The 131,071-nt window shown below is 38.5% G+C and overlaps 1 protein-coding gene across 8 annotated transcripts; it reads right to left on the reverse strand.

Annotated features, from left to right (window-relative positions):
• Positions 1 to 33,486: 33,486 nt before the first annotated feature.
• OSBPL8 (oxysterol binding protein like 8) lies at positions 33,487 to 118,553 on the reverse strand. 8 transcript variants are annotated; one of them, XM_081331116.1, is made up of 25 exons: positions 118,188 to 118,540; positions 108,815 to 108,904; positions 104,920 to 105,017; positions 102,737 to 102,773; positions 97,919 to 98,050; positions 89,386 to 89,456; positions 87,518 to 87,604; positions 85,590 to 85,691; positions 83,558 to 83,761; positions 82,372 to 82,456; positions 79,752 to 79,920; positions 76,038 to 76,263; positions 74,532 to 74,716; positions 70,205 to 70,286; positions 69,848 to 69,946; positions 65,108 to 65,204; positions 64,782 to 64,880; positions 57,575 to 57,672; positions 56,697 to 56,786; positions 51,774 to 51,910; positions 51,037 to 51,222; positions 47,111 to 47,198; positions 42,366 to 42,465; positions 41,011 to 41,113; positions 33,487 to 36,579 (listed from the first exon to the last, which is right to left on the reverse strand). In XM_081331116.1, exons 5-25 carry the CDS (start codon positions 98,001 to 98,003, stop codon positions 36,444 to 36,446), a joined length of 2,529 nt encoding a protein of 842 aa, XP_081187242.1. In that variant the 5' UTR covers positions 98,004 to 98,050; positions 102,737 to 102,773; positions 104,920 to 105,017; positions 108,815 to 108,904; positions 118,188 to 118,540; the 3' UTR covers positions 33,487 to 36,443. The 8 variants fall into 8 exon arrangements, with proteins under 8 accessions (XP_081187242.1, XP_081187244.1, XP_081187243.1 ...); XM_081331118.1 differs by having other exon boundaries at positions 104,898 to 105,017; XM_081331117.1 differs by having other exon boundaries at positions 104,843 to 105,017.
• Positions 118,554 to 131,071: the final 12,518 nt, after the last annotated feature.

Here is a 131,071-nt window from a genome sequence, read left to right on the forward strand (position 1 = left end):
TACATTTGCTGTTTAGAGTTGCCTTGGCAGGATAAAGAGTTGTACAAATTAGTTAGATAAATAAATGACACAATATTGGTTAAAAGAAACAAATTTTGTTTTCTCAGTATCCAGAACTTTATTCAGCCTGAATAAATTGAGCTCAACTAATTGAGAGCCAGTTTGGTGTAGTGGCTAAGGCATCATACTACAAACTGAGAGACTTTGAGTTCTTGTCCCGCCTCAGGCACAAAGACAGTTGGGTGACCTTGGGCCAGTCACATCCTCTCAGCCACAGGAAGAATGCAGTGGCAGACCATTTCCAAAAGTCTTGGCAAGAATTTTGCAGCAACTAGTTTTGTTCCATCCAACATTGACTTGTAGGCACAAAAATGTATAAAGTTAGACATTTTTATTCAATAGTGGGAACCCTAACTGTACAATACAAATGCTATCCAAATGATTGTCCTTAAAGTTTCAATTAAAGCTAATATATCATTATTACATTGAAAACATGTAAGGTCGGTGTGCTGCTGAAGTAAGTGCAGTATAAAAACCAGCTCTGTGTTGGTACAATTTAAATTATAACAAACACATGGCAGGGTCACCTTGCTTTTTATTGCCATTATTAGACAGTTGACAAACTTAAGAACTGATATAATATGACATTTCACAGGAGCAATAGTTTCTCATATTTACATGAAGGATTGTCAGCCATTACTTGTAGTGGGCTACATGAAAAATATAATATATTAATTTGTATTATATTTTTTACAGAGTTCAGACACAGATTTTTATGGGAAAAAATATGGTGATTAGCAGGGTACAACATGCAAACATTTATTTAAGGTACATGGCAATTAAAGTTTATAGAATATAAAAGTAAATTGCTTGCAACTGGGGAAAAAGGTTCTTTTAAGATTATGAGCATTCTCTATTTTCATATGGACAATAAACTTGTCTAGATATTCTTTCAGAATTCTAACCAGTGCTTTATGATATCCCACCAGTTTTGTACCTTTCAGATGAAATTTTACTTTACTCATGACTGGAAATTATTGGTGTTAGAGCCCAACATTTTGGAAGAAGTCTCCTATTCAGAATCTCTATTAGTGACTTCTGAGGCAACATAAATTCTGTTCTTATTACTCTTATTTATCACAATGAGGATTGAAAGACACTATAAGTTGGAATCTGGTTTAGATAATAACAACTGAAGAGTATGATAGTTGTGATACGTTATTCTAGTAGTCAAATAATGATGATGACACTTATTAAGTTCACAAATTACATTACTTTAAACTAAGTCTTAATTCAGAGAGTGGGAATGGGAGGAAAAAGCAGGTAAGGACTAGAAAATATAGATGGCTGCAAGTGACCACCTATAACTGTGTTTCCCCCAAAATAAGACCAGGTCTTACATTAATTTTTGCTCCAAAAGATGCATTAGGGCAGGGCTTTTCAACCTTTTCACCCATTGTATCACTTTTAGGATATGGCAACATCCGAGTACCACCAGTCGCCTAGCAAGGTGTCAAAAACTTGATAACCAAAAAAAAGAGGAAAAAAGTGATGAAGGACAGGCAGTCCTCAACTTACAACAGTTCATTTGGTGACTGTTGGAAGTTACAATGGCACTGAAAAAAGTGCCCCCCAAGCCACAGCCGAGCAAGACACCTGCCTGCCCACCCAGCGGCGCTCTTCCTCCTGTCCGAGGTTTTCATTGTTGTGAGCATTTCTGTTGAGGATTGGCAGCGGGGGTGGGGTAGGGGGTGTTTGGTTGTTATTCCCCCCGTCTGCTGGGTGGTTGCAGCAGGTTTTGGTCACTTCACATGACCCTGGGACACTGTGACCATCATAAATATGAATCAGTTGCCAAGCATCTGAATGTAAATCACAACACCGTGGAGATGCTGCAACATTCCAGCGGATTGGTGCTTCTTCTGGGCTCAGAAGCACCAGGATCAGCACCAAGCTCCATCTGGAGCCTGGCGCTGATCCTGGTGCTTCCACTGAGCCCTGACAGCCCCAAAGAAGCGCTGATACTGGTGCTTCCGCTGAGCTCTGACAGCCCTGCAGCTCCAGCCATCTATCGCTCAGGCTTGTGCGGTGCTGCCACCGGTTCAGCTCATTCCCCTCCCCAACTACCACTTTTCTAGGATGGTCGTGTACCACCTGACAGGTGCCAATGTACCACAGGTGGTACCCGTAAGACTGGTTGAAAAGCCCTGCATTAGGGCTTATTTTCCAGGTAGGTCTTATTTTCAGGGAAATATGGTACTAAATGCATCCATCTGGCTGACGATCATAACTGGGGCTTATTTGGGGGGGGCTTATATTACAAGCATCCTGAAAAATCACGCTAGGGTTTATTTTCCAGTTGGGTCTTATTTTCAGGGAAACACAGTATACGACATGGCTACAGTTTCTCCTTTCCTAAGAATGCTGCTATTAAATAGTATTGATGAATTGATGGCATTAAAATTTTACATGTTTATGACTTGATTGTAGCACAAGAACGTAACTGAGATTGAGATGGGTAAGCTGGATGATGTGGATTTGGGAACCTCCCCACTTGGTTTCTCAGCACTGCTTCAGCCCAGATCATGGCAGCAACTGGGGATGAGAGACTTTCATTGGAATACTAGTGCTCATCAGAAGACCTTTTTGAATGAAAATGGCTATAAAGGCCTTGATCTAGTGTTGGATCAATGAGATGGATACTGTTAAGTATACAGTCTACCATATTGCCCAACAGTTTCCCTAATTGGCCAAGGTACTCTCCAGTGCAGAATTGGAGATCCAAGGATGGTGGCCTTGGGAACCACAATATTTAGGCTAGGGCTGCTCTAAGTAGGGCCAGTTAGGCATTCATAATCTCGATAATAGCCATGGATATACGTCAAATTCTCATTGCACCACATATGGGCAAGGGACTTGTTACGAACAACCCTAATGCCACAGAGCTTAGAATGCAGCATTGCAGACAAATTCTGCCCACAACCTGGAGTTTGATCCTGATGGGTCTCAAGGTTGATGCAGCTTGCCATTATTCCAAGATCAGTAAAATGAGAATCCAGATTGTTGGGGAGCAATATGCGGACATTGTAAACTGCCGAGAAAGTGCTGTAAATCACTGTGGGGTGATCTATAAGTCTAAATGCTATGGCTATTGCTATGTTAGACCCTGGAGATGTATGGAAACTGATGTTTTCTTTAAAGTTCTGTGGAATTTTTCTGGAAGATAAACTTGGTTTTTTCATTGATGCCTTTGATGATATATGGAATTGGAAATCAAGATGGGCCCCTAAATGCAGGAGAGTTTCATGTGATTTTCTGGTTGATGGTGGGCCAGGAGATAACTAGTGCACAAACAGAACAAGTCTGTACTTGAAGCTGATTAGATTATGGGTTAATGCAGATAGTTATGCCTTTAGTGTGAGCAGTGATTGTGCATGTTGTGCCTACTGCATGGCAGTGATGGCTTTTAAAAAGGTTTATGTTCGCGGACTTCATTGTATGCTCAAGTTACTCAAAAACAGAACTCTTAAATGTGGTCAAGAGTTTGCTATTAGCCGCTCCAGAAAAACTTACGCTATGACAGATTTCAAAGGCATTCTGAGGATAAAATCACTGTCTTCATGAAACTGGAAATGCTGCTTTTATACAGATGATATTGGTGCCTGATGCATCCTTCAGTTTTTAACACTCATTGATTTCAATAAGATGCTATCCCTAAACATAACCTTTAAAATTTGTGGTGCATCTATTATAAATTTTATGTACATGTTTAAGATCTGTCTCATCAGTCAAGATTTCTTTGTATTAAGGTTGTATTATTTTTTTCTCTTACCCCTTTCTACTCTCCCGATATACATATCAGTTTTGATTCATTATTTTATACTTTGTAAAAGCTTCAGAATACTTTTGTATAGAAAGTTGTATAAAATTAAATATTGAATGCAGCATATAAACCAATTTTTTTTCTAAGGAAAGCTCAATAGCCACTTAGAAAACAGAGCAATGATCAGAAGATAGACATTAAATCAACCTTCCCCAACCTATTGTCTTTCCAGAGGTATTGAGTTTGAAATCCAATATTCCCCAGCCACTCAGGTAATATTGCATAAGGAGTCCCAAACTGTTATTTGCTGCAAAAGCTGAAAGCTGCGTTACCGAAGAGGCTTAGATGCACATGACTTTTATTTTCTATACCTTACCTTTGCTCTTGATTATGTACCGAGCAGCAATAAGAATGTTCTACCGTTATGTGTTTTTTAAATCAGGGAGCTCGGCTTTGCCATTTTCTCTGAGGCAAAAGATGATGTTGTGTGGAAAGCTCATCTTGCAGAACTTGCTGCATCAGTTGCTGTCTACCACTTAGTAAAAGCTTTTTCCTTCCTTTGTTGCTTTTGATGTGGGAATTATTATTGAATTGTACATTACAGACATAACTGCTACTTGAATGAAACAGAATCTAGTTTTGAAATGTAATTAGTACATGGCTCTTTTATTCTATTCTTTAAACTGAATTTCTATGATTAAACACTATAATCTCAACCTTCAAGAAGAGTTTTTCCCTATCTCATGTCCCCTAGAAGTGTTAGAACTACAACAGATAAAGGATAGGCTCATTTTCTCTAGGCAAAGCAAGGTTTGTTTCACTTGCATTGTTGTATCAAACAATTGATATAATATATATATTATAAATGTATATGTTATGGGTCCCATTAGCTAAGGAATGTCAGGTGGCAGGGACCAGGAGATGTGCCTTCTCTGTGTAGCCCCTGCCCTCTGGAGTATTCTCCCTTCAAAGTTTAGGAAGATCCTGGCCCTGCTGGCTTTTTGTAAGGACATGAAGCCTTGGCTTTGTGTCTGGGCCTGAGGTCCAAGTGCATTGGGAGGTTCGTTGCAAGATGTGACCAAAAGAATGTCTGAGGTAGTATGTGGGAAGATACGGTCAAGTGGATATTCTAGCCATGTCACTGACCAGCCATTGATAAATCACAGGGCTAAAGGTGCTATGAACAAAGGATAGAGATCACAATCAGATTAATGGCAGCAATTCTTTTCAGAGAGGAAACACCCAGAAACACCCTTGGATGTGTTCACTGTTACTGTATGTAATATCATGCAATGCTGTTAACCATAGTTAACAAGTAAAATATGTAACTATAGGTAACAAGTAAAGGTAAAGGTTTCCTCTATGCAGTCGTGTCTGACTCTAGAGCGTGGTGCTCCATTTCTTGGCTGAAGAAGCCAGCATTGTCCAAAGACATTTTCCATGTTCATGTGACCAGCATGGCCATATACCAAAGGCACACAGAACACTGTCACCTTCCCACCAAAGTGGTACCTATTAATCTACTCGCATTTGCATGCTTTCAAACTGCTAGGTGAGCAGGAGCCGGGGCAAGTCACAATTGTCAAGTCTCATAATTAGCTAAATTTACATATCCCACAAAACATGATTTACAAAAGTAGTAGCTAGGTTTACAGAATGAACAGATGCAAAACAAAAATAACAACAAATTAGGTTCACATATTTTCCTGAACATGATTTTTGTTTAAGCATTTGTGTTTTATTCAGCACTTGATTAGATTCAAATATGCTAAGCCATGCAACATATTTAGCTAGAAATTTTTTAGCAACAATGCAGAGTGACACCCACATTTGTGAGGCTGAACAGAAACTTTCTTTTTTTCTTTCTTTCTTTCTTTCTTTCTTTCTTTCTTTCTTTCTTTCTTTCTTTCTTTCTTTCTTTCTTTCTTTCTTTCTTTCTCTTTCTTTCTTTCTTTCTTTCTTTCTTTCTTTCTTTCTTTCTTTCTTTCTTTCTTTCTTTCTTTCTTTTTTCTTTCCCACAGTCACAATTTTTAATGATTATTGTTTCTGAATTACATTGATGTTACATCCAAGTACCTTATGCTGGATTTAGAGAGATAGTAATAAAGGCACTAGACATTTCACAGTAACCCTACCCACTGTGCCAAAAATGTCAAATAAATCATTTATTTTTTATTGCAATGACTATCAGATGTCTCTGTTGATAGAAAATAACCTGCAGAATTATATTTACATAGCAACAGGAAGAAGTAGAATAAGCTGGAAGCGAACAGCCAAGTTGGTAAACATCACAGAGTCATTATTTGCAGATATTTTTTCATAGTACATTTAAATCAAGAATATTATGCCTTTTGAAATCATAGAAATATGTTGAGGAATTTATACATCCATATACAAAATTAATCCACTTGAAATTAAGTTAGATTTCAATAACTGTTCTTTTTACTCCCAATAGCTTTTTTTTGTGTGTGTGTGTGTGTGTTTCTGTGTGTGTGTGTGTGTGTGTGTGTGTGCGCGTGCACACACACACACACACCTTTGATTCAGCTTTGTGATAATTGGTGACTGCCTTTGCAGGCTTTTTGGCAAGATTTTGGAAGTGGTACCCAGCTAGCTTTGTGCTTAATGTGGGACTAAAATTCATGGTCTCCTGGTTTCTATCTTTAGAACCAGCTTTAACTATTACATCCAACTGGCTCTTCCCCTTAGCACACATGTAGGATATATTAGAAGAATTAGACAAGATAGAGAAATGTGGGTTAGACAGCATCACCACCAAATGGATTCGTAACTGGCTGACCGGCCATACTCAGCATGTGGTTCTCAATGGAACTGCATCTACATGGAAGGAAGTATGTAGTGGGGTGCCCCAGGGCTCTGTTTTTGGCCCAGTGCTCTTCAACATCTTCATCAATTATTTGGATGAGGGGATAGATGGGGAACTCATCAAATTTGCAGACGACACCAAGCTGGCAGGAATAGCCAACATTCCAGAAGATAGGATTAAGATACAGAAGGATCTTGACAGACTTGACCATTGGGTGCTATCTAACAAAATGAAATTCAGTGGTGAAAAAAGTAAGGTTCTACATTTAGGCAAGAAAAACCAAATGCACAGGTACAGTATAGGTGGTAACTTGCTCAATAGTAGTAATTGTGAGAGGGATCTTGGAGTCCTAGTGGACAATCACTTAAATATGAGCCAGCTGTGTGCTGCAGCTGCCAAAAAAGCCAACACAGTGCTAGGCTGCATTAACAGAGGCCACACTTGGAATACTGCATCCAGTTTTGGTCACCATGATGAAAAAAAGATATTGAGACTGTAGAAAGTGTACAGAGAAGAACAACAAAGATGATTAGGAGACTGGAGGCTAAAACATATAAAGAATTGGGTATATCTAATTTAATGAAGAGAAGGGCTAAGGGTGCCATGAAAGCAGTGTTCTGGTATCTCAGGGGTTGCCACAAAGAAGAAGGAGTCAAGCTATTCTCCAAAGCACCCAAAGACAGGACAAGAAGCAATGGATGCAAACTAATCAAGGAGAGAAGCAACCTAGGAGAAATTTCCTGACAGTTAGAACAATTAATCAGTGGAACAATCTGCCTCCAGAAGTTGTGAATGCTCCAACACTGGAAATTTTTAAGAAGAGACTGGACAGCCATTTGTCTGAAATGGTATAAGGTTTCTTGTCTGAGTAGGGGGTTGGACTAGAAAACCTCCAAGGTCCCTTCCAACTTTATTATTGTTGTTGTTGTTGTTGCAAGAATAGTGTGCTATTACAATATGATTCACACTGCGGACTGATATTGAAATTCTGTTATTGTCATCTGATGCAATCCTTAAACAGTGATTGAAAGTTCTATATAACTAGGCATGTAGGGAGATTTAATGACTTAAAAGAACTTCCTAAAAAATTGAAGCAGCACATACAATACTTAGTATACACAAAAAGAAAGTAAAAATAGAAATAATATCAACAAGGAAAATTAAAAAATAGTTATATGAAATCAGATTATATAATAGGATGAATAATCAAAAGTAATATCATTTATTCTATAATCTATATGCCAGAGTCACAACAAGGAAATTTGGTGAGAACTTAGATAATCAACTGATATTTATCAGCCTTCAAGACAACAGTTATGGAGGTCTCATCAAAGGAAATTAAAAACACATAATAACAAAGTATTATTTACTGTACCTCTGCAAATTATTTCTTTTAAAAAATTAAATATTAAATATAAAACAACTGCTCTTTTTGCTTCAAAACATCCCAGTCAAAAAACTTTTCTAAAGATTTTTCAGAAAACCAGAGATAAACAAAACATTATTGGAAAAAGAAAATAGTTTATCCCCTTTGGTCTGCTGCCAAGCAAATTTTGGTACATAGTTTTTGTTGTTGAACCATTTTGGAGACAAATCCTGAAAAATCATTACCTTTACACGCCATTCCAAACATCCTACTTATCAAGATTCATACAGGATATGATGCTGCTTTGCATATCTTTAAAATCTTATCACAATAAGACTGCATTTCTGTCCTGAATGGAAACAAAAACACATGCTATACACAGTTTTGATTTCCAACTTCTATTTTGGCTGCAGTGACAAGTTTTAATTTTATAAATTTCTTCATAAAGACTGTTGTAGAGTGCTTTTGCTTAGTAGTGTAAGGAGTGCTTAAAATAATTACTCCCATGAAGTAAATGTTGTGCATAGATCACTTAACTTTGAATATATACTTGCTTTCAACACTATTTCTGCATCTGTGGCACCCTGTTTATTAAAAATGTTGAGCTAGATGATTCTTTATGTAATTCAGTCAAGCGCTGGATGAAATTTGAATGAAAATAGTAGATAAAATAATTTCTAAGACAAAGTGCTGGTAAACATCTTCAGTGCACAATTATCACATAAACATCTAATAATTAAAAGAAATATCAAATTTTAGCCAAAGGAAGTGAATTTTTGGAATTCAGAGTCGTCCTTTTAACAGGGAATCAAAGATAGCTGCATTATTCCAAAGTTACTGAGCCATGGAAATAACAGACATATTAACATTTAGCATAATTTTGAGCCTGAATAAAAAAATAATTATATTCTAATTTTAGCAAGTATGATTCAGTATGATATTGGTATTTGAAATGACTGCTTGGCATGTTTGCAAAATATCTCTATACACATTGGAAGTGAATATGTGCAAGAAAAGAACACAGATAATGTAATAGAAACTACTCAATTTTTGTTATGAATTATTTAGCCAAACACCTGAGAAAGTGTACGTGGTATTTCTAATGAATTTTATAGGGAAACCAAATTCACATTTACTCTTATCAGAATTAGTCTGCTAAATTTCCAAACAGTCCTTAGACATAGGAACTTGCAAGATGAAAGTTATTTTCCATTGTTAGAATTATGTAAAATCATTAGATATTAATCTTACTTTTATCTCCTTGAAAATACATTTACTATGGAAGTCAGTACAGCTGACAATTCCATTTCTAAATGTTGAGGCTGAAAGATCTTGATAGACCATTGTTATGGATGTAATTCCGCCTGCAGCATTTTTCAGCAGCAACATCCTCTGTGGGACTTTTGTTCTAAATTTGGAAAAGCTTTTATGGTAGAGAAAAACCAGTGTTGCTCTACAGATACTGGTATTATTTCTACATTTGATGGCAAGCAGTAAGATTGACTAATGGTTCTCTGCATTTAAGAAAGCAGATCTTATACCTTCCTTTTTTTGCTCAAATGTAAATTCATAATCCATCTGTACAAGCACATTCTCTGTTGAATTTGTGTGTGTGCATGTGTGAGTCGGTTTCAATCTGTTTTTGTTCATGTGCTTTTCTGCAGTGAATCAATAGTTTACTGTTGACATTCACTGAAGTAAAGCTGTGGTGAGAATTTCCTCAAGCTGTTCTTTTCTACCTTTGTTTTGTCATAGTAATAGAAGGCAATTCTTCCTAATATTACAGAATGCTACTTTTTCCAGGTATTTATTTATTTTGGGTGTCAGCAATTTCAGCAGTGCACTGTTACTCTTAATTGTTTCAAAAGGTAGAAAGACCAAGTCTAAGGGTGCATGTGATTGTCTCTGAAAAGAGGGGCCTCAACCATTTTTGGAGAGCAAGAACAAACAGCTTTCCCTGTATTCTCCCTGCAGATAACCAAATGCAAGCTACTAGGCATAGTTCTACCTTTGAAGTAGTAATTTTGCATTTTTTCATGTGTTATCTTTATTTTTGTCTAAGCCAATTCCTACAATTTGGCTATTTTGCAGAGACAGGAACGGTTCTCCGCTGCACGTTCCCTGTTTTTTCTTAATAACATCTGCTTTAAACTTTACTGTAGGACAACATAGCTTCCTTATTAGGATTTCTTTTTTAATTATTATTTTTCTTTTCCCAAACTATTGCTACTCTTTTCTGGTGTATTTGGTTTGATTTTGGTATTGGAGAAGTCTCCTGAGGATACTATGGATAGCCAAGAAAACAAAAAATAGATAATTGAACAAATCAATTCAGAGTTCTCACTTGAGGTGTAAATAAGCAGGCTCAAATTATCCTACTTTGGACTCATTATGTAAAAAACCCAATCCTCTAGACTAGAGCAAGGCTTTTCAATCTTTTCACCAATTGTACCACTTTTAGGATATGGCAATATTCGAGTACCACCTGGCAAGGTATCAAAAATTTGATGACCAAAAAAAGGGGAAAAGGTGATAAAGTACAGGTAGTCCTCGACTTACAACAATTCACTTAGTGACTGTTCAAAGTTACAATGGCACTGAAGTGACTTATGACCATTTTTCACACTTATAACAATTGCAGCATCCCCAGGGTCATGTGATTTATATTTGGATGCTTAGCAACTGATTCATATTTATGATGGTCACAGTGTGATCCCCTTTTGCAACCTTTTGACAAGCAAAGTCAATGGCAGGGCTGCTGGTGGCCAAGTGCTAAGGCAAGACTTCCTTCAGACCCTCCCTCCCTTTTATTCCAATCTCTCTCCCTCCTCCCTTCCTGTTTCCCTCCCTGCCTCTCTCCCTCCCTCCCTCTTTCTCATTCCCATCTCCTTCTTTCTGAAGGAAGAATTTGAAACCTCCCCCCATATTTTCCCTCTTCCATATATTTATACAAGGAAAAGCCTCCAGAAACAGAAAAGACAAGCCACTGAGGGAACTGGCTTTAAAAGGCGCATTCCCCTTTAAGAATTAGCTACTGGCTGGGCTTCTGGTTTTGATGTTGCAGTGGAACAGATGCAGGAAAACAGGGCTCCATCTTTCCCGTTCGATTTCACCACGCTGGGGGACCCTGGAAAGGGTCAAAAGTTGCTCCATAGAGGCGACAAGCAAGGAGAGACCCTCGTTGATTGCAGGGGGCAGCAGCCCTCCTGTTTGATCTGAGGAAGCCCTCCAAACCGGTGGGGGAAAAACTGGCTATCGCATAGCAAGTCCTAAGCTGCTGACAATAGAAGACAATAAGCACCAACAAGCAAAATTACAGCAACGTGGATGAAGCTGGGTGAGACCTGATGCTGTCTTTATGTTTCGTAGATTTTCACGGGTATAGGTATGTAGGTCTTGGCGTATTTGGGTCTTTTCCCATTTAGGATTGAGGGTGTCTTGGCGACGTTTCGACGAGGTCCCACTCATCATCTTCAGGCTGGTGTCTTCGGTTTCGTGCTTGTGCGAGTGAAGCGTGATCGGAGCTGCCATCTCTCTATAAATACTGGTGGGGATGTGTGGGGTGCTGGCTTTGTTGCTGTAAGCGGATTGGTTAGCTGTGATGTTACATCATGATTGGTTGATGGGGTTATTGTTAGGGGATTAGTTGGCTGATTTGTAACATCCTGTGTGGCTGAGGTGCTGGCTGTGTGCTCGTTAGTCCTTTGTGTTGTAACGACCTGGGTAATGGGCTGTGTGATGACATCCTGAGCTCTATTGTAGTGATTTCCTGAGTTCTGTGTTGAAATATCCTGGGTGGTTTGCTGTGTTGTGATATCCTGGGTTTTAGCATTATAACCTTCTGAATTCTGTGATGTAATGTCCCGAGCAGAAGGCTGTGGTGTAACATCCTGGGCTTTGGTTTTGCTTCGGGTTTGCGGTCTGGCCCTGTGTTCATGGCGTATGTCAATTTGCTTTGTGTGGGGGTTGGGGGGGTGCAGCAGCTGGAGATGCCGCCGAGGTTTGGCTTCTGGATGGTGGTTGCATTTCGTCTATGGGGTGGGTTTGGGTTTGAGTCTGGTGAGGGTGATTGGTGGTGGTGTCCTTTGTTGTTGTGGGTCCGGTGTTGGTTTTTGTGGCTGGGACTCGTTTGTTGACTAAGGCTAGTTTCCAGATGTCTGGTAGGCGGGAGGTATCGTCACATTTATTCATGTTGTGGGGGTGTTTCTCTATTTCTATGAAGTGGAGTGAGTTTTGTACGTGTGAGGTGGTGGATTTTGTGTAGGACTGAAGTTGTTTGGCAAGGAATTTGGCAAGATTCTGTAGAGGTGAGCCTATGGAGCTGACTATGAGTCTGAGTGGTGTTTCTTCTTTGTGTATCTTGGGGAGGCCGTAGAGCTTGGGGCATCTGGATGATTTCTCTCTGGGGATGATTCTTTGCTGGATCTCTTCACTGATGGGAGAGGCTTTTATTTTGGATTTGGTGGTTTTTTCCAGGTAGGTGGTGGGGTCTGTGTTTAGAGGTTTGTAAGCGGGGTCTTGGAGTAGGTTGGCTAGTTTGGCTTGGTAGTCAGATTTCTATAAAGGCCATTTACAAAAAATAAAAGGGATGTTTCATGTTTAGCTCTAAATGGTAAAAAAAAACATCCTTAACATCTGTCTCCAGAAGCCTCAGTTTGACATACTACCAAGAAAATACTGATGAATCACAGAAAGAAATTCTCTCCATGTTGAAATTAACACAAGAAACAATTGCCTTAGCTCGTGATGAGATTAAAACTAACACAAAGGAATAAAAGAACAATTTTCTAATTTAAATCTACAAACCCAGAAAATAATCACAGAGAAGGAACTAGCAACCCAGAAAATAGAAGGAAAACTAGAGAAAGCTGACCCAAATATGGAGGACCCAAAGGAAAAAACTAACTGCCAGACTCAGACAAATGAAGAATTAGAAGACATAATGATAATATTGGAAATGGAAAAGACATTTTATCAACCAAGATTTCAGAGCTTACTGGAGGATAAGGAAGGAAAGCCAGTGGAATGGAAGATAGAGCTGTTACTGGAACTGTGGGGAATTGGAGAAGGAGGGGGGTTGTTTAATGAATATCATTGGGCTGCTAGTTCTTCCAAAAATACTTTAACTAAATTGGGTTTTTTTGCTCAAATAATATGCACAAAAGTAGAGGAAGAATTATTTGATGATCCAAATGCATTGACTTGGAAAGTTAGTTGGCAAAGGAAGAAAGCTAGGGTAAGACTGAAAAAAACAGAAGCTTTGACCTATAAAAGGGGATATTATCAATTAGATGTTTGAATATGGTTAAGAACAGATTGCTAGAAATAAAAAATATTATAACTAGATAGACAAGATTGGTAATCAGAATATCATATTTTGGCATGAAAAGGGAAATAAGAAAATGCTAAGAAGTTTGAATAAGGGAAGCTTTTGGTTACTCAAATATAACTTTTGAAACTATAAATGATTGGGATATTTTGAATATGGATGGGAAATTAAAACTGGGGGGAAAAGCAAAAATAGGATACTGACTGAATAAATGGATACTGAGTGCAAATGCAATTAAGATACGTTATGGTTAGAAAAGATATTTTAAACTGATATCATTGATATTATTAGAAAACTGTAATAAATGCTGATATTCAACTTTATATTTATTAATGAATTGTATTTGCTTAATGTGGAAAAATGTTTATTACCAGAAGAAGAGAGGAGGTATTGGATGGTGTAATATTGGATTTAGTTTGAAGAAGCTTATATGTACCACAGAATTAGTAATGGACCCAGTCAACACGTTGTCTATTAAGCACTTGTTTGTAAAAATAGAAAATTAATAAAATATTTATATATTAAAAAGAATTAGCTACTGGCTAGAAAGGAAAGTTCAGGAGCTGGCAGCCGGCACTTAAGAAAAACAACAACAACCAAATGTAGCAAGTACTGGCTGCCAGCTAAGGCAGCCTTGCCAAATGGCTCCCTTCATAAGTAAACGAATGGTATAGGCAAAATCCATTCAGGACAAAAATACTTCAAAATCCCTTGCAGCAAAACTTACAGCTAACAAAAGCAGAGCAATAGAATTAGAAGCAGTAGGCGTGAGCCTAGATGGACTCCAGAAGATGGTAGAGGACAGGAAGGCCTGGAGGAACGTTGTCCATAGGGTCGCGATGGGTCGGACACGACTTCGCAACTAACAACAACAACAGAATTAGAATCAGTAACCCCTCACCCCAAAATCCAACACAAGCCATCAGCCACAATAGAAATTGCCAAACGCTCCTTAAGAACACAAAGCCCACATTGCACAAATACCAGAACTTCAAAGTCGCAAAATCACATAAGAATCCTTCCACTCTCCCGGTTTGTTGTTCAGCTGATTCAGAACCGAACTGCTGAAATGGCACTTCGCTTCTGCCAATAAACATCTCCTCTTGATCAGCCGGAGCAGCTAGCTTCCTCTCGCCTATTTCAAATGGCGGTGCTTCATATTTTTTTCTTTTCTCTTAAAGGTATAGCCTCCTGGCTGAAAAGCAATCCCCCGGCTTTTTCTTCCAACACTTCTTTCCTTTCCATTTCCCTCCCTCCCTCCTGCTGTCTTCCTCCCCATTTCTCATTGCCATTTCTTTCCTCCCTCCCTCAGTGCCTCACCTCCAGCCAATGCTGCCTTTCTTCTTTTTGTTTTTGTAATATAGTTTATTGATTTTTTAAAAACATAAATCACTTAATAATTGGTGAATGGTGTGTTGTCTGGATTTACATTTATAAAACAATCACTAACAATTGATTTCCATAATCCATAATCCACATAATTGTTTTAGTTGATTTCCTCTTTTCCCACAATATCCTCTTTTGCAAACATTGTTAATACAATTCCTATTGTTTCGATAGATTGCAATTAAATATATATATTTTTCCCAATATTCCTAAAAATAATCTCATCAATATAATATTTCTTTTCTATCTGATTATTCTGGTTGCCTTATCATAGATCCTGTTACAGTCTTTATTTTAATTTATTTCTCCCACCAAATTCTAGGTCAGGGGTGTCAAATTGCCGGCCCACAGGCCGGATGTGTCATGCGGAAGCTGCGCCCACCCCATTGCCAACAATGGCAAAACTGTCCCGATACATTGCGCAATGTCACGTGACGTCGCGAGTTTGACATGTCTGTTCTAGGTATTGTTACTGGTTAAGATTTTCTCATAAAGTGATTACATTTAAAAATTTTTTCCCATATGAACCATGTCACACTTTTACATTTCCTAAGGCAGGGCTTTTCAACCAATGATATGGGTACCACCTGTGGTACATTGGCAACTGGCAGGTGGTACGCGACCATCCTAGAAAAGTAGTGGGGGAGGGGAATGAGCTGAACCGGTGGCAGCACTGCACAGGCCTGAGTGAGAGATGACTGGAGCTGCAGGGCTGTCAGGGCTCAGCGAAAGCACCAGGATCAGCACTTCTTCGGGGCTGTCAGGGCTCAGTGGAAATGCCAGGATCAGCGCCAGGCTCCAGAGCCCAGAAGAAGCGTCGATCAGCTGGAATGTTGCAGCATCTCCAGGGTCTTGTGATTTACATTCAGATGCTTGGCAACTGATTCATATTTATGATGGTCACAGTGTCCCAGGGTCATGTGAAGTGACCAAAACCTGCTGCAACCACCCAGCAGACGGGGGGAATAAAAACCAAACACCCCCTACCCCATCCCCACTGTTGTGATTCAGGGTCAGCCTGTGGGTTCGGCAGTTGGGTCGGACGACTCAGAGGAGGAGGAGGGGGGTGTTGAAGAGCTTGCTGATGATGGCTTTGAGGCTCCGCAGAGCCCTCAGCCAGGCCCCTCCCACCAGGTGGAGACCCAGCTGTGTGAGCCTGACAGCGTGGATGAAGATGACCCACAGCTGACCCTGTTCAAGGACGCCCGACGCAGGAGGCAGTCAATCAGGAGTAAACAGAGGAAGGCAATGGGGCACCTCAGAAGGAGGCAGAGAGAGGCCACGCCCTGAGCTGTATTTAAGGGGAATGTGTGGGAGGGCTGGTTTGCTGAAGGCAACCGCTTGGATAGTTCCTGTTTCATAGCTCCTGTTTCATGGTTGGTGTCTGTTTTATGTTAATAAATTTGGCAGGCTTTATTCCAGCCTCTTGCCGTTTGTAAAGGGGTTGTCCCTGCTTTTGCTGCAGGGCCGGTAGCAGGCTGGTACAGAACACCCCCGCTGCCAATCCTCAACAGAAATGCTCACAACAATGAAAACCTCGGACAGGAGGAAGAGCGCCGCTGGGCGGGCAGCCAGGTGTCTTGCTCGGCTGTGGCTTGGGGGGCACTTTTTTCAGTGCCATTGTAACTTCAAACAGTCACTAAACGAACTGTTGTAAGTCAAGGACTACCTGTCCTTCATCACTTTTTTCCTTTTTTTTAAAATCTCCTCTCCATTCTCCCCGGAAGTGCCCCAGAAGTGCTGATCCTGGCACCTTGCCCCAGCAATCCTGCTGCTCCTGATGACTTTCTCATAGCAAGTCTTGCACTGCACCGCTTTGGCTCGTTCCCTCCCCTGCTACACTTGGCTAGGCTGGGCATGGCCACATACCACCTGCCATGTGCCAATGTATCACCGGTGGTATGCATACCAATGGTTGAAAAGCCCTGCTCTAGAGAAGGCTCTAATGCTGGGAAAGGTGGAAGGAAAGAGAAGAAGAGAATGAATAGCAGCAAGGGGGATGGAAGCGGTTACAGTCAGTGGTGGGATTCAGCTGGTTTGCACCAGTTTGGCAGAACTGATACCTAATGTATCTTCAGTTCGGCGAATCAGTTGTTAAAATGGCACTTGAAAAAAGCAGAGTCCATGTGCGCATCTGCCTCGTGCTTGCCCCACGTACGCCATGCTCTCCACAGCTCACTGCAGCCGATCTGAGGTGGCAAGCCAGGCACAGAAGCACCGCTGAAAACAATGGAGTCTGTGTGTGCACCAGCTATGGGCTCACCTGTCACACCATGAGGATCATTGCGGCGATCGTGCCGGTTCCACCCCTTGCAGCAGGAAGCTGTGAGGCTCATTGTGCCAATCACATGCTGAGCCTCGTGGCTTCCTGCAGTAAGTGCTGGCACTGGCATAATGAGCCTTGAGGAGTCCTGTAGCAAGTGGCGGCAATGGCACGATCGGCACCCAACAGGAGGTGCTTCCACCCACGTCACAGCCCTATGGCAGCCAGAATCTGTGACCTATGGAGACCTAGGAGGACCCTGGCAGGACCTTGCCCATGCATTCCTTGACCCAGAGGGTTTGGCGAAGTTGGCAAAGGAGGAAGCAAGGGGCAGCCCCAGCAGCAAGAAGGGCTGCCAAAAAGAATGGAGTCTTGTGTGTGCACCTGCCTTGCCCGAGTCAGCCCTGCTCTCCACAGCTGATCTGAGACATGAAGAGCACGGCTGACGGGTGAGCTTGTAGAAGGCACACACACAGACTCCGCTGTTTTTGGTGGCCCTTCTTGCTGCTGGGGCTGCCACTTGCTTCTTTCTTCACCAATTTCTCATGCATGAGGAGGAAGACAATTGGCAGCCCCAGCGGCAAGAAGGGCTGCCAAAAACAGTGGAGTCTCTGTGTGTGCCTGCTACAGGATAACCTGCTACAAGCTCACTGCTCTCCATGCCCTGGATCAGCTATAGTGCACTGTGGAGAACATGGCTGATTCGGGCAAGGCAGGCGCACACAGAGACTTCACTCTTTTTGGTGGCCCTTCTTGCCACTGGGGCTGCCACTTCCTCCTTTGCCAACTTCTCATGCACTGGGAATCTGCTTTCCCCCTGTGCCTTCACTAAATTGATCACCCAGCTAGAAATGAGGTTTAGCAGGCTGAGCACGCAGGCAGAGGTATGGGGGGAGGTGGGCAGTGCAGATTCCCCGTGCATGAGACCAGGGTTTTTTCCCCCACTGCCGGATATTCACTGCCATTCTGCATTAAGTAAGCTTTAAAGAAACTTAAACTGTATAGCAGTGAAAATTCAGCAGGGGAAAAAAAAACCCGGTTTTGGAGATGCCAGACTGGCGTGCATTCATGCGCCTTCAATCCCTTGCTTGCTGTAAAGCCAAATTGGCGTCCTTGGGCCACTGCTTCCAGCCCATTTCAGAGCCGGTCCAAAAGCAAAGGGAATGTTCCCACCCCACCCAATCATTGCGGTGCTTCATTTCCAAAGACCTCTGCATAGGCTTTGGACAAACCAAGATCTGGGACTGAAAAAGCAGCAATGTGAGCAAAGGGTTGTTCAAAGGAGGAGGAAGAAGGAGAAAGTGGAAGAAGTCACTACCAAACAGGCAAGGCATGTCAGGTGTTGGGGTGTGGTAAGCCTGGCTGCGGAGGCCCTTCAGCACAGTAAGCAGGGAGCATGAGCCAGCTGCCCCCTCCCCCACTTCCTTGTGGCAGTGCCCCCCTACGTCCTCCCCTGCAGAGAACCAGTTGCTAAATTATTTGAATCTCACCACTGGTTACAGTGGTAATGAGCATACCACTGGAAGACCTGAATTCTGATGCTTCAGTATCTTTTGATATTGACCCTTGCTTCCTTGCAGGAAATTAGACAAGTTTAGAAGCTCTTTCCAGATTATGTCAGATGCAGGGTGTGTCACATTGCTAAATTGGCTCTTTGCTGCAGACTCTACACAGGAATCATTTTTCTGCTAGGTCAGACAAGTGAGGCTAATCCAATTTCATTTATTTTGCTGAAAATTTTCCTTCATTCTCAGGATCAACAAGGTGACAAGATATACCTTGACATGAAATCATAGGAGTATGACACATTAATTTACACTACTTTGATAGTTGAAGAAATGCAGTACATTCAAAATTGCTGTCAGACTAATGCACAATCAATGCAAAAATTCAAATAACTTAATTCTGGCAAGAAGATGAAAAATACCTTTGTCAGCAAATCTATCAGCAGCATCTGTTCACTGAGCATTCACAAATATTCACAAAAGAGCAAAACAAACAATTATGTTCTTTCCTTAGTATATTAAAAGCAATATTTTATAATGAAGAGTTTGCACTCCTGTCAGAAGCACTATGGCACTTCCAGGTTGAAAGGATTAGCTGATGACATCAGTGTTGCCCTGGGAATGCCCACTTGGGGGCTCCTTTCATGTCCCCAGCAGGAGCTGGAGTGAAGGATGAGAGCTCAAGCCCACCCCACAGCAGCTCTTGGCTCTCAAACGTGGGCTTGCTGACCTCCTGCCCAACATTCCAACCATTTGAGCCACTGTGCTCCTAGAATGAAGAGTAAGCCATAGTTAACTATTGGCAGAAGCATAATGTTACACTGGCTTCCTTCTTTTCTGAAAGTTTACACCAACAAAGTAACACTAAATGGCCACTGGAGTAACTCAGGGTTCCATGTGTAGCAAAGCTGGGGTGAGATTGGAGCTGACTGAGAGGCTTTGCTGGAGCCCTGCTGATTCAGCAGGGAAATGAGGAGCTCTGGCAGCCACTGCTGGTCTGGTGGTGGGGCATGGCCCTTGGGAGGGATCAAAAAGGAGGAGGAAGTCAACTGGGGGGGGAGGAAAAAAACAGGAAGCTGGCAATTTTTGGATGTCGGGGGAGCAAGCAGGACGAAGAGAGAGAGAGAGTAGTTTGCTAGAGTTTTTTCGTTAAGAAGCCAGAGAGGGGGGGGGTTGTGTCCTTTTCTTTTTCTTCATTGCCAGCAAGCCTGATGGAGAGGGGGAGAGTGGAGTCTTTTATCATTTTTTCTTCATTGTGGGCAGGCTGGATGAAGAGAGGGAGAGAGGGTAGGTTGGGGAAATTTTACTTTTTTCCTTTGTTGGAGTAAGCTGGGTGGAGGAAGAGTGAGGGAAGAGTTTGACCGGGTTGAATGTATTTTTTTTAGTGGGGAAAAGTTGGAGATGGGGAATAGAATGGTTTCTGTAGAACCAGCTGAAAGAGGCAAAGGAGACAGAAAAGGGGAGGATTATGTGGAGTGAGGGCAGAGAGAGACGAGAGTGGAGAGAGTGGTCCCTGTGAGCTTCAGAGAGAGATTGATCACCAGCACTCCACACAAGCTGCTGTTACCAAGGGCTGATTACCATCGTCTTACACAAGTCACCGTTACCAGAGACTGATTACCATCATCTTATGCAAGCTGCTGTTACCAGGGACTGACTACCATCATCCACGCCAGCAGCTGTCATCAGGGACTGACTACCATCATCCCCTGTAAGTTGTTACTGCCTGAGATTGACCATCATCGCCTCACGTGAGTGGCTGCCGACTGTGACTGAGCATCACTGCACTACGTGCCCCTGTTAAGCAGAGGTGCCAAAGTGAGAGACCTATTTGGACCGGCAGCCAGGTCAAGAGAAGCCAGGAGGGCCCGGACTTCAGCAGTCCCTATGGGGTGCTGCTACACATGGTTCTCCTCATGATTTTTAGTATTTATATGCAATGCAAGGAGAAGTCTGAGCTGATACATCAGTGACAAACAGAAGGTACACAGTTCTAGCAGTCCTATCAACTACAAGTAGTAGAGAGGCTTCAAAAGACTTAAATAGGTGTTGCAAAGCTGTCTGGGGATGGATGAGAAGGACCAGAATAAAAATAATAGTTGAGATAAATAACTATAAGTAGAATGGTCCGCAAATCTGAGTGGAAGTTATTCATAAGGTCTGAGTGCACAGTTGGGTGTGCAGTATGTGCATAGCAGAAGGTGGTAGTTTCAAGAACTGATTGCAGGAAGTACCCTGTTGATGACTTCAGATCACGTTTAATATGGAGAGAGGAAATTAAAAGTCACAGCATATGGAGTTAGGTTGCAAACTGGGCAAGACCCAAACATTTCATGGTTAGCTAGGTCAAAATTCCCTATTATTTTATCCTGTTGGAGGAGAAGTTAAAATATGTTTTTCTAATAAGTATATTTTCTGGGTTAGAACATTCAGCTTCTCTTTGAAAATGGAAGAAAGTATATACCTCTGAGCAGTTAGGAAATGTGAAGAGTAAATAAGTAAACAAACGCATATATACATACCTCTGATTGTCTACAGTAGAGATTCAGGGGGACATTGGAGGCCATAGGAGAGGGGTGGGGTTTCAGCTATATTCCCAAGCCTTGCTCTAACTAAAATCTAGTGAAACACAGATTGCCTTGGGATATTGCCTATTAACACACAGGAATAATGTAAAATGGAAGGAAACCTTACCACTGAGCTTAGCTTTTCGTGACTGAAGGAGAGCTGAAAGTATAAAAACAGTTCAAATAGCCTGGGAATTAGATTGTCCACAAAGGGTCTACTGTCATCACTGTACATGAGACTACTTTTGAACTATTTTTGGAAGCTTCAAATGAGGTAAATAGTAACTACGTAGCTAGTTGCACATGGAGACCAATGCAGAGAAAATATGTAGCATCATTGTCTATTCTCAGTCATCCAGGTCATAGTTATTCCCAAAGATGCTTTTTACTTCCAGTTTTGAATAAAATCTGTCAGAATATAAACATGAGAGAGAGGTTGTCATTTGTGAGAATTAAACTGAGAGTCAGTGATTCCCAAGACAGAGAAGTAAGTTACATAAACAGTCAACAAATCACTCATTCAACTTCAAGGCCATGAAATATACAACAAAGAGTCTGTTGAAATGTGGCAAAAAAGAAGGGGTGGATTTGAATGGTTGTGGATATCAGAGGGAATGTGTAACCTCACTCAAACGGAAGACAATCAACTCTTTATCTGGCTTTATTCTAGTGGGCAATGAAGATTCTTACCTTTGTGCCGCCTTGTGTGTCTAATTCTAAGAGATTTAACTGAGTTTAAGCCTAGCAGCCAAACCAAGCTATGCCAAATGTCTGGGAATTTCTATGAAAGTTTGCCAAGAAGCCTTAGTTGTCAGTGATATCATTCTTTGCCTCATCAGAATGTGTAAAGAGTTGTGCTGGGCCAAACACTTAACTAGCTCAGCAATCTATTCTTAGGATCTACATAGTTTCCTGCTCATATTCCCAAATAATCTGTATTGAGACCTTTTGTTCTTGAGATTAGAGAGTTGGCAATACAAACAGTGGCTATTGGTAATCTTATGTTCCATGATTTGATCTGTACAATGCATCAGTTGCAGCTGTATTTATGTCCTGCATCAGACTCAAACAGTTTTTAAATAATGAAGGCTGATTGGTAACTGAACCATTGTGGGGCCCACGCCTTGACTTCCAAGTGTGTGAATGAACCCATTTCCTGGCTATGGTACTGACTGTCAGTTTTGATACCTTCCTCAGCTGCAATGTATTTTAGTTTTTGTATTGTTGATTGTGATTGCTTCAATTTTATTTTAATATTTGTTGCTGTCCAGAGTTATTTGTTGAGACGGACAGCCATACAAATTAACTGATTAAATAAATACATGTTAAAGAATGCTGTGGGTTTTTGTAGCCTTTGCTAATATTCTGATCATATATCTTTGTAATTGTTTAGGTTTTTGTTATTGCCCTAGCTGCCTTTTAAGGATATATTTGAATAAGACTCAACATTAAGAAAACTAAGATCATGGCATCTGGCCCTCTCAATTCCTGGCAAATAGATGGGGAAGAAATGGAGGTAGTGACAGTTTTTATTTTCCTGGGCTCCAAGATCACCGCAGATAGGGACTGCAGCCAAGAAATTAAAAGACGCTTGCTCCTGGGGAGGAAAGCCATAGCAAATCTAGACAGCATACTAAAAAGCAGAGACATCACCCTGTCAACAAAAGTGCGTATAGTCAAGGCTATGGTCTTCCCAGTTGCAATGTATGGCAGTGAAAGTTGGACCATAAGAAAAGCTGAGCACCAAAAAATTGAGGCCTTTGAACTATGGTGCTGGAGAAGACTCTTGCGAGTCCCATGGACTGCAAGGCTTTCAAACCAGTCAGTCCTAGAGGAGATCAACCTCTTTAGAAGGCCAGATCCTGAAGTTGAAACTCAAATACTTTGTCCACCTAATCAGAAGGAAGGACTCGCTGGAGAAGAGCTTAATGCTGGGAAAGTTTGAGGGCAATAGAAGAAAGGGACAACAGAGAATGAGGTGGCTGGATGGAGTCACTGAAGCAGTAGGTGTGAGCTTAAATGGACTCCAGAAGATGGTAGAGGAAGGGAAGGCCTGGAGGAATGTTGTCCATGGGGTCACGATGGGTCGGACACAACTTTGCAACTAACAACAAGAACAAATGAATAAGAGCTGTGCAAATGATTGAAAAGCTCTGTTGAGTATATTGCATAGAGTGCCGCAGTGGCTGCATATTCAGCCATATCTTCATCAAAGATTTCAAGGTGAGATGTGTAAAATGCCAGTATCCAATAGAGAATATCATACTGTTTCCGAAACAAAAATGGAACTATATTAAATAAAAGTACATAGCAATTCCTCACAGTATTGCTCCAAATTTACTCCTTTTGGCCACCTGTACAAAATGCTTTTTGTTTTATTTCTTTAATTTTCTTTCTATTCAAGCAACGTATGGTTCACTAGCCATCATTGATCAACTGCATAATAAGTGGCCTACAATTCATTTCTTTATCTAGTTTTGACCATAGGTGCTGAAAATCAGATATTTCTATCACCTCAAGGTAAGAAATTTTTAAAATTTGTGATACAAATTCCTAATTTACAGTTAAGAAACAATCCAAAGAATAAAACATTCCAGTTTGCCCTATCACCTTGCCCATTACAGCCTACAGCCGTTTCCTCATTAAGTACTAACAAAAGCTTTAGTAGAGGTTGTCTGCTTAGACTTCCTATCATCTCTAAATATTAGCTCTTTGCTTGAGTCTGTTGGGAATTGGGATCTATTGATTTTGTGAAGGCCACTGTTTCCCTAGACATATAAATAAGTATAACATAAGAATGTCCTAATCTACAGTACATTATTACAATTATATTGATCTAAAGTGAAAGTAATTTAAGTGATTAAGACATCTTGGTTTTGTTTGTATTTATTTGTGTTTGTATACATACATACATACATATATACATACATTTTTAAAAAAATATACAAACTCTGCAGTCTTACTCAGTTCTAATCTTATATAGATTTCAGATGAATTATATTACTGCCTGCCAAGTTATGTCTTTGAAGAACCCAGTTCAAACCAATTTGGGAGATTATATTACTATGATTAATTTTACAGTCAGCCAGATGTTCTGACTAGATTTGGCATTTTTATCCACTTACTGAGTCCTTCCCAAAGACCTGAGATAGACAATTGTGGATACTGTGTGTTGTGTTAGAGATATCATTGCAGGCTCTAAGCTGTTCTGAGTAAAGGTGCCTTTTGTAATTGACTGAAGATGATTTTGTCTATGCTAATGGTGTTCAAGTGGAGTTCCAGAAGTTTTTGAGTTTTCACCCTATTACTAATGGTGCTACCTTTGCTTTATTTTGCCACAGTTCTATTTCTATTTGCGGATCTTTGTATTAACTTCTTGGTTCTTTCTCTTCTCTTCTGCTGTCTCCAGGGGCTGCCACATTCACTATCCAACTTTTTTTGACTTTCTTATCAACATTTGTTACTGGGGTGTAATGTGGCAGGTGCCTATCTGTTTGAATTCTAAAGTCTCAGAGCACTTTAGCATCTTCATTTTCTATGACTTGAATGAATGAACCTTTATTGCCAAAGTACAACAAGTATACATTGAGATTGGCTGAACCTCTTCGTCTATTTTATGGTCCCACTAGTTCTTGCTGTCAGACAAATGGTATTTCTTGCAGATCTTCCAATGCATCAGAGTTGCTATTTTGTCATGCCATTTTTTTGTAGTCAGTCTGTGCAGTGTTCTTGCAGCAACTAACCAGGTTGTCCACTGTTTCTTCAGCTTCTTTGCAGAAGTGGCTGTCTATCTGCCTTCTCAATTCTGGCTTTGTATGCATTTGTTTTTAGGGTTTGGTTTTTTGTGCAGCCAGAATTAGCCACTCTGTCTCTTTCTTCAATGTTCCTGCTCTTAACCATTTCCAGGTCTTGTTATTATCTGGTTTGTCTGTTATTTTTAATGTACTGGCCACGTAATACTTTATCTCCCCATGTCTCTTTTCTGTTCTTCATTTGGTCTTTTTTGTAGGCCAATGTGGTCTCTTCAGTATTCAGTAGGCTTTCCTGGTATACTAGCTTTAGTGCATCTTCTTTACCGCGCTTCAGATATTCTTCCAATACCCTCTTTTTTTCTTCAACTGTCTTGTGTTGTTCCATGCCCACATATTTTCCTTGGTAAGTAGAGATTGTCAACATAGCTGTAAGGATGAAGTGCATGATTCATTGTCATTATTTTTCTGGTCTTCCTATCCAGGGCTTTTAGTTCTGCTGGAGTGCAGTCCACTATTCCAGCTGTGTACTTAATAACTGGAATTGCCAGGTGTTAATTGCCTTTATGTATTTTCTCCACTGAGTTTGGACTTTAAAATCTTCACTCTCTTGATGTATTCACTTCTAACCTTTATCTTGACTTCAGTATACTTGATGTTGTCAGCTTGAAGTGATTGTCTTCATCCAGACTTTTGATGTTATTATTTGTAGTGATTGTCGTCATCCAGACTTTTGATGTTATTACCATAGAGCATCTTGATTCATTTAGTTTTTCACTATTTTTCCCCATTTGTTTTACAGAAATTTCCTTATTTTTAGTATCTTCTTTCATCTCTTATCTCAATTTTACAAATCTTTCATCCATTTTTTTCAAAAGCTTCCCATTTATCTTCCACCTGTTCAAATAATATATGAAGAATATCTGATGTAAATATTTTTTCTAGCAGTTGCTTTAGTGACCCCCCCTCCTGCATTTTCTTTGTTTTTGCACTTTTTTTAGTAACTCTCCATAACTTCAAGCCATAGCACACAAAATATCTCCATGGCAATGAAACATCACAGTCTAATTCATTACCATATCTTTTGTTATGTAAAGTCCACCAATTAGGTGCATCTGTAATGGCAAGCATTCCCATAAAGGACTGATCTCTTTAACTGGTTTAGTGCAAATTAAAATTAAACCAAAGCATTTTTGTTAAAAGAAAATGATAAATATTAAAAAAAAATAAAACAGAGACTCTCCCCTTATCTATTTTAAATTTTCTTAAATCTTCTCTTTCTTACTCTTTTTGCAAAAGATTCCTGAATCTTTAAATCAAAGTTTCTCTTTTTGTTTTTTTTTTAAATTTTCTGCAAGGAATTTTATCTTTGCTGCAAAGGAAATCTCTCTATATCTGTAAATTAATTATTTCCCAACATGATTAAGAAAGGAGGCTTAATGTCCTTATAGATTAGACTGCAGTTAGGAGTATAGATAGTATCTCAGGACCTCTGGCAACTCAACTCCTGAAATGACTCCAAAAACTCCTGTTTCTGCAGTTTATCCCCAGGCACCACTGTCTGGGGTGCAAGTAGTTTATCTCATGATTTCCCTTTGATCCAGGAAAATTATGCCTTCCTGAATCTGCCTTTCAGCCAGCATTCTCAGCTGTGGTGTCTCTCTGCTCCTTTGGAGACATCACCCTGCTAGAGTTCCCCACTGAAAACTCAATTTGGAGGAGATTTTACAAATGTATTTTGCACAAAATTAATGTTTGTGATTTTTCTTAGTATATTATTTGGGTTCATTGTTAAAAATATTGAGATAATAATGGACAAACAAAACACAGTCTCTAATATTTCAGTTCACTATATTGTATTGTATTATCTCTACCTGGCAGCAATTCTTTCTTTTTGTGATTTAATACAATAATGTTTAACTAAATGCTGCCTCATACATTAATTAAACAATATAAAATCAGATGAGGCTGAATGGTTTTACAGAAGCATCCCCCTGGAATTTGTTTTACTGATTCAATTATTAGCATTTCAAAGCTCCTGATTCACTTTTTGCTCCATAGGAGTTTTCTCTGTATATTAATCCTCTTGATTGCTGTGCACCTGCCTGTTCATCTGCTGGCAACAGTGATGATGCTTCCTAAAGTAGGAATGGAAAAGATGTTTGCTGTTTCAAAATGGCTTGTGAATCTAGCTTACAGCATGTGTATTTGTGGTGGTTCACTGAATATAGATTAGTATAAATATAATTTTCCAATACATTGTGGCTATGTGGTTTTTTTCACCTTATAACTGAAGTACAAACAACTACATTCATCCCAGCCATTCTAAGATTTAGGTTGAAGTTTTTACAGTAAGACAGGGGTCTTCAAACTTGGTCCTTTTATGACTTGTGAACTTCAACTCCCAGAATTCCTCAGCCAGGCATGCTGGCTGAGGAATTCTGAGAGTTGAAGTCCACAAGTCATAAAAGGGCCAAGTTTGAAGATTCCTGCAGTAAGATGTTATGAAAAGGCACTACTAACTCAGTTTTACACATTTTGGGGGGGAAGGGGCTGATGCTATTTATTCATATAATCCTAAATAGTTCAATAGAAATATGAAATCATATTGTTGATGGGAGCTTGCCCCACTTTTCTATTTTAACATACAACTGCAAGTGTCAATAGAATACACCAACCTCGTGCCCTTATATATATTTGTACTGCAGCTCCCAGATTTATTACTCAGAATGTGGAGTAGGAATTATAATTGATTTTAAATGTCTGGACTGAAGAAAGCTAAAGTTCAATGTAGCTTCTAACTTGGGGAACTGTTTTTAGAGAAGGAGGAAGGGAGGGAGGGAGGGAGGGAGGGAGGAAGGAAGGAAGGAAGGAAGGAAAACATAATCTCAAAGTGCAGAAGTTTGCCTGTTTCATACACCACTTAAACTAGAATATGAATTTAATAATCCCTCTAAGGCAAAGGTGGGCAATTAATTTCCCCAAAGGCCACATAAGAAACCAGACTGTTGTGGAGGGCTGCCACTGTTCTGCTGCCGCTGTTTCACTGATGCCCTGTCCTCTCCACTGCCCAACCCCTGATGCTGTCAATGCCCTGGGCCTGACTGCCCAGGTCTGCTCTAAAGTTTCACAGAAGACTTTATAAATAAACATAAAATGCCAACTCTGTAATACCTTAATAGTAGCTTCTTTTATCTTTGCTGATAATTAACAGGTAGTTTGACTTATCTGCTAAGCACTTTGTTGCTTTACTGATTAATTAGTATTTATTTTTCCAAATTGTCCATAAATTATGATTTATATTATAGGGTAAGAATATGTTAAGAGGCTGGCCCCTGACCTACACATCAACAATGGGCAACTGGGGCTCCCAGCCATAGTATTCCTGAGCCCACTTTTTTCATCCCTTAGTCCCTGAGTTTTATATTAACAGTATTATCTTGATTTTCATAAAACGATGAAACCATATACCTAGTTGGTCCAATGGTATTGATCTAAGGATTGTAATACTTCAGTACAAAGGGATCTTATCCTTTTGATCTTGCTGTATTTTCACATTATTGTGCTGCATGCATTCAGCTCATAAAACTGTATTATTTTTATTTATAATACAGTTTTGAGGCTTTTTTGTAGTCAAGGAATCTGGGGCTTTGTCTTCATTCCTCATTTTATACCAGTGATAGTAGGTTCAAGGGCAATTGTTTATATTTCAAAAGCAATCTGAATGAAATAATAACTGATGGGAGTGTTCCTCCTAAGAACCTTGTTGTGCCAAATATTGTCATCACAGCTGGTTCTGAACTGCCTAGATTTCAAGAGCCAGGTTAACTGTACTAGCAAAGGTAAAGAAACAAATACTGTAAGAGGCTACACGAAAGAGAGAGCCGTGCATATTAATGACTTGAAATATGCTCAAGCAGCGGAAGAAAATAAATGATAAATGATAGTTGATACTGGAAAAAAAGGTTACTTGCTAAAATATTTGAAGGTCAATGGAAAGATACAGTTAATGCAAGGAAATTGCTTTTTTTGAATCTTTATTAAAAACAGAATATGTTTTTAATGGCATGTGAAAATGCTAAATGCTATATCAGAATATTTAGATCCTTCTTTTCAGTTTGCCTCCAAGGCATTTTATTTATGAAGCCTAGAATCTCTCATCCTGTTAACAGGAGTCATTGACAGGAGTCAATGTCTTCATCTTAGCTTTGTGATTAATATACCGTGTTTCCCCGAAAATAAGACCCACCCCAAAAATAAGCCCAAGCCTGATTTTTTTTGGGTGGGCCTAATATAAGCCCTACCCCAAAGATAAGCCCGAGGGGTGGGCATGGACAACACAAGGAGGATTCTGCTGTTGCTGCTGCTGTTGGGCCAGCCTGGGCCATGCCCCGCTGCTGCCTCCCAAGCTCCACCTTCGCCTGCTGCCCAGGATTTTCATGTGCATCAGCTGGCTTGGGAAGCAGGGCAGGCATGGCCCAGGCCAGCCCAGCCCAGCAGCAGCAGCAACACAACAGCAGAATCCTCCTGGGATGGTCCTGCCAGCGCCAGCTGTGTGCTATTTAATCCTAAGCACCAAGACCCAAGCCTCGGAGTGGTAAGGAGGCGGAGGCTCCATGCAGGGATGGTGGCTGCAATGGGGCAGGCCAGGTAACGAGCGAAGTGCTCCACTGCTGTTTCCCCCTCAGAGCTGCAACCTCGAAGCAGTCTCCTTTAAGCCCACTGAGGCTCTGGTCTAGGCACTTAAGAGTTAAATAGCACACAGCTGGCACCAACAAAGCCATCCCCGGGGCATTCTGCTATTGCTTGTGGTGGCAGCAGCACTGGCGTAACTTGCCACGTGGCATCCTGCCATAAGCAGCCGAAGTGGGGTGGCGCGACAGATGTCAGGGCGTAGAAGGCCTGGCTGCTGCGGTCCTGCAGTACGTGGGTGTGGTGCACATGGGGCAGCTCTCCCCCACCTGGCTCGCCTTGTGGCAGCGATGGCACCGGGCTCCTAGTGGATGTTGTTGTCAGTGCCGCCGCCATGAGGCAAGGCAGGTGTCGAGAAAAAAAAATAAAGACACCTCCTGAAAATAAGACCTACTGCCTCTTTTGGAAGCAAAAATAATATAAGACCAGGTCTTATTTTCAGGGAAACATGGTAATATTGTTTTTCTGCCTTTAGGAACTGAACATAGTGTGAATAAAAGATACTGGCAGGATTGTATTGTTGTTCATTTTGTGTTCTTTTGTAAGAATTCCAGGGTTCCCTTTTGTCAACAACAAAGAATAAATATGGTAGAGAGCTTCCAGATTGAGGAATTCTGCCCTCCCATTCAAAAGACAGATTATTTATATTTCCTTCTAACAAGTCAATCCGATTAGGGGAAAAAGGTGGAAGAAAGGCTGGGAAAACACGAGATTACAAATGCAATACAGGTAGTACTTGAGCTACAAATGTAATGGAGCCTGCCAGTTACATTCAAAACCCAAGGATTTGTAAGAGTGAATTGTGTAACTTGACTGCGATCACTCCCTTTTCACCCACACATTTGCTAATCGAATGTGCGGGTGGTTAAGTGCACAAGAGGTATCTCAGGTTGGGGAATGGCGGGCAGCCTCGATGAGTCTCCTCCAAAGGCTTCCAGGCTTGCCCTGGAAAAGCATTTATATGCTTTTGGGACAGCAAAATCGTGTTGCTTCATTGCAAATGCTTTTCGTGCACAGACTGAAAGCTTCTGGGTGCCCTGATCTTGTGGGACTTCAGGCACCCACTTTTTGCAAAGCAGATGGGTGCCTGCAGTCGCACAAGATCATGGCTCCCAGAAGCTTTCGGCCTCTGGCCAAAAAGTGCTACAAAGAGCCCCATAAAGCATGAGGAGGCTTTTCTCAATTAAAAAGGACAGAAGGGATGCATGCTCCCCTCTGGGTCTCCATTTTCATAGGCAAAGTGCTTGAAGAAAGAAGGCCTGGAGGGATGTGTGCAACTCTCTGGGCCTCTGTTCTCATCAGCAAAGGCCTCAAGCACTTTGCTGGTGAAAATGGAGCACTGGAGAGGTGCGCACGTCCCTTCAGGCCTCTGTTCTCATCGGAGAGGCCTCAAGCTCTTTGCTGATGAAAACAAGAGCCCTGGAGAGCCTTTTGCTGATGAGAATGGAGGCCCAGAGGGATGCACACAGCCGTCCTGGCCTCTGGTCTAGTCAGCAAAGTGCTTGAGGAAAGGGTTTTGCTGACGTAAACGGAGTCCTGGATTGTGTCCTTCCTGGCCTCTGTTCTCATCATGAAAGGCTTTTTGCAAAGATGGCAAAAGACTTTACAAATGGAGGGAAGGCTTCAATGTTTCAGACCTTCATTCGGTTTTTGTCACAGATCTTGTCCAGGCCTCCATTTGCAGGCCTGGACTTTTAAGGTAAACAATGCCTTAGAGTCACTTGAAAAGCCCATACGTCGAAAATTTGACAGCGAGTTCAGTGTGCAAAATCTCATGCTACTGATCTCGCATGATCTTGTGGTAAATTAGGTCTCCATTTTCTGCAAATGCACCAACGGCCTGAAGCACTGAACAGGTCAAGAAATGGAAGGGTCCCTGGATCTTCACAAGGTGAATATTCACTGGCCTAGTGCCTGTAAAGACCCAGCCGGAGGAGGGGGTGGTGGTGGAGAGAATAGGCAGGCTGAATGTTGCAGAGCTCTGTGGCCGTTGGTGTGAACGACTGCCATGGTGCTGCAACATTCATAATTTTGGGACTGCATTGTACTTGGGGGTTAGGTCGTAACTTTGAATGGTCATTAACTGAACTGTCATAACTCAAGAGATTACCTGTATGCTGTATCTCACCAGCTTTGGATATTTTTAATTGAAGAAATGGTACTACATAATAAGTCTTTTGAAGACACTCCCTTGATCACCTTTCATTTTAAATAAGAGGATGATTTTGCAGCCTTCCTTCAGGTGTATGGATATAGTGGCTGGGAATTCTGGAAGTTCCAGCCTCATCACATAGGGCAGATGAGGGTGAATATTAAGAAGTATTATAAACAGCCACTTTTGAATGAGATGGAAAGGGGCAATTAATTATAAAATGGGAGCTACAATGTCAAGGTCTATCCCTGTCCCTTATCTCTGAAGTAATTTTAAGACTATGAAGCCGTATAATGGTACTTAGAAACTGCTTCTGTACTGTTTTCTCCCTTGTTGATTTCTGAGAAGTGAGTTTCTGAGTTTGCTGCATATTTTGTGTTACTTTTTGAAAGATTTATGACTCCAATGAAACTTTTGAGCCCATTATCAGAAGCTCTCTCCCCTTCTGTGTGTATGTACACACACACGTGTGTGTCTATGTAACTGACAAAACAGAACTGCCAATTTTGCCTAAGAAACTATATTCTTCAGGAATAGAAATAACGTCTGCTATATAAAAGGATATTTTGCTTTCAGATAACAATTATTGCAAGAGAAAATATAAGCATTAATCCAACCATATATGTATATGTAAACTATTAATTTTTAATAAAAAATGTATACATTATCTTGAATTGACTCTTGGCAGTATGATGGAATTAGTTTTTTATTGCTTTCTTTTAGGGTGTTTTTTTTACTTCAATATCTATCTTATATAACCCTGGAATTTTCTGTGTCCTCTCCAATACCAATTGAATCTGACTTCTTTAGCTGTTTCAAAAATCAGGACAATTTGACTAGGTGATAGAAGGTAGGAATTAATGTCTGGAAGGGCTGTGCACATTCAGGTGGTGTTCAATCTATTCATCTACTAAGTGTCTCCAAACAGATCTGTATTCTGTTCTATGCAGGGATGCTATAGATTTGGACTGAACAGAATAACATGGTGTTGCTTGTGTTGCTTAAATAAGTCTGTTTCAATCTTTCCAAAATGACCTTATCAAATTCAGTGATTATGCTAAACAGAAGTAGACTGGTTTTTTATATCTTCATTACATGCCCTCCAGCAGTACTGAATTATCAAGAAATTGTACTTAAAAGTTTTACAAGTAAAGTTCAAACACAGTGTATTGATTACAGCTTTTTATTCTATAATTGTACAAAACTACTGACCAGTGGTAGAACTTTAAATTTACAAATGTACTTCTAAACAAATTTTTGAACTCAGCTATATAATTATGGATGAAACACACAAATCCAGTACATTCAAAGGAATTAATTTCCTTCATCACACTGCATGCAGCATGATTTGCAAAGAAAACAGTGCAATAATAATGGTATTTTACATGATAGGCAAAAATAGGAAAATTACAGAAATAGGAGTTCCCCGCATACGTACATGAGTAAATGTTTTCACATTTTTTCATTACATGTATTATATGCATTGGACTAAACACTGGTCCTTAACATACAACAGCCTATTTTCAGTTAAAAAATGTGAAGCAGTATAAAAATCCAGAGTGTTAAAATAAAAAGGGCAAGAGAATTAAAAATGCTAACAAGTTTATTCCAGAAACTAGGGGGAAAAATGAAGATTTCTAGAAGAGTTGAAGGCTACGCATTTAAATAGCCAAGATCTACATCCATTACACAAGTGGATACTTAAATCTACACAAGGAAATATTAGAACAGGTCTTTCCCATTGAAACATTGTACATATTTTTATTTTCATCCTCAGTCATTTTGCTCAGAAATCTACACTTTGTTAAAACAAAAAAATGAAGCTGGTTGTCAGTGGTTAGAATTTTATTATGGCTATTTTTTAGTATCAACAAACAACATTGCAGTTTCATTGTACAAGAATATGTACTCCAATATTGGGTCCTTCATAGTTATCAAAAGAAAAGAAAAAAGTGATGTATTTTTCTGTAATTATACATCCTTTTACATTTTCCCCAAATTAAAATTGAAAGTAACAGATACCACAACATTTGTAAATAGATATGGTACAACTTTGAAAATATACTTATATATACATACCTCATTGCTGTGCGAACTCCATCAAGGCACTGTTATAAATCAAGTATCTTATCACCCATTCTCAAAAGGTGCCAAAAAATGAGGAAAGAAACAGTAATCATTTAGTTCACAGTTAGCTATCCTATATATATATAATAGCATTAAAAATCCTAAAGAAGAAACATCCATCAAGACAAGAAATAACATTATGGTAAATAAAACAACTTTTACTCTCATCCCATTTCATTAATGTTGAGTTGGCAAGAAGATTTTCCTGAAGGCACAGGAGGGTAGTGAGCTGTAAAATCATGATATATTTTACAGAATAGTTGTCAAAAGCAACTTTTTCACAAAAAATGAGTATGTTGTACTCTTAAGCGATAACTAAAAGTTAAAAAGCAGCTCAACGTAGGATACAAGAATTATATATTGCAAGTAGTCTATTTACTATTTTACACAACACATTTCATTGTAGTTATATTGATGATTACATGGCACATTGAAGGCTTATAGTGCATTTCTTTTAAACAAACACACAAACAACACACGATTCTGATTATTTTCTACTTTTAAGTACTAAACGTTATAGGGAAACTATTGCCCTTAGAGGTCTACAAACTGTCAGGTCACAGTTTCCTTATTAGTATATGCAGGAAAAAATCTAGATGAAAGAATGTAGAATCATATTCATAAAACTAAATATATAAACATTGTATTGACTGGGTTATGCCAGACATATCATACAAAAAGTAGTTAGGCAACAGATTCCTCAGTTCACACTAGGAATTTACTTGAAGATGCAAAAAAAATTTTTAAGCTTTTAAGCTGAGCTTGACACAGGAGTGCTTTAGACTCCAGTAATAGGAACAATGTAACTGAAAATGTAACTGATTTGGGAATTTAGAAGAGAAATGTTTAAAAGAAAGCATCTGAATAATAGTTCAGCTATAACTGAAGACATATTAGCAGACAGAAATAGATGTAATATGGTATTTATATTAGGAGACATTGTCAAAACAGTGGAAACCAAATAAATCCAAGAGTTACAATCACTGAACATTTATGTAGATAGGTAGTTGCTCCAAATGCATATAAATAAATGTAAATCAGAACATATGCATTTGTACTTTATGCTATTCTTTTATAAAATCATACATACCAGTAACTGCATTTCAATCAATTTATAAAGCATCTGAATTATGGCTGCATTCAACCAGTTTACTCCAATGGTAATAAATTTTTCATTCTAAACCGTAGCACTTTTAAAACATAATAATATAAGGCAGGCAGGAAACTGTAACTGTGGGCTACAGCTTTTTTCATTCTGGTATTCTCAGAAGAAGTTGGGAAAGTAATTCCCAGATGTTATAAAACTCCATTTTGAAGTATTCCAACATCTTTAAAACAGTTAGGTTTGGGATGGAAGTACTAGAATCCTGAACTGGCCAAATGTAAATTATGTATCTCTAAATGAAAACTTTATATTTGCTATAAATATATAAATCATGTAAGATATATGCTTCTTGCTGTTCTGTAAACTGACTATAAGTATTCAATAAATACTATGTAAAATATAAAAAAACAGAATAGCGGGAGTAATGTAGCTGTAATTTGATCTATCTTTTTAAATTTAATGCAGCCCAATTCAGATTTGGTGAATTTACTTACAGAGACTCAGTTAAACAGTTCAATATTTTAGCAGAAAGAAAGTAAGGGTAAATGTGCTATATTCTGAAGCATTTAAAACCAAATACTTCTTAAACAGAAACTGAGTGCAGATGAACTTTCCAGAGTCACTTATTCTTGGAACTAAAATGTTGCTACCCAAAATTTATTTTTACAGTATAAATATTCAGATGCAGTTATGTTCAAATTATGTAATGTAAAAGGACAAAACAAATGTTAACATACTTTTAAAATACAGATAGGATCTTATATGTCAATCCTAAGAATTTTATGGCTAACTTAAAATAGCTTTCTTTTTTACATTGTCTAAAGTTTACATTGTCTAAAGTTAAAGAGTAACAGTCAATAAGAGTTTCAATTTGGAAAGAAAAGAATCAAAATACTGCTTGGCACAAAAGTGGTTTACTTCTCTGGACAGCTGAAATGTTTTTTCTCTCAAACTGACTAATACTATTAGCAAAGATCCACTGTTACAAACTAAGGGAAAAACCCTCATTAACTATCCCTGAAAATTGATGCAGTTAATGCGATGTTAATGATTAATAGTTCACATATTCTTAATGACCATTAACAACTGAGTAGTTTAATTTTTCTGCAGTTATCCCTTGGCATTATTTTCTTATTGAAGTAAGGTTGATTAAACTTAGGAAGAAAAGTCTTAGGTCAAAATTTATTTCTTTTGCTAGCATGTCCAATAGGGATTGATTATAACAAAATAGGGTCCTCAAATTCCAAACTGGTATATTCTATATTGGTATTTATAATAGTTTATGACACCTTAGAACATGCAAGGCAGTTATCCAGCATTTGGAAGATGTGAAGAGGAAGTACTGGCACATAAGCATTGTCCATGTCATCTGGCTAGGATGGAAAAATAAACTATTCCATATGAGCCAATCTTTTGAGTCAAAGGTCTGAATCTTCTGGGCCGCTAGATAATATTGCCTTATTTGAAGCCAAACCAAGCTTTAAAGATGGTCCCATGAAGATAATAATCCCGTAATAATTCCATTTCATAGATATTCTTCTGTCCAGATATTCTATTTGAATAAGTAATTGATTATAAGTTGCAGAAGAACCATCAGCAAAATGAAGACATAGTGCTTGAATTGAAAGAAGTTATTATCTGGTGTTGGCAGACTTGAAGTCATTCGTGTTCTTAATGCTGTAATGTCCCTATTTGAAAAAAAACAATGAATTTAGTTAAATCCACAGATTGCCAATTCTTAAGTAAGCATTATAGACCCATCAAAAATTTGAAAAAATGATTGGGCAGACAACTTTAATTTCAGAAAAATGATTTCTCAAGCAGGGTAATAATACACTGGAATCTTAAAATGCTTAATTCTCAAGTTAATTGGACTTTGCAGTAATTTATCAATAATTTGCAGTAGTTTATAATGGGGAAATTCTGGTACAAAATTATTCTATCAAGATATAAGACATGGTATATAGCTGATACAGATATATGTAAAGTAAAAAGAGGAAGACTGGATAATGGAATACTGAAACAAAGTTGTTTAATTAATTTATTTAATTAGTCTTATATACCGCCCTATTCCCGAAGGACTCAGGGCGGTTTACAGGGCAAAGTTTAAAAACAATATAAAAGTTAAAATAGAAATAGAATTAAAATAAATTAAATTAATTACTAGCCCAGCAAATTAAAACAAAGTTTAAAACTTAAAACCCCTCAGTCCAGGCCAGATAGATCAAAGAACCAAGTTTTCAGGTCCCGACGAAACGAACAAAGGTCGGGGGAGATCCGGAGTTCCACAGGTAGGTCATTCAATAGGGCAGGCCCGCCCACAGAGTATGCCCTCCCTCTGGGGATCACCCGCCGGCACTCCCTGACCAGCGGCACCCTAAGAAGGCCCTCCCTATGGGAGCGCACAGCACCATGGGAAGTTGATGCTGGCAGCAGGTGCTCCCTAAGATAATCCGGGCCCATGCCATTTAGGGCTTTATAGGTCATCACCATCACCTTGAATCTCACCTGGAGGGCAACTGGAAGCCAATGCAGCTCGCGGAGAAGAGGCGTTACATGGGAGTATCGGGAGACTCCCATCACAACTCGCGCGGCTGCATTCTGCACCAGCTGAAGCCTCCGAGTGGTCCTCAAGGGCAGCCCCATGTAGAGAGCATTGCAGTAGTCTAACCGGGAGGTCATGAGCGCATGAGTGACTGTGCGTAGGGCATCTCGGTCCAGATAGGGCCGCAACTGGCACACCAGGCGAACCTGGGCAAAAGCCCCCCTGGTCACGGCTCCTATATGATCTTCCAAACTGAGCAGTGAATCCAGGAGGACGCCCAAGTTGAAGCATTGCTCTTATACATTTCAAAAGGGTTGTGTAAAAAAAAAACCTTCCCACTGGACTGATTGCTTCTTTAGAAGGCTAGGCAGTCTATTCCATCTTTTAATTGTAGCATTTATTACATTTAAAAAAACATATTCATGCAATTCTTCTCTCCATATATTCAACAATTTTTAAAACTACCTCTGAATTAATTTTTAACCTATGACTTATGTTCCTTCCAATAATTTGTTTTACTATCATACACGTACTGTACAGTCACATATTTATTAAGTATCACATGAACAGATGATAGATAGTGCATATCTTGACCCTCAATTCCAAATGGTTTAATAGGGTTTGACATGTAGAGGATCAAATTTTAGATATTTAAGTATATAAATATTAAATATACTAAAGGTAACATAGAAATAAATGTAGGCAATAAATAACTATGGGCTTGTATTTCCTAAAAATCCACAAATTCATTAAACCCTTGTCAATCAGCATCACAATTGTGAGGGCGTGATGAATGGAGATTCACTTCACCTATCTGATCAGAAAATCCAATAAGCATTCTGGAAGATTGCCTGGTCTGGATTGCAGAAATAACCCCTTATAATTCATATCACTACAAGTGTACTACATTCTGACTTGGCTCCCAGATCAGAAGCAAATTCAGATTTTTAAAAATAATCTTTTTTCCTATTAGTTAACATGATAAATTTAAATATCTACCTTGTTGTTTTTTCATTAGAGCATGATAACATTTAAAGTACATTAAACCATTTTGAAGGGATGAAATACTCCAAATGTCAGAGGAGGTACTGAATACTGATTCACAGTGTATTGAATAAAGTCTTGACAAGCATACCAATAGTTTCTCCAGGAGAATGTGTGTGTCAAAACTGTCAAGATAGCGTAGCAGCAGTATGATGAAACCCCTGCTCCTTTCTACACATCATAATATACAAATGAAGAAGAGCTTCAATCAAGACCCTCAATTTTGACTATTTTCATCCCTGATGTGGGCACCACTGCAATACAGTGTTTGATTGTTTAACAAGGATCTTTTTATCTATTAACAGGATTTTAGTGAAGTTCAGATCATAGTGTAGGTCACAGTATTGCAAGATTATGGATAGTTCTTGGAGAATTCACAAGAACTGTAATTATGTTTTATGTCTATTGTAAGTATATTTAAAGAACCAAATTCATACTGTTCTTCACTGGGTCAGTACAAGGCATTTGGATCTACTTCTGAAGCTTACAAAGCACTATTTCTGGAGAAAAAGTACCCATTACAAGCTCAGCTTCAGGATGACATGATGTCCCACAAAGCTTCTGAATGGTTCACTGAATCTGAAAGGTTAACTCTTACTAAAAAAAGGTATATGCATTTAGAAAAATATGTATCTTTTTCTGTAAGTAGGCAAATGCTCACCTCATGTTCTGGGATTCCTATTTACTTATTAAAATAAATGGGAATCCCAGAATACCTCATGAGAAACCTATATACAGCCATGAAGGACAGAATATGGCAAAAGACAGAAAATCAGCAAAAGATTAAGACAAGGCTGGCTATTCTCCCTTTATTTATTCAACTATATGCTCAATATATATTGGGGGAAGCTGCATGGGAAGAAGATTTTAAAGATTTTAAAAGTTGAGGAAGCAAAATCAATAACCTATGTTATGCTGATAACATTATTTTGATAGCAGAAAATGCAAAGGATCTGCAAGCTGTAGTAATGAAAGTCAAGGAACAGGATGAAAAAATGGGTCTAATGTTAAATAAAATTGTAACAACAACAGGTACAGCAACCAGTTTTGTAAACGACAGTAAAGATATTGAGGAATAGCTTCTCCTGTAGGACCAATACTAAAGGAACCAGCAGTGAAAGCCTTGTAAAAAGCTAGGATGTATCTTTGCCTACAAATATAGACAATGGTATTCTGTGATGCTTTATGGAAGCAAAATTTGACTTTTGAAGAAACAGCATTTTGAAATTTAGTGTTGGAAAAAAATTCTGTGAATTCCATGGTTAGCCAAACAAACAAACAAATGGATTATTAAACAAATCAATCTATAATTCTCTTGAGGGACAAATGAGCAAGATTAAAATATCATGTTTTGGACACCTTATGCGAAGGCCTAGCTATCTTAAGAAATTTATAATGCTGAGAAAAATGGAAGAAAAGAGAAGACAACTAGCAACAACATCAATGGACTACTTTAAGGCATGATCAACTAAAAGGCAAGTTATGTTCCTTAGTGCTCTCTGAGCTTGTTTTCTTGCAGACATTTCACTACCCAACCATGTAACATTTTCAGTGTTATCATCAATTTAGAAGATTGACCTCAAAATATGAAAGTGAAATCTACATAAAGGGGCCTTATTAGATGGTGCAAATATATATACTTATGCATGAAATTAAACAAGAAGTAGCCTGAAGCATTTGTGAAATTACATAGAATATGCTTCAGAGTAAGGATCTTCAAGGAATATAAAGATATGAACATATATCAATTGCATTTAAAGGAGGTGTACCTACTAGCTAATCCATCTATGCTAAATCTTCTTTCCCTTCACTCCACACATTTTGTTTTGCACTATACCGAATAATAAAGGGAAAATCTTGGAAAAGTCTTTGCTTTCACACCAAGATATTAGTAAGTATGTCCCCATATATATTTTTTTATTAAAATGTTACCTTTTTTGCATTGATCTCTGATTTTCAGTAGTTTTGCATTTTGGAACTGAAAGGTATGATAGACATGTTTTAAGCAGAAACTTTAAAAATTATCATATGAAAATGTGTATTTTAGTCAGATCTTATACTGACTAAGAGAACATAACTGTAGCATTATCTCTCACCAGAGTTTATTTAGTTATCTAGACATTTAAAGGGTCAAGGTTTGCTCTAAATCCCAGGTCAATAAATTGGCATCTTTAGGTTTTTATGTACTTAGTTACATTTCCCCCCTTAATGCCCATGATTTTCTGCCCCACCTGATTTTATTTTACTTAAATAAAATGGAGGCTACCATGCAGCAAAGCAACAGTGTCAAGCACAATCTCTGTTTTCAATAATATCTCTGGAGCTGATGTAGAACCCAGAGATGTATGCTTTGAGTATAACATGAGGGATGAGTGTAGCCTAGTGCTTTTTGGGATATGTGCCCAATAGAAGTTATGCTGAAGTAGTAGGGAGCGTTATGGGAATTTAGGGAGTGCGGCATGGAGCAACATTAACGGTCCCGTCATGTTTAGATTAGGAATGAGATTTTTAAAAAGTACTGCAAACATACCTCCGAATATCTTCCTGTGTTAACTTTATAGATTCAATGGCACTTTGCAGTTCAGCAAGATCTACTGTTTTCTTTCGGATTCTTGTGTTATGTTTGAGTTGTGCTTCAGAAGTAATTCAAAATTAGTTAAACAGGTAAAATATATAAACCATGTAGAAACCAAATTATTTTAGTTTACCAGATATGAACTAAAAGTCATTTTTTCTCATTTTAGAAAAGATTTTACAAACCAGGATAGGCAGGCAGGCAAGCAGATAGCCTTTATTGTCAATTTTTTTACTGTGGGCAAACTGGGACACATTAAAAATGAAATTATGTTGCCTATTCTCAAAAGTGTACACATACATAACACACATATAAACATGCTGCATACATACATATGTTTAGCTATACCCTTACATATAAATACATATAAATATTAATCACTGTCCATCTTGAATACATAGCAGAAACAGGAAGCTTGAGAGTTCACAAGGTTGATACTGTATGGAACAAAACTATGGCTGAATCTGGATGTTCTGCTTCAGATACCACAGAGCCTCCTCCCAGAAGGTAACAAGGAAAACAGGTCGTGAAGAGGATGAGTAGTGTCCCAGGCAATCCTGTGGACCCTGCTCAAGCAACGCTTATATGCTATGTCTTGGATAGAAGGGAGTGAACTGCCAATAATCTTTTCTGCCATCCTCACCACTCTCTGTACCACCTTCCTGTCTGAAGCAGTGATGCTTTCAAACCAGACTCTAATGCAATATGGCAGGATGCTCTCGACCGTCCCTCTATAGAAAGTGGTAAGGACAGGGGAAGAAAGATGCACTTTTCTCATGCAGAAAATGCTGTGCCCACTTCACCAGTGTCTTGCTGTTGAGCAACCAAGCCAGCCTACTCCACAGGTGAATTATTAATACACAGAAGAGTGTGGCTATGCCTGCCCTTTCTGAAATCGACAATGATCTCTTGACATTGTTGATTTCTTTTTCTGTCAGACAATGATCTGACAGAAAATGATATTAAATACTAAATAAATTTAACATGGATGTAGTGGTTTAAGGCACTGGGTTAGAAAACCACATACAGAGGGTCTATTTCTGTCTTGGACATGAAGCTAGCTGAGTGATTTCGGCCAGTCCATCTAAGCCCTAGGAAGGAGGCAACAGCAAACCACCCCAAAAAATCTTATCATGAAACCTGCAGGGTCTAAACCAGGCAATTGCCATGAATTAATAATGATTTGAAGCCACCAAAACAAAAAATCAAAAATTGCATCTTTAGTTTACAAATAATGAAATTTAGGCGTGCTTGTACTTATTAATCATAGTTTTAGAAAGAAGGGCAAAGCAAAGCAATGTAGCATTTACCTTCACTTCCTGATGAGTCTGGATTATCAGGCTCTGGTGAGGAGAAGCCACTTTCTTCTTTCTTAGACTTAGCAGACCGTTTTATTTTTGCAACAGTAACCTGTAGTATACATTTTTGTCAGTTTTATTGCTCACAAACAAAACGACAGTTATGCTTAGCAGCCTTCTGCTGGTGTGCAAAAAGAGTGGTAGAAATCTTTGTTTACACTATCTTCTTGCAACCTCACTTCACTTGCCATACTGGAGGACAATAGATGACAATGAGAAGAAAGATAACTGAGACAATGAACATTCTGGCCATTTCTTTCAGCATAAATAATTTTATTATCTTCTGGTTCCAGAAAAGCGAATATGATTACAATCCTATACAGCAAAGGTGGGCAGGACTTGCAAATCATTTTTTTAAAATTATTCATTTATAAATGATTAAGCCATCTTTCATAATTATAATGAATCCCAAAGTAGTATTATTTGTGGCCTTGGTTAATTTCAGTAGTGCAATTTACAACTGAAAATCAGCAACAAAACTTTCCTCTATTTTTAGTTGGGAAAAGGAAACTTTTGGTAGGGAATTATGGTGGGCTGAAAAAGCAGAGAGAGATAGCAGCTGAAAACTCTGGCTGGAGGGTGGATTCTGGGTGTCACAATCTCCCTGAATCAAAGGGAAATCCTAAAATAACCCATATGGACTCCAAACTGCAGCTCTTTCTGTGTAAAAACATGCAGAAACAAAGTTTTTTGCAATTGGTTTAGGATTTGAGCTGCTGGGAATCTTGGGATTCCATCCACAGTGATAACTGCAATATAGCCTATATAGACATTAATCTATGAACAGAGATTTGCTCTGCAGCAAAAAATAAGATGCCTTGCAACATTCTTCTGCTTATTTCTAAACCTACCACACTATTATTCCAGTGTTGATGCAAATGAGAGAAGCCTAATAAAGTAGCAGGATATTCTATTAACTGCTCCAAACAGAGGTTGATGCCAGTAGGTGAAAATGTGGTTATCCATCCTTTAAAGAAACTTCTATACCATATTTGTACTCAACCATTAAATATTTAAATACATGCATGCTGAAAGATACTGTATGGCTCAATTGGTAACATTAGACATAAATTCAATAAAGAGGTTTCTTTAGATATGGATAGATGAGTCATTAAACCTCAACCTTTGAGGAAAGGGGAATATCTAAAATGGAATATTTTTTCCAAATTAATTTATGTTCTGGGAGGAATTTCCATGTTTACAATAAAAGAAATCAATATAAAACTGAATTATGAAAAACAAAGTAATTCTGAATTTGTGAATAAACCAAGGGAAATTGTTGGTTTGTCAATTTGAAGAGAAAGAGAAAAGAAAATGATATTGAAATGATAAATGGGAGATATTATATTAATGGATAATGTGACTGTTTTATTTTTTTATCAATATTATTCTAATTTGCATAAAGGACATGAACACTCTTCTCCAAAAGACAGGAATTTTTAGATATAATTTTATAAAATGGGTGAAATCAATTTATACTTCATAGACAGCACAAATAATTCTTAATGGATATTTAGCCAAACTATGTGAGATACAAAAAAAGAAAAAGACAATTTGCCTATTTTCCCTTTCTTGTTTACTTTAGCTCTTAAAATATAGAATAGAGACATAAGACAAGATGAGAAGATTGTAGTGGTAAAGATTAAAGGGGTGACATAAATTAAGAGCTTTTGCAGATGATCTACTGCAGGGGTAGGCAACCTTGGCTCTTTTATGACTCATGGACTTCAACTCCCAGAATTCCTAAGTCAGCATAGCTGACGCCATAGTTGAAGTCCATGAGTCATAAAAGAGCTGAGGTTGCCTACCCCTGATCTAGTGTTAGCTTGGGAAGCCCCTTTAAAGGGAATTGAATCATTAATGAATAAATTAAAGAATATGGTAAATTAACAGGTTTTAAGATTAATAAACTGAAAGAAGAGATGTTTATCAAAAACATGGAAATACAAGATCAAACAGAATTGATGAATAAAACGTGTTTTAAGATTGAGGAGTAGGTCAAATATTTGGGTGTTACTATGACAAATTTGAACTGTATATTATAAAACTATATAACTGTTATAAAATAATTATGTCAAGAATAGGTTGATGTTAAAAACAGTTATGTTAAGGTTGGCAAAAATAGAATAGTCACCGCTGGGGAGAACTTTTGTGATTCAGTTGAATGTTTTACCAAGAATTTTATTTTTGTTTCAGAAAATAGCTGTTCTGACAACTGATGCCTTGTTTTAAGAAGAATATATTTAAGGGAAAAAAAAACACTAGTTAAATATAAGATATTACAAAATGCGAAGAAATGGCAGGACTGGGTATATCGGATTTGAAATTATACTTTGCTGCTTGTTGTTTAGCTTGGATGAAAAAGTGTGTGTTGCTGGGAAATAAAAGGTTATTAGAGTTAAAAGGATACAATTTGAGATTTAGGTGGGATGTATGTTTGTGGTACAATAAAGCTAAGGTTACTGTTGATTTTAAAAGTCATTATTTTAGACATGACACTCAGAATATTGAATAAATATGAATCTAGGTCAGGGGTAGGCAACCTCGGCTCTTTTATGACTCATGGACTTCAACTCCCAGAATTCCTGAGTCAGCATAGCTGACTCAGGAATTCTGAGAGTTGAAGTCCATGAGTGATAAAAGAGCCGAGGTTGCCTACCCCTGATCTAGGTTGTGTCTGAAAACCACTTTGTGGCTCTCAGAACAAGAAACATTTTATAGAAGAGAAATATAAGCAGTGCTTTTTTTGTTAAAAAAAGGTGCCAGAACTCACACATATCATACAATCCACCTTGCCTACCCTACAAGGTTCCATCCAAAAAAGGTGCCAGAACTCCATTCTGGGCATTCTATGACAAAAAAAGCCCTGAATATAAATAAACATAAATGGTTGTCTTATCATGTTATAATAGAATTTTCTCAAGAGAAATGTAAAATAAAATCAAGAGAAAATATAATAATGGAAGGGTATACTTGTCAATTATTTTCCTATCTACAATTATCTTCAAGGTTTAAAGTCGATTTTAGGGTTTTAAGAATGTAAGAATGTTTGAAATAGAATTGTGTACAAATGTTGAATGTGCAATTGCTAAAATAAACTTTTGTTGAAATTTGAGACAGAAGAAGAAAAAGTGAAAGAATGTATAAGGGCTAAAAACTTTGGTTATAATATAAAATGGATCAATGGGGAAATGTGTGTTTTAAAGGACTGAAGTTTGCTTAGTACTGTAATCTTACAAGACAATGTGCATAAAAGGATGTGCTAGTATATGCCAGAGAAATTGTCTAGAATGTATAAAAGTTCTTCAAATTTACGGTGGAAATGTAAAAATGAAAGAACATTTTATCATATTTGGTGAACGTAAAAAAAGCTAGAAAATGTTGGATACAAATACATTCACTATTTCAGAAGATTTTAAAGGTAAATGTACTATTGAAACCAGAGGCTTTTCTTTTGGGACCAATAGATCAAAAGGTGGAAAAAAAATCATGGAACTTTGCTTTTAGATATGGTAACTACAATGCAATGATATGCTCAAATGTGGAAAGATTCAACACCATCTATAATAAAATAATGGTTGATAAAGCTGATGGAACATGCAGATAAATATTTTTAGAGAAAAGACATCTATACTTATTGCTGATAGGAAACCTGTTATAGAAATTTTTCATGAAACAGGAAAAAATGAACTTTTGATTTGTGATGATTATAAAACAGTAGATACTAGAAAAATGAGTTTTTATAACCACAGAGATGGTTATAAAAAGATGTGTATATATGCGATGTATAATCATACTTATATTTGCTGCAAAGAAAATCAGAAGCTTCTATTTCTTTTGGCACTTTTTGTTTTTTCCCCCTTTTTTTTCTCCTTTTTTGTTTCTTTACTTTGTATTAGTGTTTTATCTTCTTTAAAAAAAAATTTAATATTATATTTTTAGTTGGAAGACACACTAAGTCTTGTGTAAGCTGTAGAATAAATAGGATTGGCAGATTCCCTCCCCCCACAATATCCCATCAAAATCAGAAAAAATAAAGAGGAAGAAAATCCTGGTTTTAACCCACACATTTGACATGGTCCTACCCATTTCAAGGCAATCTCCCATTTTCTTTGTATTGTCACACACTTGCCTTCTCTCATAAGCATGAACAGCAGACCCAGATCACCCAAAATTAACACCATCCTAAAGGTTATGACGTTCAACTTTCTGTTTTAAAAGCTAAATATGAAATAAATAGGTCCTTCAGGTTTTTTTAAATAAATCTATAATGCTTTAGAATACAACTAGTGTCATATGGTTTCCTTAATCTGTTATATTCAAGGTGGACAACTTTTTGATGGAGTTCAGAGTCTTAGTCAAAGAGAAAAAAGCTATATAGGAAAAAAGTGGCCACAGCTAAAATGGTTATATCTAAATATCAAATTGACATTACCAACTGTCTAAAGTGTGGATGGCATACACATTTTACAAATATAAAGCACAGAGCGCAGAAGGAAAAAGTCTGTAAGAAAAACAAAAAGGCATAAGCTTTAAAATAACTGCTGCAAGCAGGCCAGAGGTTGTACTCCTCATAACGATATACTTCATTTGTCAGAGAGGTGAAAGCAGAAAGAGGCTGTTTCAATGGAATTCTCCTGTCCCTAGAGAAATCTCAACTTAATAATGTAGTAATAAAAATAAGGCCAAGAACATACCATTGGTGTCCGATGTCTTACTTTGGTTTGAACAATGCCATCTTTTTCAAACTGTATCATGTCATTCAGTGGATCCCATGGTCTTGTACTATACACAAAAAAATGTGAACATACTTTAGATAAAGTAATTAAATTTGGTTAAAACCCTCTGTCCCAGATAGTGCTGTTAGCTTGATGGGATTTTGAACATTTCGGCTGGACCGGAATTTTGCTCTTAGTGGCAAATCCCGGGGAGGGGGTGTCTGTTTTTATATTAATGACAGATGGTGTAATAATGCCAAGGTGGTTTCAAGTCTGTGCTCCCCAGATGTGGAGCTTCTGACCATCAAATGCAGACCCTTCTCTCTGCCTAGAGAATTCTCTGTTACCCTCTGGTTTGGAGGGATTTGCCAGCTCCAGCAGGAGACCTACTGCTCTCCCGCGATCCAGCGAGAGCCCCTCCTTGCTGGTCACCTCTACGGGGCGACTTTCGACCCTTTTCAGGGTCCCCCAGCGATGCGAAACTGGACGGGGGAGACAGAGCTCGTCTCCCAGGCGTCCACGGCAGCAAACCAGAAGTTTCTGCATATAAACTTTTATTAGTCAGAGTGAAACCTACAGTAAAGCAGGTGAGGGTTTGGACAGAGGGAGCTATAGAAGCATTACAAGACTGCTTTGAGTGCACAGATTGGGGCATGTTTAAGGAAGCAGCTACTGATAACCAACATACAAATGTTGAGGAGTATGCCACCACGGTGTCTACATATAACCAAAAGTGCCTAGAAGATGTCTGTGTCCTGAAAAAGCATTGTTGTGAGGGCAAATGAAAAACTGTGGCTGACTTATGAGGTCCACATGATGCTGAAAGGACAGAATGTGGCTTTTAAATCTGGTGACATGCTGGCACTTAGAATAGCCAGAGCAAATCTGAAAAGTGCCATAGAAGGTGTCAAGCAAGCCCATTGCCAGAAAATTCAAACTTTTTTCAGGACTCAACAAGCACCAGGTGAATGTGGCAAGGAATCCAGACCATTACGGATTACAAGGTGACTCCATCGAGATGCAAGGAAGACACAGACTTCTTAAACAAACTGAATACATTTTTTGGTAGATTTGAGGCATCAAATAGCACTCCTGCTTGGAAAGCTATGCCCCATCCTGATGAGCAAGTGCTAAGCTTTGATGTCACCTCTTATCTGGAAAACACTGCAGAAAGTTAACATTTGGAAAGCAGCAGGCCTAGATAACATCCCTGGATGCGTCCTTAGGGAATGCGCAGATGAGCTGGCTTGTGTTCCCACAGATGTTTTCAATCTCTCATTGCAGCAGGCAGTAGTCCCATCATGTTTTAAGGCGACCATCATCTTGCCAGTACCAAAAAAGTCCACAATTACAGGCCTCAATGATTACCATCTGGTCGCACTGATACCCACCATTATGAAATGCTTTGAGAAGCTGATAAAAGACATTATTGTATCTAGCCTCCCAGCAGCATTTGATCTGCTTCAGTTTGCCTACCGACCAACTCACTCTACGGAGAATGCTATTTCTTCCGTTCTCCATCTGAGCTTGAAGCACTTAGAAGAAATACTCATGCGTGTTTGTTGTTTGTCGACTTCAGTTTGGTGTTTAACACAATAATTCCCCAGCATCTAGTAGACAAACCTGGCCTTTTAGGCTGAAACACTCCTTTGTGCAACTGGATTCTTGATTTTCTTACCAACAGGCCCCAATATGTATGAGTTGGAACAAATACCTCTAATACCATTTTCTTGAGCACAGGTTCTCCTCAGGGCTGCGTCCTAAGTCCGCTGCTGTTCACCCTGTTGACCCATGGCTGTTGTGCTAGGTTTGCCACCCACCATACTGTGAAATTTGTAGATGATACAACAGTAGTGGGCCTTATTTAGGATGACAATGTGGATGCTTACCACAAGGAGGTTGAGGGGTTGGTGAACTCGTGTAAGGAAAACAGCTTAGTTTTAAATACTGGAAAAACCAAAGAGATCATTGTCAATTTCAGAAAAGGCAGGCACAGCCACACTTCTCTGTGCATTAATGAGTCACCTGTGGAGATGGTTACCAGCATCAAATTCCTGAGTGTACAGCTAACAAGTAGGCTGGCTTGGTCGCTCAACAGCAAGACACTGGTGAAGCAGGCACAGCAGCGCCTGCATGTTCTGCGTCACATGAGAAAAGCACATCTTCCTTCTCCTCTCCTTACCACTTTCTACAGGGGGACGATTGAGAGCATCCTGTCATACAGCATCACAGTCTGGTTTGGAAGCATCACTGCTTCAGACAGGAAGGCGGTGCAGAGAGTGGTGAGGATGGCCAAAAAGATCATTGGCAGTTCCCTCCCTCCCATCCAGGACATAGCACAGAAGCGTTGCTTGAGCAGGGTCCATAAGATTATCTGGGACACTACACATCCTCTTCATGACCTCTTTTCCTTGTTACCTTCTGGGAGGAGGCTTCGTGGTATCCGAAGAACATCCAGATTTAGCCATAGTTTCATTCCATGCAGCATTAACCTTGTGAACTCTCAAGCTTCCTCCTTCTGTTATATATTCAAGATGGACAGCATTTAATATTTATTTGTTATGTATATGTAGGGGTGTGGGTCTGTACATAAGTTGTATATAGTATGTTTAGGTGTGTGTCATGTATGTTTCACTTTGAAAGTGGCCAACTAAATTTCATTTTTGAGGTTTGCTGTTGTGCCCACAGTAAAAAAAATGACAACAAAGGTTATCTTATCTTATCTTATCTTTTGAGGATTAACATATCACACCCATTACTTTCAGCAAAGCAGTATTTATAATATTTTTAAAATGTATAGCAATAGCATCTTACAGGTATCTGGCTGTTGCTACTTGTTGTTGGTCAGCCTGTAATAAACGTTCCCTCATCCATGACCGGTGAATGAGACAGTCAATCTTATGTGCATTACTGAAGCATATGCATGTATATGTCTTCACAGAGGTGCACCTAGCTGGGTTCCATGTGTAGCACAAGCACAAACCCACAGCTGGGGCAAAGATGTAACTATGTTATCTGAGAAGCTCTGATGTCTTCCACGGGGTGCTCTTCTGCAGATAACAAGTTGTGAGGTCTATTTGTGAAGTTGGGCTGTAGGGATCAGAGGAGATTGTGGCTAGCAATCTCCCTGCCTGAGCTGCTTGAATCTGTGGCAAGATTGGCAGTTACCAACCTCACCTCCCTGATGCAAAGAAATGTCCCTATTTGAACTGTTTGAACTTGTGGCACAGGTTGGTAACACATGGCCAGGTTGGCATTTATGGTCCTTGAAAACATCATTACCTTTCATGCATGTGGAATGGAGAGCAGTTCAAAAATTCATGGCCACTGGAAACTGGGAAATTAATAAACTTGTGTTTTTTTTTAAAAAGAATTCAGGGCCACTATGATGAACATGGACCTGATACAAGTTATTTCTGGCCCAACTCAGTTGAGGTCACACATTAGATCTAGGCAATGATGACACAATCTGGAATTGAGGAATGTTACCATCAGTTATTATAACTGGCAAATTGGATCAGAGTGCACCAAAGACTCCAGAGTTAAAACCTGAGCTACATATATTCTCTTTGACTGGAACTGTGGAAATAGAAAAGTGCTACACATACAGTGATAAAATTTTCTTGAAAGGGTAACAGCTACTTCTCCCTAAACCACAGGCAAATTACACACTTAATTTATACTATATTAAGAAGCAGCATTCTAATCACAATATAGAGCTGTACCTTGGCTTTTTGACTCATGATACAGGTAAAATAAATATTACAGAAAAAAATGTGATAGAAGATATATATATGAGCCCAGTGGTAATGTATGTGTGTAATCAAATGCACACACACACACACACACACAATTTGGTAGTATTTGCAGAAAAGGGAAAAAAGCTCTCCTCCTCCAAGACTTACTCTGCATATCTGTAACTCCATTCTCCCGTAAGTGGATCTGGCTCAAATAGTCTGCAGACCCACACTTCATCTAGTGCCTTCCTTTCCTTGGCAGCTTTCCTTTGTGCTTCTTCCAGAATATATTTTTCTTGAGTTGCTTCTGTTTGGTCTTTATTATTTATAGCTCGAGTCACATGTTGCCAAAGTCTAACCGGTAAGAATAACAGCACCAAAAAGGTCAGATATTGGGGAGAAGAGCTTTGCTGAAAATTTTCTTTTGTTATATCGTTAGAATAAGGTTCTAATAGTATTATTATAATTATTATACAATTATAACTCCATTAGCATCTTACTTTCCTGGAATTTATTTTTTTCCCAGTTAATACTCATCAATATAATCCTAGGACAGATACACAAAGATATCATCAAAATTATGCATCTAAACAAACACAAAAAGCCCCAAATTAAAAATAACAAATGAAGAATGGTATAAAAACCAATTAAACTTAAAATAAAGGATTCTTTCTCCAAGGAAAAGATAGGCTATGGCTTCCAAACTTATCCTTTCTGTTTTACTCTTCAACCCGATAAACAGAGGCTAGAGGGAATAGAATGGAACAACACCTTAGTTCAAACATATCTACTAGTCATTTTTATGAGGGTGCCCATAAAGTGCTCTCAACTTTCTAAATGTGCCCGGGAAAAGCTTAAAGACTTTTGCATAATCAATTAGAAAAAAAGTTTTAGAATTAACTTACTTTTCTGATTCAAAGTCACCTTGTTCCTCAAACTTCACTGTGTATCTTCTTAATCTGCGCTGCCTGATCTCAGGTGTTGGATTCCAGAATGTCTCTGTAGCATCTGTCTTCTTATCCCTAATAATAACTTCACTGTCCTATAATGTTAACATATTAGATTACTTGAGTAGGCAAAGCATTTTTTCAAAGTCAGGAAAAACAAGACTTCCTTCAGAAAGTCACTTTTCACAATTAAAAGATTTGTAACTAGTTTGGCAAAAATAGTCAGGGACAGCTGAAAGTCATACTTGATATTCTATTTCCTTATTTTAGTTCCAATCATTTGAATTAAAGTAATGCATGTATTCATTCTCAGTAACATTTTGTGCTTTAATTATTTTTTTACAGTGGAATTTTTGCAAGTGAATCTCAATACATTTCTTCAAACGTATTGGGCTACAATGAAATATATGAATGACTGCATGTGAAATTACTACACATTTAACATATAGTTTAAGCATTGTAAAATTACCGTATATTTCAGTTAACTGTGTTCTATCAAATATAGCAATACTTTGCCAACAGAATGAGATCTGATTAGTAATTGGATGGGAGTATGCTAATGAATATCAGGGCTGTATAAATTTTTGAAAAGCTAATGTAAAAACATTTTTGTCTTATTACAAAGACAACTGCATGAATTCACACTGGAATTATCACATTCTGGAGTAATAATTCTGGACTAAAGCATTATCTAAATTGAAATATTAAGAAAATCTGTTCCTTAACTGATATAGTGTAAATAACATAACATAATGTAACATAAATAAAAGCCCATCAGTCAGCTACTTCCTAGCAATTAATACTAATAATATTCAGAATGCTTTATCACTTCAGGATGAGTGGAATTAAAAAATTGTTAGTGCTTCACCCATGTTCTTCTTGTTCTGTTTCCATATTAAAATGAGTTTTTTTCAGAATCTTTCATGTTCTTCAGAACATCCTTCTTATCGTATTGCTCATCCTCACATAGTGTATTTCTAGATTTTCCCTCTATTTTCCTGTCTATTTTTCTTTCCAACTGAAATTTGGTTTAGTAAGAATCTAGGTACCGCATATACTTGAGTATAAGCCGACTCGAGTATAAGCCGAGACCCCCAATTTCACCCCCAAAAACTGGGAAAAGTTGTTGACTCGAGTATAAGCCGATCCGCCGTTCTGCAAGCCTCCGCCGCCGGCGGAGGCTGGATCCGCGCTCTGCAAGCCTCCGCCGCTGGCGGAGGCTGGATCCGCGCTCTGCAAGCCTCTGCCGCCAGCAGAGGCTCGATCCGCCATTTTGCAAGCCTGAATACACAGGAATACCCTGTGTGGCCGCGGCTCTCGGGGAAGCCCTGGCTGTCCGCTTCCTCGCTCCATGCTGCCATTCGGGGCCCGCGCGTTCCCCGGGCAAATCGCGGCGCCCAGCAGGCGAGGAAACACGCCCGCTCCAGTCGCCCCCCCTTCCCTCAGGAGACGCGAAGCAAGTGACGGCCCGGAGCTTACCGAGGACTTGCGCGCGGCCGAGGCTTCGGTGCTTCCAGGATCGCGCGCACCTCTCCCAAGCCGCCGCCGTCCGGAGACCTGCCGAAGTTTGGGGAGGTTTGGGGAGGTGCGCGCGCACCTCCCCAAACCTCCCCAAACGTAGGCAGGTCTCCGTTCCTCCGCGCAGACCTGCCGACGTTTGGGGAGGTTTGGGCGCCTCCCCAAACCTCCCCAAACGTCGGCAGGTCTCCGTTCCTCCTGCCGACGTTTGGGGAGGTGTGGGCACCTCCCCAAACCTCCCCAGGTCTCCGTTCCTCCGCGCAGACCTGCCGATGTTTGGGGAGGTTTGGGCGCCTCCCCAAACCTCCCCAAACGTCGGCAGGTCTCCGTTCCTCCTGCCGGCGTTTGGGGAGGTTTGGGCGCCTCCCCAAACCTCCCCAGGTCTCCGTTCCTCCTGCCGACGTTTGGGGAGGTTTGGGCGCCTCCCCAAACCTCCCCAGGTCTCCGTTCCTCCGCGCAGACCTGCCGACGTTTGGGGAGGTTTGGGCGCCTCCCCAAACCTCGGCAGGTCTCCGTTCCTCCTGCCGACGTTTGGGGAGGTTTGGGCACCTCCCCAAACCTCCCCAGGTCTCCGTTCCTCCGCGCAGACCTGCCGACGTTTGGGGAGGTTTGGGCGCCTCCCCAAACCTCCCCAAATGTCGGCAGGTCTCCGTTCCTCCTGCCGACGTTTGGGGAGGTTTGGGCGCCTCCCCAAACCTCCCCAGGTCTCCGTTCCTCCGCGCAGACCTGCCGACGTTTGGGGAGGTTTGGGCGCCTCCCCAAACCTCCCCAGGTCTCCGTTCCTCCTGCCGACGTTTGGGGAGGTTTGGGCGCCTCCCCAAACCTCCCCAGGTCTCCGTTCCTCCGCGCAGACCTGCCGACGTTTGGGGAGGTTTGGGCGCCTCCCCAAACCTCGGCAGGTCTGCGCGGAGGAACGGAGACCTGGGGAGGTTTGGGGAGGTGCCCAAACCTCCCCAAACGTCGGCAGGTCTGCGCGGAGGAACGGAGACCTGGGGAGGTTTGGGGAGGTGCCCAAACCTCCCCAAACGTCGGCAGGAGGAACAGAGACCTGCCGACGTTTGGGGAGGTTTGGGGAGGCGCCCAAACCTCCCCAAACGTCGGCAGGTCTGCGCGGAGGAACAGAGACCTGGGGAGGTTTGGGGAGGCGCCCAAACCTCCCCAAACGTCGGCAGGAGGAACGGAGACCTGCCGACGTTTGGGGAGGTTTGGGGAGGCGCCCAAACCTCCCCAAACGTCGGCAGGTCTGCGCGGAGGAACGGAGACCTGGGGAGGTTTGGGGAGGCGCCCAAACCTCCCCAAACGTCGGCAGGTCTGCGCGGAGGAACGGAGACCTGGGGAGGTTTGGGGAGGCGCCCAAACCTCCCCAAACGTCGGCAGGAGGAACGGAGACCTGGGGAGGTTTGGGGAGGCGCCCAAACCTCCCCAAACGTCGGCAGGTCTGCGCGGAGGAACGGAGACCTGGGGAGGTGCCCAAACCTCCCCAAACGTCGGCAGGAGGAACGGAGACCTGCCGACGTTTGGGGAGGCGCCCAAACCTCCCCAAACGTCGGCAGGTCTGCGCGGAGGAACAGAGACCTGGGGAGGTTTGGGGAGGCGCCCAAACCTCCCCAAACGTCGGCAGGAGGAACGGAGACCTGCCGACGTTTGGGGAGGTTTGGGGAGGCGCCCAAACCTCCCCAAACGTCGGCAGGTCTGCGCGGAGGAACGGAGACCTGGGGAGGTTTGGGGAGGCGCCCAAACCTCCCCAAACGTCGGCAGGTCTGCGCGGAGGAACGGAGACCTGGGGAGGTTTGGGGAGGCGCCCAAACCTCCCCAAACGTCGGCAGGAGGAACGGAGACCTGGGGAGGTTTGGGGAGGCGCCCAAACCTCCCCAAACGTCGGCAGGTCTGCGCGGAGGAACGGAGACCTGGGGAGGTGCCCAAACCTCCCCAAACGTCGGCAGGAGGAACGGAGACCTGCCGACGTTTGGGGAGGTTTGGGGAGGCGCCCAAACCTCCCCAAACGTCGGCAGGTCTGCGCGGAGGAACGGAGACCTGGGGAGGTTTGGGGAGGCGCCCAAACCTCCCCAAACGTCGGCAGGAGGAACGGAGACCTGCCGACGTTTGGGGAGGTTTGGGGAGGCACCCAAACCTCCCCAAACGTCGGCAGGAGGAACGGAGACCTGCCGACGTTTGGGGAGGTTTGGGGAGGCGCCCAAACCTCCCCAAACATCGGCAGGTCTCCGTTCCTCCGCGCCCTGCCTGCCTGCTTCTTTCCGCTGCGGAAAGAAGCAGGCAGGCAGGGCGCGGAGGAACGGAGACCTGCCGACGTTTGGGGAGGTTTGGGGAGGTGCGCGCGCACCTCCCCAAACCTCCCCAAACTTCGGCAGGTCTCGGACGGCGGTGGCTTGGGAGAGGTGCGCGCGATCCCGGAAGCACCAAAGCCTCGGCCGCGCACAAGTCCTCGGTAAGTTTTTTTGTTGACTGGAGTATAAGCCGAAGTGGAATTTTTCAGCCCAAAAAGTGGGCTGAAAAATTCGGCTTATACTCAAGTATATACGGTATATCAAAAAATTAGCGATTAATGTCAATAATTATTTGTTTTGCTTTGGTCTTACAATAATAACCATTTTAGCTGGTTTGAAGGATAGAATTATGTATTTCAAGAGAACAGGCCTGCCAATGGCAATTCATGTCAAGTTTCCACTTTCTCCTGGGTACACATTGTAATATTTAATGTAAGCCACGCAGAGTGCTGTAAAGCACTATGAAGCGGTATATAAGTCTAAGTGCTATTGTTATTTATTGTGTGTCCAACATCAAACCATTATACTCAGTTTTATGTTTTTTATATGATATTATATTAGCTTTTTTGCAAGGCAAGGACAAGAAAGCTAGGAAGCATTTTCATTTATTTATCCATATGGCAGACCTACATTAAACGTGCAAATTTGACTTTGGAAGTTTAGTGCTACTCTGATCAGATGCCTGAAAAAACTATAGCAAAATAAAGAAAAGGTTGATGCATATGTCATAATCAATAATATATATCAAACAATTCAGATATAAAATACTGTATATATCAAAATACAATGGTTCTTGAGTACTTATCAGTAATTGGTTCCGGGAGGCACAACAGTACTAAAAACAACAAGTATCAAACAAGCCACATCTCTAATGTCTTTGTTTTGGCTGGAAAGGGTAGCAAGCCAACAACAAGTTCTAGCTTATGCATCAAGTACCAAAAATAAGTACTGGGACAAAATTTTCACGTCAAAATGCATCAATTACCAAATTCAATGAATTTCAAAGCATCAAGTACTAAGATACCATTGTGTACCCAACATTTAAAAAGCAAAACAAAGCCAAACTTATTTTACTTACCCAATGGCCTTCTAGAGTGGCTAGAACTTCTTTTCCCAGTTTAATTTTCCCCATTATTTGATTAACATTTTCATTGTTCCCCAAAAATGGCTATGAAAAAAAGTGAGATTTTTTTTTTAAAAAAAGCTATAATAACATTCACGGAACTTAAAATTAATAATTTCCCAATGTTCCTTTTATAAAAAGAACAAGCAAGCCATCTTAAATTACTGGAAGTGCATAAACTACTGCATTAAAATTAAAATTGAAAGAACATCATTTTATTCAGTTACTCCTCCCCTCACAGGTATTCCACAAGTTTGTGGGATAATGCAGAGGCCACGAAAGGAGGAATTGGTGAAAACATCCTTTCTGGAAATGGTCTGGTAGTTTTCTGCAAATCAGTTCTTTGAATCAGATCAGTGTTATCAGAATGTCCGGGGGTCCTCCAAAGGGAGGTTTTGGACTATCTTCAGTACTGCCAACATTGTAAAAAGAAATTATGACAACAAATAATGTATTTCATTTGCCTCATGGAGTTAGTGCACATCATAATGAGCTACCTAGCTTCAGGGTACTATATAAAAAATAACATAATTATATGAACTAGTACTGATATTTTTATTGATTTATTTTATATTACTTTAATCAGCAAAATCTTAGTTATTACTCAATACTTCAAAACTTGATAGTATTCATTTTATATAGTAAGACAAAGCACAAAGAGTTCAAAGAACAAAACTTTTGAACAGTAAGCATCTGTTCATTTTTTTTAATTTTAAAACCTCTAGCAGGGGTAGGCAACCTTGGCTCTTTTATCTCGTGGACTTCAACTCCCAGAATTCCTGAGCCAAGGTTGCCTACCCCTGCTCTAGTGCATCTGAAAAGATTCTACTAACCTTTAGCTTGAATTCAAGGACTGCACTGTATCCAGTTTTCTCACATGTGATGCTAACAGTTCCACCAAGCTCCAAAGTCAATGTGCCATATATAATCCCTATAAGATCAGTTTATTTTGTTGGAAAGTGTTCTTATGTTAAGTATTTCCTTTTTCTACAAATAAATGACTATGATATACCAAAGTTCCAAACCATCCATAACTATGGAAGAAGACATAATTAATTGCAAGTAAAATTACTATAGGAAAAGTTTGCCAACATAGCACTAACACATCCCTTGTCTTTGAAAATACCTCAAATGGCAGTAAAATCAGGACATTCTACTAAAGAAATAAGGATGAACTAAGACATTCACAAAGAGTGCCATGCTATGATAATTTCAAATAATGAAATTTTTCCATGTATATTAGTAAAACCTTCAAATAATAGAAGTCATACTTAAAGCAGGAAATTCCTTTTTCGTAATAAACTTAAATATTGACTAAAACGTTTGGGCACCTGGGACCGGTTCCGTGGAGAAAGGTTTTTCCATGGACTGGGAGAGTGCGTGGTTTTATGTGCTGCCTGCATCCTGCAAATGGGGCTTCGCTTGTTTGTGCGGACCGGTTGCTGGCATGCCACGGCCCAGTACTGGTCCACGGACCGGAGGTTGGGGACCCCTGGACTAAAAGACTATTCATGGTTGGTTCAAAAAACCATAATTCAAAATTAACACTTCTGCATTAAAAGGTAAGCTAATAGAAAGGTCAAAGTATTTTCTGAGACTTCCGGTTTTGTGTCGCAGTGAGACAGACGCAGGAAGGAAGGGCTCTGCCTGCCGTGCCTGATTTCGCTCTGCTGGGGTCCCTAAAATGGCCTAAAATTGCCCCAAAGAGGCAATGAAGAAGGATGAGTGCCTCATCATCGATCTGAGGAAAGCCCTCCAAACTGGCAGGAGAAAGACTGGCTACATTCCTGTGGCCAGCCATTAGCTGCTGACAACCGAAAAAGAAAAACACTAATTAGCATCGTAAACAGCATGTTCGGAACTGGGTGAGAATATTGATCCTTTCTTTACTATTTTACAACTGAATTTCCTGGGAAAGGCTCCCAAGAAGCTAAAACCTCCGAACGTGAACGGAAGCAACATTTTAATTTCTTTTATGGGGGACAGAAATACATAATACTGTAGTGCAAGTAATATAAAGCTATAGTTTTGATAAATTTGAGAACTGAGATAATTGTTAAGATTTTCTCTTTGAAAAAATAACATTGAGGTGAAATATAAGAAATCAATCCTTTGTCTTAAGAGTGGAAAATGGATTTTGAGTGACATCTAATGGTGGATTTGAGTATAGCACTACAACTAGTTTACTGGCTGCTTGGTGACTCCTAGCTTAATGGAGAACAGCTGGCAATAAAGGAAAATATTTTGGCATATTTATTACCCTGACCTTCTTGGACTATAAACACCTACTGAGCTTGGACTTTTAACCTCAAGAACTATTGGGAGAGAAAGAAAAGTTTGACTTTTGAAAATGTCTGGCCGGGAGAGACTTTTGAGCTGCTTTCAGGGTGGCAGAATATTGTGAACACTTTGAACATTGTGGATTACAACCTTGCCTGACAATTCCTGGACACCTGAGATAAAGGATCATTACAAAAAATTACTTTTAGGACTGGTTCCATATTCTGGAACCTATTGGATTATAAAAGTTACACATAAAGACCAGAAAACTAGATGAAACTTTGTTCTACTCTTATTAAGCTCAGTGATACTAGAGCAGGGGTTGGCAACCTGAAACACTGAAAGAGCCACTCAGAGCCAGTTCCCTCACAAAAAACTTGGAACCACAAATAGCATGTGCACCTGCGTGCGCATGCGCAGAACAGGGGGCTTGATGAGTGGAGCCTAAGGTGAGACATGCATCGGCCTGCTCCCACTCTCATTCACTTGCCAGCTTCCGCCTCCCCCGCAGAACCAAATTCCCATGCCGGCCCCCATGGCAGCAGCAGGCCCCAAGTGCCAGGCAATCATTCTGGTGGCTGCAGCTCCTGGACAACAACACTAGGCCGCCCCAACAGCCGCCGCCACCTTCCTGTTGATACTGCTCAGCAGGCAGGTGGTGCTGCCTGGACACATCACTGCTCCTGCCTTTATACCACCAAAGACGGCAAGCCCTCACTTTCCTTAATCATCCCTTCTCCTTCTAACTTTTCCAATGAACCGCTCCCCACCACACCCTAAAAACAAGCTCCATGCCTAGTTTCTGGCGCTTTGTTTCCAAACAACCCCACCCCTCACTTTGCCCTACGGATACCTCCCATGCTAGGAAGGCGAAGCCTGCCAACTCCAGGGCTGGCCTTTCCAGGGAAAGATGCGCACGGTCAAATCATTGGGCCAGACATCCCTCCCCACCCCTTCAGGCGGGCATAAGCGGGGAGGAGAGGGCTGATTCAACCTGGGACTTGACAGGAGACCGGACTCGTCACTCTGCCTTCTGGGCCTGGAGGGCGAGGATGCTGAGGAGAGGCTTCAGCCTGCGAAGCTCAGCCAAGGAAAGGCATGGACACAAGAAGAGCCCTTTGTCCCGGACCACACGCCGCACTTGTCGAGCCCAGCCGGCATCAGCTTACCTGTCTCTTGCGCCTGGGCTCCCGGCTCCGCCAGTCCCGTGCAAACTCCTGGGTCAAGTGGGAACTGCATGGTGCAACCAGCAACTTTCCCTGTCCCCCCCTCCCATCCCTCCCGGCTTGCCTAGCCCAGCCTCCACTGCAGGAGAAGCCAATGGCAGGCACAACCTCCTAGAGGCAGCCCGGCTCCGCGCACCACGCCCTCGATGGCAGTGGGCGGGCGCTTCTTGCCTCCCTGTCCGGTTTACTTTGTGAGGCAGTGGCAGGTGGGACTGGTAGTGCCGTGCTTGCACACTATTATGTCCAACTGCCAAGGGATCGCGGAATATGGGAACCCCCCAGCGGGGAGCCACCGCGCTTGCCGTCTTTGGCGGCTGTGGCAGCAGGAGCACTGGTGTGTTTAATAGATCATCCTTCCATGCATCTGCGTCTCTCCTGGCTGGATCTCTTAATAACAGTAAGGGGGTGAGGAGGCTGTAATGAGAGGGGCAAGCAGCCTTTCCCCCTTTCTTTCTGCCTGACAGGTTCACCTCAGATGGAGGGGTGGGAAGCAGAAGCCCGAATACTCTTCAATGAACGATTGAAAGTGCCTACCCCCTCCCCGCCCTGACGTCGCTGGTGGCGGGAACAGCCAGTTTCTATAGTGACAGCACTGATCCTGGCTGCTCTCCTGCCAATAGTAACAAAACCAAGGAGCCCCGCCACTCTGCCCGACATTCACCGTGGCTGCTGCGGCAGAGCCGGGCGGGTAAGCAAGCCAGAAGGAACGTGCCATCTCCGGCAGAAACCCCCGCCAAGCAAGGTAGGGCATGAGGGGCGCTGGGCTGCATCTTTGCCCATGTCCCGCTTGCTCGCCTCTCCAGCTATGCTGCCGGGTTGCAGGGAGAGAAACGGGGCTTGGAGGAGGAGGAGGCTTTTCTCCTGAACTCAGTGGGCTCTGGCAGCCTCCGGGCTGCTGAGCGTGGGTTGGGGAGGGAGGAAGGACATGACAGGCAGGTCTCCGGGTCAGGGGACCTGTGGCACAATTCAACTGAGCGAAGTGGTGTGAAGTGAGGCAAAAGCAGATAAAGAAGCCACAGCCTCAGAAGTGAGGAAAGTTTGGTGGAATAGGTGGAATTCCCCCCCCCTCAATACCATACCTAAATTGTCTTCCTCATGCCAAGCAACTTTTACAAAAATATAAAGAAAATTCCTGGGCAATTTAATTGCCTTGGCTTGGAAAGCTACTTGGCAAAGATAAAAAGTGAGAGTTAGATTTAAAAAACAGAGGTTTTGACCTATTAGAGGGGGCATTACATGTTTAAATATGATTAAAAGTATAGATATGATTTAGAATTAAAATAGCATCCTTTTTATTTATTTTTCTGATATGGAAAATATGGCTGGTATGAATAATTTTTTTAGCTATATAAATGTAATTAATATTGAGAAAATCATAACTGGCAAAGATATTTCAAATATTGATGGGAAATCAAACCTTAAGAAGAGCTTGAAAACCAGGATATTGATTTATGAATTGATACTAGTTATCTGGACTACTGTAACGCTCTCTACATGGGGCTGCCCTTGAAGACCACTCGGAGGCTTCAACTGGTGCAGAATGTGGCCGCGCGAGTTGTAATGGGGGTCTCCCGATACTCCCATGTAACACCTCTACTCCGCGAGCTGCATTGGCTTCCGGTTGCCCTCCGGGTGAAATTCAAGGTGCTGGTTATTACCTATAAAGCCCTACATGGCCTGGGTCCGGGCTATTTGAGGGAACACCTGCTGCCGGCATCAAACGCCCTTCGCCCAGTGCGCTCCCACAGGGAGGGTCTGCTCAGGGTGCCGCCGGTGAGAGATTGCCGGCGGGTGACACCCAGGGATAGGGCCTTCTCAGTGGGAGCGCCTGCCCCCTGGAACCAGCTGCCGGTGGAGCTGAGGACTGCCCCCGACCTCCGATCATTCCGCCGGGGCCTGAAGACCTGGCTCTTTGAGCTCTCGGGCCCAGGCTGAGGAGAAATTTTTAATTGGGGTTTTAAGTATACAGGGTCAATTTAATATTTTTTAATTTGGTTTTTTTTAACTTTTGTATGGTGGATTTTTTAATTTCCTGTAAACCGCCCTGAGTCCTCAGGGAATAGGGCGGTATATAAATGTAACTAAATAAATAAATAAATAAATTTGTATAATATTATTAAAATATATTGATGTTTATATATAAATTTGTATACATTAATAGTAGCAAGAATTGTAACTGTGTAATAAGGGGAAAATGGAAAAAATATGGGTAAGGAGGATCAGGTAAAAAATACTGGATTGTGCAGTACTGAACAGATTTATATTGAAGAAGTTAATGTTAAAAATGTGAACCCAGACAATACATTGTTCACTAAGCATTAAAGACTGTAATTTTTAAAAATCAATAAAACATTAAAAAAAGAAAAGAAAGGTAAAATTATTTTCCAAATCACATAGTTTAAACAATCACTTAACTCTAATCTGTCTGAGGGGAATAACTTTTACTGGGATAAAATGCAAAAACAATTCAGTCAACTTTTTGGATGTCATTGAGAAGAGAGGTTATGGGAAATAAATTTAGCTTTTAGAACTGTATGAAGTACATGTAGAAATAAAAGATGTGTTCATCTGCCATTCAAAAATATTTTCTAAGCCACACAAATTGTATTTATTATTTGGTAAATTCTAACATATGTGACTCTCTGGAAGCTTTCTGACACAGCAGTGGAACCACAGCAATGTTCCCAATTCTTAAAAATGCCATATGGTCTAGAATAGGCATGTCAAACTGCTGGCCCGCAGGCTGGATGCATCATACTGAAACAGTGCCCACCCCATTGTCGGCAATGGGGAAAAAGTCACGATATGTCGCACGACGTCACGTAACATCGCGAGTTTGACATGCTTGGTCTAGAAGAATGCCTTGGTGAATGGTATAACAAAGACCATCTGACTTAGGTAGTCTCAACTCTGTAGCTTCCCTAAAGCTGGTTTGAAATGGCTTTAGCTAATAGCTATATTATAGGGCTACATGAAGCTGAAAAGCCATAATCCTCTTGATTATTTTGTCCAACTATGGTAGGATAGAATCTGTTTTAACAGACTGTGCAAAAACTTTTGCAGCTTTTTGTCAGAATGATGAAAGCAGTGTTGTGGTATTGCAGTGCAAACTCCACTTCTTTTGGGCATGCATGGAACATTGTGACACATATAGAAAATAGCTTGAACTTATGTCATGATGGTGAACATGATGTTCATCATCTTCTTTTCCCCCTCTGTGGATGGTCCTGGGCCTCCAATTGTGTAAGGCTCAAGGAAGGACTCCTTTAGTAGGAATCTTAAAAATCCCTCTTTAAAGATAAATAAATGTTGCCTCTGTGAAAAAGGCATTAATAATATTTACCAAAGTAGTTCCCTTAATCTCCTTCAGGGGTCAAAAGGACAGCTGGTAAATCATATTCACCCAAGCATTCTATCCACATCCTCAGGAGTTATCAACTCAAACCAATCATTTCTAATCCCATATGAGGACACTCAACTTCTATCTGACTCTACAGTTATCCAAGTCACCTCAAACCCTACAGATTTTACCAGCAAAGAACTAACTGAAAGCACCACAGAGGTTTAATATTTTTCTTCTAATTCTGACTGAGGGACAGCTATAATAACTCAGCTAATTGAGTAACTGCAAATGCAGTCAGTGAGAAAACAATTGCTTTTTCTGTGTATGTACTGACTCAGTGTGGCTCTATTCTTTAACTTATCAGCATGAAGACAAGTCTTCTGCAAGGGCACTCTAGCAATTTTTCTGTCTCTATAGCCCATACAGCAGAGGGTCGTGACAATCATCTGTAGAATCAACACCCCTAAAAAACTCTTCAGAAATCCATAATATTTAGTGATTTTTAGCTTACAAATCACTGCCTAAATGAACAACAAATAAATTCTTCTTTTGAATGAACTGGTCCTCTACTTCTAGGGGCTAAGGGGTGATTATAAACCTGACCTTAACTAAATAGACGTCAGTCCATATAATGCAATTGGAATTCTCCCATTAAACACTATTCTGCCCAGAGCAAAAGACCAAATAAAATATGTGACCAACAACATACGCTGACTCTGAAATCAATTTGGATAGCCCAGATTTGCCATGGTCAGAGATTCTGCAAGACACCGAAGTACTCATTAGACAAGCAGAATCCATCCATTACTCAAGATTATATACCCACAATACAGGCCAGATCTGTATTCAGAATTCAGGCAAATGCAATGTAGTCATCTCTCTCCCTCTAGTCTATTCCACAACTGAATACAGAGTTGGGAAAAGCTGAGCCCATTTTGAGCCTAGAGTCTAATCCAACTAGGTCTATTATACAATCCAGCATGATTGTGATGTATGATTTCAACTTTACTATTTGCTGATCTGGCACTGAAAACAAAAGTGATTTCTTCTGCTTGCTATACTAAATCACTTGTGCAAGAACACTTTCTTTTTTAAGTCATTGTTTAGCAAGTAGGAAATTGGTCCCAAGTATGTCAGATGCCTGATTGGTAAGCAAATTGGTATTTAAAAACACTTAATAAAATTAAATACCTTTACAGTGTGCGTATGGCATGGTCATTACATAGTCCTCTCCTCTGTTTAGAAACATCAGTCGGCCTTCACCATCCAGAATGGCAGATAATGAATTTCCTGAAATACAAAAATGAAAGACTCAAAAAATTACATCCTAGAAAAGGAAGACTTGCCAGACTAAAGAATTGTCATCTCACAAATTATGTAATCATAGACTAAGATTAAGTAAAAAGAAATACCACTTATTTTAGTAGTGAAAAAAATCAACTGCATTCATCAAAAATCCTTCACAAAGAACTTATTTTTGTATTTTCTGAACATAATGAAAGCTTTTAAGCACTTACCATAAAACTTGGATTTGGCCAAAATATTAGCACTAAGGCAAAATCCATCTTTTCGATTGCTTACATAGAAGGCAGATATTGGGGGATGATGAGACACCTGTTAAAAGCAATAGTGGAAGTGACCTGCTGTGAATATCAGTAGAAATAAGCAAAAGATGTAAATTCTATTGTAATTCAACAAATACTCATTTAGATCAACACGTCTCCAAAATAAAATATTGATGAAAGCTACTTTGTTTAAAACATTTTCCTTGACTGCAGGTAGGTTAGTTGGGATTCTCACATACCTAACTGTGCTCTCTATTTCAGGCATACTTAACTGTTTGCTACGGTCTTCAATTAAAACACCAACTAATATCTGTATTTATTCATGCACTTCAGTAAACAAGTCCTTTTTCTGTTTAAACTGAATGTTCAACATAGTTTACAATTTAGAACAAAACAAAGCACAAACACAGAAGTAAATATAAATCCTTAAAACTGTGCTGGCTAAACAGAAATATTTACAGATTTTCTGAAGGCAAACAAACTGATGTCTAAAAGCAGTTTTCAAATGAGTTCTTGTATCACAGCACATGAAGGCAGAATCTGTCTTAAATATGCTGAGGAAGTATTGACTGTGCACATAAGTCCTGATATATACCTAAGATGATAAGTTTCCTGCTCTTCCCCTGTGAGCTTGTTATTTTGGGGTATCTTTGCTTTTGTACACAATATTTATACTATTCCCATGCTGGCTCTCCGTTTGATTGGTTCCTTTTGCTTATGATCCTGTACAAATCTGATCCTGCATTTGGAAAAAGGTACAACCATGCCTCTCTTGATTTTTACCACCCAGATTTGCTCCCCTCATGTAATATCCAGAAACTTGATGTCTTGTTCAAGAAGATCTTGGATAATTTTTCTATTATTTTAGTTTTGACTCTTCATAATTGTTGCTTTCTAATATTCATCATGACCTTACTGGGTTTTTTTGTTTGTTTTTAGGAAACCTTTGATAGCATTGTCATTATTTCTTACAATGTTCTGAGACAGTGTTTTGTAGATATCCTTTGTTATTGGCGTTGACACCATCTCTGGCCTTGAGATTATATTGTATCTTATCTGTACTAAGCCTTGATCTCATTCTTCTTATCTGTAGTTTGAGGTGCTTTTCTCAGTCTTTCATGTACACACCAAAATAGCTACATAGAAATCCACACAGGGCATCACCAGTCACTTGTCCTAATGCCAACTAAATGCAAAATCCCATCAGAAAGACCCATAAAATATTTCGTCAAAACCAAAGAGTATGCTCGGGTTTGTGTAAATATGAATATCAACTGTATATATTGTTCAACTAATTTGAAATGATACATGCAATATTATGTTTCAGTGATCCTCGTGTCTCGTCATAACTTGCACTTGCCAAGTTATCGAGAGGCTAATTTGGATGTGGGCAGAATGCATTAAAAATAACAGGATCAACTTTTGAGCTATCTTTGCATGTTACAGATGTTTTCAAATGGCAGTTAGCAGATGATATGGGAAAAACACTAAGTGCATTCAGAGAGTGTTAAATCTATTCCAGTCGCCATCCATGCATTTACACTTATGCCAGATAACATTACAAAATCTTTTCTAGATTAGATGAGATGGCTGCTCATTTTCAACTATATAAACATCACCAGCACACCAAAATCTGCTCATCTGCATTATCATTTGTGCCTATGTGATTATAGTAAAACAACCTGTTGAAACAAAGACAGGAGGGGATGTGAGGTCACACTGGTGACTGCTGAAATAATCACAGTGATTGGCAGGCAACTTTCTGTTATCCTGTGGTCTTGGTGTAAAACATCGATAGCAGAATAATGAGCTTATGTGGAAAGCTAATCCCATGATAAAGCAGTACTATTCTTTGAAAATAAGTATCTTCTCTTCAATACATATCCAGCTAGTAATGTTATATACAAGAATATTCTGAACAGACACAAGTAAAATCAGCTTTTAATATAAAAATAACTGAGAGGCGACAGGATGACCACAATGCTATTCAAATTACTGAAATGATTGTGTTCCAGATGCAAAAAGAACTAGTTTATGCATAACATCCAAATCATGAAACATAGGTTCCAAAATAAGACCCCACTGGAGCTGCTATAAAGCCTGAAGCTGGCAAGATGGGAATTAAAAGACTAGAGAGATCAATTAACAAAGGTATTTATCAGCTACTTAAAGTTACCAACTAAACTGCCAAGTATCATTTTATTCGGAAAGACAGGCAGATGAAGCAGAGTTCAAACTTTGGAGAGCATGTGTATAAAGTCAGAATTCTTTGCTCTGTACGTTTAAGGTATCATTCTTGTCAAGGAAGAGATAGACTCAATCAGTCAATCAAACTGTATCTGACAATCTTCTGCTAAGCCAAGCCAAGGTCTTTACAAGAGATTCAGTGTTTGGAGGGCTATGATTTATTGCCAAGACCGACAGGTGGGAGAAAAAATGATAGAATTACATCCTGGGATTTGTGAAATAGAGATATACCCTCCATCCAGGTGGAAAACTATTTTGTCTTTCCAACAGATCATCTCTGTGTACCAAGTTCACTAACATCTCTGGGCTTTGGTGATTACCCCCAGAAAAGCCATCTTTATGGTCAGAAAATGCAGAGAGAAAAATAGCCATGTGTTCAAAAGGTTTTGTTGAGAATTGGATAAGTACCACTAAAAGATTCCAGGACAACTTGAGTGAAGAGATCAACTCTTATAGAAAGGAAGAATCCAGTTAAGCTGCATAAAGAATACAAATACCTACAACGAGATAGGGGGGATTCCTTTTGGCCTTATGGGAATATCAGTAACCTTTGAGAAAGTATTATTTCTGGAACAAGAGGGAGGCAGTGATCTCAACAATGAGACAAATCAGCCTGGGATGAGACAACAGAAGGCTCCGGTATACTTTGGGGTGGAGAACCTGGCCACAAAGAAGAGATATCTTAAATCTGAAAGATAGTTGAGGCAGTTGTCAGGAATCCACACTGAATTAAAGGGCAAAATAAAAATAAAAATTTTTGTATACACAAGCAGATAGAAGTCAAGTGAAATCAATGTTCCTCATAAGAACTAGTTTGGTGGCCCCCAGGGGGAGATCCTTCTATGTGGGCGCCCCGGAGCTATGGAATCAGTTACTGGTTGAGCTCCGGATGGCGCCTGATCTTCGCTCCTTCCGTCGCGATCTAAAGACATTCTTATTTGAACAAGCCGGCCTGGCCTGATGGGGGATTGGTGGGGTTTTTTATTGTTATTTTAATATTTGTATTTACTGTTTTTAGTGGGCATATATTTAATTCTTTTTTAACTTTTGTAACTTTGTATTTTTATTCTTGCCCTGTTCACCGCCCTGAGTCCTTCAGGAGAAGGGCGGTATATAAATAAAAATATTATTATTATTATTATTGTCCTCCAGATGCCAGGGCAGTTGTCCCCTTAGCACTATATATGGTATACACTTACGCTATACTCATTATATACATATATGCAATATATATACTCAGGTATAAGAGGATGATGTGTGTGTGTGTGTGTGTGTGTGTGTGTGTGTGCATAAATATATACATCTTACATCTTGCCACTATGGCTATATGTGTTACACTGTCTTGAGACCTCTCTGCATAGCTGGCATTGTGTACAGGAACCTCTATAGAAAATATGGGTTAGATCGTCCTAAGTCCAAATTGGAGATCCAACAAGACTGTGAAGAATAAGAAAGCTAAAATCCTATGGGACTTCCAGACCCAGACTAACAGGCAGGTACTGTATCAGGAAGGAGTATGAGAAACTGGAGAAGTATCAAGGCCTGAAGGAGGAACTGGAGAGTATGTGGAAAGTAAAAGGCAAAGTGGTCCCAGTGATGGTAAAGCATTGGGTACTGTCACTCCTAAGCTAAGTTGGAATGACTCCAACAGATCCCAGAATCACATCAGAACTCTCTGTCCAGAAAAATGCAGTGCTAGGACAGCTAAAATCCTGAGCAGAACCCTCAAATTACCAAGCCCCTGGTAGAGGACCTGAGACACAGACCACCCATAAGGGTAGGAATGGATTTTTTTAAAAAAATCTGGTATGTATACTTATGGTACACTCATTATAGACATATTTGAAGTTACAATGGCACTGGAAAAAATGACTTACAACTGATCCTCGTACTTACAACCTTTGTAACATCCCCATGGTCACATGATCAAAATTCAAGCACTTGGCAACCAGCATGTATTTACAACAGATGCACCATCCTAGGGTCATGCCATTATCATTTGCAATCTAGCTGGCTTTTGACAAGTAAAGTCAACAGCGAAACCAGATTTCCTTAATGATTGATTGCATGATTTACTTAACAACTGCAGTAATTCACTTAACTGCCATGGAAAAAAGGTCATAAAATTGAACATGACTCACTTAACAACTGCCTTGCTTAGCAATGGAAATTCTGGTCCTAATTGTGCTTGTAAGTTGAGGATCACCTGTAACTGGAATTAAAGTGAATTCCTTGCCTTTTTCATAATTCCAGTAACATGAAAATGCAGTATACCTAATGATTACTCCATTCTAATTAATAATTTTAGAATAAGGAAGGTATGGTATTGTTTCTGAGTTAATGTAATCAAATGTAAATGTTGAAAAATGCTGCTATAGTTTTTCACACATATTTCAGATATTTATTTCACATATTTATTATTATTATTTTTTATTTTCACATTACCTGTTCAGCAATATAAAAAGTCTTGCTATTTGTTTTTGGATGAATCCACAAACAACGAAAAGTCTCACCAAGTATAGGATTGTAAGGTTTTTTAAGTCCCTGAAAGATACACAATATTTGTAAATACATAACAAATACATTCCAATTCCAAAAATGTTTAATAAAAACAAGAAGTTTTAATAAGCAAAAACATTCTGAAGACTGTAACGAAATGCTTACAATTACTGTATTTACTTAATGGGAAACTGCCTCCCACCCATTAATTTTAGACGAAATGGGAGCATTTTACTCTGCAAATATGAATAGAAGAAAAGCTGCTGAAAACTAAGGACTAGATAAAAAATGCCAAAGGATTACTTTTGGTTTTTTGTAGAATCCTGACAAGTACCACTTCACAACTTTTTTCATTCGATTGTAAGCATTCTCTTCAAGGGCAGCTCTAGAAAAAGATTATACAGACTTATAATCAAAGTAAATTTTATCCATATCAATGTAACAAACCATATAAGTTTCATATTCAAACACAGTGATAAGAAATGTATACACCATATAACATAAAATAATAAGAGTTGGAAGGGACCTTGGAGGTCTTCTAGTCCAACTCTCTGCTCAAACAGGAGACTCAGATAAATGGTTGTCCAGTCTCTTTTTCAAAGCCTTCAGTGATGGAGCACCCACAACTTCTGAAGGCAAGCTGTTCCACTGGTTGATTGCTCTCACCATTAGGAAATTTCTCCTTAGTTCTAGGTTGCTTCTCTCCTTGGTTAGTTTCCATTCATTGTTTCTCGTCTTGTCTTTTAATGCTTTGCAAGTTTGACCCCCTTGTGTTTGTAGGAGCCTGAGATATTGGAACACTGCTATCATGTCTCCCCTAGTCCTTATCTTGGTTAGACTAGACATACCCAATTCCTGTAACCATTCTTCATATGTTTTAGCCTCCAGCCCCCTAATCATTCTTATTTAACCCTAATCATCAACATTTAAAGTGACCAATTTAGACAACAGATTTTCTGAGGCTTCATTGGCAACTGTGGCTGGCATTTTCAGAGGCAAGGTGACCTGCTATGCAGACCAGAAGCAACTGAGTGGTCTCGTGTCACCTGTCCTAGACCTTGGTTGCCAAACCACCAAACCCAGATGTAAACTCAACCAGTTTACATCTGCAAAATATCCCAAGATCGGGAAAAGTGACATCATTTAATAATTGTAAAGGCTAGGAAGACTGCTCTACTGTTTCTCCCCTTGTGGATATGAACCAACAGCAATTATGAAATCTATGGAAGTAGAAAATTATTTGAGAAATGAAGGAAATAGTATTCTTAATTCCTCTAAAAAAGGTAACTGTTGGGAGAGAAGTTTCAAGAATCACTGCAATCTATCAAAGACTGTTTAAAGTATGGTTACACGTTTGGGAATCCAAACAGTGCGAGAAGCCAGAATAAAAAACCTTGACTAGTAAAATATATAAATCAGATAGATACTGAAATAACTGTTTCTAACTGATGTAGCTGTGACTACTTTAGAGAAAACATTTGAATAAGGGTGCATTTTTGTACATAAATTATTCTTTTATCTTGATTTTCACAATTCAAATCTGCACTATATATTTATTTTACTTAAGCTTTATTAAATTTGTTTGCCAATGTCCGACCTTCAGGGTAGATCTGGGAAACAGACTCCACTGACAAATTAGAACTATACTTCTTTGAAACGGGCTATAATAATAGAGATGTGCAAGCTCAATTATGCTTTATCTCCCTTTCACTTCATTTCAGTTAATCGGGGATGAGCCTACCTCAGTCCCTTTCAGATACTTGTTTCCCAAGACTTAAGGAATGTTTCAGTCCTCCTTGATTCAGAATTTTATTTCTGCAATCATACTCTTTGTTTTATTTTGCAATTTGAGATAGTTTAAAAATAGAATCTCAAGGAAATGACATGAAGAGTTGACTGAACTACATCAGAATCCATTTTATAAAGTGTGAAGGTTGTGTTCCCATAAAGAAGCTCAAAGATAAGTAAGTAGTTCCTAAATCAGAACCTTATAAGAACATTTGATAATGAATGCCTTAAGAAGCAACTTTTTGCTCGTCACGTTCTTCAGATTCAGGAACTAATGTGTCCACTGGGCAGGAACCCCTACATCCATGCTAAAATGTGTCTAAAAACAAATGGTGTGCTGTACTACAAACATACAGTAAAATAAAAGGAAAAAGTAACTGATAAAATAAAACTGGGTAAGAGAACATCAACTAATTTAAAAGTTATACAACGCTATATTAAAGAATTCTAAACTGCTAACATAGAAGCAAATAAATTGCATTTCATCCTGAAACACGAATGGCACATGTATTTTCCTCTATGAGAGGGGAAAAGATAAGAGCATCATTTGTGATGTTATTTTTCACAGAATCAACCAGATGTGTGTATCGGAGAAGAGAGTTTGGTCTTCACTTAGAAAAACAAGTCAAAGTAGATGGGTTGCCAATCAGTCTATTTGAAAATCATAAGCAACATTTTCTTTGAAAAATCATATATATCAATGAGGTAGAAAAAATGGTTGTGTAGGAATGATTCCCCCCACCCTTAGTCTCTTATGGAAATTATCAAATTCTTCAAAACCCTAAGGTTCCAAGGAGCACAGTTTTAAACACTCTGCTATGCACTTCACCTAACTGTGCTGGTATAACTCTAGATATTTCCATGTTAATTGTACAATTCCTTACTTATTTTTACCTGCATAGTTAAAAGTGTTCTATGTACACAAGCTCTTATGTGCTTCCCTTTTTCATTTTTAAACAGTTTACTTTCCTCAAGCAATAGGCTGCCAGGAAAGGATATGCAGTGTATACCAGAGTACAGTTGCAAGAAAAAGTATGTGAACCCTTTGGGATTACGTGGAGTTTTGCATGAATTGGCCATAAAATGCGTCATGTAAGTCACAACAATAGAAAAACACAGTCTGCTTAAAATACTACACAAACATTAGCTGTTGTCATGTTTTAATTGAACATAAGATGGAAACATTCACAGTGCAGGGTGGAAAAAGTATGTGAACCCCTAGCCTAATGACTTCTCCAAGAGCTAATTGGTGCCAGGAGTGAGCCAACCTTGACTCCAATCAGTGTGATGATATTGGATGTGTTGCTGACAGCTGTCCTGCCCTTTAAAAACACACACCTGTTTTGGGTTTAGTGGTCTCAAGAAGCACTGTCTGATGTGAACCATGCCTCGCAGAAAAGAGCTCTCAGAAGACCTACGATCAAGAATTGTTGACTTGCATGAAGCTGGAAAGGGTTACAAAAGTATCTCCAAAAGCCTTGATGTTCATGTGTCCACGGTAAGACAGACTGTCTACAAATGGAGAAAGTTTAGCACTGTTGCTACTCTCCCTAGGTGTGGTCGTCCTGTAAAAATGACTGCAAGAGCACAGCGCATAATGCTTAATGAGGTAAAGAAGAATCCTAGAGTGTCAGCTAAAGACCTACAGAAATCTCTGGCACATGCTAACATTTTTGTTGACACATCTACAATAAGGAAAACATTAAACAAGAATGGAGGACATGGGAGGACACCACGGAGGAAGCCATTGCTGTCCAAAAAAAAAAATTGCAGCATATTTGAAGTTTGCAAAAGAGCACCTGGATGTTCCACAGCACTACTGGTAAAATATACTGTGGACAGATGAAACCAAAATTGAGTTGTTTGGGAAAAACACACAACACTATGTGTGGAGAAAAAAAAGGCACAGCACACCAACATCAAAACCTCATCCCCACTGTAAAACATGGTGGAGGGAGCATCATGGTTTGGGGCTGCTTTGCTGCCTCAGGGCCTGGACGGATTGTTGTCATTGATGGGAAAATGAATTTCAGAGTTTATCAGGACATTTTGCAGGAAAACGTACGACCATCTGTCCACCAACTGAAGCTCCGCAGAGGATGGGTGATGCAACAGGACAATGACCCAAAGCATACAAGTAATTCAACAAAACAATGGCTTCAACAGAACAGAATACGCCTTCTGGAGTGGCCCAGTCAGAGTCCTGACCTCAACCTGATTGAAATGCTGTGGCATGACCTTAAGAGAGTGATTCACACCAGACATCCCAAGAATATTGCTACACTGAAACAGTTTTGTGAAGAGGAGTGGTCCAAAATTACTCCAGATCGTTGTGCAGGTCTGATCTGCAACTACAGGAAACGTTTGGTTGAGGTTATTGCTGCCAAAGGAGGGTCAACCAGTTATTAAGTCCAAAGGTTCACATACTTTTTCCACCCTGCACTGTGAATGTTTCCATCTTATGTTCAATTAAAACATGACAACAGCTAATGTTTGTGTAGTATTATTTTAAGCAGACTGTGTTTTTCTATTGTTGTGACTTACATGACGTTTAGAGCGCATTTTATGGCCAATTCATGCAAAACTCCATGTAATCCCAAAGGGTTCACATACTTTTTCTTGCAACTGTATATGAATTCATCATTTGCAGTCAACTTTTAAAATTAGGCCAGGAAGCATGTGGCTGGCTCTAAGTCCCATTTATGGTGTGAGGCATTATTTTCTCTAAAAATTCAGATCTGCCACTATTAAATCACTCAACTTCTCTTGAAAATGCTTTTGAACTAGTAATGACACGATACATCAAGATAGTTCTTATTACAGATGAATACAAACAACTCACTCAGATAAGAAGTCTGCGTGATAGTAGTAATCAGAGAGTTTATCCAAGAAAGAACGTGTTTCCAATATAAATGTAGGTAGTACCACTTTGGAGAGATCCATTCCAGGGCGTACTTGTTTCAACAACGTCCAGATCAAACTCTTGTTCTCTTCTGAAACTATTTCTGTTTGAGAAGCTTCTCCTGCCTTCAGCAAAGTGCATGTAGAATGAAGTAAGAGCAGATATTAAAATATATTAATGCATTTAAATAAATTGCAGAATTTTTTTAGCAGCCCAAACATTTGCCCATGCCACTCTGATACAGGATTCAAAGTTTCTTCATGGCTGCAAAGCCATATTTGTCCATGTGTTTGTCTTACCCACCTATTTTCTAAACACAGGACAATATGTAAATCCATGTGACTTTAATATTGAAGAAACAAATGGTGTCTCCATACAGCACCCTGGTCCTATACTTGATTGTGGCTCAATATGCAGCATGTGAAACAATGCATATTAAGAAAAAATGGGATGAAAATGTAACAGCCATATAATATTTATTACTTACTTATTTCCTGCCTTTATTATTTTTACATATAAATCAAGCTGGCGAACATATTCAACACACCTTCCTATTTTCTTCACAACAACCACCTTGTAAAGTGGGTTAGGCTAAGTGTGTGCAGTTGGTCCAAAGTCACCCAGCTGGCTTTCATGGCTAAGGTGGGACTTGAACTCACGGTCTCCCGCTTCCTAGTCTAATCGTAGACCAGTGGTCCCCAACCTTTTCAGCTCTGCAGACTGGCAATGGAAACAGCAGGGGAAGGGGATGGTTTTGCATGCACATGCACGACTTGTGCAAATGCAGCTTCTCATGCATGTATACTCGCCCGCCACTTGTGTAGCCCAGTTCCTACCAGGCAGTGGACTGGCACTGGGTCGCAGACCGGAGGGTTGGAGATTCCTGCACTAGACCAAATATTACAACTTCCAGACCAATCTTGAATTTAAGAAATAGAGGATTTTTCATTTTGCTTTATTACTGCCTTGGGAAATATTTATGATTTTATTTCAGTTGCATCCTTAGATTGGTCTCTATCAATTCTATATATTCATATATCAATATATCTATATCTCTGTCTGTCTGTATCTATCCATCCACACACACACACACATACAGAGGGAGAGATAAATGTTATCGAACTTAAGAATTATTGAACTTAAGCTAAAATGAGTAGCAAAAATCATGACTAATATAATATAAATCAATTAACAGATTAACCTGTAGTAAGCTAGGTATCTCATGACATTGAAATAGAAATTCTATATAAATAAATCCAAATTTTGGATGTGATATCAATCCACAGGGTAACATAACAATGATAAAACATCTTATACTATCTCTTTATAGTCAGTTTTACCAGAAGTTCTAAAATGGACATACCACGTAATAGTGGATAAAAAAATGAAAGGAAGACAAACCATTTTACAATTCAAATATTGTGAAGTAAAAATATAACTTGTTACCTCCCCCAGTTCTTCACTGTCTTCTTCTATGTAAATTGTTTCCTTTACATGATCAGGTTCAGGATCAATATATGAATCATCCTGTCTCTCTGATGTATCTGTGTCACTTTCTACCAAACCATCATTATCTGACTCATCACGATCATGGTCATTTTCTTTATCTGATTTATCAGAGTACATATCTGAATCTTTAAAATGTTGTCTTTCAATTTCACTGTCATTTAACCTATCAAAAAGAGACATGTTAATCTTTTATATAGTAAGGAACAGTACATTTAGTTAATTTGTTACTTTACTGAATTTTTGTTTAATGAAAACTCACGGCAAAACTCATGTCAAACCGAATGTCAATAAAATTAAATTTAAGCATTTTTCATTCAAATTAATTTTATTGGAAAAATTTAAACACAATGAAATCACTAGGACTTACAATTCAATTTAATGTATTCAATTTAATTAGAAGAATCCTTGAGCTTAATTCATATTATTTTCCATTCTTTATATCTTTATCGCTATTTTGAACAGCATCTTACAGCACTCAATTAAGTTGAACACATACACTAAAGAATGCAAGAACTACTGCCTAAATGCAATCAACTATGAATTTCTTTCTTAGATTTTCACGATACCTTATTTCACAGAGTGAATCTTTACAAGATTTAGGAAAACAAGCTATATTCCCAGTTTCAGATGTTAAAACACATTTACATTTTATATGCAGTATATACAGGTAATTTACCTAGGGATGCCCTTAGTTTAATGATTAGCAAACAACATTTCTTCCTACATACATTAATATTAGTGAACATAAGAGTATTTATAGAGATAACAGGTTATTTAAAGAAACCACTGTGATAATTTCTCCTTGAACTGAATGATACAAGCATAGTGTAGCAGATGAAATGACTGGAAAGTACTTGCATTGTGACACATAAGTTAACATAACCAGTCATCATGGCTATTGTCCAGATTGAAATAAAAAGCTGAGAGTGCATGAATATATAGGCCAAGATTGTTTGCCTTTGATAACTTATTTGCAAAAAAATAGTGAATTATTATTTATATACTGAGTCATATTTATTCACCTTAGTTTCTGAAGTGTTATAGTTTTAATCATTTTCATTCCAAGTTTAACAAAATAAAAAAATAATGAAAAAGAAAAGAAACAAGAAAAAATAACTTTAAGCTAAAAAAAAAATCTGGAATAAACTTGAAGCCTCTTTACCATACATCAGTGCAGTGGTGCTATAAGACATATTCCTAGAATCATTTTTCAGGGAACAATTAAACTACTTTACAATGCCTCCAATTCTAACCATCATTCTACCATGGAAAGGTACCATAGCTGCAGTCTTACTTTAGATTATTGGTGTGCAATATGTTGATGGCCAAGGCTATATACTATTTATTTATTCATTCATTCATTCATTTTTATGTCACCTATTTGCAAGATTCTATGCAGGTTATTATTATAGAACTACAATTAAACCCCTAACTAAAAATCTACCATTATTCTCCATTTAATTGGGCTGCCCACAAAGACTCTGTAGAACAGCACCATCTTAATAAGGGGCAAGCTGCTACAGCTGCTACTGAGAATGTCATCCTCCAGGCCCCTGTCTCTTGATTCCTTAACTTAGAGACCTATAGTTCTCCCTTTCAGCTGATTTTTGTCAGACAAATGTCAACTAAAGAAGATGGTCTTGAAGGCAAGCAAGGATCCAAACTATATAGGCTTTGTATACTTTGAAATGCAACTGAAAACCTAGTGGTCATCAACACAATCCCTCAGCATAGATATTATTCTGCTAAACTGGTTAGTAGTCATCATTCAGGGAGCCATATTCCATTTCAGCTGCAGCTTCTAAATTATTTTCAAAGAAAGCCCCTTGTAGATTCAATTGCAGTAGTCTGTTGAATTACTGTCTAGAAGGCTTTCTTGTCCAAGAGATCACAATGGCAGACCAGTTTTATGGCCACAATTAGTACCTGCTATTCTAGTAAGAGCTATTGCCCAGCAGGATTTTCTGATTTATCACTGGTCTTTCAGGTAATCTATTAAGATCACAGATGGAACATTAATGGTCCTAAGTGCCATTTTACCAAAAGCAATTCTGTTTTGTTGGGATTCAGTCTGTTTGTTCTACTCCATCCAAGACTCTAAAAAACACACACAGACTGAAGAGAATAGGGAAACAAGCCAAATTCTGAAGGACTCCACACTGAAGTTCCAAAGGGGTCTATTTTTCCTTCCCCACAACCATCATAGATTCTCCAAAAAAATGAACACAATCTATGCTACTAAATGCAACTAACACTTCTTTTATTTCCTCTGTATTACAGAACATGACTAAGTGTCTAATGTAGGTACCCACCTGACTGCAGAGAAACTCCTCAATTTAATCCACAGGATGCCTTTGGCAGATCATCTACCATACAGAGGTTAATAGAAGTGACTATGAGTGATCTGACTATGACAAAGGAATGATACTGTCTTCCACTTCAGGTCATATATTAATTGCTTGGGGGCCAAAAGCAGATCTAAGACACTGTCCCTAGTATGTTTCAAATACATGTTTGGCTTGGGGTAGGAGCATACTTGTCATAGCAGCCCTAATTCCCAATCTGCTCAGACTACATGCCCAAGGAGTGGAGATCCTTTAGCACAGAGAATCTGCAGGAGGTGAGAAGTGATGGGTGAACTACCTCACTAGTACACTGAGTTTGTTCAGAGAACTCAACATAAAATACTGCAACTTACTTCAGGCTACCTATGGAACAGTTTATTTGGCTATCATCAAATTCTCATAAAACATCATTGCTAGGCCTTTTCATGGATCTTGGTGTTAAGGCTACTTCAAATCCCCCAAGAGCTACATGGGCAGATTTCAGGTAGAGGAACCCCTCCATTCTCATTCAATCAGCTTTTGGTGCCTATTCTGCTCCCTTTTCCATCATGGAAGAAGAGGATAATATTAGATATGTACTTGGCAAAATGCAAGTAACTCTGAGTTAGGACTTTCTGGGAAGGATAAAGAAATTAGTATATCATAAAAAGCTATAGCTATATCACAGAATAAGTATAAAATTATTGGTTATCAGCATAGGATAGAGAATAAAATAGTGCTTAGGTCTATAGGAAATAGCAGTGGTATAAGTTAAATATCTACTTATACTGTATACCAGGAGATAATTCATGACTGTTTTTGTTCTTATTTGAGACTCATCAGACATTATTTGGATGAGTCCTAAATAAGGCAAAACTGGTCACATATTGCCTCTTGGTGGTCAATATAAGTAGAAATATCCCACAGGATTTAAACTGACTAAAAATAATACCCCACCTCAACTCTAGGGAGAGGATAGAGAAGTCATATGAACCTCATACATGAGAACATGATTTAATGTAATATCAATAACTCTCTGCTATGACAACTTAAGAAAAGTTGCACTAACCATATCATTCTAAAATATGTATTCTATACATTAAGTATAGTTAAAAAGTATATTTAATAAGTTATTAGGACATAAACAGATGGAATTGTATCCTTGATGTAGGGTTTAAACCCTCGTGTGATTGTTGTAACAAAAATGTTCTAATTTGGAAGTTGAAGTCAAAAAAACAACACATAACCCCTACCCTTAAAAGATGATTCCTATGAACCATGAAGGACAAGCTATGGTTTAATAAACAAACAAAAATTATGGACTTACGGGAAACTTTCAGTGCTGTGAACGTTGTTTGCACGCAGCAGACCATAGAATGAAACATGTGTACTATCTGCTAAATTCAGTTCATGTTCTTTACCTTCTCTAATCATTGTACGCTTGAGCAAACTTGAACACTTTAAAGCTAGCTCCAATGCATCCATCCAACATCTACCTAAAAATAAACATGTTTTAGAGTATAATATTCAAAACAGGGCAAGCACAACAGTTAGGGTTATATGCATTTCAGGTATTTGTCACTTTTATGTATAATAGGGGTCCCCAATCTCGCACAAGTGGGGCTGCGAGCGCACACAGCAGCCTGTTGTGAATAGGGCAGCCTGGCAGTGGGCCACGGCACTTGCAGCCCCACTGCTCACACAAGTGAATCTGTGCACGCACACATGCCTGCCCTTCACACAAAACCATCTCTTCCTCTGAGCCGGGCTACCAATTTGGAAAGGTTGTGGTATGCTGATGTATACTACTGAGCAAAACTTTTTAATATTAGAAAAGATTTTTTAATTCAAGTTGGACTGACTTAGTAATATGACTCATTCTTAACTCTGCTTGTGTTACAGAAATTAGAGCATAATCATATATGCACATTAGATTTCACAAGAACCAATTTCAACAAGCTTTAAGTAAGAGTAGGTAGGGGCCCATAGAGATAAATCCTCAAGTCGAAGTTAGCACTGAAAAGCTGGGAATATTTTAAAAATCAGTAAATTGCAGAATATTCTAGAGATGGGGGAAAATGGGGTTTAGGAAATCATTGTGGATATGTAGAAATTTTTCCACTAAAAACTAAAAGGAACATATGCAGAAATTTGTGCTTTTCATTCTTTTTTATTGTTTGTTCTTTCAAATATATATTAAAATAAAATATAATAAAATTGAGGTTATACTTGAAGCAGAAAACAGAGATTTAATGTACCACTACAATAATGAATCAGGGAAAAAAGAATGATAGATATAACACCAAGGTAATTTACCAGCAATAATTAGTACTGCAGGAAGGCTAAAAACAAAATCAGAGAAACAACTTGCAAGAAAAACTAAAAGCAACAAAAAGTGGTTTTCTGACTACGTCAGTAGTAAAAGAAGGAAAATGTAAAGGTAGGCTTACTTCTTGGAGAGCATGGTAGGACAGTAATATGTGACAAAGAGAGGACAGAATAACTCCTACTTTGCTTTAGTCTTCTTCCTAAAGTGAACCTAAGCAGAATATGTCAAAAACCTCTCATCGAGCTAGAGAAGCGTCAATTCTATTCTATACCCTATGCAATTCAAAATATTTATAAATGGTTAAAACGGATAGAAAGTAGAATTATCACGTTTGCAGATAGAGAAACAGGGTGGCTGCAATCACTTTGGAAACATTATCAATGTTCCTAAGGCTGAACAAAGCAAAAACTAGGAAACTGAATTTCAATGAAGGCATTATCCTAGGAAATATCAAAGTCACGAGTATAGAATTCATGAGGGGCAGGGAGAAGGAATATATGCCAAAAGTGTCTGAGTGTCTTGAGGGATCATGAGTTGCTTATGTAATACAGCTTAAAACAACTAAAAAGCAATTCTAGACTGTATTAACCAAACTATAATGTCAAGATGAAGAGAAAGTCATAATTCTTTTCTACTATGATTGGTCAGAATCAACTTTCTTTCTAATTCTAGTTCCACATTTTAGGAAGACTACTGACAAAATGGAGTAAATCAAGATGATAATAGACTTTGAAATGAAAAGTGATGAACAACTGTAGAGGTGTTGGGAAAAGAAACAATGGGTTTAAATGGGAAGGAAGCAGACCTTGGCTGAGTATTAGAAAAAAATCCTAATAATAAAAACTGTTCAACACAGAGGCATACGTCAGAGATACTACCAGTGCTGTTCCAGACCACCATAATAATGTGAATATTGCAATAAAGTGAGTCACACAATTTTGGGGAGTTTTCCAGCGCATATAAAAGTTATGCTTACACTATCGCTGAAGTCTATTAAGTGTGCTCTAATATTACATCTAAAAAATGTACATACCTTAGTTAAAAAAAACTACTTTATTGCTAAAAAATGCTAATCATAATCTGAGTTTTCAGTGGGTCATAATATTTTTGCTGGGTGGAGGATCTTTTATATATACATATACATACATACATACATACATATATATATACGTATGAATGTATGTATATATAATAGTGCGGGATTAACAATAGGAAGAAATATTTGCAAAGCGAAGTGAAGTGCAATAAAACAAAGTATGGCTATAAGATTGCCTCAGGAAAATAAAGCCATATATATCCAATTGCCTAAAAATGATCATGTCTTAGGAGGAGGTATTGTGCTTATGTGCTATCTAATTAGCTTATACTCCAAAACATGGATACAAATAGTGATCTGATATGCTACCTTTATCATGTCTCAATTCCAGTAATTAGTTGGAATTAAAAAATGGTTTACTTGGTTCTCCATTTGAAATAAAACACATCACTTAAAAAAACTTAAAACAATGTTCCTAATATGTACACATTATTCAAAACTTTAAAATTCCATTGTCAATGGCACTTGGCTCAAGTAACGTCAATTAAAAAATTGATCATGAAAGACAAAATAAATGCTTACCATCCGATTCTGAAGCTGCTCGAATGATTAAGTAACTACTGGGTAATGGCTGTGTTATAGAGCCAACAGCTTCACCTTTAGGACCCTTAAAATACAAAACAATATTAAGTTGATTGTATTGTAGATCAACTTGCATACAATCTATTCATAAATTCTTTTTTAAAAAATGATTTTACCAGCAAGCAATAGTTTTCACTAGACGAGATCTTACAAGAGCCCTTTTCCTAGTTCACCAGATGGCACCACAAGCGAACTGTGGATGTAATTCAATGCTAAACAAATTATACTCAGATTAATAACTGCATAAATGAACAACTTGTGACTGTTGGCCAGGCAGGGAAATCAAAAACATGATAAAACTGCAGTATTTATTCCACGTTGCTAAAAAAAAAAGCTGCATGGATATAGTCAAGAAGACTTGAGCTCAATTTGAGAGTATTTCGTCTTTACTTTCCCGTTCACTGCACCCCAAAAGCAGTATCTTTCTCTTTTAAGAAGGCGGCTTTAAGGAACTCTACATGGCCCATTCAGTTTTGGATGAAAAACAAGCAAAATGTATTAGCAATAATACATTTAAATAATCTAGCTGATGGAAAGAATAGTGATGACAACTCCATCTGAATGTTTATTTCCCCATAGAAATTGAGAAGCAGCTCAACCATAACGGAATTAGCAAAAGTGAATTTGCATGTACAGATACTTGCACCCAAATAAATAAGAGTGCACAGAAAGGAAGCGATAGGAGCAAAAGGCAATTCTACTATCTATTGTCCACTAAGCAGAAAGAGGCAATTTTGCTTTTAAAAATCAGATATAAGCAGCTTGTTTGATGGAAATTTAATAAAGCAATACTAAACAGTTTAACACTGGAAGTCATGTACTGTGAAAACCTATAATTGTGCCATAGGTTAATGGAAATAAGAAATGCTAACAATTATCTGCTTGCCATCCATAGTCAAAAGTCAGATCTTCCTTTTCAGTCTTCATTAACTATCCAAACCAACTGAACAGCTGAACTTTAGAATTTTAGACTGATCAAACAACTTTATAAAAGAAATATTCATTTGGACCAATCTATGACAACTGAAAAGCATTTTGAATTCATTAATGATACAAAGAGTTTTAATGTGACATGGGTATAATAGTCTGTTGGCACCAACTCCATTAAGAATACAAGCTCACTTACCTTAACAGCCCAGATAGACTGTTCCAAAGGATGGAAAAGTTTGAAACAGAATCCATCCTTTTTGGAAGGCCGCTCAATGAGTTCACAAGCATTCAGAAGTACTGTTCCCACCCACTGGCCATTTTTAGGTGTTTTATAAATTAGCAATACTCCTGGTTTCAACACGCACCAAAGTTTGGTCCAACTTTTCAATGTACCACGAATCTTCCCAGGAAAAAAAGGGGAGAAAATAAAAATATATCTAATTATTATTATTTCAAGTATTTTTAGTCTCTTACTCCCAGGCAAAAACCTGATTTTACAAAATATGTAACAAGTTTAGTATTGTAAAATTAAATTCTAGTGAAATAGCAATGCTCATAAAGCTACCCTCAGATATTAGATTATATTAAATACATACAGTAAGTGTAAATATTTGGGTAGCTCCAATGTCTGAAAAGAGGGGCCGGGCAATCAATGGAAGAGTAAATGTGAATTGTGATTTAATTTCAGGATTACCCGATGTCCTCCTTTTCGTCCTCAGTTCCTTCATCTGGTCTGTTTTTTTAAATATCTAACTGAGCAGCTTTTCTTCATGGAGCTGTGCCTCCCTAATAAGTGCTAACTGCAAGTTAACAAGCTATTCCTGAATTTGAGAAGACCTTAATCAGTAACAAGATGAAGGCATTTGCCTCATAACCAGCTGATGACTCACAACTTGAACACACTAGGTTAACAGCAGCTGCTAGCACATTCCTCTCAATGTGTACTTACCACTGAGTACCTGTTTACTTACTTGTATTCCCTTCCCCTCCAATGAATGTAAATACAAACATTAAACAGTGTGTGTCCTCCTTTTCCCTCCCATTTACTCTACTTTGCAATTGTCCGTGTCTTCCTTTCCTTATTCAGGTATCTGGTAACTCTTGAATGATTGCCCTGAGCAAATCTCTCTTTCTCTTATTCTAATTCTGAGTAGTGCTGTAGAAATAAAATGGTGCCCTGAGTGATCTGAACAAAGAGTAGGGTAGAAGTGTAAATGCCTTTTGATTTTAATCTATGTAGGAAATTTTGAATAGTAACATCTCATGTTACATATATCATTGACCAGTGTTACTTAATGTTTCTGATGTGAAAAAAGCATTAATATTAAACAGCTTGGGTTATCTGATCCCCACATTCCATTCACAATCTTCTCGTTTGTTCATACCATCTGTCAGGTTTGTTCCAACTTGAGCATTTAGGAAAGGAAGGTTTTCGACTCCATTTTTGAAGTAAAAGGTTTACTTTTACCAAAGTGGTTACAGCAGAAGCAAAGCTGGATCTGAATATTCCCAAGCAAAGCCTGCATTTTTCCCTCTTCCCTGGCCCTCCCCCCTTAACCAATCCATCAGTGTTCAATTATATTCAAATTAGATGTTTTGGGAATGGCCTTGAAATCTGGCGCCTCTTTAGTGGAGTTTCACATTCCATTCTCACAGCTCCGCCCTTGATTGGTTGGTCTGTTCCAGATTGACACCTCTGGTTCCTGTCACCTTGTCATTCCCCCTTGCTACCTCTCCCATCTCTCTTCCTCCTCCTCCTTCCCACATTTAATGGCAGGATGTCAGCAAGGCAGAATATGCTGAAGATGGCAGATCTGATACCATCATTGATTTTTAGACAGGGAAAATCATAACATTTTACACCATCACGTGTAGAAGAGGGGAAAAAAGAAAATTTGCAATAAGGAAACTATTTTTTAAATTTCAATACATCAGTGATATTTCAGATGCTTGTTATTAAGAGGAATATCTTTCTGTTAATATTTAACACAGGGAAATTATCAACACAATTAATCATTATAGATTTGCTCTAACTATGGCAACCATGTTAAAGTAAACTAAATCTCCCCCTGGGTTTCTATGTATTGAATATTAAACCTCTGGGATACAATTAATATATTTTCTGCCACTGGTAAACACTAGCAGTTAAATACAATTTTAATTCTTTTGCTTACTTATAGATTAAACATTAAGCATTTACAGCTTTTTTATTCATCTCAGTTTCTTACCTTCAGCCAATCAGCCATAACAATGTCTGATGGGTCTGTGATAGTGCTGAGTAATTCTTTAGTGGCTCTTTTCTTTTCTTCCCTGTAATTTTTCTTTTGAACCTGTAAAGAATGAATGAGAAATGAGAAAAGAAAGCAAATAAATGGAAAGAAGTAGCAAATGCAATCAATCTGAAAATAAAATGTCCAGCTGAAAATTGTTAAAATACAGAAAAAATAAGTTTTTAAAAAAGTCTTAACAAAAGAACTTAACTAGAAGTTCTTTTTCGGACAATTTCATATAAAAGAATACATGGTTTTAATTTTCAGCTATGTTTATCAAGAACACAAAGACCCCTTTACCTGGACTCTAAAGCATGGTTAATCCAAGGTGAGAAATCTACTGTATCTGCTTTCAATTGTTTATATAAACATATAGATTTACTTACATTACACATTTTATCAGGAATTTATCAGGAGTTTGCGATCTTATACGAGAAGTTGGAATTGATTGATTGACCTTTTGTTACCCCAAACCTTTTTTTGTTTCCTTGCACGAGGCGACGGATTGCGAAGGAGCAACAGCACGGGGCTGGAAGTCAGGTAAGGAAAGAAAGGCAATTTCTTTCCTTACCTGCCCCACTTGTTCCGAGGCCGCTTTCCGCTCAGACGCGTTGCTCTTGCCAATGGCCCGACTGCCCACTTCAGCGCCTTCCCCGAGCCTCTAGCGCTCCACCTGCTGCTTTGGTCAGCCTGCCGGCCCCCATATCAACACCCTGCCCACCGCTGCCCAGCACCGCTGCCCTGGGGCTGCAGGAACTGGCCTGGCATGGGAAGGGCACGTGCCCTACCCTCCCACCACCATGCAGAGTAAGGTTGCTGCCCCCGCCCAAATGCACTCGCCTCGCCCAAGCGGGTTTTTTTTTTTACTAACCTGCCTTTCAGCTGCATTCCGTTTCTCTGTTCGCTTCTCAGCCTTTGCCATGTGTTTGGCGATGGGTAAAAAAAAAAGTTCCATACAACTTTCTAACTTCTTGAGATCTCGTGAGAAGTTAGAAAGTCTGATGGAACTTTCTTTTTTTTAACCGATAGTCCCACAAACACGCAGTGAAGGCTGAGAAGCAGATGGAGAAACGGAATGCAGCTGAAAAGCAGGTTAGTAAAAAACAAAAACAAAAAACGCTTGGGGAGGTGGGGGTGGGCACGGCAACCTTACCCTGCACGGGTATTGATGCAGGTTGATCATGGATGGGACTAAAGGCCTAGGACTGGGGCGTCGGCATGTGTGCCTACAGAGGGCTCTGTGTGCCACCTGTGGAACACGTGCCATAGGTTCGCCACCACGGGTATAGGCTTTCATAATTTGATTAATATTACATTATAGCTTAGGCTGCAGTCTTGTTTATGTCCATCTGAGAGATAGGCTGCCAAATAATTTCAATGTAGATTTTATTATTTTATTCTTAAGCTTTTATATACTCTGAGTATTTTTAATTATATTGGTCCTTGACTGTAATAAATATTTGATATTTGATTTGATACATCTTTCTATAATGGAAAAAATGGTTAAGACTATGTTGCACAACTTTTATATACCATAATTATGTCCGAAACAGTTTGCTTTATTGTTTAAGGCACCAGGCTAGAAAGCAGGACAACATAAGCTTAAGTGCTGCCTTAGCCATAAAAGCCAGCTGGGCGACTCTGGACATTTTCTTTCAGCCGAACTCACCTCACAGGGCAGTTGTTGTTGTTGTAGGGAAAATAGGAGGAGGAAGGTGTGTTGGATAAATGTGCTGACTTGAGTTACAAATAATAAAAGTTGGATACAAACAAACAGATAATATTTTCTGAAGCATCATAGCACAGTTTCCAAATCTACCAGTAATTGTGTTATGGGACAAAGGTAATATGAAGATTTAGGTATTCTAATACTGAAAATAACTCACCTTAAGGGACTCCTTCTTTGTGAGTTTGATAGTGGGAGAGGAAGCAGGGATGTCCTTTTCTGATCCATTATATATTTTAGATTCTGACTGAAAATACAAATTACACAAGGAAACTATGAAAATGCTTTCTTTCACCATTAACACGAAATCTTCTGTAAATTTATCACGCTTCATATTTTTAAAATAAAAGAAGAGATAATGGTGATTTCAATATCTCAATTCCAAATCTGCCATGTTTCCACTTGATTAATTTTATATGAAAATGGGATACATTTCAAATAAGAAGTTCATCATCATTTACTTCAGAGAAGCTAATTACAGTTTATTAAAGAAAAACTAGTACTTCTGTTTAGCAGTCTATACATTTGTCTTTAAATAATTCTGTATAAACATACCAATAAACCTTGTCTGCTAAAACCTAAACACAGATGTAATTCAAGTTGCTATTTAACAAAATTACCTGTGATATGCAGAATACTCAACTTACTGTGGGTTAACAGAATACAAAATTTTAATTTTAAACCAATAACTTTTGGGGGAAAAATATGAAACCCAATTGAATAAAATTGAAAGGTAGCAATCTAAACCAGGTGTAAGATTAAACTACTACTGAAAGCTTCCATAAGTAGCTGCCCTCCCATTACCTTTAACTGAATAGAGGCAGATACTAGTAAAATGAGGGGAATAGGTAGGAAGTCAAGACACATAGGAAAAGAGAGAGAGAGAGAGAGAGAGAGAGAGAGAGAGAGAGAGAGAGAGAGAGAGAAAGAAAGAAAGAAAGAAAGAAAGAAAGAAAGAAAGAAAGAAAGAAAGAAAGAAAGAAAGAAAGAAAGAAAGAAAGAAAAGGTCATTTATCCTCACTTCTGCCTCACTACAATTCTAGAAAAATGCATAAGAGTACACACATTTTTCTAGTCATTGCTATAAGAATCAGAAATACATTGGCACTTTGGTACTCAATTGCTTCAAAACACATCAAATTTGGTACTCAAAACATTTTGATGTGAAAATGTTGTCCTGGTATTCATCTTTATTTGGTACTCAACATGCTGCAAAAAGAAATGGGGGACAGCCGCAGAGGGCGGAGAGGAATTTGGCCATGCTAGGAGGGTCACTAATATAGGAAAAGGGACAGATAGTTCTTCCCAGCCAAAACAAACCGTTTTGTGGTATGTCACATGATTTGTTTGCTATTTATTCTTTTTAGTACTCATTATGGCTCCTGGAACCAATTAAGCATGAGTACCCAGGTTCCACTGTAGTACCAAATCTCTCTCTCCCCCCACCCCACCCCTGGCTTATGGCAAGTACTCTCTAAACATGAAAATAATTGAAAAAGATCTAATATTATTCTCTGAACAGGAATATGCAATTTCTGAATTTAATAATTCTATTGTCTTTTTCCTTTTAATTCTTTTTCTAGTTAGATACAACATCTCTTCCACTCTTCTTCATATTTTCCCCCAACCCTTTCTTTCTCCCTTTATCCAGTACTCCCATAAACATCTTGTTTACTTCTTCTTTGCTCTTTCTACTGAGGGACCTATATAATGGCATGCATACTTGATATGCCTCTGTAAATGAAGACAGAGAATCCTATTATTTTACAAATGGAAAATCTTTTTAATCAGTAAACTACCATATGATTTCAGTACAAGGCAGTGTAAAAATAATACAAAATAAGTATAAATATTAATTTATTTTGTATCCTGGATCTCCCTTTTTTGATCACTGAGTGAAGATCAAGAGAAAGATATGTATAGACAAGTAAATGTGTCACATGCTGTAACTAAGTCCACTTTTTAATTCAGAAGGAATAAATACATCTAAGTTGGTAGGGTAAAGATACATACAGCCATTGTACTTACCTTACTTTTTGACATTGATTGTGAAGAATCATCTTTATTCTGCGAAGCATCATCTTTCCCTCTATCAAAACCTTAAAAAGAAACGTATGAGCTTACAACAATTTCTACAGAATAAAATTATAAATACCAAGTATACTTTCTTTAAAGGCAAACCCATTAAATTCTGACTAAATGTATTAGAAACAACATTCAAATATTCCTAGAGCAGGGGTCAGCAACCTGAAACAGTGAAAGAGCCACTTGGAACCGGTTCCCTCACAAAAGGAAAAACTGGGAGCCGCAAAAAATGTGTGCGCATGCGCGTACATGCACGCATGCGCAGAACAGGGTTTGACTGAAGAGTGGAGCCAAGGCGAGATATGCACCTACCCTGCATATTTGAATTGATTGGTTGAACTTTTTTACTCCCACTTTTTTTTTGGGGGGGGGGACTGCACATGGCAGAGGACTGGGAGCCGCAGGAGACGGCTGAAAGAGCCGCATGTGGCTCCGGAGCCGCGGGTTGCAGACCTGTGTCCTAGAGTATCACAAAAATTTTAAACCTGTAAAATATTGTTTAGCAATAAACATTATTTGAGTCAACATCTACCCCATTTGTTAATATTGCACCTAGTAATGCAACCTACTTTTGTGACAGTATAAAAAATAGAAAACAAACCTTGAAAGACTGGCGGGAGTTCACTGCATCCTCCAAATGAAGCATTCCGAACAAGCTTTCGGCCATCAGTTTGTGGAGGAAGTAAAACCCCAGCACCTAGAGAAAACCTACGCCTCATAGGACCTTCTTCTTTTATGAGCTAGATGCTCTATACAATTATCCTTGTCATTCAAAAGGCTGGTGGTAATGAGAACGTTGCAGAGAAAGCAGTTGCCATTGTTAGCAACCCGCAAGTAAGAGAGTCATGTATGTATTTGAAAAAGGAAGATATACTAAGTACATTGGTAATAACGTCAAGTTGTTACCATTTCTCTATCAGTAATATTTCCTATTTTAGTTAGTATGTTCTAAGACAAGCTGTTACTCTACACTGTTTGGAAATTACAGAGAATTGGCATGATCAAATACATCAAAGTAATTCCTCTACTCCGTAATCTTTAAAATATTTTAAAGCACACACAATAATCTAACATGGGTATATTTCCAACATTGTGAAAGAAAGCAGAAAATTACAGTTACTAAATAAAATGAATTTCTCAATCAAATGAAGTCTTACTAAAGCAAACCAAATAGCACCCGCCAGAAAAAATGTCTAAGAATTCTAGATCCACAAAAAAGCTTGTTGGAAAAGGATCCATTGCTTTTTAAAACAATATTACACAAATATTAATAATGCACATTAAAAATTATGTTTTAGAAAACAAGTTCTTTATTATTAAAACAATTATCATTCAATAATAAAGTTCCTTTCTAAACTAATTTCAAATAAAAAGACATGGCTTTTACATGAAGACTTCAGATTAGAATAATTAACCTGAAGAAAATACAGCTTTAGGAGGGGTTTTTCCCATTAAAAAGTCTGGTATATTTTCAACATGAAGGTAATCATTAAAAGTTAAATATATTATTTGTTCAAAAAATACAAATCAACTATATTTTAATAGAAAGAAATGTAGCTACAGCACTATATAGGTATAATTTCTGATTGAAAGTTTAAATATCTGATAATTTAATTGATTTAGATGCTGATTATCTAAATTACGTATTTAAGTGGCAAGAATGTACGGAGTAAGGAAGAATAAAAAAAATAAGAATGTGGGCTGACTACAAACAACTGAAGATTTGCCCCCTTTTAATATGTGTTGGGTAGTCAATTTTGCCTGCTTTTCATGCAAAACATGACATTTTCAGTGGATCAGGTGAATATACATCATCTGTATATTACTAAAATTCTCATGTCTGTATGCAATCTTTAACTGGCAAAATATTTTGTGGATCACAGGGCACCTCAAACATGCAAACTTACAGAATGTGTTCAAAATCCAGGACCCATGGGTCCCATGGAATTGAAACTTGGCAAACGTTATAAAACATTTTATGATATAAAAATAATCATAAAGCATTTTATGACATAATGCAAAATGTCATAAAACATTTCTTGTGGTGCCTTCTGATGTTATGCTATACACTTCAACATGGACTATTTTCAGGGTGGATATATTCCTAAATGTCTCCATGAACTTTTGCAGTGAAGGCAGTAAATTAGAAGTTCTGCCATTATTGAAGACATTCAGGAATCTGGTAAGGAAATGTCTCTGAAAAAATGACACAATAAGTTGTCTAGAATTTTTAACTCTTGTCTTCCACAGCCACTGATTTTTCTGCCAGAGATTTTGGACAAAGGGCAAGTTCTTAATATTGTGAGATTGGATGGTTTAAAAGAATGCGTGCACACACACATTATCTGTATGCTCAAAAAAAGTTAGCAAAATATCTAAAAACTTGTCCAAGATAAAACTGAGCTACCAGATTTTTTTCTATTCACTTATTTCATAGTTCAATTAAAAATCTTGCTTTTAGTTTTTTAACTACCATAATACATAGTGTTACTTCAGTTGTGAAGTTTACAATTAGTATTAAGAGACTTAGATTTCAATATCACTGCTACTCTTATATGTTGATATATTCCATTTATTAGAAGTGAACAATTGTTTCAAAACAAGGAACATAATTCACATTTCCTGGCATCATGAAAATGTAACATAATTTCAAATTACAAAGGAAGGTCAAATTCAGCTATCTTCCTTTCCTTCCATAACTGCAATAGAAAAAGTATACAGGACAGTGCTAAGAATTCCCCATCAAAACTTGCTTTTATTCCTGTTTTACACTTCATTTCTTATTTTATTAACTAAATTGTGGACAGAGCTTACAGCACTATAAACACTAATTGGAGCTATGGTAAATCTCACTTCTTTTGCATGTAACTTTCATACCACCAGTGTTCTCAGGGATGGTCTGTAATGGGGAAAAATACTATTTGAGAAAGTTCACAAATTTCAGCTTTGCCATTATTATGATGACACACATTATAACACAAAAGAGAGAACCTGTTCTTTAGAATAGGAATCTAAGGGTGGTGCTAGATGTTACAGTGGAAACAATGGTTTCCCTAGTAACACTGAAGCAGGGAGGGTGAATAACTTCAGAAAAGAATCTGTGAGTAGCATTGGAGCAGTAACACTCAATATAGTCTTTATTTACTTAAAATTACAACTTTGTTTATCCTAGTCCTTTTTATTGGTATTTCTCCAGGCAACCTGGGAAACTGAAAATTTATCTAAAAGAAAATGGAATCTATCAGAAAGTTAGGTAATGAATATAAGGAGAAATGATGGCAGTGCTGGTTAAGCACCTTGACAAACTCAAAGCCTGTGGGCCAGATCTGGCCAAGGATGTGTTTAAGATCTGGCCCACAAGCAGACTAGTAGAAGGAGGCGATTGAGAGTTACCTCCTTGCTTCGTTGGGTGTCTTGTCAGTGGCAGCTGTGCTAGCACAGAACTGGCAGCCGGAGCCTCTCTAATGCATGGAGCTGTGCGGCAATGGTAACCACAGGGGCAGGTGGGCATGGCTAAAGCGCCCTCTGCCTGAGAGCAAGTGGCTGGCGAGGGAAGGAAAGGAAGGACGGAAGGTGCTCAGGCCGTATGTTTCTTCAGTTCTCACCCCTCCCTGCCTTGCCGCCTTCCCCTTTCCTCCTTCTGGGCTGCACTTTCCCACAAGTAGCCGCTCACCTCGCAGACTCTTCCCCAAAAGAAATGAGGAAACACAAGACAGGAGGCTCGCACACGCCGGGCCCAGGCCAAAACTAGTTGAGAAACCTGAGCCGTGTACTGCTGAAGTGCACGTGCTTCCCTCGAAGCTGCTGCTGCTGCCCCTTCGGGTGAGAGATCTGCAGTTAAGTCTCTTCACTGCTCAGACTCTTTGGTCTCAGGTTCTGGGACCTTAAGAGTGCCACAAAGAATGCAGCCCCCTTATACGCCAGAAGATCTGGGCTCACAGCATCCTACTGAGCTTCCAGAGTTGATACCTAGAGCGCTCACCACTGCTCGCCTCACGCAGCACCTGGGACTTCTGTGCAGTCTCATACTCCATATATACAACATTTGCTGTGAAGAAGACCTGTGTGCCTATTTTAAACCCCCAAAAATGGCCGAACGGAAAGTGAACTTGGAAAACAGATGCTTTAAAAAGAGGTGGGAGGCAGAGTGCCTGTTTGTTGACACTTAAGATAAGGCCGTGTACCTTGAGAAGCTAATGTGGCTGCACTTAAAGAATATAAGATGAGACGGCACTATGAGACGAAACATCAGGACAAGTACAAAAACGTGGACATACAGCAGAAGCTAAAGAAGGTGGAAGAGTTTAAAAAGAGTCTGATGTCACGGCAGCGTCTGTTCAGAAAAGCAAAATCACAAAGTGAAGCTCCTATGAAAGCTATTTTTATAGTGGCAGAAGAGATAACTAAATCAGCCTGGCCATTTACAGAGGGGGAGTTTTTGAAGCGCTGCATGATTAAAGTGTGCAAAATCTTGTGGCCAGACCAAAAGCAAGCATTTTTAATGTAAGCCTAAGCAGAAATACTGTTGCTGATCAGATATGTGAGTTTGCCACTGATTTAAAAGTACAGCTGATTGAAAAGGAAAAAGATTTCATTACATATTCCCTTGCTGTGGATGAGAGTACTGACATCACTGGCACAGCACAGCTGACAATCTTCATCCGTGGAGTAGATTCAGGTTTATGCATTACAGAGGAATTTTTGGATATGAAATCAATGCATGGAACTACCACAGGGAAAGACATATTTGAAGCAGTATCTAAATATGTAAATGACATGAAACTAGCACTGGGACAAACGTACAGGGCTGACAACAGATGGAGCACCTTCGATGTGTGGATAAAAAAGTGGATTAGTGGGAAGGATGAGAGAGAAGATGGAAGAGCAAGAATTGCACAGGTTTGCTGACAGCATATCACTGCATCACACACCAGGAAAAACCATCAATTTAAGTCTTTTCTGGAGGAAATACATTCTGAACTTGGTGATCTCCCCTATCACACAGAGGTGTGATGGCTAAGTTGAGAAAAAGTGCTCAATAGAGTTTTTGAATTGCATAAGGAAATCTGTCAGTTCATGGAAAGTAAAGGAAAAGGCTCCACAGTATTATGGGATGAAAAGTGGCTGTGTGAGTTAGCTTTTCTGTGAGACATAACTAAGCATCTCATTGTGCTAAACCTTTAGCTTCAGGGACAGGACCGTATGATCACAGACATGTATGATGCAGTGAAAGCCTTTCAGGTTAAGCTGCGATTGTGGGAGACTCAGATGCAGCAAGGAAACTTGAGTCACTTTCTCTGTTGTCAAACAATCATAAACCAAATCTCCACCGCTTGTGTTCTCAGATGCTCATTTTGCTGATAAACTGAGCATACTTCATATGGAGTTTACGCGTCACTTTGTTAACATTAAAGCAAAAAATTCAATTTGGGACTGCTCAGTAATCCATTTGCAGTTGACGTGGAAAAAGCACCTGTAAACATCCAGATGGAGCTGATAGAACTCTAATGTAACAGCATACTTAAAGCAAAGTATGATTCTGTTGAGCCCACACAGTTCACCAGATTTATCCCTAAAACAATGCCCCAACTCCGCCTATAAGCTGCTTGAATGCTCTGCATGTTTGGTAGTACATAGCTGCATGAGCAACTCTTCTGTGATGAAAGTGAACAAAAGCACACAGAGAAATCTTCTCATTGATGCGTATCTCCACTCTATCCTGAGAGTTTCCACAGCTTAGCACAGGAATGTCAAACTGCCAGCCTGCGGGCCGAATGCATCATGACGAAACTACACCCACTCCATTGCTGACAATGGGGAAAAAGTTCCGATAGGTCGCGCGACATCACATGATGTTGCGAGTTTGACATGTCTGGCTTAAAACATTACCTCAAACATGAATGAACCTGTAGGCAAGAAAAGATGCCAAGCATCTGGCTCAGACAAAATGGCATGAGAGAGAGAACTAAATAGCTTATGTGTTTTCTTTGTTTTAAATTTGTTTTTGCAGACTTGAAATATTTGTTCATATTTGAAATGTTAATCCTGTTTGGCCCACGTCTTAGACATAATATGATGCCCTTTGAGAACAACCATAATGCTGATGCGTCCCTCAATGGAATTGTGTTTGACAGCCCTGGACTATGCCAACTAAATGTCCCCCCCCCCATTTCATTCTGGTTCTTCTGGTAAACATACTTAAACATACTTTGATAGCTTGATCAACAATTCAAAAGGACATGTTCAACAAATAACAAAATCAACTATCTACAAAAGGCATTGGGCTGAAGACACAGCACTAGAATAAATTACATGATACTGGGTAATAAGTATAGAATCGTTACTTTTGTAAGCATTACTAGTATTTTATACAATCATCAAAACAAATCTTTACTATGGTCATAGACTGCCATATCTGCAATCATATAACACATGATATATCTCCCGTATATAGAGTATAAATCTTCAGTACTGTAATATTTCTTTAGCATGTTATGTAATAGAACTACATTGTATAATCCTCCTCACTTTACAGTCAGAAATTGTGCAGCTTAGATGACTTCCAGTGAGGTGAGAAGAACCAACACCCATACTTTTTGTGGGGGCTTTACGGCTGCTTTTGGCAGTTGGAAGAAAGAAGGGAAGTTATCTGAATTGAGCAATTATTCTTTTGGAACATTTAATGGTGTAATGGATTAGTTTTTGATATGTAAATAAGTAGTTATTCTTTCTGGTAATGTTTAATAGTTTTTATTATTATTTTTTGCAATGTTAAACTGTTAAAGAGAGAGATGAAGAGAATTTAGACTAAAAGAAAGGGGGATTATATTCTTATGTTATATATTCTTGTTAATTTTTATTGCATTTTTGTGGATTAATAAAGAGAAGTGAAGACTTAGAGATGAGTTTATAGAAAACAGAGTGAGATATGGAATGTATTTGGTTGTATTTTTAAAAAGTGACATGTTGCTAGGGAAATATTTACATTTGAAAATGTTAAAAATATAAGAATAAAGCTTTTTTACTGGAAGAGTTAAACTGTAATGAAGGAAGCAAGGTGTGATAGGAATAAGCCACAAGTTAAGATGTCAAACATATGATTAAATATTCACTGAAAGGCATGGGGTAAAGCTTCTTCAGTATCAAAATCTCACTGCAATCTGAAGAGAAATGCAATTTTAAAGTTAATTTTTCTCTCTATTCTTGGTAGGTTTTTTTAGCAGCAACCATGACAACTTCTAAAATCTACATATATCATACTTTTTTTTGGTTTTACAAAATCTAGTGTAGCATTTATCTTTTAAAAAATACTGATATTTGGAAAGCGCATAGGAAATGCTTTTCCAAAGCACATTCAATTTTTTTGAGTTATGCAAACATCCTTGTGGAACATTCTACCACTGGAGGTTAGAACTGCCTCTGCCCTTTTGGCTTTCCGGAAGGGTATTAAAATTGGCTTTCTTGATTGGCCTGGTGCCCCAAGAGAGGGAGCTCGCAGCTGGAGGTAGCTGCTGGGGTAAGAAGACATCATCCCTGTCCATCTCTAAGCTCTCTTAGTTTAGGTTTAATACAGTTTTAATTATATTTTTAATCTATGTAGTTTTAATATTTTTATTATTTGTATTTGTTTTGTAACTTAAAAGCCACCTAGAGTCACCTTGTAGGGGAGATATAGTATAAAATTTTAATAAATAAAATAAATAAAAATAAATAATATAAATTTGTAGAAGTGTTCCTAAGAGGATATTCACACAAATGAAGAAGCCTCTGAAAGCACTCAAAGCAGCCAAGCCTTCAGGAGGATGAGGCTGTCCGAACAATTCAATGATTGGCTTCACATGGTTTATCAGTCACAATAACACCATAAATAAAATGTTATTCCAAATTATTTGCTGAAACCTGTTAATCTTCATTTATGCCAAAGAGTTCCAAATGAACTGGAATTAATTAGATATGATCCACTTAAAAGACAAAATTTTCATTTAGGAAACAAAGTATTTTGGATATATTGAAACTAAATTTATGATTTAATGAGACTAACTTCCTTTAGCATATAAAAGACTAATTTGCCCTATAGCAGGCTGTGAGAAGATAACAAATGGAATGTAATTTTGTAATAACAGTCTTAAAGGTACAACATATCAATTTCCTAGCTCAACCATTACATTCCCACCTCCCAGTGAAATACATATGTGAAGTACATGAAAGCCTGCTGATGACTTAATGAACTGATGTATGAAAGAGGACTTACCCCACATTCAGCATTTTCACATCTCCTTTATTACACAATTAAACCAAGAAATCTTTAACCACATTTTTTTCTAAATTAGAGAAATATCTGTGCTGATTTCTGCACAAGATACAAAACTAAGGCATGGTTTATATAACATAAAACCAGTTCCTTTGAACTGGTCACCGTCCAGCAAGTGTTGTAGGATATTTTATTTGATACTGTATTCAACAAAATGGCTCTTACCATGGCCTTGGCCTGGACTGAAAGAAAGTTGGTGTAATTCTTTGGTTGGAGTAAGACATCCTTCTTTTGCTTGACGCTGGCTCATTTTTCCTGGAGTAGAAGTATGAGATTCATCACTGCTTGCTACTGCAGCTGTAAAATAAACATCATAAAAATGATGAGTGATATTTCACTGAATACAGTAGAAATTGTCTCCACCCTAAGGAATTTAAGTGCTAAAATGCAACACAGAAAAAGGAAGGAAATGAAACCTAAAGTAAAAAGGCAAATACTATGTGAATCCCTCAGCTACATATTGTAAAACTGACTTGTAATAAGGCATACTGAGAAAAAACTTACACTGTAAACTGTCAGTTTTAAAGATCATAGTTTAAGCGGGATTTGAGAATGTATAAGGGTGAATAAAGAAACAGTAGACTATTAAAATGGTGCTGGAGCTCCATCAGAAAATATGTAAATAGAAAGAAGGGAAAACATTGTTTTAGAGTGTTTTGAAAATAGGACATTTATTTATGTTCGACAATGGTGAAAAAAGCTACATAGAAATATTACCCACTGATATCTGCTCAGAAAATTTAGAAAGTTGAATGGTGGCACATCCATGCTTTTGAATACTTAAAGTGGAAAAGTGAGATAATTTTAAATTATTTGATTGAAAAATGTTCAACATAAGGGTTACATGCTTTGTTTCTAAATTCAGCTTCTCTTCCTTCTTTTTAAATCCATGTTGCAAAGGCCTGATTAACTGGACATGATATCTTTGGTCCAATATATCTGGAGGGCATGAAAGAAGCATGGGGTAACATGAATGAAGTAATTGCAAGGTGATTTCTTATCATATTATAGTAGTAACTTTTCGATGATCTGCAGGTCCAATTTAAACTATTATAAAAACATAGCATTTTAATATTGCTTCATATCATTGTTTTCTGTTATCTTTAAAACTGAAGTTTCCTAAAATTAAATTTATGAAAATTATCAAGCTGTATGTACATAATGTATAATCAGCATGCATACTCCATAATCAACTCCTCTCCCTTTTAATTACCAATTCCATACATAAAATTCCTTAAGCAATGTTTGAGATTCTAAACTAAAAAGCTATAGATTCTATAGATTTATCAATCCAAAATCTAATTCCCAAACACATATTTTTGAATTTTTTGAGATGTTAATCCTATTTTTCTCTCAATACAACTGCTTGATAATTTTTCCTTCTTCTGATATTTTACAGTCACAGTGCCCTCTAGAGACATTACAAAAAAATGTAAGTTTCCTAAATTCTCAATTACTAGACTGGGCTCCACAGATGGAAAATCTCACAGCTCTTGAAGCTATCATGCCGAATATAATACAGAAGCCCTATTTAAAACAATAACTAGCAAATTAAATACTAGAGGGGAAAATGTATTTTCAGAAAAAGCAACGTGTTACCAGTTTACTTTGCATTGCTTTTCCTGTTTCTTTTCAGTCTCATCCTCTCACTGCAAAGTAGTGAAAGCAGAGTATGTATAATAATTTTGGGAATCTATGAAACAAATTATTCCAGGGAGATAATGATTAAAGAAAAGGACTAACCAGACCACATTATTCTTCATTCTTACATTGCTCTTTGTATTTCAGATACCAGAAAAATTACAAGTCTTGAAATGTCAGCATTTGCACAAAGCTAAAGTGTGTGTGATTTATAATATTTCTTTTTACAAATGGACGAAATAGTAGATACAGCTAAGAGTATTGCCCAGTATGATGGCAGGTAAGGCTCTGAAGTGAGTCAGTCAAGCAAGTCAGCTCTTTTACAAATAGAAATTCCAAATTCAAAAACTCAAAAAGACGACAATGATATACCTATAGTCCTGTGAGGGAAATATATGGGCAAGGCTGAAGAATTTAGTCATGCTTGGGTGCCAGATGCCTCTCTAGAAAGAAGACATTCTTATAGCTACTGGGAAAGCACTTTCATGAATATACTTCTAGGTGATGCCATCACCAGACCAAAGAATAAGGGAGTTCCATGTTGTCTTCTACTTAAAACAGTTCAGTTAGTGACCATTCAAAGTTGCAATGGCACTGAAAAAAGTGACTGATGACCATTTTTCACATTTACAGCTTTTGCAGTATCGCCATGGCCATGTGATCAAAAACCAGAAAAACACATTTCAAAAAAGTTATAAACTGATTTGCATTTTAATGAGTGAAATAAGTATTTGACCTCTCCGCAAAACATGACTTAGTATGTGATGGCAAAACCCTTGTTGGGGGTCACACATTACTTGTAGTTAGCCACCAGGTTTGCACACACATCTCAGGAGGGATTTTGTCCCACTCCTCTTTGCAGATCCTCTCCACATCATCAAGGTTTCAAGGCTGACATTTGCCAGCTCGAACCTTCAGCTCCCTCCACAGATTTTCTATGGGATTAAGGTATGGAGACTGGCTAGTCCACTCTAGGACTTTAATGTGCTTCTTCCTGAGCCTCTCTTTTGTTGCCTTGGTCATGTGTTTTGGGTCATTGCCATGCTGCAATACCCATCCATGACACATTTTCAATGCTCTGGTTGAAGGAAGGAGGTTCTCACCCAAGATTTGAAGGTATATGGCTCCGTCCGTCATCCCTTTGATGCGATGAAGTTGTCCTGACCTCCTTAACAGAAAAACACCCCCAAAGCATAATGTTTCCACCTCCATGTTTGACGGTGGGGATGGTGTTCTTGGGGTCATAGGCAGCATTCCTCCTCCTCCTCCTCCTCCAAACACAGCAAGTTGAGTTGATGTCAAAGAGCTCGATTTTGGTCTCATCTGACCACAACACTTTCACCGAGTTCTCCTCTGAATCATTCAGATGTTCACTGACAAACTTCAGACGAGCCTGTACATGTGTTTTCTTGAGCAGGGGGACCTTGTGGATGCTGCAGGATTTCAGTCCTTCACGGCGTAATGTGTTACCAATTGTTTTCTTGGTGACTATGGTCCCAGCTGCCTTGAGATCATTGACAAGATCCTCCTGTGTAGTTCTGGGCTGATTCCTCACTGTTCTCATGATCACTGAGCCCCAGACCAAAGGAGATTGTCAGTTATTTTGTGTTTCTTCCATTTGCGAATAAACGCACCAACTGTTGTTACCTTCTCACCAAGCTGCTTGGCGATAGTCTTGTAGCTCATTCCAGTCTTGTGTAGGTCTACAATCTTGTCCCTGACATCCTTGGACAGCTCTTTGGTCATGGTGGAGAGTTTGGAATCTGATTGATTGCTTCTGTGGACAGGGGTCTTTTATGCAGGTAACAAGCTGAGATTAGGAGCATTTCCTTTAAGAGGGTGCTCTAATCTCAGCTTGTTACCTGTATAAAAGACACCTGGGAGGCAGAAATCTTGCTGATTGATAGTGGATCAAATACTTATTTCACTCATTAAAATGGAAATCAATTTATAACTTTTTTGAAATGCATTTTTCTGGATTTTTTTGTTGTTATTCTCTCTCTCACTGTTAAATAAACCTACCATTAAAGTTATAGACTGATCATTTCTTTGTCAATGGGCAAATGTACAAAATCAGCAGGAGATCAAATATTTTTTTCCCCTCACTGTAAGTCAGCCAAGCTGAGCAGGGCGCGCTTGTCCCATTCTGCCTCTGGTCTCATCACTGCTGATTGGAGTTCCAGAAGCAGACAAAGAAACTGCAGCAGAGAGGCAGGAGAGGAGATAGTTCACTTGATCATGGAGATCTTTGCAAGGTAAATGAGTCTCCACAGGCCCAGTGCCTGTTAGGTCCCTGTGTGGGGTGTGTGTATAAATAGGCATGGGGAATGTTGCAAGTGTCTCTGGGGTTGATGATAAGGGTGAACTAGTGCCATGGTGCAGCAACATTTGTAACTTTGGGATTGTGCCGCAAGTACATTTAGGGGTGAAGTCGTAACTTTGAATGGTCGCTAAGTGAATTGTTGTAACTCCAGGATTAATTGGAACCTAAACCTTAAATATGAATCAAGGAAAACTTGAAACTGTCAAGTGGAAATGAAGAACACTAATTGGCATAGATTTTTGCTGAATATTAACTAATTTTAATGAGTCTAATGACAGGATCACACCTGTTAGAATAATTTAGTCAGCAAAAATCTATGGTAAACTATAAGACAAGCAAACAAAATGGGAATAGAATGACTAACAAGTAATTGGAATGTTAAAGCTGAGAAATGGAAGAACCCTAAGTTACGGGAAGTGAATTAGGTAACTGCAATAATTTGGAGACACATATAAAAATGTTTATGCATTATCTATTCATTTTCAAGCAATTTAAATGGAATCTCCATATCTGGACATCACTGGTTGAGCAATGTGTCTGAACCAAACTATAGAAAACAATTTAATTCAGTTCAATAGGATTTTCATTTTTAAAAGTAATGTTTTATGAAGCATTTTAACAATAACTAGACAACCCATACCTTGTTGGGTCATTGTTTCAGAGATATTTCCTTACTTAAACTGAGAAAGAGAATGAGCAACGGTGAGTTAAAAAAAGCAGTGGGAGCAGGAGCCAGTTTCTTTTCTTGTATCATTATTATTATTATTATTATTATTATTATTATTATTATTATTATTATTATTATTATTATTATTATATTATTATTATTAATTTATTTCATCCTGCCTTTTATACAATTCAAGGCAGTACACTTAATATTCCCGTCTCCTATTTTATGCATTTTATTCCGTTGTTTCTAAATTTACTAAATACTCAGAATTTGCTAATAAAACAAAATGAAGGTATAGCCCTATGAAAACATAGATCTCTCAATGTTCCTGCAGAAACTATTTACTTACTTGAAGTTCCCTGCCATTCTTTGATCTCACCATGGTGCTGGAGGTACAGGGCAATTGAGTACGGAGAATGGCAAACAAAAGGAGATGTAAGAAAAGGAAAAGAACAAGGAAAATAGGTTAGTTAGAAACTAAACATATACATATCAAATTTGAGTGTTTTTTTTTAAAAAAAATACTTAATAGCTTCAAAATAGAGAACTATTTTTTTTAAAAAAAAAGCATAGGCAAGTATATTTAGCAAAGCAAAGGTAATTTTAGCTTTTTATTGTAAGGCTAATACTATCTGGAAAGTCATATTTTTCCTAAAGTCCTTTTAATTTATTCATCAATATTCCTGCTCCAAGTGTTACATGGCAGAGGAAATTAGAAATGAAGCCTGGCTATACTTATTTTTAGAAACTTGAAAGAAAATACTTCATCAAGAGATGAAGTTAAAAAGTACATCCAATATATATTAAAGATGAATGGATGAAGGAATGAATGAAAGCAAGCACTCTGCCTTCAGTTTAACAACAACCAACTCACTGTTACTACTTGTATGTATTTTTCTGTTGCACCAAATTCAGCAAGTGAAGATGGAAATATTATAGATTGAATAATTAAACTGGAAGCAAGACAGAGACCACTAAGTGGAAGCAAAACACAAGCCATTAACAGAAATCTTCCAAATATGCAAACCCTACAATCCTATGTATGGAGAAATAGACACTTTTCAGTTAACACCAAACACAATATAAGGTAAAGGTAAAGGTTCCCCCGCACATGCGTGCTAGTCGTTTCCGACTCTAGGGGCCGGTGCTCATCTCCGTTTCAAAGCCGAAGAGCCAGCGCTTGTCCGAGGACATCTCCGTGGTCATGTGGCCGGCATGACTAGACGCCAAAGGCGCACGGAACGCTGTTACCTTCCCACCGTGGTGGTCCCTATTTTTCTACTTGCATTTTTACGTGCTTTCGAACTGCTAGGTTGGCAGAAGCTGGGATGAGTAACAGGCGCTCACTCTGTTACGCGGCACTCGGGATTTGACCTGCCAAACTGCCGACCATCTGATCGACAAGCTTAGTGTCCTAACCCACTGAGCCACCATGTCCCTTTAAACACAATATACAAACCCCCAAAACTTGAAAAGGAATTTTCTTGTGAATTTCCAATATACACTTATGTTGAGTGGTTGGTCAAAGGGTAAAGAAAGAGAAACTGATAACTGAGGGGAAAGATAACCAATCTTGTTAAATTTCAACTAGCTCATTTTAAGTATTCCATGAAGAGGAAATAGGATTTGGCAACACGTTCCATAAATGCAAACAGGGCTAGCTAGAGATTAGATAAAATGAGGCAGCTACCTTAGGCAGTTAATGCTGAGAAGTATGAAGATGTGCCACATGGTTCATTTGCACTCCAAGTTATCCTGCCCTTCACGTTCCTTGGAGAATATTGTCAACAGTGAATTAAGATTCTATTGCTAATATATTCAATTTTAAACATGAAATTGGGAGATTGAAGTAGAGTACAGAGGGCATATAGAATTTAGAATAGAGATGGCTGGCTGGCTGGATAGATGGTTCGATAGATGAACTGCCAAGATGCAAAAACAGTTATGGAGTACAGTGAACTAGTAGGCTAAGGTGGTGAACTAAAGTTAGATTACAGGTAGTCCTTGCTTAATGATCAGTTGTTTTATGAATGGGTTTTATGAATGGGTTCACTTAACGACTGCCATATTCGTATAAGCTTATTAATAGTTGGTTTTGGAAGCTGCAAGTCAAGTGCAGAAAGAGTTTTTAAGCCCTATTCCTGACTCAAGACTACATTCATCAGAACTTCCTTTTCTTATGAGAAAAACAAAGATTGTTTCAGGTTTTTCTCAAATGGGGAGAAAATCAGCTAAGATGAAAATAGAAATGGCTGCCAAAAAAAAGCTAAGTATCTCTTTCTCCCTAATACTCCTCTGCTGAAACTGACAACTTGCCCTGACTACTAGGGTGGGGAGCCAGAAAGAAGGACAAGAAGCAGAAATAGGAAACAAAGCTAACTGTACTGAATTAATTTTTTAACAGCTTATGTTTCAGTGATGTTGAAAACATGAATAATGTAGAGTTATACATAACCTGAATTTTCTATACTGTATGAAGTTCTGAATATGTTAGCCTTGTGTTTTTTTACTCTGTTCAATGGTTTTCATTACTTGCAGATCATTTCCATTTTCAGCTATTAGAGTATAGCACAGTTTGCTGAAGTTCCTTTCTCCAGTTTTAAAACAATGCTCACTTTCTTCCGGCTTCCCTAAATATATAGTCATGTGAAAAAGAAAAACACCCTCTTTGAATGCTATGGTTTGTTTATCAGGAGACAGTAAGAATCATCTGGTCCTTAGCAGTTCTTAAAAGCAGGTAAATACAACCTTAGATGAACAACACATGACATATTACACCAGACGTGTCAAACTTGCGATGTCACGTGATGTCGCGCAACATATCGGGAGAGTTTTGCCATTGCCGGCAATAGGGTGGGTGCGGCTTCCGGATGACACGTCCAGCCTGTGGGCCGGCAGTTTGACACCCTTGTATTATGCCAATCACCATGTCATCATTTATTTTACAAAAAGAAAGACAAAATGGAGCAGCATTTTTTCCATAGGACTGTATATTCAGCATAAATAAATAAGTAAATAAATAAATAATCTACAAGTGCCTTCAAATATTTATTTTAGCCTAATAGATCTCTTAGTTACAGCTAATTTTATTAACTCCACTGATTGAGATTCCATATAAGTAATGCTCTATTTCTCTATATTTTAGATATCACTGTCATCGTTTAAGGAAAAGTAAATAAATTTTCATTAAACTTTTCCCCAACAATTTCCATTCCTATCCATCTTATAAATCTCCCATAAAAATTATGAAACTGAAATTGCCATTGTGGATTCCCTGCATATTTAGTAGTAGATGGTATCAAGAATATTTATAAATATTGAAGATATTTGACTTATTCAAGGGTCCAATTAAAATATACTCAAATTTAAGATTTAAGATTTTTTAAAGAAATTCTGCCAGTTTTCATTCTATGTACATACTTTTAAATTTCTTAAGTTAAATCTCAAGTGACACTATTTTTAGAGACTTTTATCCTCACTGACAAAGCTATGATTTATCAGCTGCCATGCCATTAAAAAAAAAAAACCACCTGGAACTTCCTACTATTCATAATCAGATTTAATCTAGTCTAAACTACTAAAAACACATTCTATGTAACACAGTACCCGAAGACAGATCAGGAGTTGCTAAGCTTAAGAGAGATAAGTAGTTAAGAGCATATAATAGTGATCCAATTCCAGGTACAATAGATACTAGTATACCTTATGAACCAAGTTTAAAAAGCCTGATGTCTTATCTTAAAAATACAAACTACCTTTCTGTAGACTATTTGAAGAATCCCTCTTCCCTGAATGAATGACCAGATCTCAGGATCAGCCATAGAAGTTGTGTCTATCCATCCTTAAAATTTGTTTGGACCTTTGTGAAATTGTCTCATTGATATGAAATACCTTATCATGGTAAATATGTCTGATTTAAAGGAAATATTTCAACTTTAGTTTCAAATAAATAGTTGCTATGCTCATCAACAATTTTCCATCTATTATAGTGAGATGTTAAGTGGAGTGCAAAATGGGGCACTATGGACTCTTGCATTCTTCAGCATAGCTTACTAATGTTTGAAAAGGTGAAGAAAATGCTTAACAAATCTGCAGGACACAAAAACTAATAGCTTAGAGCAGGGGTCCCCAATTCCTGGGCTGCAGCCCACTACCGGGCCAGGGCATATTTGGAACCGGGCAATGTGACCGGCGGGCAGCCATGCATGCGTGCGCCAGTTGACCTGACTATGAGTGTATGTGTGCCCGACTGCCATTTGTGCAGGCTGCTTCTCCTCATCCAGGCACCAAACTGCAAAGATTGAGGACCACTGGCCTATTCAGAACCGGGCAACATGAGCGGTGGGATGGCGTGCGTGCACACACGCACGAAGCTAAACTTGTGCAGGTCAAGCTGCGCACATTCACACATGCACGCCAGCCTGCTGATCTCACAGCCTGTTTCCCCCCCTCAAGCCAGGCTGCCAAGCCACAAAGTTTAGGGACCGCTGGCATAGAGAACACAGGAATAAAATTCAAGATGATCTTAATTAGTTAGAAAAATGATCTTAATAAAACAGTAAATGAAATTTAACAAAGATGAATGTAAAATTCTTTCTAGAAGAATTTTATAAATGCAATCCACCAATAAAACGTTCTATGACCCTGATGGTCACTACCTGCCAATATGTGGGCTGCCACATTTTGCACAAAATGTAGTCTTCCAGGGGTCTTTACAGGCAGCTCTATGTAGTAGACATTGCGATAGTGATGCAAGCACATCACCTGCAAAGTGATAAAAGCACAACGTTTGCAAGGTTATTCTGCTGTACGTAGGGCTGCTATTGGCACACTAGCCGAAGCCGGGCAAAAGATCTTCTGTTCATGGCCCATACGTAGCCATATAACAGTAATTGTGAATACAGGAGAACCTCTTATTTGCAGACACAGCAATGGATCCAGCTGAGAATCACAATGAACAAATGGAAATTCCATTTAGAATGGGTTCAACTTCAGTTGGTTTACTCAGTGAACACATTCATAGCCTCCAGATTGATTTGCCAAATACTATTATAATAATTCTATTTGGAATTCATGGGGAATTCTTTTACAACCAATAGTTCCAGCTTTGCCAGGAGCTCTCCAAAAGCAGTTTTTGAAATCAAGTTGAGTTCATTGCCCAAAATAAATCCAGTAACATTTGAGAAGATCCAGGTAACTACTTTCTCCCTGCAGCTGTATAAAATCAAAAGCCTTTATTATGACCTTTAGTTCAAAAAGCACTATAATAAAAATACAGACCTATAATAAGTTAAAAAGTAAATGTGATAAAAATTAATTATTTATAGATATAAGCATATTATAAATACAGGTAATCCTTGAGTTACAAATGTAATGGAGCCTGTCAATTATATTCGTAACCCAAGAATTTGTTGGAGTGAATCACGTAAAATGAATGTGAAAACTCCATTTTCGCCCACATGTTCGCTAATCGAATGTGCAGATTGTTAAGTGCACATGATGTATCTGAGGGTGAGGAAGGCCATGGGGGGCCTAGTGATGGAACAGGCCACCTGCTTGAGACACCCAAGGCCTCCCTCAACTCACTGATACCTCATGCTCCCCAAACTTACTTCCCCCCCATCCTGCCATGCTGGGAGGAGACTCACCATGCGAAGATCTAGCAAGCTGTCTCTTCAGCCTCTTTGCCGCGGTTTCTGTGTCTGCTCCTGGTGCTCCAAAAGCAGAGCGGGGAGAGCGGGACAAACATGCCCAGCTCAGTTTCTCTGACTCACCGAGCCTGCATGCCACTTCTGGAGCAGTGGGCAGCCTTGGTGAGTCTCCCCCAAAGCCTTCCAGTCTTGGTGTGAAAAGTGCATGCCAACAGGCGGCTTTAGGGCAGCAAAATTGCATTGCCTCAGTGTCCCACTGGCAACTGGAAGCTTCTGGATGCTGTGATCTCGCAGGACTTCAGGCACACATAGGCATGAGATCACGGCACCCTGGAAGCCTTTGGGGGAGACTCCCCAAGGCTGCCTGCCACTCCAGAAGTGGCATGCAACCTCAGTGAGTCAAAGCAATCAAGCAGGGCATGCTCATTCCGCTCTCCCCACTCCACTTTTGGAGCACTGGGAACACCACTTTGCCACCATCAGGCTAAAGTTCCTAAGGATTAGAACTCATACTCATGCGGTTTTCCACATCAGTTCCTTTAATTACCATATCAAACTAGCTTTCTTAATATTTTATCCATTTTAAAATTTTAACTAAAATTACTGAGGGATATACAGTAGGCTTAAAGTGGGGCATGAGACTGCTTATCTAAAAGTTGACCTTGGTCAAAATTAATTATGGAAAGGAATATATTTTTATATACAGGCATATATTTTAGGAAATTCCTTCCCTATGGATGTATTATTTGCCAACTACTTTGTATAAAATTACTCACCGAAGCTCTATCAGAGTCCCCCTCAAATGAAGCAATTTCCATCCTGTGGGCACAGCTTTTCTTTCCATTAAAGTACTTCCATTCTTCAGTCTATCAAAACAAGAAGGGTGGTGGTGGTAAATAACTATGAAGTATTTGATAGAGAAAACGGAGCTTTTTTAAAGGATAATGGTATAAGAGGTCCCACCCAAAAAAGATACAGGACTATAATAAGATTTCCTTCAAAAAGGCAATGATCTGACGATGCGAATAACATTTATTTTCTAATTGGTAAGACAATTAACATGCCTTTGTTTTGGAACATATATAATTTTTCAATGCTAGAGCTTACTGACTCTATTGAAGGATCCAATTAGGTTAGTTAAATGGATTACCTACATATCACCAAAGTTTGTTGTCAAAACTGCAAGCAATCCATTCTGGAGGCAGCTGATTGCCTTTCCATCACCACCACTTGAATTTTCTTTTTTCTCTTCCCACACGCACATACACAACATCAAATTTCCTGCCTGCCTTGGAACTGTAAGGAACATGTACCAGGGCATTAAATAGAAAATACTATTTTAAAGGGCGTGAGAAAGTTAAAAGGGACTATTGCTTTTAGATGGTGAAAAACTCTAATCCTAACCTCAGAGAGAGCTTAAAATCCAGTGGGAGTTGTTAATTTACTTGGCAGCACAAAGTCAGGATGAATCCCTCTTCCCACCTAAATCTTTTTCCTGATTTTGGTCTTATTAGCACCTTTCCTAAAAGAGGTAGAGACAGGATGTCTTTTAAAAAGGTTAAAAGCCCAAGAGCTACAGAGTCCTGGAAGCAATGTATCTCTTTTTATGTTGCAGGCCCATTTCTGATATTTATGCTATGTCCCCGATTGGTCAGCTTACTTACTAAGGCAGCATCCTGTGCAAACTTACTCAGGATTAAATAAATCTATTGAGCTATGAAGAAATTAATGCTGCAACATAGGGTTCAACAGCCCAGCTGCAGTGTATATGACTATATGTGCTTCAAATCCTATAGGAGTGAGATTTCCTCCAGAATAAATATATATGAGAACTGCATTTGCAAAGAAGGAAGAGGATGGGTGCTAAAGTGGCTTTAGCAAGGCTGTTATAGTGAGGAAAAAATTGAATTTAATTTCGCTATATTAGTCCATTATTTCTGATTACGCAGCATCTCATGTTTATGCATGCCATGCTATTAGCATTTCTAAGTAAAATATGCTTTCTAAATTACATCACCAATGCTGATTCTGCTGCATAATTTTTCAACTTCATAATATTAAGCTGTCACCCTCATCCTCAGCATATGTATATTTTAGCTTGTTTTCTTATTAGGCCTAACAGATATTTATGTTGTGATAACATTTTTTAAGATATGGATCATTTACAAGCTGGTAATTGCAGACAGTACAGCAAAAGACGAAAAAAGTGAAACATTCTAATGCCATAATTGGGGCATCCATTTCTGTAAAAATTAAGTAATTTTAATATATAAATTTGTATAAATTAAGTAAGCAGAAGTTTCATTCTATTACTAGTATTCTATTGCAAGTGTTTTGTCTCTTAATTAGGGGTTCTGGATTTTTTTTGCTGATGGCCTGAAAAAATTTAAAAACCCTTGTCCTAACAATGCCCTTATCTTCAGCAATTTAAGATGTGTGGACTTCATGCTGGCTGGAAAATTCTGGGAGTTCGAGGTTCATACATCTTAAAGTTGTTGAGATTGAAAAACATTGTTCTGGAATATTAACAGTAAATATAACAATTGAACAAAAGGAAAGCAAGGACATACCCTTGTTTACTTCTTTTTAAAATGAGTACAGAAACCGGAAAATCTCCTGGTATAATCCATCTACCTTGCATATACTTCTTTTCATTCAATATTGCAATTAAACTTAGTAAAACATGATTTATAATTCCCAATTTTCCCCATAGTCTGTCTCTAGATATTAATTATAAAAAGGAAAATAAATAAAGCGAGTTTATGTTTTTCCATAACAAGAATAATTATCTACTTCTCCCATGCTCTTCCCAACTTTTGTTAATATTAATACTAGAAATGATTTCTAAAGCTGTGGACGGCCCATGACCTTCGATCCTTCCGCCGTGACCTGAAGACATGGTTGTTCCAACAAGCGGGCCTGGACTGACCATGGTATTTAATTTGGTTTTTATTGTGTTAAATTGCCCGTTTTTCTTATATTCATTGTTATTTTTTTTAATTTTTGCATTTTATGTCTCTTAATTTTTATTGTTGTGAGCCGCCCTGAGTCCTTAGGGAGAAGGGCGGAATATAAATTTAATAAATCCTAATCCTAGTTTAAAGGAATAAAGTAAACGTCTCCATAGCAAATAATGCAACAAAAAAATCCTTGAGCAAAAAAGTCATTCAGTAACACTTCCTCTGTTAACTTGCTATTTCAATTTTGAGCATCCTGTTTACTGACTTCAAAAGTTGATTGTGCTCTCTGCAGTCATAGGAAACTGAAAAGCATAGCATTCTCTGTATCAAACAATGGTGAATACCAAACAGCATTTAATATACTTCACTATAAACATATTTTGCATGAGTCCTATGTTGATAATATTTAGTACTACCGCACATTTTCACCCCGAACTTTTTAAAGCAATATCCAAAGGAAATTATGTTACATAAAATCTTTCATCATGGCAATCATGGTGAAAAGACAGATCTCAGCAGGAAATCATTGCATGGTACATTGCATGCTCATCTGAGTAGATTAAATTGAGTATATTAAAAACAGACTATGGTAATACATTTCTAAGGAGCAGATCAATAAGTATGCAACTGTGCATCTTTTTTCATAGATAATTCCCTTTCCAACTAAAGGTAACTACTGTAGTTGCAATTGAGATGTCAGCCTCTTAATCCAATACAGCAAGGAAATGAAGAAAAAATATTTTCTCTTCGGCCTTTTGAATATCTGGCCATATAAATTTGCCCATATAAAATAGCTAGGTGCTGTCTTCTGTTCATTTCTGTAAGTTCTCCATTATATCAACTAATTCAGAGTTAACTTAGTGCTTATATTTCCTAACTGCTAACCAAACTGAATTATACTGTAAAGGGGAAGGTAATTCAAAATGCACACTGTATCCCATTTTGGGGGGAAAAACACAAATTAACAAATGATCAGTCATTAAACTTGTTGAACCACCACAGCCTTAATCAGTGGTTTTATTTAGATAAAAAATTGCTAACACTGTATTCATTAAGTGGGGGGGGGGGAAATCACGTATACATTTTCCTGAAAATTTTTACAAATACTCCCGTTTATGAAAGTAGGCATTCTAAATGTTCCATACAATATTGTGTATAGGTGGCTCTACTCCATGTGAATTGAATAGTAACTATCTTCAGTATGGAGCCTACTCTGCTTATTTAATCACTCATTTCTTTATAAAGAAGACCACTCATCATTTTCCATAGAAACCACAGATATTTTTAAAAAGCAGCCCTAGTTATCATTCCTATTTAAGAAAAAGTTATGATTGTATATAACAGTACAGGAAATGTAAATCAATTTTCACATTGCAAAAATGAAATTACTATGAACAAGCTTAAAGTGAATGTTGGAATCATTAACACTTTTTGTCCTAAATAACTTGTTAAATTGTTAAAAATGGTAGTGTGGGAATTCATTTATAACACACAATAAAACTGTTTTAGAATATTATTTCTGGATAAAATAGTTATAGATTTGTTAGTTCTCTTTTGGTATTAGCAAGAAACTTGGTGTTTTTTTCTTTTTTTAAAATCTACATCAAGTCCTCCAGATTTCATTTATTTTCTAAAGAAATAAGACTATGGGAAATGTGAATTTTGGGAAAGAAACTTTTTTCTTAAGGGAAAATTCAATAAATTATACCTTAGGTACAACTTTGCAAAATTTGTGAAAATCTGTTTAAAGCAGGAAGAAAAAAGAATCAGAAATCAGAAAAATTATAGAATGCTATCTTGTGATACTAAGCATTGTAATTAAAAATACATATACGGTAGTCTTAAAAGCCCATATACATTTGATAAAATAAATAATAAATTTGATAAAAATGCAAATAATAAATTTGATAAATTACAAAAGCTATTAAAACCAATCTCTGCATATGCAGAATTCCCAATTCAAACAGTAATTCTAGAAGCTTGACTACCCAATCAATATTCAGCAAAGAGTTGAATATTCTATTAGAGCTCTCTACATCACAGGTTAAGAGAAATATATCTCAAATAAATTCTATTAGTGATCACTACATCTTATAAATTCTATTAATGATCACTACATCACAAGTTAAGAGAAGTATCTTGAGATGGGCATAGATATTTTACAAGGGAAAAATTGTCTTTTTATAATAAGAAGTTGAGAGGTCAGAAAATATCTATAATTACCACAAACTAGTTGCTGGCCAAATCATTTATTAACAATACCTAATCAGAAAATAACAATTCCAAGTCTATTTTTTATGAATGCCAGCAGCACAGGAGATTGCATCAACTCCCCTAGTAAACAGCTATAGTTTATGCAATCTCATTACAACAGGTTGCTATATTGCTGATGTTAAACACAAACAGTTCTCTAAAATCTGATGTGTCACATACTGTATGCGTGGAACAAATAAGTTTAATTTTAAGATTAGTACTATACATTACATATTTCCTGAATACACAGATTCCTCTTTCTTAAAAACCTTGAGAATCTGAGAATTGACTTTCTATTAATCATAGAAAGATTAAGATGAATCTTTGACATTACATTGTTCTCTTTTCTCTTCATTATGGATAATCACAAAATAATTCTGCAGGATTCCTTCTTATGGACGCTGAAATAGTGAGCTCAATATAGATTTTAATTGGGAACAGGTAGCCCATCAGATAAAGTCTTATTGTAGAACAAAATATGTAGAATTATGAGGTTATTAATATTATGTATGCTATGCACTGAATCAGAGATCCAGAGTATTTTAAATATGTTGCTACAATGTTATTACTTATATTACCACCTAGTTGATGGGTTGTTGGCAACAATATATTGGCTTGCATGACAATCTTTAAATTAGAAAACAGAATGAGCATGTTTTGAGTAAGACAGGGCTATGGCGACATTTAACATTAACCAGAATTTAAGAAAAGTGACCGTCATTGTGTCCTTACTGTTAGCACAAAACATAGTAGGTGGTTTTGATATACCTAAGTCTGGTAAGTTCTTTTATTAAAAACATTATATGAAAGGCTTGGTTCAACAAAGCCATGATATATGGTAAAGGTAAAATGGTATTAATATTAATAGGTCTGTTGACAAATGAAGATTAAGAGGAAGAGGAACAAATGCTACTGAAAATGAATGAGGAAATAAAAACAAAAATAAAAAATAGGTATTACACATGGTGGAAAATATTTGTAGCTTGGGTGGTAGATGGTGGTGGTGGTGGTTTGTTCTCCAAGCTTGTTCAGTTCCCGAATGTTTAGTCACCAGGCAAGGTAACATCAGCAGCAGCACAAATGTCTTGTTTCAGTTCTCTTCTGCTTTTACAGATCTTATATGTTTGTGAAAGTCAAACGGGAAGAATATAACCAAGCTGAATAAATAGGAGGTGAACCATGCCCCCCTCTTTTAAACATTGTCATATTCTGATACATTCTCTTTCACAGCCCTTGCCTTGTGGAGTAACATGCCCACCATAGATATGGATGGCTCCCACCCTCCAAATGTTCTACAAGTCTCTTGAGACCAGGCATTGTTTTCTAGGAATGAGTTAGGATGCTTATGGATATCCCGCTGAATCTTCTGTGAATGTTATTGATGTGGTTTTGTCATGTTTTTTTAAACTATGTATTTTGAATATTGTCAGCTACCCAGTTTTTGGAATTGGGTGGCTTCAATATCCAATAAATTAAATTATATCAAATTATATAACATAAATCATGTAGAATATATAGCTGAAAATGAAGGTATCTTTTAATTATGAGCAAAAGGAATATAATATATGAAGTTGTATCATCTAAACTGTAGTGGGTGTGTACGAAAGAATTTTTAAGCTGATGATAATTACGTTATACTCTCATGAATAATGATTAAAAAACCAAGGATGGAAAGATAATTGCCCAATATTCTGAATGAATGCAATCAGGGATGGGGATACTAACTTTTAGCTTGCACATGGATTGCAACAATGAATGGGACAGAGATTATATAGAAAAAAAATGATTGGGTAATTCACAAAACTAAGAATAAATAGGAATATTAATAGGTTCAGATCTGTTTAGTAAAAGGTTTCTTTGAATGTTTAATTATAAATCTACACATAATAAATTGCAAAAGAAATGAATGTAACAACATGACTGATTTGACTTTTTTATGAAAGCTAGAGAATTAACAAAGGATATGAGGAAAGTATGAACCTCTGAATATGGGCAGACCATTATTTGGTAGTGCCTAGAGAGGATATAGGAAGAAATACACATTAAAAAATATTTATGAAGGAATGAATGTCAGAAAAGAAAGTATGAGTCCAGTATGAAAAACATTAATTTCCCTAGAATGAATAGGAAGGTGGATTTAAAGAAAGACTTCTTGGAATAAAGTGAAAATATTGCAAAGTGCCACAAAAGTGTGAAGTCTTTTAAAAAAATATGTTTGATGGCTCTATGAAGTGAAAAGCTGTGGTGAAGAAAAATTGAGTATTATTTCTGCAAAAGATCAGTATTAAAGATTTTTATATAGAGAAAAACCAGAATCAAAGACACTGAAATGATAAAAAGAGTTTGAAAGGAGGTTAAAAGGGCTATACAAGCAGCAAAGAAAATAAGAAATAAGAATGAAAGTAATGACATAATTTTGGATGAAACTGAAATGAGAGAATGGAAGACAGACTACTTTAGAGATATGTATGGGAATGATGGTGACATGTTGAAGAGTAACCACATTCCTAGCTCAGTATTTTTCATATATCTTTTATATGTGTGGCCTTAATGTTTTTCAACATTCTCATAGCACTGGTTTCATTTTCAAAAACTACATCTTTGCCAGATAATAGAAAAATTTCATCATTGTTTCCTTATACAGGTAATCCTCAACTTACAATCACTCATTTTGTGATCATTCAGTTAGAATAGCATTGAAAAAAGTGACTTACAAATGGTTCTTGCACTTACAACCATATCAACATCCCCACAGTCATGCGATCAAAATTTGGGCATTTGGCAACCAGCATGTATTTTACATCTGGCTTCTGACAAGCAAAGTCAATGGAGAAAACTGGATTTACTTAATGCTCTTCTAGTCCGAATGCTAGATCCATAATAAAGATATTTTCTGTCACATTTCCAAACAATACAGTAAAAGCATTTAGCCGAATAGCTAAATATGGGCCTGTTGGTGGCCTCCTTCAACCACTCTAGCCAGAGGAGAAACACATGGGACAGGAAAGATTCAGTATTCCATACTATTAGACAGGATGTGAGCAGACTGCTGCTTCAGAAAAGTGATAGGAGGCAACATCTTCGCCAAGTCTTCAAGAACTTGACAGTGAGGGGAAGTGTAATTCCTTGCATGAAGGAGGACAGAATGCCACTCTCACCCAAACAGCAGAAAGATGCACTCCTGGTACAGCGTCTGTAAGCCCTCCATTGCTGTTTGGAGCCTGCAAAATTATCACTTCAAAGCTCATGCAACATTTAGGAGCTATGCTCAGATAGAGTCTCTCAGCACAACACTGCCCTCTCTCTTTTCTGACACTAAATTATCACTATGAATCCTCAAGGGGCTGGCCCCAGTTTCTAGTCTAGAATAGTCAGTCGCCTCCCACAGATGACAAACCTCTCAGAGGCTTAGACTCAAATTTTAAACTTGATAGCCTCCCCTCCAAACTTGCATGCATCCCTGTTAATTATTACTGAAAAATACCAAAGCCATGGCTGTTTCCCCCTGTGCACTGTAACACATTTTATTAGTAACCTTTTAAGCCTGAATTTCATTTAAAACAATCAAAAAATGAGCTGCATTTCCCTCCTATTAGGTGACAAGTAAAAATAAAGACAAAATATTTTTTTCTTTCTTTGTAAATTCCCAATATCATTTTTAATTTTTGATGGAACTGGATATAATATTCAGGCTTTGTTGTTTTTCCTGAGGGGATAAATGCTGCCACATTTTACTTGATTACATTCAAGTTTGTTTTTAACAACACTCATGGTAAACATTGGTGTTCTGGCTAATGAAAAAAAACAGTGGTAGAACAAGTGGCCAAAGTGAAACAACAAAACTGTAGGTCTGTTTAACAATCAATCTGTGTTCTTTTAAAAAATGTATTTAACATATTTTTGTTTAATCGTATAGTGTGATGCTCTTTATATTTAATTCAGTAGACATATTTATCATGAAATATAAAAAAGCTTCATTACTGTTGCCTTCAAGCTAATGAACAATTTGAGTTTCAGATCCTTGATTTAGATTATACCTTCAAACACTATTAAAAACGTGCTTTAAATTATGGCAAACATGGAAACAAGCAGCACAGAAACAAAAGGATTTGCTTCTACATACATTTCTTATGCAATCAAGTTACATGTATTCATAATGACTTACAAATACTGCAATGTATCTTGGCAGAATAAGCTATTTGTTGTGATGCAGAACTGGGCGCTGATTAATACCGTAAAAAGGAATATAGTGCTGTAAGTCAAATTATATGACTGACAATTTTATCTGGTACTGGCAACAGGAACATGGTGTGCTGCTTTTGTGCAATTCAGTTAGTGCAATATATCTGCCTACTTAGTTCACTTACTCAGGGCTCTTGCAGCAAATTTTTATGTACAGCCATTTCTGAGTTATACACTTTCGTTAAATTTATTGGCGACTCGGTGCCCCAGTATTGTGGCTTTAGAAGGCAGAAAGCTGATCTCACACCTTTATCAAACCCTACGGTATCTATAGTTATCAAAACACCGGGGCGATAATGGGGACACCTTTGTTTTCACAACCAAAAATTATTAAAAAGAAACCAATCTATACGAAGAGGCAGGAGAGCTGTGCTATTAAAAACTCTGGTTCACATCCCAAAAGCCGTCACGAAACGCAACTGGATTCATCAGCACCATCTTAAAATATTTTTCGCTTTGATACCTAGGCAGAGCCGCCGGAACCGAGAGACGTGCCCAAGGTCATGCACGCAACAGGGCGCACACGCCAGGAAGACTAGCCAAAAGCTCCGCTGAGGGGACGAGTCTTGCCTCGCCGCCCACGAATCCCTCCCCACAGGAACCGGGCTACGACGCAGCTCGGTGGGACAACGCTTCGCCTTCCGAGCAGCGACACGAGATTGGTGCTACGCTTCCCTCCGTCCCGCCCCCTTACCTCTCTTTCTAGGGGTCCAGAGGCAAAGGGGGAGGAGCGATCCACCGGTTCCGGACCCTCCGGCTCCGGAAAGGGGCAGGGCCACGGCACCCAGAGGCTCGAGGAAAAGGGCAAGCTTTTGCAAGTCGAGAGGATCCCGTTCGCCCGCCCGTCGGGATGCTTGCTCTTTGTCCCTCGCTGGTGGAAAACCACGCACGCGTGTCCCCCGCCCCTTCCCGGTCCGCCTGGCGCGCACGCAGCTCTTCTCGCCGCCTCTCTCACTCGCTGCCGTTACTGCTCAGGACGTCGCCGCTTGATTCTCTCATCAACGGCGGCCACAACTCTTCCCTGACCTCCCGCTCGCGGAGACCGCGAGTCAGCGCTGGGAAAAGGGTGGGCCTTTCGTAGCCAACCACGCCCATCTGGAAAGTCATGTGATTGGGCATCCTCAGCACGGGGCTGAGGTAACCACTGGGAGGCGCCGCCCTCCGCTTTTACCGAGCGCCTGAGCTGAAGGCCTTCCTCGCGTCGCTCAGCTGCTGCGAGCTTAAGTTTGTCCGACGATTTTGCAATTTTTTTTCCTAAGTCATCGGTAATTTCGTTTTTGTCTGAGCACAGTGTTTCAGGAGAGGTTGATTTGCAACAATAGGGTAGTCCCACCGTAAAAAAACAAAAAACGAAATGGCAAATGTTCGACTAAATCAGGGGTCTTCAAACTTGGCCCTTTTATGACTTGTGGACTTCAACTCCCAGAATTCCTCAGCCAGCAAAGCTGGCTGAGGAATTCTGGGAGTTGAAGTCCACAAGTCATAAAAGGGCCAAGTTTGAAGACCCCTGGACTAAATGTTGCTGAAGTCTTTTATCATAACAACGGACAAATGACATATCTTGATTTTCTTAAAAAAATTGGAATATAAAAAAGTATTATTAAAAGTCCGATGGATTTTGTTTTTTTAGTTTTATCAGCATGGCAGAAGAAACGCATATCTCTTGACATAAGAGGATTTTTAGAGATGTAAAATTCTGCATTTTGTATGTTACCTTAATGCTTCTCTTTTTACATCTTTTAAGATAGCCTCAAGAGGTTATTGTACAGGGGGAAAAAAGGAAAGAACACTTGTAGGCTTTAAAAGAAAAATGTTATGCCTCTGAGAAACCAAGTATCTTCCAATTACTTCTCATGTTTCCATAAAAGAAAAAAAAATCCCTCTAGTTTGTAATATAGTAAAGTCTTTCCAATTAGCATTTTTGTTGCTATAGTATCTGTTACTGCCAATCATGCTGTTATTTTAAATTTTCAGCAATAATATATTCAGAAAGTATTCTAATAGTGGTATGTCAAGATACTTTTACAATAATATTTTTTGACCTTGCCAACAAACCACAGTTCATGTTTAAATCTGCTACTATACAGCTATCTAAGTAGGACTGTTACACACAAATGAATTCTATCTAAAAGGCAAATATTTAGCAAATTTAAGATTCCCTCTGAGAAATATGGAAAGATTTGAATCTAATTGTCTCATAATTGTAATAAATGGCGTATCTATTTCCCTTTATTTAAGAAGCTGTTAGCTATGAGTTCTTAGAGAATAATCAGTTCAACTTTCTTGACCCAGCACTTTCTGACACAATTCAATATTTTCCTTTTATAGAACTGGAAGATGAGATTCCTTAGCTACCAGAACTATTTTCTACCACTTGTACATGACTAGATCAGCCCTGCTATGGTTTAATTTTTGCTGTGCATGTACGATAAAATGATTTCAACTATTGGCTTGATTTACATAGCTCAAGAAACTAGTTTGTATAAATCATATTTTCTTGATAATTAGTTGGATTTGCTTAACCATAAATAATTTTGTTCACATAAAATGTTAAGTTATAGCAAATCATGTTCTTGAGGGCCTAGTTGATTACCTTATTAGCAACCTATTAGGGCTTTTATAAGTGAGACATGAATTAGTCTCAGCCAGAACTGTTCCATCTTAATAATTTCGTCTGTGTTTTTGCCTGACACAGCCAATGTTAGAATCAGCAGTTAACACCTGCTTTAATGCTTGCCAGTAGAAGCTAAACGAGTGTCAGTCTAGCTGAAGATTGTGGTAATCTTGCTAAGAAACTTTATAAGTGGACCCATTACTAGAAAAAAGGAAGGTAAGGTAATATTCAGCTGATTGTTTGGACAGAGGTCCAAAGGTAAAGCAGAGTTTAGCATGTCAGAAAACACAATGGGAGGTGGAAAGATTAACTAATTAAGTGCACCCCATTATGGACAGTACATTGTACTGTGTATGCTTAGGTAAAAATAGGAACTAATGATAAAGTGGTTTTCTTCTAAAAGATGCTGATTTTCATGACTTGTGGCTGCTTGATTTTGAACTTGGGTCCTGAGTGTACTCTTTGCTTCTTTACAGAAATAAAGTATTAAATTCTACTTTCCTTGCCATGACTTCTTGCACCAGATGAAACAAACCCAGTATGACACGGACCAACATTCTGGTTAGTATAGCATGTGAATTATTCAGTAATCTGACAAAATAATGTATGGTTTAATTTGTTGTACAAATTCTGTATATTATGCATATATATTTCTCTAGCATGAAAGTTCTGGCTTTATTTTGCATTTTTGCTGATGCAGTGCTAATCTTCTAATTGTAAATAGTATTTATGAACTAAATATTTAAACCACCTAATAATAAAATTGTGCCAATAACAATGCATTTCAAGCATAGATGTGAACTCATTGAGACAGGTACACACCTTGGCATCACAAAATAAAATACAAGTTGATGCAAGAACAAATGGAATCCATAGCCTCTATAGTGGAGCCAACTACAGTTTTGCTCTTGCACATCTCCAGGCATCTTACCCAAGCAAAGCTTTAATCTTATGTGCTTTGCAATTATCATTTTGAAATGGAGCACACAACAGGGAACCCCCCCCCCTCAAATAATGCAACATCTACATAACACCCGCATATGAATTATTATAAAAAGTATAATTGTTAGGGTGTAGTCATTCATAGAAGGATTAAAAGCTACATTAAAATGAATCTGAGCAAAAGGATGGAGAATATGAAAGCTATATTTTCATCAATTTTATGAACCAATGTTATTTCTGATTTTTCACTCAGTGGTTTAAGAGGTCTGCTGAAAAGATACAGAATAAACAGTTGGAAGGGATTTTGGACATCTTCTAGTCCAATCCCCAAACATGAGATGAGATCCTATACCATTCTGGACCTCTAGTGATGGAGCTTCCACAACTTTTGGAGGCAACATTCTGTAGGATAATTGTTCTCACTGTCAGGAAATTTCTCTTTATTTCTAGCTTTGATCTTTCCTTGATAATTTTCCATTACTTCTTGTCATGCCCTTAGGTACTTTGGAGCTAGATTGACCATCTCTTCTCTGTGATAACCCTCAAATATTAGAAGACCACTATCGTGTCACCCCTAGTGCTTCTCTTTGTTAGAACCCACTTCCTGCAATCGTTCATCATACGTTTTAACTTCCAATCCCTTAATCATCTTAGTTGCCCTTCTCCGCATCCTTTCTAGAGTCTCAACATCCTTTTTGTATTATGGTGACCAAAACTAGACTCAGTATTCCAAATGTAGTCTTTACCACAGCAGTATAAAGCAGTACATGTGACTTAGATGCTCTTTCTCTGTTGATGTAGCTAAGACTTCAATGGCTTTTTTGGCAGTTGAAGCACACTGCTGGCTCATGTTTAAATGATTGTCCACTAGGACTTCTAGATCCTTCTCACAATCACTGCTGTTGAACCACATACCACCTGTTCTATACCTGTGCATTTGATTTTTCTTCCGTAAGTATAAAATCTTACTTTTCTCCACACTGAATTTTGTTAGACAGGACCCAGTGTTCAAGACTGTAAAGGTCCTTCTGGATTTTGAGCCTACCTTCTAAAGTGGTGGCTAGCCCCCTGAGCTTGGTATCAACTGCAAATTTGATGAGTTTCCTTCTAAATCATTTATGAAGATGTTGAGTACTGGGCCTAAGACAGAACCTTGGGGTACCCCACTGCATGCTTCCTTCCATGTAGATATAGAGTAGTTGGTCAGTCAGTTATGAATCCCTTTGGTGGTGATGCTATATCTCTCTCACATTTTTCTATCTTACCAAGAAGTGAGTTGCAGTCTGATTTGTCAAATGCCTTACTGAAGTCCAAGTATCTGATGTCCACAGCATTTCATTGGTTACTAATTTAATCACTTTGTCAAATAATGCAATAAGGTTTGTCTGGTGTGATCTGTTTTTGACAAACCCATGTTGACTTCCAGTAATACCTTTGCTTGTTTTTAGGGTTCGCAGATCCGTTGCTTGATTTTTTCCCCCCAGGATCTTTGCGGGCATTGATGTCAGGCTGATTAGTTTCCTGGATGTATTTTTTTTCTTTTTGAAGATGCAAACAACATCAACTCTCTTCCAGTCCTCTGGTAGTTCTCTGATGCTCCAATACCTTTGAAAGATATGGTTCAGTAGTTCCAAGATCACATCCACCATCTCCTTCAGAATTCTGGGATGTAATCCATCTGGTCCTGGGGATTTGAACGTTAGAATGGATAGGTGCTTATCTTACCATTTTGTTGCCTAGTTTAACTTTTTTGACTATTTTGACTTTCTCATCAACATTCTCCTTGCTTTGTAATTGCACTAATTTTTATGTGAACTCTTTACTTTGGGAAAGGATTCGTTTCCACTCCTACAGAATTCATTTTAAAGTTTTCATAATAATAATTATTACCACTTTGGCGAAGGATATATTTATTATGCCTTGTGACATGTAACTTATAACAACAGGCCATCATCTACAGAAACTCAGTTCCCAGAAATCAAATATCTCTCTTGACATCTTCATAAACAATTATTCACTTGCAATATTTTTCTTTCCATTTCTGTTCCTTTTCACAGAGAGAATGGATGAGAACATCACCTGTGCCCATGGGAGCTGAACTTCCTTCCTGGAACTTAATATTCCATGGTGATAAGTTGTATGATTCTTTGCACATATATTAGCCAGAATGATTCAATGAACTTGATAAAACACAAATTGTTCTATCAAATTTCTACCCCAGTTTGTGATAGGCAATACATTTCATGAGCTGACGAATACAATCAGCACATATTTATTTTGGTTCCTCATAAGAGTCACCATTTATAACAAGTTTATATTTGTTTTTTGCTGTTCAATTTTCAAGCAGTGTCTCTTTTCCTATATTAAGCATATATGTAAGTATATCTGATTATTATATATAATATAATATATAATATTATAATATATAATATACTTTATATAATATATATTCTGTAGTGTTTATATAGAACTTCTGAAAGCTGAAAATAAAATAGTTATTTCTTGAGAATTCTAAAATGCTGGCAAAGAGAGTGAGAAAACCACCTCTGTTGAGAGATCAGTTGATCTAAATTAGTTTCGGTTTGGTTACCAAAACAGACACAGCAGTTTACAAAATATTTTGGTATTATAATATCAGACTGTAAATTATTCTGGGAGACTGGCAGGCTAAAGAACGGTAAAATGCATCATCCTTGCTTGTAGAACCTTGTTTATGCTACATGTTCATGAAATTATATTTAGTTTTTATAGCTGGTTATTAATTTGAGGACCTTGATGAGAAGAAATACATCTGCTTCACTTGTTGTTCAGGTGCTTATTCCAGTGCCTACAAATTTAAAGTCAATTTTATGAGAATGTTTATAATGTTTTATGAGAATGTTTGCTTTTGTCATATTATGCGTCATATAAGGCATTTTTACAAAGATGAATATAGTGATGGCTAGGTAACAGAATTAAAATCTCTAGTGTATTATTGTAAATTGGGACAATAATATGGCAATCAGGACCATATAGTGTTGCAATAAGTTCTTAAAGAATAGAAACAAGACTATTAAGGATTTATAATTTAAAGTTGAAGCACATTAATGTTTGTAGAGCTCCTAAAAAGTTAAATCACATCAGTCAGTTGTAATGCTGAAGAGACTCATGTTTGGGAATGATTTATCATAATAAAATAGGATGCCCAACAGCTAGAACAGAATATAGAACATATAGAAAAGAGAATTATTTTGCAAAAATGTGTGGAAGTAATGACAAAAAGTTACAGACTTAAACATGCACTCCATGAAGAAGATTCCTCATAACTTTTTATTGGAGTGATTAAAGTGTACAAAATGCCTTCATTTGTGATAGTATATTAAAATATACAAAATAGAAGAACTTGGCAGAAGTTGGGTGTGCATATATTTGAACTTTAAATTTGAATTTATATTGATTGCTAGTCAACATTTCTAGAACTTTTTTGTTTAGTCAAACTAAAATTGTTTAGTCAAACTGAGTTTACAACACAGGGAATCTCTGAAAGTCATTGCAGTCACTAGATTGCAACTTGGTGCATACTACTTCCAGTCTGTATTATGCAGTGTAGAAAGGATAATATAGACTGTGAAGAGAATATTAGAAAAGTCAAAACTGGTTGCCTCTGATTTTTATTTGTAGGTTTGGGCATTTGGAAATACTCCTATTTTGGACATCACCAGCGCAATGATATTAATGGATAAATATTTACAATCATCTGGTATTTTGTAAAAGTCTCAAGATGATCAAGGAAGCATTTATAAAAAAGACTGAAGGAAAAACAAGAGAAGCAAAGTTGCTATAACTGAGGAGAGGTGGGGGTGTTTCTGCCACACATCAAACGGTTCTCTGAACTCAAAAGAAATTAGTTACCGGTTGTACAGAACTGGTGCAAAACGCCTGAATCCCACCACTGAGATAGTACCATTTTGGTATAGGTGATAATATATTTCTTAGACATAGGAGAATATGGAGACTCACCGAAGTTATAAAAAAAAGCAAACTGTCAGATTTTACTTTGTAGAAGTGGCTGAAAGGACAGGTTATCTGAAAAGATTCATGAAAGCTGAATGAACGTATGCTGTCTCTAATCATGTGCAGAAGAAGTAACTACCTTTAGTGATCTGTGAAAAGACACAGATCTAGTTTCCTTAAAAATACAACCAAAGGATAAAATGTGTTTGGAAATCAGTATGATATGGGAATTTTAAAAAGAGAAGAACCTTGAAAAAATATGTTAACAGGTATACTGCACTGTATTGTATTACTTGTAAATAGTGTAAGGAGTAGATAAAAATAATTTGTGAATAGTAACCTTTTTAAAAACTTTTAATTATGCTTTTAGTTAGTTTTATATTATATTATAATCTTGTTTGTAATCTGTCCAGGGTTACTTAGGTGAGGTGGGCTGTGTAAAAATTTGATAAATACAATAAAATGCCACCTCTGTGTGTGTAAATGTGTAGCTCTCTTCTTCTGGTGTAACTTGCAATTATTAGTAGAATCTACCTGTGTATTGGGTTTGTTTTTATTTTATTTTTATGTATTGTGGTAACAAATGTAATGAAAGGTGGTCATAACATTATCCAATAGCTTATGTATGAAGGGGAAAATGCTTTTATCCTTTCTAAAAAGGGACATACCATAACATTATGCAAGACTGCAATCTTGGGAGCTGTCAAACATATATAAATTAATAAAAAATCTGTTAAGAGATTTGTGTTCTTGTCTACATCTTTAACTGCATGAAGATTTATTTTTCGCCATGGTTGAAATGTGCAAAATACAGAAAGTAATAAAAGTAGTACTCTCTGTACTGAATACAGATGCGCACACATGCACGCGTACACACACACAAAACTGATGCATTGTTATGCTAAGATCACTTGCTACTTTTAGGCAGGCAGGGTTAGAATTCCTTTCTGTTCTACATGTGGCCACTTAAAAACTATTCAGAAACTGTAGTTGGTCAAGAATGCAATGGCCCACATACTTGCTGCCTTCAAGGGTTGGGAGCACATAATAGATTCTGCAGGATCTGTATTAGTCACCATTTGGTTTCTGGGTAGAATTAAGATTCTGATATTGACTTACAAAGCCCTTCCTGGATTGATGCCTGGATATCTGTAGTGCCGAATCACTTATCCCTTAGAACTTGTAAGGAGAAACTGCTGATAATAGCATACTTCTGGCAAGTGGGGAGGGGAGCGCACAAGGTTAAAAGACACTATTCTGTGGTAACATGGTATTGCCCTTTTTCATTTTTAAGAACATTAATTTGTTCTTAAAGAATGTTAAAGAACACTGTTCTTAAAAAAAACAATGTTGTTAAAAACATTAAGTTGTTCTTAAGGTGTTCTTATTCCTTTTAATCATATTGCAGGTCTTTTAACTTTTGTATTTTGTATACCCTGTAAACTGCTGAGGTTGCAATGGGGATTGAAGTACATTAATGTATTTTATGTAAGTATAGTTATTAAATAAACTTATACCCCATTGCAGTCTAATCAAAATAAAATGTTACAGGTTTTGAAAAAAGCCACGTCCTTTGTCAAAAAATTTCCAGGCCTGGCTTCTACAATTCTTTATATAGCTTTTTTCCATATTCCCTTCCAACCCTCATAGGCTACTATAACTTTATATGAATATACTTTCAAAGAACACAATAGTCCAAGTTCCTTCTCACAGTGTTGTGGCCGGAATAAATAAGTTTTTGTGGACACTGATTATATCTTTCAATTCCTTTTGTTTATTCAGAATTTTTTTCCTGCAGTGGCTTAATGGAATAGCTCTAGAAAAAACTTGTACCTGTTTATGTAGACATGATCCTGGAGAAACTTAAATTGAAGTGGAGCTGACAAATTCAGTAAGGAGCTTCGCGTTTTTCTGTAATATGCATTCTGTATAGCTGGAATTGGTATCAATTCTGATTCCTCTTTAGTAATTTGGGATAAACATTTTTACTTGTTTCATGTCTCTTCTCGCTGTGATAAAAACAAGCAACCCTGTCCTACTTTTCCTAGTTTCTTCTGTATTTAGTCCACAGTGAGTTCCAATTCTGCATTTTAAAAATAATTACTACAGTATATTCAGAATTAGACAAATTGTAGCTTATCTCCTCCAATGTCCTTCTGAATCATCCTTGAGGGAAATTATTTCACATCTCTTCTTTATATGTCAAGAGGATAGAAGGTCCTTTCATGAGTTGAAAAAAAAAACTTTTGTATCAGTTTTTTGTGAATGTGCTTACCACCCTACAACCAGCTTATTCAGACATGTCCAACTTATAAATTGAACCTTTTTTCCCTTTCTGTCCTAGTTTTGTCTAGCTTTCTTATTTACACTGTGACAACTGAATCCCAGAGCAGAATTCCATGTTCTGATTCTGATGGAAATTGAACCACAGTAGATGTATTTCCAACAAGAATTCCCTAAATGGTAATTATGATGGTGTTAAGCTGAATCTCCTGACATACTTCAGCTTGTCCAACTTGACAGCTTTTGTATAAAGAACTGGTTTTGGAAAAATAGAAAATTACCTATTTCTGCCAATGCCCAGATATATAAAATGGAAAAAATGTATGTGAACACCCTAAGAACAATGGGTAGCTGTGCAACTGTTTCATGAGAGGTTATGTCTGTTTACCAATGAAACCAAATCCCTAAATCTAAATGGAAGTTAATTGAAAAAAAATAAAAAAATATAGTTTAAAAAAAATCAAATAATTTTCAGCAGGCAACATATTATCTTCTAGATCGGACATGTCAAACACAAGGCCCGGGGGCCGGATTCGGCCCACAAAGTGGTTTCATGTGGCCCGCGAAGCCATCCTGGAAACAATGAAGGAATGGCCCCACTGCCTTGGCCCTGGCCCAGAGACCCTCCTTCTGCCAGAAACCCTCAGATCTGTCCCACTCCCGGCCGGGTCCCCATAGGCACCCTTGATGCAAATGATGTAGAGCTGGCCACACCCACCCAGTAGGCCATACACACTCTAGCCACGCCCACCCAGGCCACGCCCACCCTGGCCATACCCACCCGGCCCCCTGAGGGCAACCGCAATGCTGATGCGGCCCTCAATGAAACTGAGTTTGACACCCCTGTTCTAGATTAAGATCTTAGGTTAAGAATAAGTTCACAGAGCATGTCACAAGAGGATGGATGGTTAACAGGAATGAGCTGGGCTTTATGTTTGGATGCTATTAGGTAGGCTCTTGCTCCTGATGCCAATGAGGGTCCTCAAGTTTAAAGTTAGGACTACTTCCCTGGCAGACCAGCTCTGCCTCATTAAGTAAATTGCTACAGAAAGTACTTTCCTGTTCAACACCTTTTTAATGATCCTCTAATTCAGGATGTCCCAAACTGAGGTTCTTTGGGAGAGATGCAGAGTTCAGTTTTGTGAAGAACCTTTTACTTGTACAGTTAACAATAAATCTTTTTCCAAACTTTTCCTTATATTGTTTTCATTGTTCATTTGCGTTCATTTTGGTATTTGGATTTTTAGGGGAGTCGAGAACATTAAAATTACACTAATGAGAGTAGTGGGGTTATGAAGCGGACGAAATAGAAATTAGTGATCCTTTTCAACAGTGCCCTGTTTTCACTAACTAGGAGGCAGAAACAAGAGCAACTAATCAGTGGTTCTTATTGGAGAGCTAGGATTGGCCTCTTCATGGTCAACACTAGGTTGATACTGAATTTCAGGTCAGAATAAAGATAACTCAAAACTTTTGATCAAACTATGTAACTTAAATGGCAATTCAGGGCAAAGTAGCTGTATTACATCTAACTGCCACTTAGGACATTTCTCCCTGAGTTGTTTATCTTTTTATCATATGTTCTTCTTTCCCAGATAACAATATACATCTATTTTTTTCTCAGAATAACAACCTCACATCAAAACAGATGTTAGTTTTTGAGATGCCCCAGGACTCCTGATTGGCCACTCCCTTGAAAACATGACCTTTTTTTATTATGGACTCTATCTAAAGTTTCTCTCTCTCCATCTCTCCAAACAACTGTGTGTATTGTATGCTCATCTCTTAAGACTATTCTCAGTAGATGCATAGATGCAAAGGTGTTCTTGCAAATATTAAAGCATTTGCTTTGTGATATTAAAAATAACAATGTGAACATTGCTATATCCACACTACTCATGAGTTATAGCTGATTTTAAAATCATTGTATGATTATCCTGCATTTTCCGTTTTAAAATTACTGAAATTTACGACTGCTATGTAGACAATTAGAACATGATATTGGTTCCATTTTTAAAGTGTCCTTGATACTCTGTAGATAGCTTTATTTCAGAGGTTAAATCTATCTGTACTGCATTTCTTGTTTATACAGTTGACATAATTACTAGAGAGAAGTGAGACAATTAGGATTAGCATATCTTTTCATGTGTCCTTGGAAACTTTACAATATACAGTGCATACCTATAGCGATTCAAGAATTTGTCCAAGTGAATTTCTTTAACTATTACTACTTGGTTAGGGGTCAAGTTATTAAAATGGGAGATGTACCTATTTTTAAATAACAGAAATCTTAGCTGTTGCATAAAAGGAAGATGAGATCAACAAAGCCTTCAGGGAGGTATTTGACAATTCCTACTATGAGGTTGTTGAAACAAGCCGCTTTTTAGACAGATCATCGCCTCATATCTGAAAAAAAAACCCAACAAAAATATTTATTTGCTAATATAATTTTCTTTTGTACAGGTTTTAGGTTGGTATAAACTGCTTTCTGGAAAAATGTTTTGTGGGAAGGTAGGAAAAGTAATATAAAGAAAGGAAGAAATACTAGAGGTGGAAATAATGCTAAATTCCTAGAAATAATGGCCTTTCACAAAAGTTATTTGGTATGAGCTACAGACAGGGTTCAAAAGGCCTGCGATCCCCAACCAGCGAGCTGATTTAAAGCCAGCCCAACCAGCTTGTCGGAGAAAAGTGTGGTGAGAAGAAGACCGGGGGGGGGGGAGAGAGATATTATGAAATCAAATCGGGAGGAAGAAAGGAAGAGTTTGCTTCCTTTTTAGGGATCGCACCGAGGGGGTCGTGGGAAACAGGAGCGGCAGAGGAAGACTAGGGGAAACCAGGATGATTAGAGCTGCCCCCGCACCAGCCGGCTTTGCTCCTGGGGCTAAGCCACTGACTTGATTAATGAGGGTTTGTTGCCAGAGCCGGCTGGGTTCATACCCCCAGACTGAGCTATAAATCACGGTTTGCAACCTGCTGGACTCCCCCACGTTCTAAGCCACAAACGAGCAAGGTGTTATAATTGGGCTCAGCACCGCTTTCTGGTTCAGCTCACAAATCTCGTTTTAACCATGGTTTGCCAGCTAAGCAAGGCACAACCAGGTTCACTTGTCGCACTAACCCAGAAGAAGAATTGGGGGGGAAACGAGGAGGAAGAGCGGCGATTGACAAACTGCCAGCCCATCTCTTTGGGAGAGGGAGGGCAGGATGGAGAGGAGGGCAGCTTGCCTTGGAGTGGGAGGGAAGAGCCCTCCTCGTCTGCCTTTCGTTCACTCTCTCTCTCTTTTTACTTGGCCAGCCGGCTGGCTTATTCTCCAACAAGCTGACATACCGTGGACAGTCTTCTGCAGCTCGCTTTCCTCTGCGGAGACGTAGCAAGGGCAGGAGCTAAGCACCTGTGGGGAGAGAGAGAGAGAGAGAAGGGAAGCGCAAGTGCCTCTCTCTCTCTCTCTCTCTCTCTCTCACACACACACACACACACACACACACACACCACACTGGGGAAAGAGGACTGGCAGACCAAGGGCAGAAAGACAGGGAGAGAGAGAGAGAGAGAAGGGAAGTGCAAGTGCCTCTGTCTCTCTCTCACACACAACACACAAAGTGGGGGAAGAGGACTGGCAGACCAAGGGCAGAAAGAGAGAAGTGAAGTGCAAGTGCCTCTCTCTCACACACAACACACAAACACAGTGGGGGAAGAGGACTGGCAGACTAAGGGCAGAAAGAGAGGGAGAGAGAGAGAGAGA

This window comes from Vipera berus (assembly GCF_964194415.1).
Source record: "Vipera berus genome assembly, chromosome: 6".
NCBI classification, from domain to species: domain Eukaryota; kingdom Metazoa; phylum Chordata; class Lepidosauria; order Squamata; family Viperidae; genus Vipera; species Vipera berus.

Excerpts from the sequence above, each read along its gene's own strand:
- OSBPL8 (XM_081331113.1), bottom strand. The coding sequence starts at position 108,856 with ATGGAAATTGCTTCATTTGAGGGGGACTCTGATAGAGCTTCG. Across the intron at positions 56,787-57,574 it reads TCCTTGAATTCAAGCTAAAG|CCATTTTTGGGGAACAATGA; the intron begins GTTAGTAGAATC and ends TTTTTTTCATAG. Across the intron at positions 51,911-56,696 it reads CCACTCTAGAAGGCCATTGG|GACAGTGAAGTTATTATTAG; the intron begins GTAAGTAAAATA and ends TTAACATTATAG.